The sequence below is a fragment of the Oryctolagus cuniculus genome, chromosome 13 (genome assembly GCF_964237555.1).
Source record: "Oryctolagus cuniculus chromosome 13, mOryCun1.1, whole genome shotgun sequence".
NCBI lineage: Eukaryota > Metazoa > Chordata > Mammalia > Lagomorpha > Leporidae > Oryctolagus > Oryctolagus cuniculus.
Genome location: NC_091444.1, coordinates 100,947,333 through 101,090,110, shown reverse-complemented (window position 1 = coordinate 101,090,110; position 142,778 = coordinate 100,947,333). Strand labels below are relative to the sequence as shown.

Below are 142,778 nucleotides of genomic sequence, written 5' to 3'. Positions count from 1 at the left end.
CAGCATCGAATATGGGTGCCGGTTCAAGTCCCAGCTGTTTCACTTCTTTTTTTTTTTTTTTTTTTTTTGACAGGCAGAGTGGACAGTGAGAGAGAGAGAGACAGAGAGAAAGGTCTTCCTTTTGCCATTGGTTCACCCTCCAATGGCCGCCGTGGCCAACGCACTGCGGATGGCGCACCACGCTGATCCGAAGGCAGGAGTCAAATGCTTATCCTGGTCTCCCAGGGGGTGCAGGGCCCAAGCACTTGGGCCATCCTCCACTGCACTCCCGGGTCACTGCAGAGAGCTGGCCTGGAAGAGGGGCAACCGGGACAGAATCCGGCGCCCTGACCGGTACTAGAACCTGGTGTGCTGGCGCCGCAAGGCAGAGGATTAGCCTGTTGAGCCGTAGCGCCGGCCTGTTTCACTTCTGAACCAGCTTCCTGCTAATGTGCCTGGGAAAAGCAGTGGAGGATGGCCCAATACTTGAGTCCCTGCACCCACATGGGAGACCTGGATGAAGCTCCTGGCTCCTGGTTGCAGCCATCTGGGGAGTAAACCAGTGGATGGAAGACCTCTCTCTCTCTCTCTGTAACTCCATCTTTCAAATAAATAAATAAATTTTTTAAAGTTTATTATTTATTTTATTTATTTGCATGACCATGAGAGAGAGAGAGAGAGAGAGATTTTCCATCTGTAGCTCACTCCCAAAATGCCTGCAGCAGCCAGGATTGAACCAGCCGAAGCCGATCCCAGAATTCAATGTGGATCTCTCACGAGGGCGACAGGGACCCATGTACTTGAGCGATCACTGCTACCTCCTCCTCCTTCCTGCTGCACAAGAGCGGGAAGCTGAGCTGGGAGTCAAACCTGTGGGCTGCACACATTTCAAACAGCATCCTCACCGGGGGCCAAACGCCCTCCCGACCTGGCACCCCCCTCTGCAGTGCAAGCTTCCGGCTTCAAGTCGTGCCATCACCTTCAGTGTGCGATAAACGCCTTCCGGAATAAAGAAACCAGTTTCATGAGCTTTACCCACATTTCCGGGCTAGCGGGCCTTCGACACTGTTAGTCCTTCCTAGCAAAGCCACATGGAAGTCCTGCTTGGAGCTGGGAAGCAGAGAGAACTTGATTTGGATCTTGTCCTCAGCTGCTTCATCGGGACCACGTCGGGGGTTTAACGCGATCGAGTAAATGAAGCGCTGAGTACATACTTACAGACTCGATAAATACGCACATTGCAACAGTTGTCACCGCTTAGAATCCAGAGTCCCCCTTGAACACAGGATGGATTTTGTTTGTTGAACTGATGGATTGATTTTGCTTTTTGAAAAAACAGAAAGCAAAGGAAGCCCACGGAAACTACATAAGGTCTCGTTGAACAAAGCCTCGCATCGTCACAGCTGGGTTGCGTGCTTCTTGCAAGGACGTGGGTTAATCCCAGCAGCCCTGCTAACAGATTTCCAGAGTTCAAATGACACTGGCCTCCGTGGGGCCCCGGCGTCGGCCCGAGCTTTTTCTGGGGTGTTGTCTGCTGGCTCTGAGCCAAAGGCACCACTGGATAGTAGTTGGGAAAAAGTCAGCTTGAATCTCTTCGAAGCAACCACTACTAAGAAACCACACTGCCAAACTGGGCAGGGGTGGGGAGAGTGGACGGACTCTGTCCATTCTGTCCGTCGAGTTTTGGCCTGTGCACACAGGGGGCTGGTGTCCTGATCGGGGGTGTCTTCAAGCCCCCCTCCCAGGATGCACCTCAGTAGGACGCTGGAGCTGGGGCTCAGACCGGGCACTGTGGTCTGGGGCACGGAGATCTTTGTTGGCACCCTAACTCTTGCTAAAATGCCAGCCACCCTTCTCACTTCTGAGTCTCACTTCTGATACTTCCAAAACCCCAGGGAGGCCCAGGGCGCTAACCACCCACCCTCCTGGATTCGGCCGGAAGAACACACCCATGAGTGGACCAGAAGAGGGTCCCCCGAGAAACGCGTTCTGTCTTGAGTATGCAAAGTGACATCAAGACATTTGTGGAAGAGGAAATTAAAAGTTGCGTTTATTTTGCTGCTAAAAACCTTTGGAATTCAGGCATAGTTTTTGTCTCTCACTGTTTTAACCAAAAACAAAACAAAACAAAACAAAAAAAACAAACAAAACAACAACAACGAACCCATAAACAGAAAAAATCCTTGCATACCTTGTTTGGAGAATTTTAATGATTTTCATTTATCATTGCAAAACCAGGGACAATTTTATAACTTTTTTGTACATAGCTGTTGTGTATAATCTATCTTTAAGTAGAGGTAAATTACTCTTCAAAAATGAATTCTAGATAGTTTTCCCTTCAAGTCAAACATCTTGTTGTTTAAATAAACTTTTGTTTAAAAATAAAATAAATAATAAGTAAATAGATCATTAAAGAGAAACCTCTCTACAACCCCTAGATTATAAAACTACTCTGCCAAGCATTCCTCCAAGTTGATATTGTTTTATTATTTTTAAAGATTTATTTTATTTATTTGAAAGACAAAGTTACAGAGAGAGGTAGAGACAGAAAGAGAGGTCTTCCATCCTCTGGTTCACTCCTCAGATGGCCGCAACGGCCTGAGCTGCACCGATCCAAAGCCAGGAGCCAGGAGCTTCTTCCGGGTCTCCCACATGGGTACAGGGGCCCAAGGACTTGGGCCTTCTTCTGCTGCTTTCCCAGGCCACAATAGAGAGCTGGATGGGAAGTGGAGCAGCCAGGACTCGAACCGGCATCCACAGTGAGAGCCGACCGAGTGGAGAAAGGGGTACTTTCACAGAACCGGTATTTTCCGCATTCCATCTCCCTTTGCTGTCCATCAAAACACAGCATTGGCCATGTAGTTAAAAAAAAAGGAGAGAGAGAAAGAAAAGGTAAACTGCACGACGCTTGCGCGCCTACACCGGTTACTTTACGTGCAGTAAGGGAGGGGAAGGGGAGATCGAGGCACAGAGGAAGCTGCGCTGCCATAGTCAGGGTGTGGTGGAGGCAGCTGCAGTTTCCTAGCTGCTCCAAGGACGGAGCTCTGGAGTAAAGCAGCGGGTCCCATTTCAGCAGACCCCGCCTGCCTGCTGCTGGGACCCAGACACCCCACCCTGGTGTGTCGGATTCACTGCTGGCTGCCCGGCCGATCGGAATCGGATCTGCCTTCACAGACACGCCCTGTGGTCCACAATCGGCTTTGAGTGGTGTGGCCTCTTAACCTGCGGCACAAAACCCTCCTGCCCACACCTGCAAATTAACGTGATCCTTGTTCTCGGTCTTGACCCCTTCCTTGGGCTTTGTGTCCACTTAGCAAAAAAGGTACCAGGTCCGCACTGAGCAAGCACGCAGGCAACACCAGTGGGCGGCAGAAGAAACTACCTATTTATTTATTTGAAAGGCTTAGTTAGAGAGAGAAGGAGGGGGGAAAGAGAGAGAGGGCTTCCATCTGTTGGTTCACCCCCCAAATGGCCGCAATGACCAGAACGGGGCCAGGCCAAAGCCAGGAGCCAGGAACTCCAGCTGGGTCTCCCACATAGATGCAGAGGCCCAAACACTTGGGCCATCTTCAGTGCTCTCCCACGTGCATTAGCAGGGAGCTGGATCGGAAGTGGAGCAGCCGGAACTGGAACTGTAGCTCACATGGGATGCCAGCAGCCCCCAGGGTTCCTTTAAAGTAGAAAACTTGCGTTTAAAGAAACACACGTGTTTGACTCCATGAGAAGTGACATGGACACTTTGTATTATCATATTAAAGATGCTAGAAGCAGAGTCAAAAAATAAATTAGTAATGGTAAAAAATAAGATTTTACACAAGTGTGACAGATAAATGGTTGATAACCGAATAAGTAAACCAAACTAAAGAGACAAAAACATAATTCATTAAAAGCGTGCAATAAGGGGGCCAGCGCGCCTTCCAGGGAAGCTGTTCTGTTGTAAATGAACCTGGCAGTCAAGCAAGCACCCACCCCTCTGCCTCCCCCCCCCCCACCCCAGCTGAGCTGATCCTGAGCCTACCACGCAGGCACATGACTTAAAGGACCTGATGGCACTGTCCTGTTTATATCACCGGGCGGTGCAGAGCCCAGGGCATCCCATTCCTACTGGGCGTGGCCATTAGACGCAGGTGCCCATTTGTCTTATCGACGCCTCTGATGCACTTCCCGGCTCCCATCCAGCATGTGCGATTGTCATTGGGTGCACCTGATTTGACGGACAATCACGTGTCCTTGGGCGTGGGGGGCGTGTGCATACAAGCTTAGGAAGTGCCAATGACTCTGATTGAATTAGCCTCCAAGGCTGCGCTTGCTGGGCCATGGGGTTCTGCGGTTGCCTGCAGGTGAATCTGGGTCTAGCCGTTACCCCAGTGGAAAGATGAGATTCCAGAAACTGCATGAAGAAAGGTGAGGAAAAGAACTCTGCATGGATTTCAAAACTGTTTTGCACCAAGATAAACTTTAAAAAATTCTTTGTTCAATTTATTTAAAGGCAGAGAGAGAGAGAGAAATCTCGCATCCACTGGTTCACCCCCCCTGATGCATGCAAGAGTAGATGCTGGGCCAGGCCAAAGACAGGAGTCTGGAACTCCATCTGGGACTCCCTTGTCGGGGGCAGGGGCCCCAGTCCTGGAGCCACCACCTGCTGCCTTCCCAGGAGCATTAGAAGGAAGCTACCAGGACTCTAACCAGCATTCAAACACTATGCTGGCATCACAGGCAGTGGCTTAACACGCTGTGCCACAACAGCAGCCCCACTTATCTGGTTTTTTAAAAATTATTTATTTAATTTCTTTGAAAGGGAGAGAGAGAGAGAGAGAGAGAGAGAGATCTCCCATCTAATGGTTCACTCCCCAAATGCATGCAAGAGCAGAGGCTGGGCCAGGCCTCAATTTGAATCTCCCACATATGCAGCAGGGACCCACGTCCTTGAGCTGTTCACTCTCTGCCTTCCAGGGTGTGGCTGGACTCAGGAGCCGAGCGAGGGCTCAAATCCAGCCACTCCAGTATGGGCTGTGGGGATTGCAAACATCGTCTGAAGCGCTACACCAAAGGCCTGCCCCCTACATCTTGTCATTCCATTTCCTGCACACCTTCTGATTACCCGGGTACCAGCTCCCCACACCCAGGAAATACCCAGCTGCGTAGGTTGCTGGCGTGGAGCCCAAGGAATCCAGCCGCAGGCAGGCTCCGAGAAGCCTTTGCCCGAACCGCAGCTGCTGGGGGCTCGGCTTTGATGAGCTGTGTGGGGCAGGAACTTTGAACCGCAGCTGCTGGGGGCTCGGCTTTGATGAGCTATGTGGGGCCGGAACTTCGCAGCCCAGGAGGAGCCCAGCAAAACAGAAGCCTGAAATTCACAGGGTCCCTTAACAATTCTCTACCCTGGGCTGTTTGGATTCTCAGCTCCAGAGTTGGCCCTGCTGGGGAGAACGCAGGCACCACGTGTCAATGGCACCTGACCATTTCTGGCCAGGGATTGGAATTCTGGGATTGCAATAGGGGTTGGAATTCCAAGTGGATCTTGGAAAAATAAAATCATTTAGAAGACGTGTGCAAGGTCTGTTGGCTGAAATCATTGCCTCTTTTCATTTATCTTCGTAGACGTTTGCTTCCTGCCCAGGAACCAACTTGAATAACAAATCCAGGCCGGGCCCCTCCACACGTGGGTGGACTGGGCCTGCAGCTTGTCCTCTGGAGCGTCCAACTGGTCCAGGGAGAAATCCAGACTTGTGTGATGGATTTCTCTTGCTTCCCAGACAAGTGATGATTCATTGGGAAAATGTTCCCTGTGGTTTTTAAGAGTCATGGCGAGGCCCGGGCAGGCTGAAGAGGCCTTCTTAGTGGCAGACAATAAACTCTGTGGCTGGGAGAAGAACTTCGTCTTGAAATTGGAAACCTCACGCAGCCCTGGGGTTCAGCATTGCAAGGACCCTCAGCTCATTTCGCCCAATGAAAAACCTGGCTTACAAAGCATTCCGTCAGGCCGGCGCCGTGGCTCACTAGGCTAATCCTCCGCCTAGCGGCGCCGGCACACCGGGTTCTAGTCCCGGTTGGGGTGCTGAGTTCTAGTCCCGGTTGCCCCTCTTCCAGGCCAGCTCTCTGCTGTGGCCAGGGAGTGCAGTGGAGGATGGCCCAGGTGCTTGGGCCCTGCACCCCATGGGAGACCAGGAAAAGCACCTGGCTCCTGGCTCCTGCCATCGGATCAGTGCGGTGCACCAGCCGCGGCGGCCATTGGAGGGTGAACCAACGGCAAAGGAAGACCTTTCTCTCTGTCTCTCTCTCTCTCACTTTCCACTCTGCCTGTCAAAATAAATAAATAAATAAATAAAATAAAATAAAGCATTCCGTCAAGTCTGGACCCTTCAAAAAATGTGCCCTTTTTTCTGTTTCATAAAATGCTGGGAGTTTTTTTTTTTTTTTTTTTTTTTTTTTTGCCTACAGATTTATTTATTTATTTATTTAAAAGGCAGTGTTACAAAGAGAAAGGGAGAGACAGGGAGAGAAAGATTTTCCATCTACTGGTTCACTCCCCAAATGGCTGCAATGGCCAGAGCTGGTCCTGGCCAAAGCCAGGAGTTAGGAACAGTTCCCAGCTCTGCCACGCAGGTGCAGGCATCCCAGCTCTTGGGCCATCCTCTGCTGCTCTTCCAGGAGCAATAACAGGGAGCTGAATCAGAAGAGGAGCAGCCAGGACTTGAAATGGTGGCCATATGGGATGCTGGCATCGCAGGCAGTGGCTTTATCTGCTATCCCGGCCCCAAAACATTGTGTTTTTTACGGACAAATTTAGCCCTGGCATCAGATGTCTGTGCAGTGTTGGATGCACGTGCCAGAGAGGAGACAGAACACACAGAGTGTTTGAGCCAAACCCAAATCCCTGCCAGGGCTTGGGCAGGGACACTCTTAGTCCGCAGAGTGGGAGCAAAATCCCACAGCCCACTCCATCGCCCATCTGGGTGGCAGTGGGTCTTTCCTCTGTCTGATCCGGTATACCTAGCTACTTAAAGTTCAGGCGACCTGAGACTCTTGGGCATCTGCCTAATGTCGCTGTCTCTTTAACTACCAATTTGATACACCCACCTTCCCAGGATGCACCTCTTTTGGTTTTTCCTTTCTCTCTAGTTTATGGGCAGTTCTTTGGCTCACTCACGTCGGCTGTTTCTCAGCGTGGGGCAGCCCTTGCTTGCCCACGAATGTGTGTTTACTCCCCCACTGCCAAAGAAACTCTCTTCCTATTTGCACACAAAACCAGCATCCACTTGGTATTTCTATTGTGGCGGGAGGCAAGAACCTGGATTTAAAAAAAAAAAAACTGATCTATTCATTGCCTACATCATATCCATACCACGGGCAGGGTTCCCCTTCAAAGAGCCCACGAGGCTCTGTTCACCCCATGAGGCAAGACCAGGGTGCTGCGGCCCCAATGTAATACGCAAAAACTGAGGGAGGGCAGGTGCAGCCAGGAACACTCAGCCCTAGTCCAAGGCTTCACAGGTATCAAGACCTTTCTAGAAAGATCTAGAAAGAATCAACAGTTAGCTATCCTGGGGTAGGATGGAGGAGGTAGTGCCCCCTGCTCGAGCGCACACACGCACTGGGGAAGTTGAGTGCGGGGAGAAGGTCCAGCTTGCTTCCTGCAGACGTGCAGCCGTGAGGGTGGAATAATTCCAGGACCAGAGAGGGGCCAGTGCTTACTTTTAGGGGAGACAGGGTCAGAGTGGCCCGGGAGGTGTGAAACTCCACAAGAGAGTGATTTTAACGGTAGCATTTCCCCACGACTTCACAGCACCCGGAACACCCTAGCACCACGCGGAATTCTGTCAGGGTCAAAGCCAGGCTGCACCGCTGTTGCACGTCCGTCTGTCCCCAGCGGGCTCCCAGCAGAGGCATCTGGAAACCAAGCCTTGCTGGAGCTGTCTGTTTCCGGAGCACAGCGCTCTGTGCATTTCGCTTCATTTTCTTCTCTTCTCCTTCTCCCTCGTAGCCATGTGGGCCAACCGCCACAACTCCCTGCGTGCGCCGAGCAGATGCTGAGCACAGAGGGCCTGGCTGCCGGCCCAGCTGGTGTAGACACAACACGAGAACGCCACCGCCACGAACCTACAAACGGCTCTAAAAAGCAAAGCCTACTGAAAACTTCCCACAATTACATAAATAAATAAAAACCAGAGGACGAGCATGCCAAGTGCTAGAAGACGAATCCCGGGTTCAAGTTTCCAGTTCCTGAAGTTTCAATGCGTCTGCGACGCAGGGATGGGGGTCTGTGGCACCTCAGCCTGTCGGTTAGCCATCTGGGTATCCACCGACCTGCATTCTAGATACCTAGGAGTAGATCAGAGTGGGCGCCAGAACAAACCCGTGTCCCGTGCCTGCTGTGGGCAACTCAAGTGCACCAACCCAGCAGTGGCGGTGCCTTGTTTGATGCAAGAATGGCCACTACCATAGGCCAGCAGGCAGCCCTGACCAACAGAGATGGGGATTTCTGGGGAGAGCCTCTCCTGATGTCTCCACTCTCCTTGGCTGGAAGCCCGGGAGGGAGATGTGGTGGCCCCAAATTCACAACCGGAGCCTTGTTTTTTGTTTTTTTTAAGCCTTGCCTTTTATCGACAGTGCAAGCCAGATGGGTAAAGAATCCAGCCCTCTTGTAATAGGACGCTCCACAGAGCTCAGTGTCACCAGCTTACCAAACAGGCTGCCCTGAGTCCCTTTCCAGTTTAGTTCTCATAGGATCAAGGGTTCCCTTGGTGTTTCTGAATGTGTCAGCCAAGCACTCACGGTGGGTATGTTATCTTCAGTAAGAACCTATTTGTTTTTTAAAGCCAGGAGCTTCTTCTGGGTCTCCCACGTGGGTGCAGGGGCCCAAGCACTTGGGCCATCTTCTACTGCTTTCCCAGGCCATCAGCAGAGAGCTGGATGGGAATGGGGCAGCTGGGACTAGAATCGGCCCCTGTATGGGATGCCACCGCCACAGGTGGAGGATTAACCTACTGTACCACAGCACCAGCCCCTCTATTTGGTTTTACACAAAGTTCAAAAAGTTCATGGAAAATGAAATGAAAAGATAAAGTTATTTCAGTGCAAACCATTGAAACCCACACGTAGCTTTTCCATGGGACACATTTTCCAGAAATTCTGTAAACATTTCATAAATATTCAGTGAGGCTGGATTAAGCAGAGCCCAGCTGATGTCTTCAACTTCACCCGCGACTGCCTGGATCCTAAAGCATAAAACTCCAACAGGGGAGGAAGGAAAGCTATTTGGTGCACTGGTTAAGACACCGAATCCCTGGTTCAACTTCCGGCTCTGAGAGAGAGAGAGAGAGAGAGAGAGAGAGAGAGAGATAGGGATAGAGAGAGAGAGAGAGAGATAGGGATAGAGAGAGATAGGGATAGGGAGAGAGAGAGATAGGGATAGAGAGATAGAGATAGCTAGAGAGAGAGAGAGAGAGATGGAGATAGAGATAGCAATGATAGAGAGATACAGATGGACATAGAGATGATGGAGGATAGAGAGGAAGAGAGAGGGGGAGGGGGGGACAAAACAGGTGGAAGGAAGGGAAGAAGGAAGGAGGGAAGAACAATCCAGGTCCACCCATTCTGGTCATTTGGTGCCATCTCGGGAGGCTTGGGCTGTGGCACTCTTCACTATAGGTCTGGTCTCCCTCATGCCTCTCCCCCAGGCCCGGATCTGCAACCTGGAGTGCCAAAGCCCGGCTCAGCAGCCTGCCTGTCAGCCCCAGCTCCTATCTCTTCAGCTCGCTGTGTTCTGCATCCATCCTCCAAGTTCATGTGTTGGGAGCTTCATCCTGAGAGCCACAGGATGGAGAGGCGGGACCGACGAGCAGTGCTTAGGTCACGGGAGCTGCAGTCGCAGGACAGAAATGCCATCGTAGCCACAGTGCGCTCGGCACTGCAGCTGTGGCGGCTGTGGGTTTGCTACACGAGTGAACACAGCCCCCTCTCGCTGTCTCACGCCTGCTTGCCAGGCTGCTTTCTGCGTGGGGTGATCCGGCCCGAACGCCCTAACCAGAAGCCTCTGCAGGTGTAGGAGACAAACTCTGCCTCTCCTCCCTTGTCCAGGCCCTGCTCTCCTCTCCTGGTGGGCTTCCTGCCTTCCGTCTCCCACAGCTGCTGGGGGGAGGCATAGGCATAGACTCTGGTGAGGCTGCCCCCTGCCTGCAGCCTGCTGTCCACTGCAGCTGAGACTAAGAGGAAAAGAGCCGGTATGAAGGTTTGAATCTGGACAGAGACCTGGGCGCGTTTGGTGTTCAAATTGGAGACTTCTACTTGGGATGCCCTGGGAGTTCTGGCACGATGCTGCAGAGCCCACAGTCGGGGCGTTGATTTCTCTTCTTCTTCCCCACAGCTCGGCCCCTTGTCCCACCTCGGTGCTGAGACCCTCCACCCCCACTGGTGGCCCCTGGGAGTCCCAGCAGCCTCAGGGAAGACGGGTGCTGCCGCCTCAGCAGCCTGTGCTGGGGACCCTGAGTCCTCCAGGGTGGCCAGGGCCAGGCAGGGCCAAAGCCAAAGCCAAAGTCAAGTCTCAGGGGACGACCTCTTGCTGTCCCCACAGCAGAAAAAGGAGCTTCGTCCCTGGCTCTGTTGCAAAGCGGTCGTCCAAGCAGCCTGTGTTGCTTGCCCGACACACTCCTCGCTCTTAGCCGCCGTCCGGCAGGAGGTGAGGCCAGGCCAAGGGAAGGGAGGTATCGCAGGGGTGGGAAGATCATCACAACAAGGAGCACACTTTGAGAGACCTGCACTGCGCGGGTGGCCTCGGCCCCCAGCTGGACGCAGCTGACAGCGAGGACGCACAGCTCTGTGAGGACAAGGGAGGGCACCGAGAGGAAGGGAAGGGGCGGTGTGTGGCAGTGCTAGACTCACGGAGGCGTCTACTGTGTGCAATGCCTTGACGAGGAAGATGGGAGGGAGCGAGACCCTCCCTGCCCGCCACGGCAGCACCGCCATACCCGAGAGGACGCGTTCCGGCTATGGGTGCAGTTGCTTGCACCTTGCATTATGAAGCACACGGTTTGGGGGCCAGCGCTGTGATGCAGTAGGTTAAGCGGCCACCTGTGACAGCCGGCAGCCCCCAGCAGGGGGATTACTGCCCTGATCTAAGGGGCCCTGGGGAGCTGCTTTGCCGGGCAGAGCCCCTGTGTGGGTTGGGCAGAGGCTCTCGCTGGAACCCAAGCACGCAGGCACCCCAGTCTCACACGTGCAGCCTCCAGGGGGTGTGGAGGGCGTGTCTGTGGGTGACACGCCACGCAGGCTATGGTGCTCGGATGTGGCAGCCCAGCTGCAGAGGGCAGATCACTGCGAGCGATAAACAAGCACCTGGCCATCCTTCCTTCCTTCCTCTCCCACACACCCAGCCCCCCTTGCCCCTCCTGGCACAGAGCTGCAAGCCCCCTCCCCCTCCTCATGCACGGCTTCTGTCATCCAGGAAGTTTCTCTCCTCTGACTTTAACCAGCAAAATGCGCAGTCAGCATTTCAGCGTTTTGGGTCCCGGTTTAGTTGTTTTCCTGGTGAAATGTACCCCTCGTCGGGGTGCTGGAAGGTTCCAGGTTGTGTCTGGTCTGACATACGTCAGAGGAGCCCAGACCAGCGGGGCACAGACTGCCTGGGAGTGGGCACAGGTCCTGGGCAGGTATCTTGGGATTGCGATTCCGGGTGTGGATTTAGTCGGATGCTTCCTTACGGGCGCTGGTTCAAGTCCCGGCAGCTCCACTTCCAATCCAGCTCTCTGCTATGGCCTGGGAAAGCAGTAGAAGATGGCACAAGTCCTTGGGCCCCTGCACCCAAGTGAGAGACCCGGAAGAAGCTCCTGGCTCCTGGCTTCGGATCGGCTCAGCTCTGACAGTTGCAGCCATTTGGGGAGTGAACCAGCGGATGGAAGACCTGTCTCTCTCTCTCTCTCTCTCTCTCTCTACCTCTCTGCCTCTCCTCTCTCTGTGTAACTCTGACTTTTGAATAAATAATTAAATCTTTTTTAAAAAAGATACAATAAAAAGTTCCTGGCAAATGCATCTTTTGGGAAAAGTAGGCATGGATTTCAAACACATTTGTTACTAAAATGGACATCTTCAACTTCCATTTTTCCGCTGACTTTTCAAGGTCTTCTGGTACCGTCCTCGCGTGTGGTGATTTACGAATCCATGATCATGAGCAGTATATATTTCTTCTCACTTTCCTCATTGTGCACTGGCCTTTGCTGGCCCTGAGAACAATCTGGTACATTTTATGGGCGGCGGTAAGCATTGCCATAAATTAGCCATGTTAAAAAGCGCCTTTCTCGAAAACATAATTACTTGTGTTTTGGCTCGTGGAGAGGATTCCCCCAGAGATTCCTCGTGTTGGAGGAAATGCAAATATTTTTATGAAAACAGCGCTCACTCCGTGCGGTGGTATCCAAGGGAGAGTACACGGAGTCCTTCTCCCAGGCGGCTGAGCCGAAAACCAAGACAAATATTTTGAACAATGCGGGTGACAGGAAGACGCCGGAAGCCTCCACTTCTTCAAACATCAGCGGGGTCCCCAGCGGGGGCCAGGGGTGGAAGACGGGGGGGGCGGGGATGAAAGATCAGAAACAGGCGGGAGGTTCTGCAGCTGTGATGTGGGGAAGAGTGGAGGGGGCAGAGATGAAAGCCACAGCCTCCACCCCTAGGCTTGGTGCCTGGGTCACTCCGGAGCTTGAAGGCCTGGGTCCCTGGAGGCTGGCAATTCAATGCTGGGGGAGGGGGGGCTGTTTTCACCAAATCCCAATCCCCTAGCCCCTGTGGTCCCAAGACCCAGGGTGGGTCAGGCGCTTCAGTTCCCAAGAACTCCCTCACTCCTGGTACCATCCTGCTTACTAATAATTTTTCAATATTATCAATTCTGTGGACTCTTAAGACGTACTCAGAGAAGAATTCTGAATACTGGCTCAAATAGACCAGACCACATGGTAAGATTTAAGGATTTTATTCAATAAGAGAAATGCACAGGCGAGTGAGGGCTTTATTTAGGGGAGAAAGAAAAGTCTAGAAGCTAAATTGGGTCCATATCAAGCAGAGAGCAGGAGCCACGGTGGAACAAGGAAGGCAGAGAGTGTGGTGGTGGCCAAAGGAGGGGCCATCGTGTTCCAGGCCTTTTATCTACTTCCAAAGGGGAGTGGTTATGTGGCCTGATTGGCAGGTGGGCGTACAGGTGGGATCAAATAGGGGCGTGGTGAGGGCTTGATCTTCCAGCTCACAAACCTAATCGATTTTATCCTATCTGCCTGCTTATATCAGCTCTCAAAAGGAGAAAGAAGTTTCAGACCCCAGATGTGGCCTCCTTGGGCCTGCAGTCTGCCTTGGATGGAGTAACAGTGACACCAGCCACCTCGGGCCCGTGTGCACCAGGCACAAGGCTACAAGGAACAGGAGCCATGTCATTATAGCCACTTACCTCTGGTCTCCTCCATGCCATAGGTGGAGATGCTGGGCTGTGGCACGGGCAAAAGATTTTCACCAAGGCAACAGCCATGGGCCATGGAGCTTGGATTCGAACTCCAGTCGCAGACCCATGGTTACGCTGCCCTGTGGGTATTTATAAAGATGTTGACCAGGAGTCTAAATGGCTTTTTTTTGGGGGGGGTGGGGGAGGTTAGGGGAGCAACATTGCTCTCTGGGATCCCAGGGTAGCAGGCAGACTTGGGACAGGAATGGAGAAGTAAGCTCTTCCCTGCCCCCAAGAGTCACTTGGGTGCCACTTGGGTGTCACACTCCTCTCCCTGCTGCCTGGGCACTGTCACCTTCTCCACACCTCTCTCGAGGCCCCAGTGACGCCCTCAGGGGTTCTGGGACACCCCCATCTCCCTGTGACTCCTGCCTGTCTGGGAGGCAGCCTGTAAGTCCTGGAGTGAGATGTCTAATGGCACTGGGCACAGCCACTGGGCGCAGGTAGGTAGCGTAGGATCTGCTGAGTCTGGAAGTCGCAAGAACCCGCCCCACGTGTAACAGGGTCCTCCTTCTTGCCATCACAGCGCCCCCTTCCCCAGGGTGCCTCTGGGTCATCATCCTGGAGTTTTGTGGAGGTACCCTAAAACTCCCAGGTGGCTTTATGCCCACAGCAGTGCCAGTCCCCTGGTGGGGCGCTCTCTCTCCCGCCAGAGATCACGACTGGAGGAGGTGAGGGGGTGTGCTTTTCCTTTCCCCTCCCCCGCCTCCTTTCTCTTTTGGGCCCACTGCCCACTCTCTGTGTGGGGAAACCCATGTTCATGTGCGTGTGTGTCTGTCTGTCTGTCTGCGTGTGCTTTCTCATCTTTCAAATAAGACTTTATCACTTTGTGCACTGACACATGCCTGTACTTAAAATGTTTCTCTAAGGTACAAGGCAAGAGTCTGGAATAAAGAATGTAATAAGCCACTCCCCCTTGGCACCTGGGTTAGTGCGCGTGCTCCTCAACCATCGGCAGCGCACCCACTCTGGAAGGCTGGGGGCTGGGGGCTGGGGGCAAGGCTCGAACAAGGCAAGTGTTGCTCATGAACTCAAAGAGTGATGGTGTGTGTGGGAGGTGAGCGTTAGACTCCCTTGAATTTATTTTATTTATTTGAAAGGCAGAGTGACAGAGAGAGAGAGAGAGAGAGAGAGAGAGAGAGAGAGAGAGATCTTCTATCCACTGGTTCATTACCCAAAAGGCCACAACAGCCGTGCCTGGGCCAGGGTCAGCCAGGAGCCTGGAATTCCATCCAGGTCTCCCACATGGGTAGCAGGGGACCATGTACTTGGGTCATTCTCTGCCGCCTGCCCAGGCACATTAGCAGGGAGCTGGATCAAAAGTGGAGCAAGGGGCCGGTGCTGTGGCTAAGCCTCCGCCTGCGGTGCCTGCATCCCATATGGTCACCGGTTCAAGTTCTGGCTGCTCTTCTTCTGATCCAGCTCTCTGCCGTGGCCTGGGAAAGCAGAAGATTATGGTCTAAGTTCTTGGGACCCTGCAACCATGTTGGAGACCCGGATGAAGCTCTTGGCTCCTGGTTTTGGCCTGGCCCAGCCCTGGCCTTTGGGGCCATCTAGGGAGTAAGCCAGTGGATGGACGATCTCTCTCTCTCTCTCTCTCTCTCTCTCTCTCATATTGACTTTCAAATAAATAAATAACTCTTTAACAAAACTTACTTTTTCTGTGTATAAAACAAGAATGGGAAGACTAACCTCCAAGAGCTTTTCATTCACCCAACAAATGTTGATTGAACACCTGCTAGGTGGCAGGAAGAAGCCAGAATCCCCTCCATGGGTTTCCAGAATGAGGGTGACCCTGAGAGGGGTCCAGCAGACCCAAAGCACCCCATAAATAAGTCTGAGCTGCATGGTTGACCAAGAGGCATCACCCCACCTGATCACCCCCTACAGCTCAAGGACCGTAAGGCGTATAGCCTGAAATTCGTACAAAACCACAGACCCAGTTAGCATGAGCACAGCCAGGCACCAGGCCCAAGCATAACATGTAGGTGGGCGCTAAAAAAAACTCCAACTTAGATGAATAATAATTTTTAAATATTTATTTATTTGAAAGGTGGAATGACAGAGAGAGAGAAGGAGAGAGACAGCCAGAGCCAGAGGCACACACAGTGAGATCTTGTATCTGCGGTTTGACTGCCCTACTGTCCACAGCAGCCCAACAGCCAGGTCTGGGTCGAGCCGAAGCCGGGAGTCAGGAGTTACATCTGGCCGCCTGTGTGGGTGGCAGGGGCCCAAGTACTTGGACCATCACCTGCTGCCTCCCAGGGGCAGTAGAGGGAGCTGGCACAGCATAGCCAACACTTGAAGTGGCATTCCGATCATGGGGTGCAGGGATCCCAGGAGCTGCTTTAATCCGTCGCACCACGCGCTTAGCCCCAAAATATGTATTTTAACTCAGCCTCAAAAGAACACGCAAGTACAAGCACACAGAACAGAAGGCCAGCGTCTTAAATTAAAGCGAACTCCGGCTGCGCAAGCTCAGCCCTGCACGTGGTATCTGCCCGGCCTCCCTCTGTGCCCCAGCACGGCTGCTGGCGTGGACTCCGCCTGCTGAGCGGACGGACGTCAGCTCAGTCCCTCTGCCCTCTGCAGACTCAGAAGGGGAGTTTGTGTTGTTCCTTAACACCCACCAGAACGGGAACGAGAGCCCTTCCGATTGTTGTTGGCGGCTGTTGTTGGCCGAGCCTAAGAAAAGGAAAACCAGCAGGCCCGGGCCTCCCAGGCAAAGCCGGACAGAGCCCGGCATGGGGGAAAGCAAGGGACCCTCTTCCTGCGGGCCTGGGGCCGTGGGGACTCTGTTCCCTCCACGGCACCCATGGCTCACACGTGCCAACCTGGTCATGACTCCTGTGGCTGGAACACGACCTCACACCCTTGTAGGAGTTAAAACAGTGGCAATTGTTTGTGTCACACTCAGGATATGGGTGTAAGTAGAAGATGGGCCAGATGAATGTGGGTGTGCACCAGTGTGTCTGGGTGTACCCTGTGTGTGTGTGTGCCTATGTGTCGGTGTGTGTCCAGGTGTATGGGTATTTCAGCATAACGTCATGTGCAGTCAGTGTGTGCATGTGCCAGGGTGTCTATGTGTGTTTTCAGTGTGTCTGTGTCTGGGTGCATCTATGTGTGTGTATGTCAATGTATGTGTGTTTCAGTGTGTTTTAGTGTGTCTGTGTGTGTCCATGGGTCACTGTGTGTCAGTGCATATCTATGCATCTGTGTGTGTCAGTGTGTCAGTGTGCCAGTGTTTCAATGTATATTTATGTGTTTGTATGTGTCAGTGTGTATGTGTTGGTGTGTGCATGTCTGCGTGTGCCAGTGTGTATGTGTTAGTGTGTCTATGTGTATCCACGTGTATGGATGTGTCAGTGTCTCTGTGTGTGTCAGTGAATGTATGTGTATGTGTTTGTATAAATATATAACATGTGTATATATATGATGTACATATGTGTATTATTTGTGTCTGAGTATATTTGTGTATATATATAAGGTGCCTGCATGTGTGTGTACATATATAATATACATAGTGTGTGTATATGTATATATAATGTGTGTGTCTGTGTGTGGATATATGTGTATGTATATATATGGTGTCTGTGTGTATGTATATACGTATAAATGGTGTGTTTATATGGTGTGAGTATGTATATATAATTGTGTGTATATATGTGTGTGTATACATATATATGGTGTATTTGAGTGTATATGGTGTCTGTGTGTGTATATGTATAATGTATGTCTATATATAAAATGTGTATATGTACATATAGTGTGTCAGTGTGTACATGTGTATATATGGTATATCAGTGTGTGAATATAATGTGTGTATATACATATAGCGTCAGTGTATATGTGTATATGGTGTGTCCATGTGTGTATATATAATGTGTGCATGTATACATAGTGTCAGTGTGTGTATGTGTATATATGGTGTCTCCGTGTGTGTACATATAATGTGTGCATGTATACATAGTGTCAGTGTGTGTATGTGTATATATGGTGTGTCTGTGTGTGTATATCTAATGTGTGCATGTACACGTAGTGTGTGTCAGTGTTTGCATGTGTATATATGGTGTGTCCGTGTGTGTATATATAATGTGTGCATGTACACGTAGTGTGTCTCAGTGTGTGTATGCGTATATATGGTGTGTCTGTGTGTGTATATATAATGTGTGCATGTACACGTAGTGTGTCTCAGTGTATATGTGTATGTACGGTGTGTCCGTGTGTGTATACATGTGTATACACGTGTGTGTGCACATGGCCACTCAGAGAGGCCTGGGCTGCAGGCCACTCCCAGCACAGTCACCGTGTGTGGTGGCCTCCACGTTGTTGGAGGACAGCCTGCCCTCTCGGCTCCGCCTTGGGCCCAGCCTGCAGCCCAAGTGGTTAGGAGGTGATCTGTGGCTGTCCCAGCATCTCGCTGTGGATTTCATTGTCAGGAGCAGAGCTGTGGGTTACAGGGCGGTGGGACGGGGGCAGGTTCAAGTTGAGCTGCAAGACAAGGTCTGGGGGCTGGGACATGCCCCCTCCCCACATCAGCTCCCCAGGAGTGAACCCAGGTGGAGTTCTTGGCCCTATCCTTGGGCCTGGCCCAGCTCCAGCTGTTGCAAGTTTTGGGGATGGAATGAGCAGATGGGAGATCTCTCTCTTTCTCTCTTTCTCTCACTCTCTGCCTCTGCCTCTCTCCCTCTATGTACTTACCTTTCAAATAACTAAGTATGCTAAAAAATTTTTATATTTGTTTGCTTATTTGAAAGGCAGAGTAAAGAGAGAGAGAGAGAGAGAGAGAGAGAGATCTTCCATCTGTGGATTCACCCCCAAATAGCAGCAACAACCAAGCTGGGTCAGGCTGAAGCCAGGAGCCTGGAACTTCATCCAGGTCTCCCCATGGGTGGCAGGGGCCCAAGGGCTTGAGCCATCATCTGCTGCTTTCCCAGGTGCATCAGCAGAGAGCTGGATTGGAAGCAGAGCAGCTGGGACTTGAACCAACCCTCATAAGGGATGCTGGTGTCTCAAGGAGTGGCTTAACCCACTGCACCACACCGCCAGCCCCAAGTTAAAGTTTTTTGGTTTTTTTGTTTGTTTGTTTGTTTGTTTGTTTGTTTTTTTGACAGGCAGAGTGGACAGTGAGAGAGAGAGAGAGAGAGAGAGAGAGAGAGACAGAGAGAAAGGTCTTCCTTTTTGCCGTTGGTTCACCCTCCAATGGCCACCGCGGCCAGCACACCACACTGATCCGAAGCCAGGAGCCAGGTGCTTCTCCTGGTCTCCCATGAGGGTGCAGGGCCCAAGCACTTGGGCCATCCTCCACTGCACTCCTGGGCCACAGCAGAGAGCTGGCCTGGAAGAGGGGCAACCGGGACAGAATCCGGCGCCCTGACCAGGACTAGAACCCGGTGTGCTGGCGCCGCAGGCGGAGGATTAGCCTATTGAGCCGCGGCACAGGCCCCAAGTTAAAGTTTTAAAAGGTGCCCTTGGAATCAGTCTTTTCACTGGGAACCATACCCGCCGTGTTAAGTCCTGTCTTTCTTATCAGTCGACAGTCACTGTTGCTTTCTGGGCTAGAAGCTTGGAGGGGAAGGAGCAGACAGGACCTGCACCTTCATGGGGTCTATGCAGCACCATGGGGCTGCAGGAACCCCACGGGGCTCTGACCAGTGCTCTGTGGATTCACTGAGAGGCCACCGTCAGGGCAGGAGCTTCCGCCGCCTCTCAAAGCAGCTGGCAGCCTGGGTGAAATGCAGAACCTCAGCAGGAGGTCGGGGTGCTAACGAGCCATGGGGCCCCCGTGGGTTCCTGGGACACCCTGAAATTTAGAACCACCATGTTGGACACACTTCTTTATCTCTTTGGTGCTATGGTTATCACTCCCCCAAAAATGGTAAAAAAAAAAAAAAAAATCAATCATCAATCACATCGCTCTCCACTCAGGTTAGGGGTAGGGATCCGGGGAGCCCCTCAAGGCACTGAGCCACTTCCAAGGGTGGGGCTCTGGCGTTGTCAGGGTGGTCACAACCTCATTCGATCACCACGGATCTCCGCCTCCGGGATTCTATGCCTTCCGCACCGGAAGTCTGGATTTGCTGAGCAGAGCCTCCCAGTCTGCCTCCCCACAGTCCTGTTCTCTGCCTCTCTGAGTTTGGCACCTGCAGGAATATCTCATAAGAGGAATGTGACAGCACATGTCCCCTGGTGACTGGCTCCTGCCACTCAAGGTGCACCTGTGCTGAGCACTTGCTACATTTCCCTTGCCTAGGGCTGGCACTGTGGCTCAGTGGGTAGAGCTGCTGCCTTCCATGCCAGCATCCCCTGTGGGTGCTGGTTCGAGTCCTGGCTGCTCCACTTCTGATCCAGCTCCCTGCTAATGCACCTGGGAAAAGCAGCAGAAGATGGACCAAGTGTTTAGGTCCCTGTAGCCACGTGGAAGACCCAGAAGAAGCTCCTGGCTCTGGCTTCAGATTAGCCCAGCTCAAGCCATTGCAGCCATTTAGGGAGTGAAGACCTCTCTCTCTCCCTCCCTCTCTCTCCCTCTCTCTCTCTCTCTCTCTCTCTCTCTGCCTCTGCCTCTCTGTAACTCTGCATTTCAAATAAATAAATATTTTTTTTAAAAAATTGATTTGTCTGTTTTGAAAGGCTAATGCCCACAACAACCAGGGCTGGGCCAAGCTGCTGCCAGGAGTCACCATGCAATCCGGGTCCCCCAAGTGGGTGGAGGGACCCAAGGATTTGAGTCATCACCACTGCCACCCAGGGTGCGCATTAGCAGGAAGCAGGAATTGAGAGTAGAGTCGAGACTCAGAAACGGGACATGGGGGCAGCACGCTGTGTCTTCACTGCCGTGCCAAGAGTTGGAGCTTTGTTCATCTAACATAAAAGAGAAGCGACAAAGAACCAAGGACTGACCCTCCATGGGCATTGGCTAGGATATCTGTGTCACTTGTAAGAAGTGAGCATCATTTTTTAGGGTTTTCATTTATTTATTTGAAAGGCAGAGTTATAAACACACACACACAGAGAGAGACAGAGACAGAGAGACAGAGACAGAGATTTCATCCCCTGGTTCACTCCCCAGTTGGCCTCAACAGCCAGGGCTGGGCCAGGCCAGAGCCAGGAGCTGCATCCGGGTCTCCCACATGGGTGCAGGGGCCCAAGCACTTGGGCCATCTTCTGCTGCTTTCCCAGGTGCATTAGCAGGGAGTTGAATCGGACGTGGAGCAGCCGGGACTTGAACCCGTGCTGACATGAGATGCTGGTGTCGCAGGCAGTGGCCTAACCCTCTGTACCACAGCAGCGGCGCCGGGGGCATGTTCCGGGTGGGTCTGTGAGGCTGACCTCCATGAAACCTCCCAGCTGCCCGGCTTCCTAGGACAGACATGTATCAGGTAAGAGCCTACGATCCTCTGGGATCCCAGGCTGCCCCCAGCCCCGGGGCCCCCTTGCACAGTGAATAGGATGCAGGTGTGGGGTTAGGCAGGGCCTGCTACTCAGCAGGCGGAGGAAGACAAGACAAGTTCAAGTGCACATGTGCGGAGGAAGCCAGCAGCTCCCTGTGGGGAGAGAGAGCACGCCCTGGCCAGGGCTGTGTTATAGACAGAGCTGTGTGCGAGGTGGGACAGTTCACAAATAAATACGAGCTGGGGAGGAAACAGCGAGCGAGGGCTGAACCTAACAGCAACATCGCGTTAGTGGCGCAGGGGAGCAGAGGTGCAGGGGAACCCTCTTCTGTGACTGATGGCATCCCCCAAAGAACACACCCTTTGTTTGGCTCTGTGCACCTACGTTCTGTTTTCTCAATAGATAACTGGGCAAATGCTTCCCTCTCTGGGGGTCTGATTCGGGGTGAACTCCTCTCGCAAAGCTGACTTCATCCACTGCACACATGAGGCCTGGGCCGCGTTCTTGCCAAAAGCACCTCACGGTCATGAGGAGTCATCCAGGAACTCTGATCTGGACTCTTCAAAGCAACGTCGAGTCGTGCCGTGTGTCGTCACAAGAGATGGAAATGAACTCTAAGGCATAGTGGGTTAAGCTGCCGCCTGCCATGCCAGCATCCCATATGGGCGCTGGTTCAAGTCTCGGCTTCTCCACTTCCGATTCATCTCTCTGCTGTGGCCTGGGAAAGCAGTAGAAGATGGCCCAAGTCCTTGGGCCCCTGCACCTGCGTGGGAGACTCAGAAGAGGCTCCTGGCTCCTGGCTGTGGATCGGTGCAGCTCCGGCTATTGCAGCCACCTGGGGAGTGAACCAGAGGATGGAGGACGCCCCCCCTTTCTCTCTCTCTCTCTCTGCCTCTCCTTCTCTCTCTGTGTAACTCTGACTTTCAAATAAATAAATAATTTTTTTTTTTTATTTTTTGACAGGCAGAGTGGACAGTGAGAGAGAGAGACAGAGAGAAAGGTCTTCCTTTGCCATTGGTTCACCCTCCAATGGCCGCCGCGGCCAGTGCGCTGCGGCCGGCGCACCGCGCTGATCCAATGGCAGGAGCCAGGAGCCAGGTGCTTCTCCTGGTCTCCCATGGGGTGCAGGGCCCAAGCACCTGGGCCATCCTCCACTGCACTCCCTGGCCACAGCAGAGAGCTGGCCTGGAAGAGGGGCAACCGGGACAGACTCCGGCGCCCCAACCGGGACTAGAACCCGGTGTGCCGGCGCCGCTAGGCGGAGGATTAGCCTAGTGAGCCGCGGCGCCGGCCAATAAATAAATCTTTTAAAAAATGTTCTGTGCCTTGAGACTATGTGCTGAACTGCTTTTAGACTAATAGAAGTCAAAGACAGAGTGTTATCTGATGTTGATTATTTTATATGCCAAAGAGGAGTGGGCATTTGGCATAATGGTTAATGAATGTCTTTTTTGAAGATTTATTTTAATTTATTTTGAAAGGCAGAGTGAGAGAGACAGAGAGAGAGAGAGAGAGAGAGATTTTCCATCTGCTGGTTCACTCCACAAATATCTACCAGAGCTGGGGCTGGGCCAGGCAGAAGCCTGGAGCCTGGAACTCCTTCCCACATGGGTGGCAGGGGCATGGGGACTTGGGCTGTCCTCTGCTGCTTTCCTGGGCACATCAGCAGGGAGCTGGATCAGAAGTGGAGCAGCTGGGACTTAAGCCAGTGTCCATATGGGATGCCGGTGTCTCGCATGGTAGCTTAACCCACTGTGCCACGATGCATAAGCAGTTAATTCACTGCTTGGACACCCTCATTCCGAATCAAAGTGCCCGGGTTCAAGTCCCACGGAGGCAGCAAGTGATGGTTCAAATAGTCAGGTTCCTGCCACTCATGTGGGAGACCTGGATGAAGTTTCTGGCTCCTGAATTTGGTCTGGCCCAGCCCTGGCTGTTGTGGACATTTGGGGAGTGGAGCAGCAAACGAGAGTGTCTTCTCTCTCTAACAAAATTCCGACACTGCGTGTCACAGACACAGCTTTTTCGTCTTTAATTTGGAGCAACCCATTGTCTGGATTCCTGTTGCGCTTTGTTTGTTTTGGATCTGTTGTTGCGATTGCTATTGTCATGTTTCTGTGTGTTGTCCTTAGAGGGACCAAAACATACCACCCCAAGATATCCCACTTTGGAATACTGGTCATTTTGAGCTGAAAGCAACTGAGACGCGGCAGGTGCAGGCGCCTCGCCTTCCCCTATCCCACTTAAAAATCAGGGCGTGGGTTTCCCATGAGAAGGAGCTGCCCTGTGCCTGGAAGAGGAGGAGGTCTTATCCCCAGAGATGAGGAGCTGAGGTTGACGCTGAGTCTCCCTAGGCATGCCCTCGCGAGCCGAGAGAGAGAGAGAGAGAGAGAGAGAGAGAGAGAGAAAGGCTAAATGTCAACAATTGGTTAAAAAATTTAAAAGTATACCTGCACTCATTATACAGCTCTTGCATTCCATTCTAAAGCTCTTTCCTTGTCGGCTGGATTGAAACTTTTCCAAATAAAAAGGTGGAGTGTAGAAACACTTTGCTAAAAGCTTTTGTAAAAAAATATTTTGACTGGGGCTGGCGCTGTGGCTCACTAGGTTAATCCTCTGCCTGCGGTGCTGGCATCCCATATGGGCGCTGAGTTCTAGTCCCGGTTGCCCCTCTTCCAGGCCAGCTCTCTGTTGTGGCCAGGGAGTGCAGTGGAGGATGGCCCAAGTGCTTGGGCCCTGCACCCACATGGGAGACCAGGAGAAGCACCTGGCTCTTGGCTTCAGATCAGCGCAGCACTGGCCGAAGCGGCCATTTTGGGGGTGAACCAACAGAAGGAAGACATTTCTCTCTGTCTCGCTCTCTCACGGTCTAACTCATCTGTCAAATAAATAAATAAATAAAATCTGATTGTATTTATTTGAAAGGCACAGTGACAGAGAGAGAGAGAGAGAGAGAGACACAGAGATGTCACATCCACTGGTTCACTCCCCAAATGCCTGCGACAGCTGGGGCCAGGCCAGGCTCCCTCCAGGTCTCCCATGTGGGTGGCAGAGACCCAAGAACTTGAGTGATCACCTGCTGCCTCTCTGGGTGTGCACGAACAAGGGTTTGGATTGGAAGTGGAGTTGAGACTCGAACCCAGGCCCTCCAATATGGGATACCAGTGAAACCACCATCCAAAGCAGTGGCTTACCTGCCATGCCATGGTGCCTGCTCCTTATTTCTAAGGTTGCCACCATGGCCAGATCCGGCCCATGTCTGTAGGACCCTAGGCAGTACCAAGCCCACGAAGAGGCAAGTGGCCCAGGGCAAGGACACTGACCACACGTGGTGAGCGCCTGGCCCTCAGTCCCCAGGAGGGGCGGGATCACAGGACTCTGGCTACCTGGACCTGGGCGTCAGCTGCCGATCCACTCTCCACAGCTGCCAAGAACTCATGAACTTGAGACAGAGATTTTCATACATGGTGCACTTCTAAGCTACTGAAGACTCAAGGCAGGCCAAGAAATTACTGCTTGCAATGGTTCTCATCTGCTATGAATAATGAGCTTTCTCTCTCTCTCTCTCTCTCTCTCAGTTTTATTTATTTATATATTTGAGAGGGAGAGAGGGAGAGAGGGAGAGAGGGAGAAAGGGAGCGCGCAAGCTTGCATCGACTGGTCCTGTATCTCTTTGAATGACTCATATCTTCTCTGATTCCAAATCAAATTCTTCGCTCTGCTCATTGCATTGGATTTATATTTCTCTCTGTCTCTCTGTTCCTCTGGGCAGGCTGTGAGCGACGAGTGTTTGGCCCATGGTAGGAAGTCATAGCTACTGGCTGAATGCATGAACACCATCCAGACCCAGGAAGCAGGAAGGCGGGGCTCAAGCCCTCACTCCCAAGGACAGCTCAGCTCTGACAACTGGAGCTTCAGCAAGAGGGGAGTGTCTTAGGGTTTGGCCTGAGTTAGACAGGAACACAGGCTGCTCTCAGCGGGAACCCTGGACGGCCAGGACCAGTGACGGCCAAAGCACAGATAATCCCGTTTCATCTTAACAGCGACTCTCCCAGCAGAATCTTTCTATGGAGCAGTGCCGCTCTGTAGAAATGTGATGCAACACACAATGCAAACCTCGTGCCTGCTCGAACATCCTCTAGCGTCTACATTTACAAAGGAAAGAGGGTGGACTTAATTCTAAGTACATTTTATTTGACCCCATATATGTCAATTGTTTTAGTCTGTGATCAATAGGAAGGTGATGGAGTAGGCGTTTGGCATGGCAGCTGCGTTGCAGGTGGGATTCCTGCATCCCGTGTCGCAGTGCCTGGATTCAAGGCCTGGCTCTGCTCCCAATTCCAGCTTCCTGTTCACGTGCACCCTGAGAGGCAGCAGGCGATGGCTCAAGTGGCTGGGCTCCTCCCGTGCATGTGGGAGACCTGGATGGCGCTCTGGGTTCCCGGCTTCAGCCCGGCTCTACCCTGGCTGTAGGGAGCCTTTGGGGAGTGAACCAGAGGATGGGAACATTTTTGTCTGTCTCTGACTTTCAAAAAAAATGAAAATAAATAAATTTTAAAAATTTATAAAGGGGCCAGTGCTGTGGTGTAGCAGGTAAAGCTGCCTCCTACAGTGCTGTCATCCCAGATGGGTGCCAGTTCTAGTCCCGGCTGCTCCTCTTCCAGCTCTCTACTATGGCCTGGGAAAGCAGTAGAAGATGGCCCAAGTCCTTGGGCCCCTGCATCCACATGGGAGACCTGGAAGAAGCTCCTGGCTCCTGGCTCCTGGCTCCTGGCTTCAGATTGGCTCAGCTCCAGCTGTTGTGGCCATCTTGGGAGTGAACCAGCAGATGGAAGATCTCTCTCTCTCTCTTTCTCTCTCTCTCTCTCTCTGTAACTCTGCCTTTCAAATAAATAAACAAATCTTTTTAAAAAAATCTATATAAACATCATAACTGAAACAACTTTACTTTTTTAACTAAATTTCTGAAATCCAGTGTTTATCTGTGTTCAGAGCATATCCCAGCTCCGACTGGCCACACAGCCAGCGTTCCAGGGCCCACACGTGGCTGGAGGTGACCGACCATTTTATACCAAGAAGCTTAGAGAGGAAACTCCTCCCACCATGACCAACCCCCGACTCTTGATTGGTCAGAAGAAAGTGAGCCAAAGTCAGATCCAGTCACGCACGCTGGAGTGGTCAGGAGTGGGTGTGACTACCTCCAGGTGAGACCACCTCTTGTGGACAGAATTCTGTGGGCATCAAACAACAAAACCCCTCCTTGAACAGAGATCAGAAACAGGAGCATGGGGTTCAAGCCTCAGGACCATTTCTTTAAAAAAAATTAATTATTTAAATTTATTTGAGAGAGACAGAGCGCCCAACTGCAGGTCTATGTCCCCCAATGGCCACAATGGCCAGAACTGGGCCAAAGCCAGGAGCTGGGAGATCCATCCAGGTCTCCCAGGTGGCCGGCAGGAGCCCATCTACTTGACCCATCACTGCTGCTTCCCAAGGTCTGCGGAGGACAGGAGGCTGGAATAGGAGGAGGAGGGAGGGAGAAGGAAGAGGAGGAGGGAGGGAGAAGGAAGAGGAGGAGGAAGAGGAGAGGAAGGAGGTGCATTGTGGGAAACCGTCACCTTTGGCGCGCTACAGAAATGCAAGTGCTGTGCACACACTGCACCGTCCGTATGCACACGTGCACACCACACGCAGTACACACCCATGCAGCACATACAACACACAGAACATGCGTATGCGCCACAAGTTCACACAACACACCCCTGCAACCTACACCACAGAGCGCCTGTACATGCAGTATAAGCTCACAAAACACACGCACGTCACCGTGCATGCAACGCAAACACAGAAAACAAGCATGCACACAACACACACAGGATACTCCCACACAACACGCACCCAACTCAGCTCCTGAGGACCCCCGTGGCGCAGTTCCAGGGAGGAACCAGCAGGGGGCAGCATTGCAAAGGCTTTGTAGGACCAAATGCGATCCATCAGAGGCAGCGAGCGAGGAGGACCACCTTCACAGCCTGCACCCAGATGTGCCAGGTGTGCCAGGTGCCTGCAGCAATGCGGGAAACAGAAATGGCCCTGACTTCATCCTTTTAGCACTCTCAAGGGGGCAGGGAGGGGACTTGATCTGGGGTCAACAGCTCTGAGGCTGGGCACAGGGCGGTTACTGCTGCCTGGGGTCCTGCTCGGCCCCTAACTGCGGTTGTGATGCCAGGCAAGCCTCCTGAGCTCTGCCAGTCTCCTGGAACAGGACATGTCCAGGAGGAATGCTGGCCACGCGTGGAACTGACGTGTCCAGTGGCGCCACCAGCAATGCAACGGGTGAAGTCAGCTTTGGTGAGAGATTTGACTTCACCCAATAATAGCTCTCTCTCCCTTCTCTGTTAGCCTGCCTTTCAAATAAAAATACAAATAAATATTTTAGATGGTATTTCTACATGTCTGTATAAAAACACCAAGCTACCTGGCATTCACCTTGTACTCGAACTCTTCAAAGCCAAGGTGCGCTTTGCCCCAGGCAGCCCACGTCACCATGGCTACACGGCAGGTGCACGGAGGGTGGTGGTCGCTCTGTGGGACAGCCCAGGACTGCAGCGCTGACACCCAGGCCCGATAGCCTATTGCAGTGGCCTGGGCAGCGATTTAAAAATGACCCATCCTGGAAGCAGAACAAATAAACAGACACAGTGGCCAGGCCCTATACTCGGGTCCTCCTCTGGCTGGGATGATCACTGAACGCCGGCCAGGGCCGTTCCTTTCCTGTTCCCAGCCTTATCTGCACCCTGTGCGGATCTAAAGTTAGGGTGCTTTTTTAAAAAAGACTTATTTATTATACGAAAGTCAGAATTCCAGACAGAGAGAGAGGGAGATATCTTCCATCTGTTGATTCACTCCCCAGATGGCCGCGACAGCAATAGCTGACCCAGGCTGAAGTCAGGAGACAGGAGCTTCATCCGCGGACCCCAGATGGGTGGCAGGGGCCCAGGCGCGTGGGCCATCCTCCGCTGCTTTTCCCAGGCCACGAGCAGGGAGCTGGATTGGAAGTGGAGCAGCCGGGACTCGAACCGGCGCCCATAGGAGATGGTGGTGGAGGCAGTGGCTTTACCCACTATGCCACAGCACCTGCCCCTGAAGTTGGGGTTTGCAGAGGCTCCTTCCATTAACAAGAACCCCAGAAACAGGGTAGGAGAGTAAGCAGGACTGTTGCTAATGCCTGCCCCATGTCCTCCGGCCCCAGCAGGTGCTAAGCCTGGGAAGAAGCCCTCCATGCCTGTCCTTTGTCCAGGTGGGAGTGGACTCTGGGCAGCTGCATGCCTTCACTCTGCAGGCGGCACACAGTGCTCAGCCTCCACGCCTCCCTCCTTCGGCCCTGGGTGGGATGAGCATGGGATAGGGACTCCCAAGGCTCCTTGCCTGCTGGCCTTTTGGGGATCGACAGGGAGAGGCAGGTGGACTGACAGCTTTTCCCAGGGGGCCTCTCCGCAGCCCCCGGGCACAGGTGCAGCTGCCGCTGACTTCGCTGAGAGAGGGAACCCCGCGGTACAGTGGGTCTCCATGCAGAAGGCTCATAGGGCAAAAATCGCACTGATGGCGCTTTTTCTCCGTGGGGAGCTGGAAATCCAACCAGCCCACAGAAGCGACCCCATCGGGGTGGGGAAAGCAAAGGAAATTGGAGAAGATCCTGACTCCCCTCATGTAGCACTTGGCTTCCAGACAGAAGAACCTCCCAGGTGGCCTGGGCTGTGGCCTCATCGGCAAATGGGAATAAAGATACCTGCCAGCCCCGTGCCCACCCCACACCCAGGGTTGTTATGGAAACCATAGCCATGACTGCCAAGGGCCCCAGCAGCGGGGATGGGGGGGTGGGGAGGTTGTCTTTGACTTTGCCCTGCTGGTCGGCCCAGAGTGAAGCTGGAACAGGGCTGAGCGTGGTAGGCAGTGGAAGGCAGACTCCTGCATGGCAGCCACGGTAGCCAGAGTCTTGGCGTCCGCGTGTTCGGATCCCTGGGCCCCATTTCCCACGGGGTGGGCTGAAAGGGGTCTTGGGTGAGACCTGCATGGGAGCAGGAAGCCTGGTAAGTCAGATGGGCACAAAGGCCAGAGACCTCCAGAGCACTGCTTCCCGCCCAAGAATACCCCTGCACCTGCCACAGCTGCTCGAATTCCAAGCAGCCGGACCACGGCTCGGTGCGCCTTGCCCCCGTGCTGGCTCTGTCCAGGGTCCCCAGGTGCTCTGCTGAGTGGCCAGGTCAAACCCTGAGTGGGCTCGGCTGCAGGCCCCGCCATGCCACTCCTGAGACGTCTCTGCGACCATCACCCAAGCCTGATCGTTGCCCAAGCCTGACTGTCCCCACCGCCATCTACCCCTGCTGACTCCCCGGACTGCAGCTAACAGTGATGGAGGCCAGATGAGGCGGCTGTGCCCTGGGCTGTCAGTCTCCTCCCTGCTCAGCTCCTACAGCGTAAGGGGGCTACGAGGGACCCCTGGGGCCCTGTGCACTGCCTCAGGGTGGGGTATGGGTTCTTGTGTGCCAGGAAGGCTGGAGTCAGGCTGATCTGAAGCCAGCAGCCAGGAGCTTCCTCCGGGTCTCCCATGTGGGTGCAGGGGCCCAAGTGCTTGGGCCATCTTCTACTGCTTTCCCAGGCCATAGCAAAGAGCTGGATCGGAAGTGGAGCAGCCAGGACTCCTACCACCGTCCATATGGGATGTCGGTGCCACAGGCAGAGGCTTAGCCCACTACACTACTGCCTCAGCCCCAGATGACCCATTCTATTGCCATCAGCCTTTGTAAGGACCCAAACTTAGGACAGATGATTGTAATTGAGATTTAAAAAGTCCCACCAAGGTTCACTTTATTTTTCTTCTTATTTTTCTTTATTTTTCTGCTTATGTATGTGGCATGGATTGGAACCAGAGATAACACGGCTGCAATAGAACTAGGGTGTGGATTCTTCTGAGACTACCAGGGCTTCGTCATAAACGCGGTCATTGAAAAATCCCCGTATAGGGGCAGGCATTTGGGGAAGTGGTTAAGATGCTCACAGCCCAGCCTGGAGAGCCTGGGTTCACATCCTGGCTCCATTCTGACTCCAGCTTCTTGCTAGTGCAGACCCTCGGAGGCAGCAGGTCAGAGTTCAAGTACCCAGGACCCTGTCACCCACATGGGAGACCTGGGTTGAGCTCCCAGCTCCCAGGGCAGTGTGGGTATTTGGGAGTCAGCCAGCAAATGGCAACTTTCTCCGTCTCTCTGATTCTTGAATAAATCAATGTTTAAAAAAACTCTCAGTATAGGGCCGGTGCCGCGGCTCACTAGGCTAATCCTCCGCCTAGCGGCGCCGGCACACCAGGTTCTAGTCCTGGTTGGGGCGCCGGATTCTGTCCCGGTTGCCCCTCTTCCAGGCCAGCTCTCTGCTGTGGCCAGGGAGTGCAGTGGAGGATGGCCCAAGTGCTTGGGCCCTGCACCCCATGGAAGACCAGGAGAAGCACCTGGCTCCTGGCTCCTGCCATCGGATCAGCGCGGTGCGCCGGCTACAGCGCGCCGGCCGCGTCGGCCATTGGAGGGTGAACCAACGGCAAAGGAAGACCTTTCTCTCTGTCTCTCTCTCTCACTGTCCACTCTGCCTGTCAAAAAAAAAAAAAAAAAAAAACCTCTCAGTATAAACTGCAGCAGCAGGGCTGGAGCTGTAGCACAGTGGGCTAAGCCTCCACCTATCGCCAGGGCAACCCACATGCGCACCAGTTTGAGTCCCGGCTGCTCCACTTCCGATCCAGCTCTCTGCATTGGCATGGAAAAGCAGTACAAGATGGGCCAAGTCCGTGGGCCCCTGAACCCATGTGGGAGACCCGGAAGAAGCTCCTGGCTCCTGGCTTCGGATCGGTGCAGCTCCGGCTGTTGCTGCCATCTGGGGAGTGAACCAGTGGATGGAAGACCTCTCTCTCTCTCTCTCTCTGTAACTCTGCTTCTCAAATAAATAAATACAGTCCTAAACACTGCAGCCCCAATTGGCATGACCTAAGAGCATTCTAAGACCACGCACGCAGGGCTTCTCAAAGGCAGAAACCATTCTTGCCACACCTTCCGTTTGCTCTGCCATCATTGAAAACAAAAGGGCAGATCCTAGGGCAGAACCCCAAGGCCAGCGAGGGGTACCCCCCAGGTCCCGTCGCGACAACACGCGGCGGACTAAGACGATGGCTGTTGGTGTTCTAGAGGGGACGCTTCCAGATCTGTTCCTGAATTTCACTGTGCTGTGCTGTTGGCTTCCTGCTTGGCCAAAAATAAAACAGGACGGCCCGGTGTGCTCCGTCTCTCCCTGTTGTCCAACGTGCTTTGTTCTTGCTTCAAAGTAAATATTTATGGACAATCCGAGACACCGGTACGTGCCGGGAACTTTGCCACGCCCTGAGGTCTCGCGAGAGAGGCACCACCCGAACACGGGTGACACTGCTGCCTGATGGGACGGTGACATTCAACCTCCTAAGCAGCCTCCATTGCAGTCCTTATGGTGCCACAAAGGGGAGGCCTGACCCACAGCCCCCTACCCACACCCAGCCAGGTCGGGGGAGTTGAGGATCCAGGCAAAACTGGCACAGGCAGGTGCTCCGGGTGACGGGGGCTGGGACAGGAGGTGGTGCAGCTCCGCCTGCTCTGTCGGGCCACTCTGAGTGCGCCAGGCTTCTGGAAGCTTCTGTGGAGCTGCTCACAGACAAGTGGCAAGCGCACTACTTGGAGCGAGGTTGCCCTGGTCCCCGCCCCCCGACGTACTAAGTCTGCCTCTTCCTCATTGAACACAATCCAAGGAAGTTGGATTCCCACCTGCATTGGGGCGGGGGGTGCACTCCAGGGGCCCCCATGGCTGGGGAGGGTCAGGAAGGAGCCCTTGGGCCACAGACGCCATGGTGTCATTCCACATGTCCCCAGAAGGGGGCCTCATGGGCAGGTGGGGCGGAGGTGTGTGTGTGAAGTGTGAGAAGGCAGATCAAGCAGAATCACTCTTGGATTCCATCAACTGTATGGACACATTTATTCTTCACACTTATAAAAACTTGCTATTTTTGATCTCTGAAATTGGGGTGCCCTTCTCGTCCAAGGCAAGCCATAACGTAAGCACCGGCGTGTTCTGTGAACGTGAAGCGCATGAAATCACAGTGTGTCTTCTGGAACGAGGGGAGCCGCCTTGCCGTTCCCCCTGCCGCCTCGCCCACTCCGCACGTGGAAGACCCCCGGAGGCAGGGCTACACGGCCCAGAATCTCTGCGGCGCTGATGACGCACCTGCATGAGCGCTGCACCTGCCGCGTCTCCGTGGCTCCCGCTTCCCCGCGAGCCGGACGACAGAACAAGAGCGACCCTGGGTGCAAGTTCTCCGCCAACAGAGATGCCTGGCCTCCAGGACTGAGCTCAGAACCCTCCCCCCGTGAGCGTGACCTGCTTGAAAGGAGCAAACAGGCCGAGGCGGCCGTGGGCAGCAGAGGCCTGTTCCTGTGCCCTCCTCACCAGGATTCCCAAGGCTGCAGGGCCCGCCTCGGGCTGGTCCTCCCAGCCTCCAGCGATAGGTTTCAGTCCCCGCTCTGCTGTTGCTGTGTGACACACATGAGAACGCAGCCTCTCTGACCACTGAGCCTCCCGTAACACAGCATGCATCGATGTCACTAATGCACAGAATCTACTCCCCGCCCCCGGCAGGAGCCACCCAACACCATTTGTGTCATTGCCGTCATCTCCTCCTCCCCAGGCTGAGCGCTCTTACAAAATACTCAGGACATTCTAGGCAGATGCATACTTGGGTTTATTTTTGACATAAGGCAACTCTGCTATGCTAACCTTGTGACCATCCCAGGGGGTTTAGGTGAGCTAAACACCCCCTAGTTACTGCAGCAGGGAGCCCGCGATGGGCAGAGGCCACCCGGAGAACAAACAGCAATGGAATTCTCTGGAACAAAGTCCCCTTAGGTTCGCAGGGGCCCTGAGGGCCGGTGCTCAGCTTTCCATGGACTTGGGTCCCCAAGACCCTGAGCAAAGAGGGGACCCACAGGGTTCCCAGACCACCTGGGGAAGGACTTGTGTGTGGGGTAGAAGCAGAAAGGCCAACTTTCTTTTGTTTCATTGGCCAGTGCGTTTGGAGTGGCTGAACGGGGAGACCAGCTGTCTGCACGTCGGCCCATGCCACTCCGAGCCCGCCAAGGGCTGGCTGCCAGGCTCAGAATCGCTCCAGCGCCCGCCCACTATTGTCAGGGTCTTGGCCGGCCTGTGGCCGTGGTGAGCAGGGGCGGGAGGGAAGGAGTAGCATGATAAGCTGTTGGAAGGGGGAAGTGGACCACCCCCGCGAAAGAAATGATGGCTGGACGCCCGCTCTGGCGACCACCCAGTTTTCAAACTGTCTTCTTTTTGAATTCTTCTGGCAGGGCCAAAGGCCCTATGGACTTCAGCGTTGCCAAAAAAAAAAAAAAAAAAAAAAAAAAAAAAAAAAAAGTTACATCATGTGAGACTTGGAAGAAATCAGCTGAAAGTTCACTCTCCTTCTCCACTCAGGGGAGCAGAGCATTCCAGAGTGTGTGGTCAAGGTCAAGGTCACGACCAGCTGACATCAGAGCCGGGTCCAGTTCTTTTCCAATTCCTAGACTGTTTCACGTTACAGCATTAATTGAGTGAGGTGACTTCTCTATCGGTTGTGATTTATTTCTTTTTTTGACAGGCAGAGTGGACAGTGAGAGAGAGACAGAGAGAAAGGTCTTCCTTTGCCGTTGGTTCACCCTCCAATGGCTGCCACGGCTGGCGCGCTGTGGCTGGCGCACTGCACTGATCTGATGCAGGAGCCAGGTGCTTCTCCTGGTCTCCCATGGGGTGCAGGGCCCAAGCACTTGGGCCATTCTCCACTGCACTCCCTGGCCACAGCAGAGAGCTGGCCTGGAAGAGGGGCAACTGGGACAGAATCCGGTGCCCCAACCAGGACTAGAACCCGGTGTGCCGGCGCCGCAAGGCAGAGGATTAGCCTAGTGAGCCGTGGCGCCGGCCTGTGATTTATTTCATTACTAAATTGAGAGGCGGAGAGGCACAGAGCGAGCTAGCTCCCATTTTTCCTGGTTCACTCCCTCCAAATGCCCACGATGGCTGGGGTTGCACTGAACGCAACCCAGATCTCCCATATGTGCGGCAGGGACCCAACTATCTGAGCCGTCACTGCTGCCTCCTAGGGTGTGCATCAGCAGGGAGCTGGGACCAGGAGCAGAGCTGGGTGTCTAACCCAGGTACCCTCGGTTGTACACGGATTCGCTCATCACCAGCTGGAGCCAGTCCTCACTGCAACGCCATTGTGATCTCATTCAGGCTAACAGCAAGCTGTTCATCTTGGGTGAGTCTGTGGAGCCCACACCGGAGCTGTAGCTCCCAGGAATCCAAGGCGCTGGGACTCCGTGGGCCCCTGTCCCTGCACTGCCCACACCAAACGGGCTTCCCCTACAGAACCGACTTGAAGCAACCACAGGGCAGCTCTCGCACCCCAGGTCAAAGGCAACCGGCACAGGTGTTCTCTTGCAAGATCTTTATATGGACACGAGTCAGGGAGCTCCCATCCCCGCCGTGCCGGTGTCTCGGCTGCCACCATATCCCCCTCCCGTGCCGCCCGGCCTGGGGCGACCACCACAGCTGTTCCTGGGACCCTCTCTCCCTGCATTCTGTACTCACGCACCGCCGAGGAGGAGCGCTGTGAGCATTTCTGGGGGTGGAGGAGTGGGGGTCCCAGGGTGTCAGGCAGTTTTCCACATCTCCTGCCTTTGACATGTGTCAGCTCAGCGTCCACGGCAGGCCTGAGTGGGGAGGCTCCACCTGTGAGTTTTGGAATCTGTAGGTTACTGCTTCCCGCCCTGGCTGGGAGTCTCTGCCACAGCTTCTCAACTTGAACTTGGACTGCGACAGTGGACGTCACAACCCTGGCTCAGCTGTGGGGCAGTCGTGGAGGGAGGTGGCTTAGCTGGAAGCACCCGCAGGGCCTGGCTTCCACATGGGAAAAGGCAACGTGTCCTCCTCTCCCCGTCTGGACCAACGGCTGTGCCACCTGGCCCTGCCCTTGGGTATACGTCCCCGGGGTCAGCTGTGTTAGTAAAACCCACCGTGACAGGTTCTCACGCAGCCTGGAACGTGCAGGGTGCTGGCCGCCTCCCCACACGGCTCAGGGACCTCACCCACGGCTTCACGAGGCAACGGATGGACCGCAGAGACTTTGAGAGGCCTCCACTTGAACACCCGGTCTTAGCCACTTCCCAAGCACGTGGGAAACTTCGCCAGTTTATCCTACCCACACCCCTGCAATGGGACCTCTCGCTGTGCACACAGGCTCCTAGGGGTCACCTGGAAAGGGTCTCTTAGATCCTTGCCTCCCACAAAGGTGCACAGAATCTGCAGCAGTAAGACAGCGCCCCAGGGAAGGCCTGCCAGGCACCCAGGGACAGCTGATCAGAAGGCGGGCAGAGATGTAGAGACACAGAATTCTGCCCGCCCTGGCCACGCTGCAGGAGACGCTGACCCGACAAATCACCATGCGTGATTCAACCATTCCTGGCAAACAGTAATGGGACTAAGCACGCAATGTGGCTGAACAGGCAGGCAGGGTGCTGCCTCCATCAGGGCCTCGTCATGCTGGGAGCCAGGCAGCCGCCGTGTCAGCAGGTGCACCGCCGGCTTCCCGACTCTGCCTCCCAGGATCTAAGCCAAGGTGCCCCCTGAGCAAGCCGGGCCACTGCCGTGCCCGGCGGGTGGGAGCCAGTCTCCCAGTCCCCAGAGATCCGAGTGGTGAGGCGCAACACGGCAATGGTCCCAGGGACCCACCCAGGGGCTGGCGGCAGCCTTACGGTGCCGTTTTCTGCCGTTTGCAGAGAGGGACAGAAGAGGACAACAGAAATCCGGGTATCGGAGTTTCCAACCATTCAGGAATGTTTCCAGGAAAAGCAGTGTCGCCAAATCACCACCACGCTTCCCTCCGTTTGCCAAGTTGGGACATGTAAATACATTTCAAATGCCAGTCCTCAGAGAACTTTTAGGTCAAATAATCAAAATTAGAATTTTTAATTTCATTGTGGTACGCTCCAAATGATTAAAACACCAACAGCAAGCATATGTATGTATGAGCAACGCAACGACAAATACAAAGTGAAAACTCTCCACGGAGCTGCGTGTCGGCGAGGAGCAGGAGTAAAACAGATGGCAGGAACTCCGAAACCTCTGGAAGACGACTTTCAGCCGCAGGCTCTCGTTAAACGGTTAAGAGTTGTCTGTTCCTGCTGCGATGATCTGCAGCCTGGAATCCAGGAAAACTGAAGTAAACGTGCACACGTTGGCAACTGCAGCTGAACTCAAAGCTCTCAGGAAGGTGTTAGACGGTAATTTAGAATAAAACAAGGCAGAGCCGCACAGCGTTCTGTTTGGAGAACATACGATTGATGCACACGGGGACGCTTCGCTTTCTCGAGGAAGAAGCAAAAATTTCATTCTTTTCATTGCAAGAAGCTGCTAGGTGGTGTCCACAGAACTGAAGAGGAAGTTAGAACAGAGTTCCCACACATGTACCCGGATGGATGCATGTATGCACACACACATACATCGCCCTGCACTTGTCTCATGGTGGCCATGGCAACTAGCGCTTCCTACAGCTTTCCCTAAGAGCCGAGTTCTGGGGACAGGTGACTGTGACAGGTTCCACTGCAGGAGAATCACGTGGCACAGGTCAGCACGGGCTCGGAGGCCCTGCAGGTCACTTGGGGGCCCAGGGACAGCCCACCCGGGGCTTCACATCCTAGGAAGCTGAAACACCCACAAATAGAGTGATTTCTCAAAACAAATTTAATAAAGAGAAGGGGAAAAGGGAGGGGAGGGAAGGAAGGAGAGAGAGACAGAGAGGAAGGCATACAGAATGTCTCCAAGCACTTCTTAAAGACGTGCACCTCGGACGGGGGCAGTCGAGATAACAATACGTCCTTCTGTAAAGGGGCAGTGTGGGGGTGGGGGGAGCACACTCAGGGCAGCAGGGACCCTCATGAGGACACCAGCCGGTCCACCCAGGGCCGTCATCAGGGCGACCTCCCAGCTGCATCTGTAAAACCGTTTCTGCGGAAAGTCTACTTCAACAACCCTGTGCTGTGTCCACCCTGACATTCCCTAAAACAAAAATAGAAACATCGGAGCGGCCAACGGGCCAGGGCCACGATGCTCTGGGGCAAAAGGGAGCTCTCTCCGGGCTCCTCTCACACGTAGGGATCCAGGCTCTTAAATAAAATAACGCCTCCTTAAAAACCTGCTGCCTGGCAAGTGTTTACATCATAGAAAAATAGCAAATTTTTTTTTTGTAAAAAGAAATATAGTTACTTTGTTAAAATGGTCTATTTTAAACCAGCGATTCTTTTTCATATAAAGAATTTCTAAAATATCCACACGGAAAATAAAAATAGATAGTAATACTGAGTGCAAAGCAGACAACGGCATGTTTTCACAGCCCGAGGATCCCATCGCCAGGGAAACATCACTCTCCGTCACCGCCCTGCCCCTGTTCTCAGAAGCGCTAAGCCCAGCTACTGCCAGCTGCAGAACGCCGAGCAGGAAACAGGTCACGCGCACACGCCGAGGCGCTGAGACATGGGTCTGGCCTGGCTGACGGACCACATGCCTCGGGCGGGCGGCGGGAGACCGGCGACGTCCACAGTCCTCTCCATTTCATTCACTGCACTTTCCAGGTCTTACTTTCCAGGAACACCAAGCTCGCGAGTGGCCTGGCCCAGCGCGTCTCAGGGACGCCCTTCTAAATGCAGGCTTTGGGTCGTCTTCATGCTATAAACGCAGGTGCTCTGTCTCCACAGGCAACTCCACATGGACGGCAAGGTCTGGTTCCGCTGGCAGTGGTGGGGGCAGCTCCGACGCGTGCGAGGTGGACTGGCCAACCCCATCAGAGAAGGGCAGGCTGGGGCGAAGCGGCCGTGGGCTCGCCAACGTGCCACCGCCATCACACCCTCTCCACCCGGCTGGGGTCATATGCCTCTGCAAAATAGGGGAGAGAGAGAGAGAGAGAGAGAGAGAAGAAATTAGTGGGACCATTGCCTGGCCTGGATTCTATATAACAGTTGCTAACCCAGCAAAATCCACAAGTGTGTTAACAGTTCATTTACAATCACATGACACGCGTGGTCAAACGTGAGTGGCTTAACGCTCACGGTGAATACCGACAGCTTTAACCACAGCATTTCTGCCGTCGGCCCTCCTGTGCCTGGCTGGTGCTACAGGGGACTTCTCTCCCCTTTCTGTAAATCCTCACTCTAAATGAAAGGTGGGTTGTCAGGTGTGCCTCTTTGTGACCAAACGCGGCCCCCCAGAGCCTGGGGATCCTGCCGCCCTGGCTGCTCTGCTGGCAGGGGGAGGCCTCCCGTCTCCAGCAGCCACCTGCACCTGTCACTGTCTCCCATGGCCTCCACAGGCAGGTGGCTGTGAGTCTGGCCAGCACCCTGGAGAATCCCAGGCTGTGGCCACACAGGACACCCTACAGAAGAGCGAGGGCCCCGAGCTGCCACTGGTGCAGCCACTGGGGCCGCCATGGCTGACAACCTCTGGGACACAGCTCACTGCTCAGAAGTTTCCCGATCTTTAAAGAGAAAATGTTTAGGTGGTCTGGAAGCTCTACAGCCATTACGGAAGACATTCTGGAAGTTCCTCAAAAACAGAGCTATCCTAGGATGCCAAACTGGTTATCTGGCCAAAGGAAATAAAATCACTCTCTGGAAAAGGGAGCTCACGTGCATGTCCACTGCAGCGTTTACTTGTGTTAGCCAAGAGTGGAAGCAACTTTGTGAAAGCAGCCTTTTAAGTGAAGGGAATCTTGCCACTTGTGCGATGAACTTGGAGGACGTGTGACAAACGAGAAAGAAGCCCGTTACAGACAGACAGGCTCGGCTGATTTCACTTAAAAGGGCCAGCGCTGTGGCGTAGTGGGCTAAGCCTCCGCCTGTGGCACCGGCATCCCACGTGGGCGCTGGTTTGTGTCCCGGCTGCTCCTCTTTTGATCTAGCTCTGCTATGGCCTGGGAAAGCAGTGGGAGACCCGGAAGAAGCTCCTGGCTCCTGGCTGTGGATCAGCTGCTTAGTGCCTCCATTAGCCTCGTGTGCCGACCCCTCCTGGGAGCATGCGTGTCTTCCTACAGTGAGCAGGAAGTCACCAAAGGGCCCGAATGTGCCAAAGGCACACTGCTGGCCAACAGGAGGCCTAGAAGAGGCTGAGCGTTGATCAACTGCAAAGAGACAGCACTTTGGGCAGCTCGCCTCAGTGCCCTCCAGGTGGTCTGTGAATCCCACAGCCCTGCGGCGGGAGGCAAGGACCTTGGACAGGGAGCTAGGGAGGCCGTCTGTGGGCCATTGGGCTGCTGCCTCAGCTCACTGCTGCTCCAGGGCAAATAAAAACGCAGCCTGAGCCACTGAACACTGTTTTCACACTTTCAAGTGACCGCGTGAAAACACACAAGAGTGGAGATGGGTGAAACCAATGGCAATGCTATCTCTTTACCAACTCTATCCAAAATATTACTGCTTCAGCACACAGGCGACACAGAAATCACCAAGCTACACCAGCCCCGTTTTAGTCCCAAGCCTTTGCAGTCCGGCTCCATGAGGGTGAGCTGCATCCAGCGGCGCATGTGACAGGGACACACAGCACAGGTGCAGGGCCAGGGTGCTTGCTACGGGCTACCTCTCAGCTGTCAGTGTTGCCGTGGCCTGCCGTGGAGCCGCGCTGTCGCCTGGCCTCCTGATGTCGTCACCTGGCTTCAGGAAGCCTGCCCAGGTCTCCCAGGCACGGTGCCTGCACCGGGCATCTCTCACTCCCATACACAGGGCCCGCAGCGGAAGGGGAGAGAGCCCGTGCTCACCCTTCAGAGCTGGGACCAGAGCCACCTCCACTCATTCTGAGAGACTGAAAATGACCACCGGGCAGATGTTGGCTGAAACGGCCACCCTTAGTGTACAATGAAGACCCTTCACCATACGACACGTACTACAGTGCCACAGAAGGTTCTAGAAGGGTGTGGGGTTAAGGAGGCACACGGTGTGACCACGTTTTACAGTGCCAGACAGGATCTGAACTCAGAAGCCAGGGAGTGGTGCAGGCGCCAGGGGCTCAGGGCGGGGTTAGAAATGACGAGGATTCTTGTGTTTACGTGAAAAGGAAAACACAGTGCAAGAGTTTACCGGAAACACGGCAACAAGGCTTTGCTCTTTTTATTATTATTATTATTATAAGATTTATTTGTTTAGGGCTGGCGCTGTGGCGCAGCAGGTTCAAGCCTCCGTCTGCAATGCCAGCATTCCAAATGGGTGCCAGCTGCTCCACTTCTGATCCGGCTCTCTGCTGTGGCCTGGAAAGCAGCAGAAGATGGCCCAAGTCCTTGGGCCCCTGCACCCACTTGAGAGATCTGGAAGAAGCTCCTGGCTCCTGGCTTCCGACTGGCTCAGATTTATTTGTTTATATGAAAGGCAGAATAACAGACAGGGATACAGATCGCTCATCTGCTGGTTTATTCCTCAAATAGCCACACAGCTGGGGCCGCACCAGGCTGAAGCCAGGAGCCAAGAGCTCCATCCAGGTCTCCCACACAGATGGTGGGAACCCAAGCACTTGGGCCATCATCTGCTGCTTCCCAGGTGCATTAGCAGGGAGCTGGATTAGAAGCTGAGCAGCAGGGATCTGAACCTGAACTCCAGTATTCGAGGCAGGCATTGTGAGCGGTGGCTTAAACTGCTACGCCACAATGCCAGCCCCCAAAGGTTCTGTTCTAACTTGTGGGGCAAGTGAACACATGAGGAGGCTTCACAAAGCTTTCGGGGTTGGGGTGGGCAGGTGTCTGGCCTAGCAGTTAAGACGCCACAGGTTAGGATGCCCGCGCCCCACATCGCCACAGTACTGGGTTCACGTCCCGGCTCCGGCTTGGGCTCCTGACCCCAGCTTCCTGCTAACGCAGATCCTGGCAGGCAGTGGCGGCAGCTGAGGTTGGTGGGTTCCTGCCACTGACGTGGGAGACCAGGGCTGGGATCCAGGAACTGCGGGCAGCTGGGGAGGGAACCAGAGAATGGAACATTCGCTCTCTTCCTCTCCCCTCCCCCCATAAATAAAAAGTAAAGATAAAAAAGCTCTTTTTTGGCCGGCGCCGTGGCTCACTAGGCTAATCCTCCGCCTAGCGGCGCCGGCACACCGGGTTCTAGTCCCGGTCGGGGCGCCGGATTCTGTCCCGGCTGCCCCTCTTCCAGGCCAGCCCTCTGCTGTGGCCAGGGAGTGCAGTGGAGGATGGCCCAGGTGCTTGGGCCCTGCACTCCATGGGAGACCAAGAAAAGCACCTGGCTCCTGGCTCCTGCCATCGGATCAGCGCGGTGCGCCGGCCGCAGCGCGCCGGCCGCGGCGGCCATTGGAGGGTGAACCAACGGCAAAGGAAGACCTTTCTCTCTGTCTCTCTCTCTCACTGTCCACTCTGCCTGTCAAAAAAAAAAAAAAAAAAGCTCTTTTTTGTTTTTGAGATAATATATTTTTAGTTTATATTACAGTCAAAAAGGCTCAAGGCTCCACTAAATAGAGCTCAACAAATAAAAAGTACGAAGACTTTGGTTCCGTGAGAATATGGACCAAGGCTAGAAACAATAATCGGATGAAGAGGTAGCCATGTCGCTCATCTACAGTTAACTTTAAAATCATCTCTAGAACTACAGTAGTCTATCATTTTCAACCGCTGGCTTGACAAAGATACACCACAACACTTGACAAAACTATGTTTACGGCAATAGTGATACACATAGGCATTTCTTTTTTTCTTTTTTTCTTTTTTTTTTTTTTTTTGAATTTTGTTCCTTTTAAAATTTTAGTTCTCACATATATGGGAGAACACGCAGTACCTGTCTTGCTGTGTCTGGTTTCTGTGTCTGGTTTATTTCACCCTACGTCCGCCCTGCGTCCACTTTGAATTATTCAGCTATAAAAATGAATGAAATTCTACCATTCGCCTGTGTGTACCAGTGTGGCTGCAGATCCAATTTGGTCAAACTTTGTTTCCCATCTTTGTCAAACCCACGGTTAAGAATGATATACTGCTACAGTTCTAACGAACTGGGATTATTTCAAAAAAAGAAATGAAAGGAAGGAAGGAAGGGAGCTAGGGAGAGGGAGAGAGAGAGGGAGAGAGAGAAAGGGAGGGAGAGAGGAAAGGAATATTTTATTCTTTTTTTAAAAGATTTATTTTATTTATTTGAAAGAGTTACAGAGAGAGGCAGATACAGAGAGAGAGGTCTTCCATCTGCTGGTTCACTACTCAGATGGCCACAATGGCTGGAGCTATGCCAATCCGAAGCCAGGAGCCAGGTACTTTTTCCAGGTCTCCCACGTGGGTGCAGGGGCCCAAGGACTTGGGCCATCCTCCACTGCCTTCCCAGGCCACAGCAGAGAGCTGGATCTGAAGAGGAGCAGCCAGGACTCGAACCGGTGCCCGTATGGGATGCCGGTGCTTTAGGCCAGGGCTTTAACCCATTGCACCACAGCACACGGCCCCAGGAATATTATATTCTTAGACTTGTATATGAACTACATTGAATCTGTTCTCTGTACTAATATCATATTAACATGAAAAAATATCAGAGGTTAAAAAATGAAAATTAAAAGGTTCATGGAAAATATGTATTAAGAAAAAAGATGCATGCATATACAATTTTGTATCGAAACAAACTTAACTCTTTTTTTTTTTTAAGATTTTATTTATTTACTTGAAAGAGTTACAGAGAGGCAGAGGCAGAGAGAGAGAGAGGTCTTCCATCCACTGGTTCATGCCCCAAATGGCCACAACAGCCAGAGCTGTGCTAATCTGAAGCCAGCAGCCGGGTACTTCTTCCAGGTCTCCCACATGGGTGCAGGGGCCCAAGGACTTGGGCCATCTTCCACTGCTTTCCCAGGCCATAGCAGAGAACTGGATCAAAAGTGGAGCAGCCAGGACTCAAACCAGCGCCCATATGGGATGCGGGCGCTGCAGGCAGCAGCCTTACCCCACTACGCCACAGCACTGGCCCCCAAACTTAACTCTTAAAGCCATTTCCCACAAACCTTCTGAAGTACGCTCCCAGGTCAACACAGTGATCGTGTGACCTCTATCTCTTCCAAAACAACCGGTGCTGCGTCCTGAGGCCCAGGGACCACTTCACGGAAAGCCCGTCACCTGCGCAGGTGCTGCTCTCCATGGCCTGAGTGAGCTAGAGGGAGCCCAGCCCCAGGGAGCTCTGCCTGCGGATGTTGGGCTATTTTATTGTGTGTTAACGGCTGTATCAGATAGAGAGCGGAAAAAAATAATTAAAATTTCTACTTGTAGGAATTATGGTAAGAGAGAGAGAGACAGCAAGTGCGCGAGCTCCCAGGGAAGGTGATCCTAGCGGCTGAAGCTAACATTTGTGTCATCTGGTTGTTTTCAGACACCTGCTGGAGCCAGTGCCGAATGGTCGGGCCAAAGCTGAGAAAGTAAGTTCGTGAACAGCACATGGTGCGTTACGTACAACACTCCCTGGAATACGTGTCCATGAACTGAGACACAGAAATGTTTACAAAGTCGTGTTTTTAATAACAAGATTTGTCTTACGTTGAAATCCTTACAATTCTCAGGAAGAAACGGGACTGGTAAACTCACCCTGGGGCAGGCACTGTGGCACAGTGGGTTAAGCCACCCCTTGGGCCGTCTACACCTGGATCGACAGAGTCTGGTTCAAGGCCCAGCTCCTCTGCTTTCCCTCTCACTTCCTGCTAACGCCCCCGGGAGGCAGCAGGTGATGGTTTAAGTGCTTGGGCCCCTGCCACCCACTTGGAAGATGAGGATGGAGTCCTGAGATCCTGCCTTGGGCCTGGTCCAGCCCGAGACGTTGCAAGCACTGGGGGAGTAAATGAGCAGATGGAAGACGGCTAGATTGCTCTGTCTCTCTGTCTCTGTCTCTCCCCTTCTCCCCTCGAGCCCCGCTCTCTCTCCCCATCTCACTTCCCCCACACCACCCCCATGCCACGCTGCTTTGCAATCAGATGAACAGAACTTGTTCTAAAAGCCCACACCAAGCTCTAACTTGTTTCGGGGTGATGCTGGAGAGGAATCCTGGCTCCTGGCTTCGGATCGGCACAGCTCCGGCCATTGTGCTCAGTTGGGGAGTGAACCAGTGGATGAAAACCCCTCTCTCTCTCTCTCTCTCACTCTCTGCCTCTCCTCTCTCTGTGAGACTCTGACTTTCAAATTAATAAATAAATCTTTAAAGAAAAAAAAAAGAAAAGATGAGCAAAATCAACATAGTAAAAGACTCTAACAAAAACAGATAAGAAAAGGGAGATGTCACCAGTGACACCACAGATATACAAAGGACTACTAGAGACTGCTGGGACAATTACATGTCAGTTAGCTGGACAGCCCGGAAGCCAGGGACGAACTCCTGGGTGTGCAACACCTACCGAGACTGAACTAGGAAGAAACAGCCTATCTGTACAGACGGATAACCATGAAAGCAACTGGATCAGAAATAAAGTCTCCCATCAGAGACAAGCCCAGGACCTGAGGGCTTCCATGTTGAATTCTATAAAACATTTAAAGGAGAACGAATACTAATTCTTTTCAAACTAGTCCAGAAAAAATAAAAAGAGAATATTTCTTTTTTTTTTTAAGATCTATTTATTTACTTGAAAGGTAGACTTAGAGAGAGAAGGAGAGACAGAGAACATTTCTTTTTTAAAAAAGATCTATTTATTTACTTGAAAGGCAGACTTAGAGAGAGAAGGAGAGACAGAGCGAGGTTTTCCATCTGCTGGTTCACTCCCCAGATGGCTGCAACAGCTGGGTCTGATCCAGGCTGAAGCCAGGAGCCAGGAGCTTCTTCTGGGTCTCTCCCATGGGTGCAGGGGCCCAGGGACTTGGGCCATCTTCTGCTACTTTCCCAGGTGCCAGTAGCAAGGAATTGCATAGAAAGTGGAGCAGCAGGGATTCAAACTGGCATCCATATGGGATGCCAGTATTGCAGGCTGCAGCTTAATCCACTGCGCCACAAAGCTGGCCCCCAAAGAGAACACTTCTAAGCTTGGAGTCGTCCTGATAACAAAACCAGGCTAGGACACAACCCCAGGAAAGAAAGCTACAGGCCAACATCCCTGATGAGCACTGGTCCAAAAATGCTCCGCACAATAGCAGCAAACCAAATTCAGTAGTATACAAAAAGATTGTTCACCACAGTCAAGGCAAGGATGGTTCAACACCCACAAACCCATAAATCAGATCCATCACATTCACAGCACAAAGCACAAAAACCATAGGATCATTTCAAAAGCTGCAGAAAGAGCACTTGACATAGTTCAACATCCTTTCACAGTAAAAATTCACTAAATACTGGGGCCAGCATTGTGCTGTGGCAGGTTAAGCTATTGCCTGTGACAATGGCATTCCACGTGGGCTCCGGGTCGAGTTCCAGCTGCTCCACTTCTGATCCAGCTCCCTGCTAGTGTGCCTGGGAAAGCAGAAGAGGGGCCAAGTCCCTGAGCTCCTGTACCAATGTGGGAGACCCAGAAAAATCCGTAGATGGAAGTGCACTCTCTCTCTCTCTCTCTCTCTCTCTCTCTCTCTGCACGTGTGTGTGTCTCCCTCTCTCTGTAACTCTGCCTTTCAAATAAATAAAAATAAATCTTAAAAAGAGAAAACGATGTTATCTACCATAGCTACAATTTAGAAATTAATTTAACCAAGGAGGTGAAAGATCTCTCCACTGAAAACTACAAAACTGACGCAAGAAACAGAAAATGGTACAAAGAAAAGAGAAGATCTCCCACGTTCTTTAATAGGAAAATAAATATTATTATGTCGATCTACCTAAAATAATGCACATATTCAATGTAATCACTATCAAAACAACGACATTGTTCAAGATAAGACAATCTGCAAACCTGTACAGAACCATAAAACAATGATGGATAGCCAAAGGTATCTTAAGAAAAAACAACAACAACAAAAAACAAAGCTGGAGGCCTCACGTACATAATTCTAAGCGATATTACAAAAATTATAGAAGTCAAACCCAGCACGGCATCTGCCTATAAGCAGACGCAAAGACCAGCACTCAGGACAGTCAACCCAGAAACAAACCCACACAGCTACAACCAACTGGTTTTCCACAAAGGCAGTAAGGGCACACAATGGCGGAAGAGTGGTCTTTGCAACAAACGGTGCTGAGAAAAATGCAAGTCCACCTCTCACTGGACCCACCTCTCACTGGACCCACAAATCAACCCAAAGCAGACCAGGGACTCCAACGGGAAACCCCAGGCTGTGGCACAACTAGGAGGAGACGGGGGGAAACCCCACAACACTGGTCTGGATGGCGAGTTTTTGACCACGACCTCAGAAGCACCAGGAAAATACAAACCAGCAACCCAATGCCTCTCGCTCCTGGGAGAATGCCGTTACCAAAACAGACGCAGCAGGGTACCAGTGCTGGCAGGACGCACAGGCAACTCTGCAGGCTGCTGGGGGGGGGGGGGGGGGGCGTGTCGGCTAACACAGCCGTCATGCAAAATGATACGGAGGTTCCTCGGACACGACCCAGCAAGCCCGCTGGTGGGTACACTGCATATCTGAAGGAGACGAGATCGCTCTGTTAAAGACACCGGCGCCGCCCTGTTCACGGCAGCGCTACCCACAACAGCCAGCACAGAGAAACCACCTAGGAGCACGGCGGTGCGCCCATACCGTGCAACTCCACTGGGCCTTCACGGAAGAACAAAGCCCTGGCATTCGCAACAGCCTGGGAGAAGCGGGAGGCCATCGTGCTAAGACAAACAACTCCAGCAAAGACAGACAAGCACCGCAAGGTCTCACTTATCCGGGGACCCTGACGCAGTGGACCGGAGGCAAGTGGAGCGGGATGGTGGTGAGCAGAGCGAGGCGGCCAGGGACCGCGGGTACTGGGGAGGTGCCAGCGCATGACAACGGGAGGCACAGGCCCAGAGGACCCACCGTACAGCACGACGGCTACAGTCAACGATGCGGGATGAGCGCAAAGCGGGGGTGCTCAGCACCCTGGTCACAAAGATCACCACGTGAGGTCACACGTTCCTTAAGCAACTAAACCCAGCCGTCCGGAGGGGCAGACACTTCCACCCATCATGCTGTGCGTGATAAATACAAACAATGGTGTCCGTCAATTCAGAGCAAATCCCCATTCAAAAAAAAAAAAAAAAAAAGGGCCATGTAATGCTTCCTCATTCTTGTCTTCCGCAAAGCCTCCACCGGTCAAACCAGAGGATCCACCAGGCCCCCGAGAGGTGTTCACTTCTCTCAGGTTCTGGCTAACACCCCACGAATCATACTGCATTTGTGGGCAAAACTTCAAAGTGCCTGAGTAGACTTTGAAAAAAAGAAAGTTCTGGATCTTTCTAGCTGAAACAATTGCTCTTTCCCATTTCCCTCTACCTCTGGAATCCTGGAATTGGAGAGAGGACAGAAGGGGCCGGGGTGTGAGGGGTGGGACCACCTGTTGAGCCGGCACAGGAAAATGGATGGGCCTGCCTTGAGAGGTGACGTCCTACCCATCTTCCTCTCTGGAGAGAGGTCTGGAATGAGTGATTTAAGGCTGTTCCTAGTCTACAGGTATTTACATTTATCTCAACTCTTCTCATCATTTCCAGGACACATAACTGATTCATTCCCAGTCTCTGAAGAGATGCCCCAAAGAAATGTCAAGAACTCTTGGGGGGCACAGGTACTGTGGTGTAGTGGGCTAAGCCTCCACCTGCAGTGCTGGCATCCCATCCAGGCACCGGTTTGAGTCCCAGCTGCTCCACTTCTGATCCAGCTCTCTGCTATGGCCTGGGAAACCCACGTGGGAGACCTGGAGGAAGCTGCTGGCTCCAGGCTTTGGATTGGGGCAGCTCTGGCTGTTGCGGTCATCTGGGGAGTGAACCAGCGGATGGAAGACCTCTCTCCCTGTCTCTCCCTCTCTGTCTGTAACTGTACCTCTGAAATAAATAAAATCTTAAAAAAAAAAAAAAAACAACCTCTTTGGACCTGTTCTGTTAGTGCTGGGATGGTGAAATGTCATTTGAGAAGAACCACTGGTAATCGATAGGAAACTGCCTGTGCTTTTACCCACCAGAGAGGGCTGCAGAAACCTACTAAAGTAGGACAAGGTAGGGGCTCAGAGGCCTGACGACGCCTGGCCTGAGGTTTAGTGACCGCAACTGAGGGTCCTGGGGTGGGCCTTTCGCACACTGGCTACGCCACCACTTGGGATCCCCGCATCCTGTATGGGAGCACCTGGGTCCAAGTCCCGGCTCCATTCCCAACTCCAGCTTCCTGCTGATGCCCGCCCCGGGAGGCAGCAGGAGACAGCTCAAGTGCTCGGCTCCCTGCTCCCTGTGGGGAGACCTGCCTGGAGTTCTGCACTCCTGGCTCCGGCCTGGCCCAGCCCCAGCACCCCCGCAGTTGCAGCCACTTGGGGAGTGAACTAGCGGACAGGATGACTCTGTCACTGTCCTTCAGTGACAATAAATATTTTTAAAGGCCAACTTTGGGGACCATAAGAAACAGGTTGGTGGGTCCCTCTGCTGGAACAAGGATTGTCCACTCCAGAACTCTCCGCAGGGCCCTTGAGTGGTGACGAGGGCTTAGGCGGGATGAGGGTCATTTCCCATGGAGCGAGCAAGCTCCCTGGAGAGCAGGCTGCCCTACAGCGACCCTGGCTCCTGCCCACACCGGCTCACACACACACTGCTCCTCTGCCCGAGCCAGCGTGGCCAGTGGCTTTCAGGCGATGCCACCTCCCAACCTTGACCTCCCCAGCCTGCAGGGCCGTGAGCCCAAACCAACCTCCTTTGTTCAGACGCTGCCCAGTCTCGGGCGTTCTGTTACACAACACAGAGCGGGCCGGGCAGGTGGAGGGTGGGTGGTCAGGGGCTGGGGTGCCGAGAACGTGAAAATCGATCTTTTTATCCACTGGACCTTTGCAAGTTTCGTAAAGGGTGTGGCAGTGAAAACAGAAAACAAGGAGGGAGGTGAGGAGTCCCAGGTGAGACCCAGCAGAGTGGGTCATCCATCAAATCCACCAGGTGTGGCCTGGATGCCTGCTGTGTAGACAGAGGACACCACATGCTGGGTGTGGTCCCCGGCAGGCCCAATCCAAGGTCCGAGCTGGAACACTTGGTGGGTATTAAGGGGCCCCAGCAGCTGTTCAGGAAGCTAATTGTATATAGCTCCTTACACAGCTGATGTCTATTAAGGGCACCATCATTTAAAGGATGCCACGAGACACTGAGTTCTAAGGAAGGCTCCTGGGTCATTCTTTGGCAATGGGGACTCTTCTGATGTAACTACTCCCTGGTCGCCTCTGGTCTTTCCTGAGACGCACGTCTTCCTTATCCACTGCCCTGGCACGCTCTGTGATCTGAGGATGCCAGGTAACTCCAGACACCTGCCCTCCGGCCTCGCTCCTCACCTGGGCACCAGGAGTCTTCACTGGCGATCCTGTCCCTCTGTGCGGCCGGATGCCCGAGGTCTTCCCAGGAGACGCCGCCCCTGGCCGGCGCTGACGACAGCCCCCTCGGGTGCGCGCGGTCCCCGCCGCGGGGAGACCCGCAGCCCGCGGGCTGCCCGGCTTCCTCGGCGGCGCGGTCGGCGCTCTGGAAGCTGAGGCAGCGCATCCGGGACACGGAGCTCACCTCCTTCATTCTCATCAGGCGGCCGGGGTCGGCCCTGCGCGGGGGCGCGGCCAACTTCTCCTGCAGGCTCTCGATCACCTTGGAAGGGCTCCTTAGCCTCTTCTCCGAGCCTGCCGCCCCCGGGGTCCGCTCTATGACGTGGAACAGCGTGGACCTGAAGGAGGGCGCCAGGCCCCCGGCCCTGCACTCAGAGGGCTTGGGCTCCAGGGCGTCGGGCTGAGGCTCAGGGCTGGGGACCTGGCCAGCGAGGACCCCGTCTGCAGCCGAGGGCTCGGGAGCCGGGGGGCCCCGCCGGGTCCCCTCCCGCTCCCCTACAAAGAGAGGGCTTTCCGTCCAGCCGCACTTCCTCCTGCCGTAGAAGGCGTCGGCAGTCGCCGTGGGGCCGTCTGAGGGCGCCGAGCTGGCCTGTGAGGCTTCCCGGGGCGGCTCAGGGCGCTGGCTCTGCCTGGTTCTGCTGCTATCCGGCAGGAGAGACTCCACAGCCACCTCGATGCCTAGGATCCTCGCAGCCCTGGCTTGCAGGGTCTCCCCGGGGGGGATTTCCGCAGCGCTGGAATCGCCCCAAGACCCGTCCGACCCTATGGGGTGCTGCTCTCGCAGCCCCACGCACCGCAGGTCTGGTGCCGAGAGGCCTCGGCTCCTGGCAGCCAGGGGCAGCGGGGCAGGGGTCTCCCCCGCCTCAGGAGGGGCCGCGCCGCTCACTCTCAGGGCGCTGGCATCACGCGTGGGCTCCCGCAGGCCAGCAGCGCAGGCCGGGGCGGCCGGCCATGCGTCACTGGCTCTCGAGGACTCCGCTCTTCTGGGAGGACTTGGGCTGTGCACCGGCTCCCTGGCGCTGCGCCCTTCCGCCTGGTCCCGCTTCTCCGTGATGGCGCCCCCATCGGCCGCCAGGAACACCGCCCCTCTGCCTTCTTCCGCCTGCGGAGGGCCCCGCGGGGACCGAGGGCAGGCTTGAGGGCAGGCTTGCGGCCAGCCGGGTGCCACCTGCTCGCTCCAGCCCCCAGATTGGCTCTTGGCTCCTCCCGACCTAAACTCGGGGTGCTGCGGCCCCCACGCCTTTGGCTGCCGCTCCTCTCTCTCCTCCCTGTGGCTTTCAGGGAAGCCCGGGTGCTTCTCCAGGCTGGGGTCGCCGTCCTCCCAGGGCCCCTGCCCCTCACTTCCCTCGCTGCCGCTGCCGCGGCGGCCATCGCTGTCGGGATGGCTTTCTTCCTCCTCCTGCAGTTCCTTGTTGAAACTTTCCAGCTGACTGATCAAGTCCCAGGGCCGGCGACTCACGGGCTTCAGGAGAAACTGACCGAAGGGCTGCTGACTGTTGCAGGAGCCCGCGGCTGTCTCCCCCTTCACCACCTCCGGCTGCGGCGCCCGGCTGTCCACGCTGGGGCCCGCCTTGGCGGCAGGTGCCCAAGTCGTGGAGGAGGAGGAGGAGGAGGCCCTGGAGAAGGCGCTGTTGCTGGCCGGGCTCAGGGGGGACGCCTGACCCTGGAGGTTCTGAGCGTGGTCCCTGGACGCACATGCCACCGTGTGTGTGCCAGGGTCGGACGCGGCGGGGTCTGCACGACGCGGAGTCGGCGCCACGTGCCCCGCGGCTCCCAGCTCGGTGGGCTGCTGCGAGCTTTTGGGTTCTTCGGGGAAACTGGTTTGTGTCTGTTGATCTCTGTACTGGTGGCCAGGCCACACGCCAGGGTACGTGAGCTCGGTGTGTCCGGTAAGATAAAGGAATCGGAGGTCATTCGCGTGCCTGTCCTTCTCGGGTTCTCCAGGCGCTTGTGTGCAGAGCGCAGGTCTCCCCACCAGGCTTCCCGTGAGAGCCTGCAGCTCCAGGTCTGTGCACGACGCGCTCAGGGGGCTCTTATCAGCCCCATTCACTTGACGGGCGCCCTGTTTTAAGTCATTGTTGTTCCTATCTGTATCTGGCAGCTGCGACTCTGATTTTACTGGGATGGAAACCAAGCAAAATATGGTCTCGTTCACTTTTTTCTTTGACCTTCTCTTGAGCTCAGGCCCAGTTTCAGACTTTTTGAGCTTGGCCTGAGTTTCGCAGAGGCTCTCACCGTGTGGGCTGGCACGGGACACCAGGCCCTCAGTGTGCCCATGCTCGCCGTCTCTCGCGATACGGTGGTCTGTTGGGTCAGGGGGGCCACCGTTGTCCCTGTTCCTGGGGAGCTGGCCCCACAGCCACTGGGGGCTCGGCTCAGCAAAGGCCAGGCCTCTGTCATCCCCACTCGGGGGGGTCGGGTTCCGTGGATTCCGCCCGGCGCCATCGAGTTGCGTGACGTTGCGGGCTGGCTCTGGGGGAGCAACAGGACCGAGGCCACAGGAGCTGCCCTCGGGTGTTGCGTCCTGGCGGTCACTGTGTGGCCAGGCCAGCTTGATGTGCCGTATCCTGGGGTCGTCGAAGGGAATGTATTGGACGCCAGCGGGACAGGGAGAGCACTGGCCCACACCATACTCATCCCCGCTCCCGGAAGATGGCAGCCGGGGCTTCTCCGTCAGGTGCGGCTGCTGGCCGTGGCCGCTGCTGGAAGGTGTAGGCGCCGCATCTTCCAGGTAGGGGTTCGGGATATGCTCGGGGGGTGACCTGTATGAGGGCGGGGGCACGTACACCGGTGGCTCCAAGCCGGGGTCGGACCCACAGAGCTCGTGCCTGGGCTCATTGGCCTTGCTCCAGCAGGAAACGTGCGGGGCCCCATGCTGGCTGGCCTGAGGGTCGCCGTGCCCGCCCCCACCTTGCTTGATGGGTCTCCCAAACTTGGGCCGGGGCAAGGGTGCCTTCTCGGGGTTCCTCTTGCAGTCCAAGCTCGGCGCGCAGTTGGGGTACGGCGGCATCTGGGGCACACCCGGCACGTGCCCATCGCTGAATGGGATGGGGACCTCCATGTACCTCAGGCTCTCGGGGGACAGAACTCTGGGCAGTGACCGGGACTTCCTCTTGCTTTGAGCAGTCCAGGCGGGCTCGGCCGGGCCGAGCGGGTACAGGTTGTGCGGCAGCCTCTGGCCACCGCCATCAGACATTTGCCTCCCCAGCTGCCTCGGCTGGCTCCAGCTCTCCAAGCTTCCGTCCGGCCACCGGCCAGGGCTCGTCCTCAGCTCTTCTTCCCACGCGGCCTTTCTCGTCACCTTCTCTGTCCTTCCACCGACTTCCCAGGGACCCTCTTGCATGGGGGCGGGCAGGCTGTGGGCCTGCGCCATGGCTCTGATGCCCAGCTCTTTCCGCTCTCTTGAGCCCAGCAAGCCGCTGCCCTCGGGCCCTCTCCTCCAGTGGCCTGGGTCGTCCCTCGGCGGGGGCTGAGCAGACCACACTAAGGCCGGGCGATTAGAAAACCTACAAGACAAAGAGACGCGGGTGTCACACGCGGAACCTATACGCACTTCTCTGCCCTGGCGCCTGGCACTCCAACCCGGACCGCGGTCAGGACCTCTGATGGATTGGTTCCTAGCAAAAGTTCTTGCTGACCGTCAAAAAGACAAACACCCACCACAGCTGGCTGGTGGGGACTCCATTTCTAACCCGCCCCCAGGCCACGCCTCTCTGCTGCTCCCAGGCCCTCGCTCTGCTGTGACCCTTAGAACCCAGGAGGCCTTTCAGAGTCCCCAGGACCTGGCATTGTCCCAGATGCACTGCACTGGAATCCTGGAAGCCGCACACCAGGCATCCGAGCTTGTCTGGGAGCCCCTGGGCATCTCCAGCGTGGGGCCGCTGATGGTGCAGTCCCCAGGGACTCGGGACATGACACTGCAGTCAGCCATGAGCCCTGTGAGATGGGCGTGGAGCTGGTTAATTCCTGCCGCCGGTGACACCCTGGGACGACGCACTGCACACGGGAAACAAGGCCTGCGTAAGTGCCACGGCGTGGCCACTGCGTGTAGTGCAGAGCACCTGGTGGCGCCACGAAGCAGCTCCTGCCGTATGCTTCCAATGGTTATCAGACAGTACATTTAATTTTCAAAAAGTCAAAACGTAACTGACGCTGGCGAGGATGTAGAGAAAAGGGAGCAGAAAACAGTATGGAGATTCCTCCGAAAACTAAAAATAGATCCAGGATATGACCCAGTTGTCCCGCTGCTGGGACTACATCCAAAGGAAATGCCGTCAGCGCACGGAAGAGACGCCTGCACTCCCCAGTTTACCGCAGCAGCGTTCACAACAGCCAAGACACGGAACCACCCTACACGTCTACCAACAGATGGCCACAGACGGCCACGGACACAATGGAATATTATTCAGCCATAAAAATGAATGAGATCCTAGCATTTGCAACAAAATGCATGGAACTAGAGATTATTATTATTATTATTGACAGGCAGAGTGGACAGTGAGAGAGAGAGACAGAGAGAAAGGTCTTCCTTTGCCATTGGTTCACCCTCCAATGGCTGCACGGCTTGCGTGCTGAGGCTGGCGCACCGTGCTGATCCGAAGGCAGGAGCCAGGTGCTTCTCCTGGTCTCCCATGGAGTGCAGGGCCCAAGCACTTGGGCCATTCTCCACTGCACCCTCCGGCCACAGCAGAGAGCTGGCCTGGAAGAGGGGCAACTGGGACAGAATCCGGCGCCCTGACCGGGACTAGAACCCGGTGTGCCGGCGCCACAAGGCGGAGGATTAGCCTAGTGAGCTGCGGCGCCAACCGAACTAGAGATTATTATACCAAGTGAAATAAGCCAGACACAGACAGCATATTTTTTCTTTCATATGTGGAATTTTTTTTTTTGACAGGCAGAGTGGACAGTGAGAGAGAGAGACAGAAAGGTCTTCCTTTGCCGTTGGTTCACTCTCCAATGGCCGCTGCGGCCAGCGCAACGCGCTGATCCGATGGCAGGAGCCAGGAGCCAGGTGCTTTTCCTGGTCTCCCATGTGGTGCAGGGCCCAAGCACTTGGGTCATCCTCCACTGCACTCCCGGGCCACAGCAGAGAGCTGGCCTGGAAGAGGGGCAACCGGGACAGAATCCGGCGCCCTGGCCAGGACTAGAACCTAGTGTGCCGGCGCCGCTAGGCAGAGGATTAGCCTAGTGAGCCGCGGCGCCGGCCCTCATAAGTGCAATTTTATACACACACACACATCAGGCTGTTATTTGGTATACAGCTTTTGTCTTCCTGAATTATACCCCTTACATAACTTCTTCCCTTATTTTATGATCATTGTCAGGAATCCTTCACTGAATGATATTAATATGTGTATCTATTTAAAAAAAAACAGTGTTTGTGTGTGTGTGTGTGTGTGTGCAATGTTTACTCATGAGGTAAAATATTAAACACTACGGCAAAATATTGAAAACTTACATCTCTGTGTGCTCACTGAACTCTTCCTTATACCTTTCTGTATTGCTGTAAAATGGCACGCAGTGCCAGCCGCCCCAGGCCTCTCCTGGGCAGTGACTGACAAGGTGTGTGTGAGTGCACGCCACGTCCGGTCCTCTCCCTGGCGACACAGTGCCCAGCACCCCACCGTGGCACGACACGCACTATGCACAAGCCCCAGCTCTCTCTGCATGGAAGTTCGGGGCCAGCAGGTGCAGCCGGGCCCAGGCGCCTGCATGTTTAACGCATGGTACGGGGGATTCTTATCCCTGGGCACTCGGGGCGACTAGGGCAGGGGCTGACTTTGAGGGCGAGGAGCAAGGGGCTGTGTTCGCGGGTGGGAAGGACCCCACGGGGCAGGAAAAGGTCGCAGCAAGTGCAGGCTGCTGTTCGCTGCCCAGGGAGCAGCGCAGCTTCCTTGTGAGCCCACAGCCCCACCGGCAGGTCTAAGGCGGCATCTCTCTGTAGGCTCCAGCACACGACGGGATGGGCAATCGGCCCCCCAGATACCCAGGACGCCTATGCAGGACTAGGACACGCCTCTCTGATGTCCTGACAGCCAGGGGCGCTCCCGGGACTCAATGCTGGGGCTGCTCCAACTCCCAAACCCCCGCTGGCTCTGCCAGTGATGGAAGCAGTACGCGTGCGCAGTTGAAAGTGAACCTGCGGCATCTAGTGTGTGTGTGCGAGGATGCGGGCTTCAGACCGTGCCACCAGGTGCCGTGTCTGGCATCAGGCGAGCACTTCCCGACACTGCCAGGACACACAGCAACAGCTGTCACTCACACACGGCAGGTACCGAGGACAAGCTCCAACCCCAGCCTTGTCTCCATGAACTCGGTTAAGCTCCAGCAGCGCCCCTCTAAGGTGGGAATGACCCATTGGACGGAGAGGGAGACTGGGACTCGGAGGCTGCTTGATCTGAACACTGACTGCGTACTTCAAGTGGTGTCATGCATTGTGTGACAAATGCCAACCGAACTCTCTCTCTCTCTCTGTCTCTCTCGCTCTCACCCTGCATTTTAAATAAATACAGAGTGTTTTATAAAAGCCCTTCTGGTTAGTCACTGTATTTCACTTCTCCCAGCAAAATGAAGAATTCCACAGGTGCTGGATTTTAATGGATGAACACCATTCTAGCACAGGCACGCGGCTGCTGGAGCCACTGTACCGACATGGGGTGTGTGGTGGAGCACTTGGAGGGACACCACTGTCCACAGACACTTCCTGCAGGCCCGGGTCATTTGCAGTCGGTCCTCGGAGCAAGAGGGAGTGGACTGTGGGGTGCACCATCCCAATCCGCAGTCTCCCTGGGGAGACTTGCCTGGCCTTCTCATTCCTGGTTACCTGTTTGTTTTTCCTTATCAGGGAGGTGGAAAGAACTCATTTTCATTTGCTGCTGTCATGAACCCACACTGTGTGGTTTCCGGTCCACTTTTCAGCCGGTGGTATGGCAGAGTGAGGGCTGGGGACAGGGAGCGGTGCCACAGCCACCAACGCTGTGCCACACAAGGGCATGGAGGGCGCTGGGCACCAGGTCTGTGCTGTGCGCTGGGCTCAAGGAGAACCACTCCCAACACCTGCCAGAGGGTCGCTGTTCTGCAGGAGCCCCTAAAAATCTGCATTTTATTATTATTACTTTTATGTATTTTAAATTGGTATTTATTTACTTGTGATACAAATAGACGGGGAGTGAGCCAGTGGATGGAAAATCTCTCTCTCTCTCTCTCTCTCTCTCTCTCTCTCTGAGTTTCAAATAAATAAATAAAACTTAACAACAACAAAGACAACGCACACCTTAGGAAGCTGACACATATCTGCTTCACCGTCACACTCCTCCTCCACGAGCTGCTGCCATCTGTGGCTCCTGCGGGCACTGCTGATACCGAGTAACACTGAGAGAAGCAGTCAGAGGTGACAGCTCCCGGCTCACCCAGAACTAAAGCCAAACCAGCAGCCCAAATGACAGTCCATGTTCCAGGGAGTCTTTGCCAGGACAACCCACTCCATTAAAAAAAAAAAAAAAAAAAAAGGAATTATTACACCAGATGCACAGATGTCAGCGTAAGGACACGGGAAGCACGAAGAAGCAAGGAAGTGGGACACCCCCACAAGGACACAATGGTCTCCAGAGACAGATCCCGACCTGCAGGAAATTTATAAAATGCCCCAAAAGGAATTTACGACAACAATCCTAAGGAAACGGGGTGGGATGCGAGAGAATACGAAGAACGGAGGAAAAGGACACAGGATATGAGCGAGAAATTCAATACAGAGACAGAAACCAGTAAAAAGAACCAAACAGAAATGTCGGAGCTGAAAACTACAATGGAATTAAAAGGATAAATAGGGGCCGGCGCTGTGGCACAGCGGGTTAACGCCCTGGCCTGAAGCACCGGCATCCCATATGGGTGCTGGTTCTAGTCCCGGCTGTTCCTCTTCCAGTCCAGCCCTCTGCTATGGCCTGGGAAAGCAGTAGAAGATGGCCCAAGTCCTTGACCCCTGCACCCGCATGGGGGACTCAGAAGAAGCTCCTGGCTCCTGGCTCCTGGCTTCGGATCAGCGCAGCTCCGGCCGTTGCGACCATCTGGGGAGTGAACCATCGGATGGAGGACTTCTCTCTCTCTCTGCCTCTCCTCTCTCTGTGTAACTCTGACTTTCAAATAGATAAATAAATCTTCGCCGTGGCTCAATAGGCTAATCCTCCGCCTTGCGGCGCCGGCACACCAGGTTCTAGTCCCGGTCGGGGCGCCGGATTCTGTCCCGGTTGCCCCTCTTCCAGGCCAGCTCTCTGCTGTGGCCCGGGAGTGCAGTGGAGGATGGCCCAAGTGCTTGGGCCCTGCACCCCATTGGAGACCAAGAGAAGCACCTGGCCTTTGGATCAATGCGGTGCGCCGGCTGCAGCGCGCTGGCCGCAGCAGCCATTGGAGGGTGAACCAATGGCAAAAGGAAGACCTTTCTGTCTCTCTCTCTCACTGTCCACTCTGCCTGTCAAAAAAAGAAAAGAAAAGAAAAGAAAAGGATAAGTAAAGCGTTAAAAGCAAAAAGAGACCAAGTGGAGGAAAGAATTTCTGAACTGGAAGACCAGACTTTTGAATTAACTCAGACAAAAATAAAGAGAAAGGAACTTGAAAGAATGAAGACAGCCTGTGTAACGTGTGGGAGAGCATTAAGTGAACAGATATTCACGCCACAGGGATATCTGAGGAGAAGAAGAGGAAAACGAGCATTGAGAATCTACTGAGTGAAATAGCAGCTGAAAACTTGCCATATCTTGAGAGAATTACGGATGTCAGATGGAGGAAGCTCGAAGGACCCCGACCAGACTCAACCAGAAAAGATCATCTCCAAAGCGTGTCACGAGTCAACCTGTCAGAAGCTGTGCTCTGGCACAGCGGGTTAACGCCCTGGCCTGAAGCACTGGCATCCCATATGGGCGCCGGTTCTAGTCCTGGCTGTTCCTTTTCCAATCCAGCTCTCTTCTGTGGCCTGGGAAAACAGTAGAAGATGGCCCAAGTGCTTGGGCCCTGCACCCACATGGGAGATCCGGAGGAAGCTCCTGGCTCCTGGCTTTGGATCGCACAGCTCTGGCCATTGCAGCCATTTGGGGAGTGAACCAGCAGATAGAAGACCTCTGTCTCTCTCTCTCTCTCTCTCTCTCTACCTCTCTCTGTAACTCTGTCTTTCAAATAAATAAAAATAAATCTTAAAAAAAATTAAGGACAAGAGAATCCTAAAGACAATAATAAAAAAAAGTCAAGTTACAAATGAAGGAAGACCAATCAGACTCACATCACAGGTAGACACACACAGACAGAAAGTGAAGGGCTGCAAAAAGCCACCCCGTGCAAACGGAAACAAAAACCAAGTAGGAGTAGCTATACTCACATCAGATGAAACAGACTTTAAATCAAAAACTAAAAAGAGACAAATATATATTGATAAAAAAATCAATTCAGCAAGAAGCTATAACAATCATAAACATTTATGTACACGCAACACAAAGCCACCCAGATATATGCAGCAAATGCTATTAGACCTAAAGGGACAGAGAGACCCTAGTACTATAATAGAGGGAGACTTCACCACCCCACTGTCATCAGTGGACAGCTCATGCAGATGCAAGTCAACCATGATACAGCAGAGTTGAGCCATACTATTGAGCCAACGGACCTGATAGACATTTACAGAATAGCTACGGAATACATCTCATCAGCAGGTGGAATGTTTTCTAGGATAGCCCCTATATCCGGCCACAGATCAAGTCTCAGGAAGTTTAAAATCATACAATGCACCTTCACAGGCCACAGAGGAGTAAAGCTGGAAGGAACAAGAAGAACAGAACATTTACAAACAGATGGAAATTAAACCACATGCAATGGATCGCGGAAGAAATGAAAAACTTTCTTGACCAAAGGAAAATGAAAACACAACATATCAAACCCTCTGGGATATAGCAATAGCAGTATTAAAAGAGACATTTACAGTGATAAGTGTTACATTAAAAAAAGATTTCAAGTAAGCAATCTAATCATGCATCTCAAGGACTCAGAAAAACTAGAACAAACCAAACAGCAAATTAACAGGAGGCAAGAAATAATAATCAAAAAGAAAATAAATAAATGAAATTGAAATAAAAAATACAAAAGATCAACAACATAAAAATCTAGTTTTTTTTAAAGAAGACAAGCGAAATAGACAAACCCTTAGCCAGATTCACAAAGAAGAGAAAAACCTCAAATACATAAAATAAGAGATGAAAAGGATACATTACATTGATATTGTAGAAATGTAAAGGATCTTAAGATAACTACTATGAACAGCTATATGTGAACGCATTAAAACTTCAAGCAGATAAATTCCTTGATACAAGCAATTAAATCATGGGGCTGCAGGAACTCTAAACAGACCCAAAACAAACAAGACTGAAGCATGATTACAGGTCTCCCATCAAAGAAATGTCCAGGACCTGACGGCTTCACTACTAAATTCTACAAAACATTTAAAGATGAACTAACTCCAGTACTTCCCAAATTATTTCAAAATATCGACAAAGATGGAACTCGGACACCTGAACCCAATGAAGACACAACACAGACAGAAAACGACAGACCTATCTCCTTAACCAACATACAGGCTACGATTCTCAACAAAAAAAAATATAAGCAAACTGGATCCAACTCTGCATCCCAAAGCTCACGCACCACAATCCAGAGAGATTTATCCCAGAGATGCAAGGGTGGGTCGACCCTGGAAAATCAATGAATGTCACAAATCACATCAGCAGGATGAAGGGCAGAAACCATGTGTCCATCTCCATGGGTATGGGGAAAGCATTTGATAAGACTGAACGCCCCTTCATGATAAAGGCCCTCCAGAAACCGTGTGTATCAGGAACATACCTCGGAGTTACAAAGGGTATATATGACAGACCAATAGCCAATATCAACTGAAGGGAGAAAAGCTGAACTCATTTCCTCTTAAATCTGGAACAGGACAAGGACGTCCACTTTCATCACGTTCATTCAATTTAGGATTGGAGGTATTACAAGAGCAATTAGGGAGGAGAGAGAAATAAAGAGTATCAAAATTGGGAAAGAGGAAACCAAATGATCCATGTTTGCAGATGATACGGTGTTGTACGTGGAAATCCCTAAACACTCCAACAAAAGCCATTAGAACTGATAAACCAACTCAGTAAAGTCACAGGTTACAAAATCAACGTTTAAAAACAGCAGCATTTTTATACACCAACAATAATACTGCTAAAAGAGAACACAGAAAAGAAATCCCATACACAATAGCTGTAATAAATATTTAGGAATAAACTTAACAAAGAAGTGAAAAATCTCTACAGTTAAAATTATAAACGTTGATGAACAAAATCATCCAGGACACAAAAAATGGGAAGATTTTCCTTGCTCGTGGATTGGAATAATTAATATCATTAAAATCTCTATACCACTTGAAGCAACCTATAGATTCAATGTAATCCCTATCACAATACCAATGACATTCTTTAAAGAATTAGAAAAAAGAAATCCCAAAATTCATATGGAGTCACAAAAGACCCAGAATTGCCAAAGCATTCCTGAGGGGAAAAAAGCCAAGCTGGAGGCATCACAATACCTAATTTCAAAGCTATGGTAATTAAAACAGCACGGTACTGGCATAAAAACCAGCACACAGAGATCCCAGAAATTAATTAATTAATTTGCATATGTGTGTGTGTGTATCTCTTACTGATTTTGACGAAGGTGCCAAGAACTTACATTGGAAAGGCAAAATAGGATATAAGAAGAATAAAATTAGATTCCTACTGCTCATTGATCCACAAAAATTATCAGAGACCTAAATGCAAGACCAGAGAACTATGAAACTGCCAGTACAGGGCAGAGAGGAAACACCAGTGTAGGTCACGACTTCTTGGGTAAGACTCCAAAAACACAGGCAACAGAGGCGGAACAGACAAGTGAGATTACATCAAGCTCAGAAGCTTCTGCCCGGCAAAAGAAACAACGGGGCGAGGAGGCGTCCGACAGAATGGGAGAAAGTTCCTGGACGCCACTTACCTGGCAAAGGAGCAGTAATCAGAATACACAGGCAACTCAAAAACCTCAGTATCGAAAAAACCATTGCAGTTAAGAAATGGGCCAGAGGCCTCATTAGCCGGTTCTCGAGAGAAGAAACAGAAGTGGCCAATAAACATGCGAAAAAAAAAAAGCTCAATATCACCGTTCATCAGGGACATGCACATCAAAATCACAACAGGCTATCACATCATCTCTGTCAGAATGGCTATTATAAAAAAAAAAAAAAACTAACAAATGCTGGTGAGGGTGTAGGGAAAGGGAAACTCTTATACACTGCTGGTGGGAATGCAAGTCAGCTCAGCCAGTATGGAAAACAGTACGGAGATTCTTTTACAAACTAGAAATAGACTTGCCGTATGATCCAGCAATCCCACTGTGGGCATATACCCAAAAGACATGAACACCCCCATGTGTACAGCAGCACTGTTCACAACAGTCAAAACACACAATCATTAAGGTGTCCATCATGAGATGAATGGATAGAGAAAACACGGTACACACACACACGCAGTGGAATACTATTCAGCTTTTAAAAACAATGCAATCCTGTCGTTTGCAACCACCTAGAACTTGCAGCAGACTCCGACTGCAGACAAAGTCCCATGGAGACTTGAGAACTGAGACGGACACATGGCAATCATCGGAGCCCCAAGTGCAGGGGAGGGAAAGCAAAGCCCAGGAGGGGCATGGCTGGTACCCTGCAAAGAAACCTCGTTTTCTCAGCCAATTTTCTGCTTTCCCAGCAAACCTGAGTCGTGCTCAGAGGGGTGGCTGAGATCCTAAGGTGAGACGTGTGCGTGCTATGCCAGGAGCATAACCAGATAGAAGGCGACATAAACAGGGCAAGCGTATCAGCAGAACGCGCTCCCCACACCCTGGATGCGCGCAGCTTTCTTCTGCGCCCAGGAATGCAATCTTGCGACCGTAACTGTGCCGAAGCTGCCACAGCAACGAACCCACCTGGCTAAGCGTCCCGGCCTGAACTTTCTCCCATTTGCACAATACACCATTTGGGGGATTACCTACTTTAAAAGGATGAGAGGATCTACAAAGAGTGTGTAGAAAATGCACATTGCAGAAAAAAAAAAAAAGTGCACAGATGTCAAAAAACCTCTTGCACCAAAATAAACTTCTCCTTTATTCTCATTTTCCACAAACTCTTGGAAATCCTCTCTCAGTCCTTAGAGCCTCTCCCAAAAGCTATAAAGCATTGATTCATTGCATGTCCCTTCTGCACTGAGGTGAGCCAGGCTCTGACAGGCCCAGGTGGCCCTGACGTGGTGAGCATTCTGGCCAGGTCCTACTCCAGGCAACGCAGCGAGTGTGGCTTTTCCACCGGCTCAGACACTCGACATCCACGGCCAGCTTCACAAGGCGTCACAGCCACAGCTTCTAATAGCTTTGACGAAATAAGATAAGATTTTTCTTAAAAAAAAAAAAACACCTAGAACTATGGTTGGAGTTATGGTGAAGCAGGTTAAGCCGCCACCTGCAGTGCTGGCATCCCATATGGGGCATTCAGGAGGGAGCAGGGACCCGGCAAAGAGAGGTGAGGCCAACAGCGCCACCGACAGGCAGTGTCTGGAAAGCACCTGATGCGTGAACCTGTGAGACACCGCCTGCGTGCAGGCACATCAGGGAGGCTACTTGCTGACCGACTGTCCGAGAGCTAATTGGGAGAAAACTTCAGACGATTCTCTACTGGGTCATGTGACTCATTTTCAGCCACAGCAGCAAACACTGCGCCCTTTTTCTGGAAAGTGAAAGCCTGCTGCTCCAAATGGCACTGCTGGAAGCGACCGCCGACAGCCGAGGCTCTGCGCTCGGGGGCGGGGAGGTGCCGGCGGCGGCCCGGCCTTGCTGCCATCTGGGCGCAGGCTGCTGCTGGGGCAGAGTCGGGGGAGGGGCAGTGCTTTCTGTTGTGGCTGAGGACGAGTCTGGGGCGTAACAGGAATTCCTCCTCATCTTTCTCCTAATTAGTACACTCAGTGAATGGGTGTGCTGACTTAGATGCGCTGGTTTTCAGCCGTGCACATTTGAGATTTATCTCCGGTGCCCAGGGGCCAGGAGATCCATGTGTGTGGCTTTGTTTTGTTTTGTTTTAATTTGAAAGGCAGAGTTACAAAGAAAGGGGGCAAGACACACAGAGAGAGATCTTTCATTTGCTGGTTCAGTCCCCAAATGGCCACAACAGCCAGGGCTGGGCCAGGCTGAAGCTGGGAGCCTGGAACTCTCCAACTGGGTCTCCCGCGTGGGTGCAGGGGCCCAAGCACTCGGTCCATCTTCCACTGATTTCCCAGACACATTGGCAGGGAGCTGGTTCAGAAGTGGAGCAGCCTGGACTCGAACCGGTGCTGTTATGGGATGCCTGTGTTGTAGGTAGTGGCTTAACCCACCTCACCACAATGCCAGCCCCTATGTGTGGTTTCCTCAGATTGAAAACTGAAGGAGGCATCTTGGCTGCCTGCAGGCTTGGGGGCCTCACGGGTATGAACATGGCCTCTGCACACGTGGGGAGTGGTGGGTGGGACTTCACTGTGGAGGCTGGGGTTGGGCGGAGTGCTTCCTGGTCCCACGTCTGCGGTGCAGCAGGTACAGCAGCTCTCGGCACCAGACTGTTCCTTCAAAGACAAGAATCGCAGAGGAAGGGCAGCAGGTGGGTCAGCTGTCCGTACCCTGAGGGACGAGCTGAGCACAGAGGCCATGGGGACCCCAGGAGGAGGCCTCTCTTGTAGTCAGGCCAAGGCACTCAGGCACTCTGCGGGGCTCCCACTCCCTGGCCCCAGTATACACTGTGCCCATGCCACAGGGTGGGCTCTGCCACCGAGCACCACAGAACATGTTTCTCCTGCTCTTACGGCTGGGAGGCTGCACACAGGGTTGGGCAAAGCGGGACATGTGCTGGGCACCTTAGTCCCCGCACCACACAGGCTCTGCACTCCAGAGCCCTGGGCCCCGTTCCACGTTCCACAAAGACAAGCTCAGGGAGGGGACAGGTCATTTTGGAAGCCAACCTGCCACACCTGCTCTCCTCAGAGGGCTGCCAGTGTGCTCCAAGCTGCCCTGTGTTCCCTTTGGGCTAGGACGTGAACAGACTTTGGGTTCCTCAAAGTCTAATGCAGATTGTGCCTGGCTGAGACCCAGCCCCAGCCCCAGAGCCCGGCTTAGGGACTGGAGCAGGGGTGAGGGCTTGCCTTTTACCTGCCTGCAAATCCGCAGCAGCTACGAAAGACAGGAAGACAGGTGCACCTTGCAGACCAGGGTCAAAGTCTCCACGGTGGACCTCTGTGGTGTGGCTGAAGACTCAGGGGGCTGAGCATGCATGCACGTAAGGGGACGTGAACCACAGAGGAAGGGCAGCAGGTGCAGGTGGAAGGAGCTGCTCATCAGCTTCTCGCCAGCGACCTGGTGTTCAGAAGAAAGAGCTTTGAGGCAGGAAACTACGGTGAGAAGACCATGTGTGCAGCCAGGCCTGGGCGTCTGGTGCAGGGCTGTGGCCCTGCCTGGGGCTACAGGTGGCACCTGGTGGCATCTGGTTTCCCCCACGCCACCAGGGAGCACACGAGCATCTGTTCGGGGCTCCGGAAGGAGGCTGCGGGTCTAGATGCCAACGCAGAGCTGCCCGGCTGCAGGCTCCCTGCTTTCTCCCCACCCCACACCTCGCCTGTACTGACGGCAGGAGTTTGTTGGGAGGGATCAAATGAGAGCATCACGCACAGCGCTTAGCACACTCTGTACACCAGCAGAGGGACCCCTGTGCTCACCAATCAGAACACTGGGGCGTGGCTAAGCCTTTACCTGCAGTGCCAGCATCCCACATGGGTGCTGGTTCAGGTCCCAGCTGCTCCACTTCTGAACCAGCCCTCTGCTATGGCCTGGGAAAAGCAGCGGAAGACGGCCCAAGTGCCTGGGCCCCTGCCACCTACTTCATCAGTGGGTGAAGTTCCTGGCTCCTGGCTTCTGCCTGGCCCAGCCCTGGCCACTGTGGCCATGCTGAGAAGTAAACTAGTGGATGGAAGCTCTCTCTCTCTAACTCTTTCAAATAAACCTTTATTACACACACACATACACACACACACACAGGGCTGGCACTGTGGCGTAGTGAGTAAAGCCACCTCTTGTGATGCTGTCATACCATATGGGCACTGGTTCAAGTCCTGGCTGCTTCACTTCTGATCCAGCTCTCGGCTGATGGCCTGGGAAAGCAGCAGAAGAGGACCCTAGTGCTTGGGCCCCTGCACCTACGTGGGAGACTTAGGCGAAGCTCCTGGCTCCTGGCTTCAGTCTGGCCCATCCCTGGCCATTGCAGCCATTCGGGGAGTGAACCAGCAGACAGAAGATCTCTCTGTCTCTCTCCCTCTGTCTTTCCCTTTCTCTCTCTCTCTCTCTCTCTTTTTTTTTTTTTTTTTTGACAGGCAGAGTGGACAGTGAGAGAGAGAGACAGAGAGAAAGGTCTTCCTTTGCCGTTGGTTCACCCTCCAATGGCCACTGCGGCCGGCGCACTGCGCTGATCCGATGGCAGGAGCCAGGTGCTTCTCCTGGTCTCCCATGGGGTGCAGGGCCCAAGCACTTGGGCCATCCTCCACTGCACTCCCTGGCCACAGCAGAGAGCTGGCCTGGAAGAGGGGCAACCGGGACAGAATCCGGCGCCCCGACCGGGACTAGAACCCGGTGTGCCGGTGCTGCAAGGCAGAGGATTAGCCTAGTGAGCCAAGGCGCCGGCCCTTTCCCTTTCTCTGTAACTCGTTCAAGTAAACAAAAATCTTTAAAAAAAATTTACACACCAACACACACACACACACACACACACGCCCCTTGTGGGTCCTTGCATCTCCCAGGCAAGCGTGCAGGCAGCACAAAGGGAAGAGAAGCGCTCTGTCTGCCTTTGATGGCTTCAGTTCTGTGCTGTCTTCTTCCAAGTCGTAACCAGCACACCTTCGTGACGCCAGGAACAGCCACGGCGGGCGCTGCCTGCCCTCACACGCGGCTGCGCAGGGGCAGCCGAGCCCAGAGCAGGAGCCCGCACCCCTTCCCCAGGACCGTGGGGAGAGAACCAGTAACCAGCTTTCCTCTTTGATAAGGAGGTACCGGATTTCTTGTTTTTTACCAAGGTATAAACTGGATGGCGCCACGCCCGTCTCACCTCCCCCTCGCACGCTTTCACGTGCCATTCACCCACTCACAGGCATCTAGGGACCGAATCCTGTGCCTCCCATCCACTGTCCAGAAGTGAGGCTGGGACGACTGGGCACCAAGGAAGGCAGACAGGGGCGCCAACAGCGGGAAGGGCTGGTGGACCCCCTCGGCCAGTCCCACCTGGCAGCACTCACACATTGGGGCGTGTGGCTGACACTCGGCAGCCCGACGGACAGACGGATTGGGAGCCCAGGCTGTCTGTCCTTTCAAAGAACACAGAGGGACCGGACCTGCGACCCACGCGTGTCACATGATCTACTCTCCCAAGGTCTCCTGCGCAGGGACCCCCCAGCTCTCTGTCTCAGTGACAATACGGCCTGGTGACGGCCCGGAGGCCCCGGGCTCGTGGCTGCTCTGGGAGTGGCTCCTGTCACCGCTCTTCCAAGGTCTCACGGTTAAGGACCCAGGCTGCTTCTTGGTGGGGGAAACGGACGTGGGTCCAGCAGTGTGGGGGCACGAGCCGAGGGCAGGCCAGGAAGGAAGAGTGAGGAAAGTGGGGGCGACAGGCGCTCGGGGTCCCCCGTGCGTGTCCGCCAGGGAGCACGCAGCTCTCACCCAGCACAGGCTACGAGTCGGCAGGGAGAAGACAGAACATGCGTGGATTGACAGCCACGAGAAGAGACACAAGTGGCCTCCGCTGTGGAACGGAGCACTCCCGATGCGCAGCAGCTGAGCAGGCCCTGCAAGGGCTGCTCTCTCCCAGAGCCGCAGCCTGGCGCGGGGTGATGTTTACCGAGACGGGGCCCCCGGGCCACCACATCAGAGGCCGGCGCAGACAGCCAGGTCTCTAATCAGCCCTGGCGGCCGCTGACGACAGCCCGTGATTACGAGCTGTTCTCATGGGGAGCTAACAAACACACTTCCCAGAGTTCCCGGGGCCGTGTGGGGCGCACAGACCCGGGCCAGGCTGAACCTTTTACAGCTTCCTGTGATTCTAAGGTTTCACAGGAAGCATGCCGAGGAAACCGGGGCTGCCCGATAAGGGGCTCTTGTATCGGCCACTGGGAACCGGGCACTACGCAGGTGGGGTTCCTCGTGGGTTAGGCAGCACACTGCACTACTCCCCAATCCTGGTGTGCCGAGTGCATGTGTGTGTGTGTGTGCACCTGTGTGCGTGTGTGTGCAGCTGCATGTGTGCATGAGTTCGAGTGCATGTGTGTGAGTGGGTGCCTAGTGTATGTGCAAGAGTGTGTGTGTGTGAATGTGTGCATGTGTGTGCATGCCAGAGTATATGTGTGTGCATGTGTGTATGCACGTGTGTGCATGTGTGTACTGGTGCGTGTACCTGTAGGTGGATGTTGCCACAGGTCTCTGGACAGCACGAGTGTAAAGCCAGCAGCTGGCCCCATCTCCACCTTCGTTTCCTGAGCCCAGCTGGGAGCGGCCAGCACGCCCCCAGGGCAGCCAAGTGCAGCCTTTCGGGATCCCTGATGGACGGCAGTCAAGAGAAGAGAACAGACCGACCTCAAAACCCAAACTGGGAGACACGGCAGGTGTCAGCGGCGGGCTCTGAGGGGAAGCGGCGGGCTCTGAGGGGAACCGTCAGGGCCTGAGGACAGAATAAAAGCCCGTGGGGGTTGGAGGCAAAGGATGCTGCACAGCACAGACGCACGTGCACCAGAGACGGAGGCGTCCCCAGCCCTGGCGTCGCACATCCAACGCGGCCCGTGGCCCCGCTTCATTTACGGGTGGTGCCAGAGCCTCTTCCACTCAGCTGTACTGCCAGGAGCCCCTTGCACGACCAGAGAGGCCTGGCTGCGGCCATGCCTGTCCCCTCCCCGCCCTTGCTCCCCACTTGTCCCCCCAGAGTCAGCAGGGAAAGGCGGCCGCCACCTCCACCGCCCCTGCCCGGCGGCCCCGGGCTCGGCCTCCCTCCCCTCTCCTCTGGGCACAGACACCACTGCCCTGGCATGCAAGTGCCAGGCTTCATCCGGCAATGCTTCTTCTCAGTGAGTGTTTCCTACCAAGCAGTGGTTACACAGACATTCGCCAAGGGAGAGCGTGTGCGCTATGGCGTCAGCTTGCAGGAAGCCAATGGTCCTGGGGACCACGTGTGCTGGGAGACCGTGCAGGAGAGACTCACTTCAAGGAGGGAACTCCAAGAGGCTGAGCTGTGGGAGGAGGGGCCCAGCAGGGTGGGTGGGGCAGGGGGAGCTCAGGGCACGGCGTCTGAAGCCGGAGCCCCCCAAGTCCTCTGGTTACAGGCACGGCTGCCGTCTGCCTCCATGGATCCTCACCTCAGCCACGGAAAGTGGCCCTGCACGAGCTGTCCATTATGGTCATGACAGCACTTTGTCCTCCTGTGGCTGCCGGGACAGCAGGGGACACTGTGTGTTCTGAGTGCTAGACACATTCGTGTGCGCGGAGGACAAGGAAGGGACAAGAGCCCAGTGTGGCCACTGGACGAGGAGTTTGCAGGGCTGAGTTCCTTGCTGGCCTCGCTGGGGGATCTGGCCAGGCGGGGCTTAGAGTCCTAGCCAGGCTCTTCCACTGCCACCAGGCCCGGCCCTAAGGAGCACCAACATTCTGTGGGCTCCATCCTCGGCGGCTCCAGGCAACCACGTGGCCGATGTGTAAAACACCCATCTCCATCCAGCTCCTGTAGCTTCCAAGCTGCTCTGACCTCCACCTCCCCCTGGGGAAGTCCAGTGGCCCTGGGCGCCAGGCCAGGGTGAGGACACTCCAGGGCAGTCCTCAACCTGCTGAGAGGAGCCCCCACCACTCTCCTCCATTTCCCTGAGGGCTCGCAGCCTTCCCGCCCAGGGACCAGCCCGGAAACAAACAGTCGCTGCGTGGGACAGGACAAAACAGGCGGCAACACACAGTGGCACACGTCGAGCCACGGAAGCTGGGCCCTGGCTGGCACCACGGATTCACACCTGCCACAGTATCACTGGTTTCTTTGTTTCTTTTTCTGTTAATTTTTTAAGCTGTTAAACTATGGGCACCTATCTACTTCCTCCCAAAGCACTTTTTTATTCTGATGAGGAAAGATGGTCCATCTCCACCTTTCTGTTTGCCATCTATTCCCAGGTCCCTGTAGGCTTCGAAAGAAAGAAAACATCTTCACTGTAAGCCAGGCAGGCCTGCAGTGGGGGTCCTGGGGCTGTGGACACCGGCCTGGGCCTCTGCAAACACAAACTCACGTTTACATCCTACCCTACCAGGCCACAGCATCCACCCACAAGCCACCAAGTAAACAAGGCAAAGTAAACACTGACTCCCAAGTTAATCAGCTGACCCCAGAAACAGGGAGAGGCAGCGGGTCAGGGAGAACCCTGTCATTGGTGCCGAACACCCCAGTGCCACACAAAGCCCCCACCCAAGCGCCTCAGCAGAGCTGGGCCAGCTGCTTGCAGCTCCGACTGCACCCACCTACCTACGGGCGGGAGGGCGATCCTTCCGGTACTCAGAAACCTGTGTGCTCATGGGAAGGGGCTGGAAGGTCCTGAGCAAGTGATGCCTGAGGTGGGGGCCACCCTGCCCCCAGAGGCTTTCAAAAGGGGATTCCACTGCCTGCCAACCTGGGACTCACGTCTGATTGGGCAACCTCGAGTTGGCAGGGGAACCCCCGCCTAACCCAGTGACACACGCGCTGGGGGGCCCGGCCCTGGTTAATTCTGTGACTCAGCGGCTGTCACAGTGTGGGAAGAGCAGACAGGAGCCATCACCGTGTATCACATAACCCTGCTGTGCCCACAACTGCAGCAAATGTGGAAGCAGACACAAAAGAAACGGGAGACAAGGTACAACTTCAGCACCTTGTCAGCCAAGTCAGAAGACACAGATAAACCAGGTCCAAAACAGAGATCGTCAGAAGGCGGGAGAACATCCCGCGAGCCTTTGTGAGGCGGTGATGAGGGTGGTCTCACCCCGCGGCCCCCTCCTCCACAGGCGCCCCCTCCAAAACCCACAGCAGGCAGAGGGAGTCTCCCACGTAACACGGCTGACAAGTGAGGGCAGCCTGAGACAGGCAAGACACAGCCATGAGCTCAGAAGGGCCCAGGACTGGGCGCGAGAACCTGCTCGTCCTACACTGGCAGTGAGAGGCTCATGCCTTCACTGCTGCCCACTAGCCCAGGCCCCACCACTCTCTCTACAAACTCCCTGCCCTCCCATTCTTGCTGGAAGCTGTCAAGCATCGCAGAAGCCCCTTTCTGGAGAAAGTAACTTCTAACCACAGGGGGCGGGCTCACCCCCATCCCACGGATTCCCTGTGGCCCGTCTGTCCCTCTCTCTCTCCTGCACCTGTCTCCTGTGGCCAACTCTGCTGGCGGCACACAGCTGCAGGCCACGCTGCCCTTGCTCGGAGCTCTTCTTCCCCAGTCTGCGCCAGGCCTGGGGACGGGGGACAGAGGCCTCCCAGGCTGCCCTCCCTCGGGGGCTCTGTGGAAAGCTCAGATCCCCTTTGCTGCACCAGCCCTGGCCCCTTTCTGAGCTGAAGGGAACAGCCACAGATGCAGGCATGTACAGACCCCACGGGGGAGGATGGGCGGGGTGGGACTGAAGCCAGGGCGTTGTGTGAATGAATGCACGAGAAGAAAGGTGCATTCTTCAGAGTCGGGAAACACAAGGGAAAATGAAGCCAAAAGCAGTTTATCTGGGTGCAAACATTTTGAAATCTACACACACACACACACACACACACACGGGCATCTTCAAAAAGTTCATGGAAAGTATTTATTATGAAAAAAATATGTGTGGGGATTTAAAATTTTTTGCACCAAAATTATCTTTAAAATGCATTTTTTCCCACTGGGCCTAGCACTGCAGCACGGCGTATTAAGCTGCCACTTGCAGTGCCGGCATCCCATATGGGAGCTGGTTCAAGTCCTGGCTGCTCCACTTCTGATCCAGCTCCCTGCTAAAGTGTCTGGAAAAGCAGCAAAAGATGGCCCAGGTGCAGAGGCCCCTGCCAACCACGTGGGAGACCTGGATGGAGTACCCAGGCTCCTGGCTCCCACATGGCCCAGCCCTGGCTCTCGCAGCCACTTGGGGAGTGAACCAGTGGCTGCAAGATCTCTCTCTCTCTCTCCCTCTCCCTCTCTAACTCTGCCTTTCAAATAAATAAATCTTTAAAAACAGATTCCGTTTTTCCGTGAACTTCTGGAAGTCCCCTCGTACTTCCAATCTGACATACACTCACGAGCAGGCTCAATGTGCAAGGACGTGTGTGCGCACGCGCGGCAGCGTCCACCCAGCTCTAAAATGGCCCTGTCCGAGGTGCTGGGAAGACCGCTCACTGCCAGCATCAGTGCAGCGCTTGGCACCGCGGGGGAGGAAGACCTGGGACGGCCACACCTGCGCCCGGTGCAGCAGGAAACAGTGCTCTTGTCCCTGCCTCTCCCTCTGCCTCCCCGCCCTCTCCAAAGCCAATGGGCAGCCCCCCAAGTGCACAGCCAAGGGCAGGCGCGGGCTCCAGCTTACCCGGCCTCAGCAGCACTGGGCGGCTCCCGGCGGCGTCTGTCGGGGTCATTCACGTGCCCTTTCCCAGGGGGCGTCTTCCTCCGCGCGGGCGCGGCGGGGCCATCCTCGCAGCCGTTCAGCAGGCCGTGGCCGGTCCTCGTCCTCGTCCTGGCCTGCGGGCGGCCCTCAGGGCTCTCCGGGCGCGGTGCTGGGAGCTCGCGGGAGGGCGCATACCCGTGAGATATCAGGAGATCTTCCACACTGTACATGGTGCCCCGGCTTCATCAACGCGCGGCCGCTGGGACCATCGTGGTGGGGGCAGCACCCATCACTGCGGGGACAAGAGAGAGCTCTGTCTGTGACCAGCTACCCTGCACAGGAGCCTGACGCCTCCCCATACTACGCCAGCCCAGCGGCCTGCGACCACTCCCTGCTGCCTTGGCGTGGGAGGGGTGGGTGCCGGCCCCGCCCTCCAGCAGCTCACCCTCCGATCACTGCCTCGGCTAGGGGGGCCTCCAGCGGCACTTAAGCGCCCGCAATGATCAACCCTGCCCGGCGCCCTCGGCCCCACTCATCTAAACACGGCAGACAGAGGAGTGGGGGCGAAGTAAACACAGACTTGGAAGCCGCAATTACTGCTCGGAGTTTCTAAAAAGGGCAACCAGCACCATCCAGCGTCCCCGCTCTCCCCTTCTCTCATCTTGCACAAGCACCTTGCACTCAGAGAGCCGGAGCCGCGTCTGCGATGGGCACCCAGCCCCGCCGGACCGCAGCAGAAGTATGGACCGCGGCGGTGACGAGGGGCAGGATACAGACCGCACCTGCACGGCAGCGAGCGAGCAAGCAAACCCCACACACACGCCCTGCACAGTCCCCAAGCTCCTTCCCACACGGAACGTTCCAGAATCCAACGCCTTCCCAACCAATCGTGGGCAAAATGTTCTGAGTCTGACAGCCCAGGATGCTGCTATGGTTGGGGCACCTGCACCCCAAACTCGGAGTTAGTCCCCAAATTCTTGGTCAATGGTGCTGAGAAGGGGGGACAATTAACTCCACCATGGCGCTTGCAGGCGGAGCCTTTGGGGTGTTCAGATTGGACTGGGTGGGTGGGGTGGGGCCCAGGACTGAAGTCTGACAGCTGTGTCAGGGATCACACATGTGGGTGCCCTGGCTCTTGCCATGCCACAGCCTGAGCCACTTGAGGATTCCACCAACAAGAATACCATACCAGAGGCCCCTCAAAGAGGCCTGTGACCCCCGCCCCCCAGAACTACCAGTCAAAATAAACTTCTAGCAGCCAGTGTTGTGGCGTACCAAGTAAAGCCACCACCTGCAGGCTTCACGGAGGGGCACCAGTTCAAGTCCCACCGCTCCGCTTCCGATCCAGCTCCCTGCTAACGTGCCTGGGAAAGCAGTGGAAGATGGCCCGAGTACTTGGGCCCCTGCCAGCCACGTGGGAGACCTAAATGGAGATCCTGGACCCTGGCCAAGGCCCTACCGTTGTGGCTATCTGGGGAGTGAACCAGGAGATGGAAGATCTCTCACTCTCGCTCTGTCGCTCCCTCTCAGTAACTCAGAAAAGTAAATAAATCCTTAGAAATGGAAAAGCTGCCTAATACAGCCGCCTGCACCTGAATCCCATCACGGTGGGCAGCAGCAACTTCCCCCTGAGGCGAGTGGGTCAGCAAAGAGCACCAAGGGACAGAAACCTGCACACCAACACAACAGGGGGGCTGCAGCCTCTCGCCTGAGCTTCCCTTGCTCGGCGGGGTATGGAAGACGTTTGGGTGAGGCGGATCTGCAGAGGCCGGCCCAGGAACACACCAGAGCCGGCCCCATTCCTCTGGTGGACGCCAGCAGAGGCCCAGTGGCCACGGCGAACAATGGCCAGGAAATGCCTGCTGCCCACGTCCAGGTGTGAGGAAGCTGCGTGTGCTTCCTGCCTGCACAGGGCCTGCCCCGGGCCCAGGCCGAGCTCCGCTGACCGCACACAGCTCTCCACACACCACCACGGCTCGCACCCAGGGGAGCCGGCCTGGCACAGCTACCCTGCGCCATCATGTGCCTCCCTCTGATGGACGGCTGGCAAGCTCTGCCAGTCCTGTCTAGTGGAGACGCGTCCTCAGCAAGGCCACCGTGCCCAATGCTCCGTGGCTGCTATGCCTCTGTCCCGCAGCTGTGTGACGTGGGTCATTCACACAGGCGGAAAAAGCAGGCCCAGCGAAGCAGGTGCATTGCACAAGTCCCTGGGGTAGGGACTACAGAGGAAAGGGACCCGACCAGGCACACAGGGCCACAGGGCTATGGAGGTGGGAGTGAGGGTGGGCTTCGTCCAGGGCTGTCTCCCCAGTATCAGGCACACAGTGTACCCCTGAGGAACCTGCTGAAAGACACACAAATGAAGAAGGGGGCTCGGGGCTAGGTTTTGAAGGAGTCCATTGGATAACCTGCATGGGGGATGGGGGGGGGCTCAGCATGTAACGACCTGTGGTACACTGATCCTGGGGCTAAGGGGCCCTGGAAGCCGGGATGACAGCCCCCAGACTCCCATGGCCGCTCGACACCAGGGTCAGAGTTCAGGCTCAGCAGGTTCTGTTGCCCTCTCTTCACATCAGGCTTTTCAACAGCGAGCGGACAGCATGGCACTGCACCTGGCCACCAGCACGCCGAGGGACTGGCCGGTGTCTACCCAGGGCTGGCTGTGGGGCCGCCCGCCTGCCACGGGGTGAAGAAATGGCCCTCGCAAGACCCGGGCGAGGGGCATCACCCCACGGGGACAAGGGTTTTGAGGCAGGTGGGCCCAGGGACTCTGTCTGCGAGGTAATGACCCCTGGCTGGCCAGCCCTCGCCAAGCCACAGGCATCATAAACGCCGCTACCTTACAGTCCCCAGGTCTGGGGTGTCTGGATGGTGGGAACCCCTACCTTGCTCTCATCTCTCAGGAGTTAGCAGCTTGTAGGGAACAGGGGTGCAGGGTGCATGGGCTTCAGCACTCGAGTCCTAGAGCCGTGCCTGGCAGTGAGGGGCAGGGGGCTCGACCCACAGCCCTGGTGCCGGACCCAAGTGCCCGTTCCTAGCCTCCATCCAATCCGCCTTCCCCATGGCAACTCAGAGCCCAACCTGAACCTCTCCCCTCATCCGATTCCTGAGCAGTCACATAGGCTGTGCCTGGACTGCCTTCTGCAGCATCCCCGTCACTAACATGTCCATCACAGCGGCCACCAGGAGGGACCTCAGCGGGGATGAGGGCACCCGGACGACCCCTGTAATGCTTCCTTCCAGTTCTGAGACGCGGGCACTGGGAGTCAGCAGCCCTTGACAGCACCACCCCTGCTGGGGACACAGGTTTGGCGTGTTGTCATCACTGCCATCATTGTAACAACGCCACTCACGACTGGGAAGGCACATGGACAGGTCAAGGAGCGCACGGATGGGTGTGAGCCTGTTGGCGCACACCCACAGCACCGGCCAGAGGAGGTGCCTCGGAACCCCAAAGCCGCGTCTGCTCACCTGACACGCAGCGAGCCCATTGCCGACAGCAGGGGGCAGGCAAGGCGGGCGCGGATGGCAAAGTGCGAGCCAGGCACCCAGCACCCAAGGGAGCACAGGCTGTGCACCCCACAGCTCAAAGCTGGGACGAGCAGGCATGATCAGCTGGCCCACGGGGTGTGTGGCCGTCCTTTGATGGGTCAGAGATGGGGCCAGCGGGCCTCCTTTGGGACAGCAAAGGTGGGCTCCAGTCTGTTGAGTCTACAGGCAGACTGGGTACTGGTTTCTTTGCTCAGGGCCTGTGAGCTCCTGCACAGCTCTCAGGACAGGGGCTGGCCATGAGATAAGGAAGAGATACGGATGCCGATGGAGTAAACACCAAAGGCACGAAGGGGAGCGAGCTGAGCCTCAATCCCCACAGCCTCCGCCTTGGACGGACACCCAGTCCCAGCCCTGACCCCGGGCGAGGCGTTACCCACACTGGGCCCGGCAATGCAGTGAGGTCGCCCCACCTCACTGGACAGCTGCAGAAGTGCACCTCATCACTGGAAGCCTTGGGCGGCAAGGGCTCCAGCCCGACTCTCATGGGAGACTGCATGGCCACTGTCCATTCTCACCAGGCAGGTTAGAACCGTCTGTGAGCCTTGTTGGGTCACTCGGCGCGTTACTCTCTACTGTAAGTCATAGCTTGTAGAATACATACCATGCTGGCTCCAAACCTTTCCATTTTTTAAAGGACTATTTTATTTATTTATTCTTTTTTTAAAAATTTATTTATTTATTTGAAAAGCAGAGTGACAGAGAGTACAAAGGAGAGACGAGAGAGAGACAGACAGACATCTTCTATCTGCTGGTTCACTCCACAAATGGCCATAACAGCTGAGGCAGGCCAGGCCAAAACTAGGAGCCAGGAGCTCCATCCGGGTCTCCCACGTGGTGGCAGGTGCCACCATCTTCCGCTGTATTAGAACAGTGGAAGTCTGATGCCGGCGCCGCGGCTCACTAGGCTAATCCTCCGCCTAGCGGCGCCGGCACACCAGGTTCTAGTCCCGGTTGGGGCGCCGGATTCTGTCCTGGTTGCCCCTCTTCCAGGCCAGCTCTCTGCTGTGGCCCGGGAGTGCAGTGGAGGATGGCCCAGGTGCTTGGGCCCTGCACCCCATGGGAGACCAGGAAAAGCACCTGGCTCCTGGCTCCTGCGGTGCGCCGGCCGCAGCGCGCTGGCCGCGGCAGCCATTGGAGGGTGAACCAACGGCAAAAAGGAAGACCTTTCTCTCTGTCTCTCTCTCTCACTGTCCACTCTGCCTGTCAAAAAAAAAAAAAAAAAAAAAAAAAAGAACAGTGGAAGTCTGAGCCAGTGCTACAACATGGGATACTGGAGACACACACAGCGCCACACTGCCAGCCCTGCACACCTTGTGTGTTTGTGTGTTGTGAGTGGGCACGCCATCCTCCATCCACGTCACTTGGAACAGAATGTGATACCTTACGGAGTCTGAAACATTTAAGCCCACTTCTTGGGTGCCCCAGTGTGCCAGGCACTGAAACCGCAACAGCCAACAAGAGCTGTTCTGTGTGCTGGAGGAGCCCCTGGGCTAGCGATGGGGACAGCTGGCACACGAGTGATTAGATCATGGCTGTGCACGATAGTGACAGAGCCTGTAGCCTCTCCCTGGTGCCCAAGACCATGGCGGGCATGAAGACAGGATCGCCCGGGGTCAGGAAGATGGCTGCTAAGCCGGACCAACCTTTAACCTCACGGCTGCACCACCAGCTCGCCCCGTGGCCAGGGTTTTCCTGCCTGCTCGCTCAAGACATTTCTCCCTTCACTACTTCTGTGTGTTGCCTGGAATCGGACGCTCACGGTGGGCATCTGGGACAGGGGCGTGGACCCTCAGGCTCAAGTGGGGAGAAGACATCTGGCACTGGGTGGGCCAAGGACACAAGGACGGACACAAACGCACCCACCTGGGAGATCCTTTTTGTTCCATGAATAGTTTTACAGAGCATGAATGTGAAATGTGACCCCCAGGACAAACATGCAGATAGAACCACCGGTCAAGGCAGGGCTACCCCTGGGAGGGGGGGTCTCCTAAGTGGACATGGAGGCAACTGATTTTTTTTTTTTTTTGACAGGTAGAGTTAGACAGTGAGAGAGAGATAGAGAGAAAGGTCTTCCTTCCATTGGTTCACCCCCAAAATGGCCGCTACGGCCAGTGCTGCGCCGATCCGAAGCCAGGAGCTGAGTGCTTCCTCCTGGTCTCCCATGGGGTGCAGGGCCCAAACACTTGGGCCATCCTCCACTGCCTTCCCAGGCCACAGCAGAGAGCTGGACTGGAAGAGGAGCAACCGGGACAGAATCCGGCGCCCCGACCGGGACTAGAACCTGGGGTGCAGGCACTGCAGGCGGAGAATTAGCCTAGTGAGCCGCGGCGCTAGCCCAGCAACTGATTTTATAAACAACTTTGTGTGCACAGGTCACGGCCAGCTGGGTCAGGGCCTTCAGCGGGAAAGGCACTGGAGGACACGCCATGCCTACACCGGGCAGGACCGCTGGGGCTTCCTCAGGTTCAAAGATCCCATCAACCCACGAGAACTCCCTCGGTCTCACAAGTTCATGGCTCTGTTCTCAACAGCACACACAGCCAGGGAACCCAGCAGCCAGACCGCTGCTGGGAGTTTACCCAAAGGAAGTGAAGTCAGCACACGAGTTGTGTGCACTCCCATGCTTACAGTCGCTCAACTCAACAGCGAAGATGCCCATCAGCCCAGATGTCCGTCAGCGGATGATAAAGAATTGTGGGCCGGCGCCGCGGCTCACTAGGCTAATCCTCCGCCTAGCGGCGCCGGCACACCGGGTTCTAGTCCTGGTTGGGGCGCCGGATTCTGTCCCGGTTGCCCCTCTTCCAGGCCAGCCCTCTGCTGTGGCCAGGGAGTGCAGTGGAGGATGGCACAGGTGGTTGGGCCCTGCACCGCATGGGAGACCAGGAAAAGCACCTGGCTCCTGGCTCCTGCCATCGGATCAGCGCGGTGCGCCGGCCGCAGCGTGCCGGCTGCGGCGGCCATTGGAGGGTGAACCAACGGCAAAAAGGAAGACCTTTCTCTCTGTCTCTCTCTCTCACTGTCCACTCTGCCTGTCAAAAAAAAAAAAAAAAAAAAAAAAAAAAAAAAAAAAGAATTGTGGTATCTAACCATGATGGAATGAAATCCTGTCTTCTACAGCAAAATGGATGCAACTGGAGACTGGTATGCTTAGTGAACTAAGACAGACACCAAAAAGACAAATATCACATATTTTCTCTGATTTGTGGTAGCTAATATACAGAGTACGAAAAATGTAATGTATATGAGTGAAATCTTGGGATCTGTCTGTATTCCCACTGGACAGTGGTCTTCCGGCTTTTTACTTGTTGAACCCTTTATTTAGTGCAGTATTAATCCTGTGACTATAAAGTAAATTAAAAATACATTATCACAAAAATAAAAAAGAAAGGAAAGGGGGAGGGGAGGGGAGGAGGGAGGTACCTCTATACCCTTAGAACTGTAGCTATGAGCAACATGAACTTTATATTAATTTTAAAAATTACTTTAAAAAAAAAAAAAGAAACACAGCTGGTTGTATGCCATCAGAAATCCACCTTCATGAAGCCAGAGCTACCGAGTGAGCTGCTTTCCAAGTGCTGAGATCATGACATGGGAAACAGAGACACGGCCTCCGGGGTGAGCCCTGCATCCGCTTCCTTCCCTGGTCCACCTGCGAGGGGCAGGACGCGGACCCCTGAGGCCTCCGAACACTCCGGGGTCATACACAGCCCCGCACTGCCAGAGCCAGGGGCCTCCGCGCCCAGGCCGCCACTTGCCCTCCGTCTCTGTCTCTGTCTCTGTCTCTCTCTCTCTCTGTCAATCTCTCTCTCTCTGGCTTCAACAAGCCCAGAGGCACCTGCTTGCTTCTCTGAGCCTCACTACCATTCTGTCTGGGTTTCCCTGACCCGTATACCCTAGGGTCAGTCCCCCACTCCCAAGAGCAAACGGATAAAGCCATTTAGAAACTCCACAGCCACGGCAAGAGCTGAGGGTCCTAAAGGAGAGGACACGGGCGCCAGGCGGCCCCTCGCCAGGGGCGCACATGCCATGCGGGGCTCAGATGCCCCCCTCCCGCGCGTGAGGCTGCACGCAGACGTCCCGCACAGGGCTTCCGTCCTGGCTGGGGGGCTTCATCAGGTACTCGACTCCCCAGCCTCCGCGTCCTCTGTAAAACGGACAGACCCGTGGCCTGTGCCACCCGGGGCCACGGGGACATCAGATGACCACTTCCGGGATCAGCTCAGCGCCTGTCACTGGGCTGCAGACACACGTCCCTCCCTACTCTGGTCAGGTACGGCTCGGGCTGAGTGAAACAAGCCCTGTGGTGCAAACAAACTAAGCCAGCGCACACAAAGGGAAACTGGGTTTGTAGGAATCCTCTTTGTGTAGGAGAAAGAACACAACATTCATGGCGGGGGAGGGGCGGGGGGAGACAATCCTTGGTGGAGGGGGAGTTCCTACTTTCTGTTATTAAAATGAAAAATAACCATAGTTCTTAAAAAAAAAAAAAAAAAAGCTTTATAGTGCTACTGCAATTGTGATGGAACCAAAACCCAGGCCATGCTGAGCCGGGTGGGACCACAGGGCTCAGTCCCCGGGATGGGACCCACTAGGAAACACTTAGTAGCCTGTAGTCTCTGGATGCCGGGGCTCAAAGGGGGTGACGTCGGGCAGTGACAGTGCTGCAAAGCCACGCGCCCCTGGGCTGGGCTTCCTGACGGGCTCGGGACCCCACGGGTTTGCCTCCCAAAGTCTTTGTCTCTCTCGAGGATGCTCGCGCCAGGCCGTACAGCGCTCAAAACACTCTCCAGCGCGTGCACCGACCCACAGGGAACGGCCTGAGATCCGGACTCCACTAACTTCCTCCCTCCCCACCCCAGCCGATGCTCTCTCTCCAGATCACAAGGAGCAGCCCCCAGGGTCAGCTCTGCGTGGCAGCCTGCTGGGAGCGCCCACCACGTGCTGGGGGTCGCGGGCACTGCCTGGCGCGCTTTGCTCCGCCCCACCCTCCCAGCAAACCTCCTGCCGTGGCTGTCTGCACCTCACAGGCAAGGACACCGTCTCCACCTCACGGGCAAGGACACCGTCTCCACCTCACGGGCAAGGACACCGTGGCAGACAGCCCTAGGTCATGCAGCTCTAGCGGCAGACCCCGGGGCTGTCCCCAGGTAGAGTCTGTCTGGCCTCCATGCCCAGGCTACTGCTCCAGGCTCATCCATCTGCATTTCCCTCCTTAACATCAGCACAAGTCTCCTGACTCCCCAGACAGTGCTCGGACATAAACGGCGTCGTGGCACAGAGATTAAAATTACATAAACATACATATAAAGATTTATTTCTTTATCTGGCCGGCGCTGTGGCTCACTAGGCTAATCCTCCTCCTTGCGGCGCCGGCACACCGGGTTCTAGTCTCAGTCAGGGTGCCGGATTCTGTCCCGGTTGCCCCTCTTCCAGGCCAGCTCTCTGCTATGGCCAGGGAGTGCAGTGGAGGATGGCCCAAGTGCTTGGGCCCTGCACCCCATGGGAGACCAGGAGAAGCACCTGGCTCCTGCCATCAGATCAGCGCAGTGCGCCGGCCGCAGCACGCCGGCCGCGGCGGCCATTGGAGGGTGAACCAACGGCAAAAAGGAAGACCTTTCTCTCTGTCTCTCTCTCACTGTCCACTCTGTCTGTCAAAAAAAAAAAAAAAAAAAAAAGATTTATTTATTTATCTGAAAGGCAGAGTTACAGATAGAGATAGAGAGACAGACGAGAGAGAGAAAGAGAGAGAGAGAGAGAGATCTTCCATTCATTGGTTCACTCCCCAAATGCCACAGTGACCAGGGCTTGGCCAGGCCAAAGCCAGGAAATTCATCCAGGCCTCCCAGGTTGGGTGGCAGGGGCCCAAACACTTGGGCCATTTTCGGCTGCTCTTCCCAGGCCATTAGCAGAGATAAAATTAGATATTTAAAACAAGGGTGGGGCCAGCACTATGGCATAGCAGGTAAAGCTACCGCCTTCAGTGCCAGCACTCCATATGGATACCAGTTTGAGTCTTGGCTGCTCCACTTCCGATCCGGCTCTCTGCTGTGGCTTGGGATAGCAGCAGAAGATGGGCCAAGTGCTTGGGCCCCTGCACCTGCATGAGAAACCTGGAGGAAGCTCCTGGCTTCTGGCTTCAGATCAGCTGAGCTCCAGCCATTGTGGCCATTTAACCAGAGGATGGAAGATGTCTTTCTTTCTGCCTCTGCCACTCTGTAACTCTGCCTTTCAAATAAATAGATAATTAAAAATAAAATTAAAATTAAAAGTTAAAAAAATAAAAGAAGGGGAAAATAAAAACCTCTGCCATTCTCTGGGATTCGGGGTGCCCACCTACACCTACATGAGTCCTCCCTCACACAGCCCCACGCACACGCATGCAGGCGCACACGCATGCACACGCCAGGCTGGTGCCTCACCGAGCTACAGTGCCTGGCAGCAACAGCAGTGCTATTTTTTTTCTGACAGGTAGAATTATAGACAGTGAGAAGGAGAGACAGAGAGAAAGGTCTTCCTTCCGTTGCTTCACTCCCCAAATGGCCACCACGGCCGGAGCTATGCTGATCCGAAGCCAGGAGCCAGGTGCTTTTTCCTGGTCTCCCATGCGGGTGCAGGGCCCAAGCACCTGGGCCATCCTCCACTGCACTCCCGGGCCACAGCAGAGAGCTGGAGGGGAAGAGAAGCAGCTGGGACTAGAACCTGGCACCCATATGGGATGCTGGCACTGCAGGCAGAGGATTAACCAAGTGAGCCATGGCGCCGGCCCCTAGCAGTGCTAATTTTTACACACCCAGCCACGTGACTCATTCACAAAGCGCAGTGACCTTCACACACCCCATCATTCCTTCTGTGTTCAGGCTCTTCACAAGTGACACGGAGCTCTCCTAAAACCCAGGGAGCAAAGCTGAGATGCAGAAGAGCCATTCTTGCAATAAGCAGACATGGGCTGGTGCTATGGGGCAGCAGGTTAAGCCTTCCCCTGCAGTGCCGCATCCCGTGTGGGCACCGGTTCAAGTCCCAGCTGCTCCACTTCCGACCCAGCTCCCTGCTAATGGCCTGGGAAAGCAGCAGAAGATGGCCCAAGTGCTTGGGCCCCTGCCACCCATGTGGGAGACCCAGGTGAAATTCCTGGATCCTGGCTTCAGTCTGGCCCAACCCTGGCCATTGCAGCCATTTGGGGAGTGAATCAGCAGATAGAAATAAATAAAATCTTGAAAAAAAAAAAACACCCATAAAAAGAAACGGGACCTGTAGCGATGGCTGCCATATGGGCACAGCTACAGCAGGTGGACTTCCTCTGCGGGGGCGCTGGTGACCACAGTCTGCGTGGAGAATCGGGGGGCTGCCGTCAGAGGGGTGCTCTAGTTTCTGGTTCCTCTGGCGCAGGAGAAGAGTACGGCTTGTGGTCGCAGAGCAGAAGGAAGCTAACTGGGGCGCGGGGAGACAGCACCTCTGACCTTGGCCTTATCAGCACCCATGCGGTGAACTTGAAACTAGTGAGGGACAAAATCTCAGTTAAAAATATGACACGAACGAGGGCCAGCGCTGTGACACAGCAGGTTAAGCCTCTGCCTGCAGCGCCGGCATCCCATACGGGTGCCTGTTCGTGTCCTGGCTGCTCCTCTTCCGATCCAGTTCTCTGCCATGGCCTGGGAAAGCAGTAGAAGATGGCCCAGGTCCTTGGGCCCCCGCACCTATGTTGGAGACCGGGAGGAAGCTCCTGGCTCTTGGCTTCGGATTGGCGTAGCTCCAGCCGTTGCGGCCATTTGGGGAGTGAACCATCGGATGGAAGACCTCTCTTTCTCTCTCTCTCTCTGACTCTACCTCTCAAGTAAGTAAATAAATCTTAAAAGGATTGAAGGAACTGTTCAGCCGCACTTGGAATCAGGAAAATTCAAATCAAACCAAGATGAGACTCAGGGGCCCGATTACTGAGGCTCCTGTGTGCTGGTGGTGAGGGTGCAGGGAGGACCCAGGGTGCTGGGATTTGTGGGTGCCCAGACGGAGGGCAGGGGGCGCTGTTGGGGAGGAAACGTGTCCTACGTGTCCTGGCTTAAGCCCGAGGAGGTGATAAGAGATTGAATCTTTCAGCACCTGAAACCCTGTGGACTTGTGAGGGTGCATTTTAATGAAATAATAGGATACATGTACATTTTTATGGAAGGCTATTTACCCAAGGTTTATTTGTGAGGATGAAAAAATTTAACTAAATGCCCATCTAAAGGATAACTAAATTAAACTAAAGGATAGTTTACAAAAAAGCTTCCAGTGCAGACTATACTATGCATGCACATGTACCTGATTGTGCTGTCGGTACACAGGCTCAGGGGAATGTGACACCATGTTAAAGACGGGGCCGGCGCTGTGGCGGAGCCGGTAAAGCCGCCGCCTGTGACACCAGCACCAGTTCAAGTCCTCGCTCCTCGCTTCCTGTCCAGCTCCCTGCTAATGGCCTGGGAAAGCAGCAGAGGATGGCCCAAGGGCTAGGGCCCCCGCACCCACGTGGAGACCCAGAGAAGCTCCTGGCTCGTGACTTTGGTCTGGCCCAGCCCTGGCCTTTGCAGCCATTTGGGGAGTGAACCAGCAGATGGAAGATCTCTCCGTCTTTCTATACCTCTTTCAAATAAATAAACAAATCTTTACAAAAATAAATAAATAAATAATAAAGACAGGACACAGAGCTGTCACTCAGTGTGATGCCAACTCCCCCCCCCAAATAAATAAATAAATAAATGTAAAAGTATTTATCAACAGTGGTACTGGACTGTAAATTTCTAAACAAATTTCCTTATTTACAATTTACTGTATTTTATGACTCTGTCATAAAACATATTAGGCCAAATCACATCAAGTTGGCATTTTGCAGGTCAAATTGGGCAAATATTGGCGACTTCGTGTACTTTATCCCAACTGCACTTCATCTACTGAATATGAAGCATATACAACTCAGAATTCCCTAATTTATCTATAATACTAGACACTTCAAAAAGTTCATGGAAATGTGTATTGTGAAGAAAACTATGCCTCTGTTTATTTCAAAAATTGTTCACATTGAAATCAGTATCTTTTAACTCCATTTTCCACAAATTCTTGGAAATATCCTCTTACGCCATATTTAATATTAACTTGGCTAAGTTATATTCTTTACTGAGTTATATTTCTTCCTTAGAAGAAATATATATTGCTTCCATAATGTATTATGAAGCTACTTTAACATAATATTTCATCATCAGTTAAAAAAAACTTTTAGAAACAGAGCCGATCAGGTAGGATTGGAAAAGGGCATCTCTGGAAAGACATTTCCTGTCTGGAAACCTCCTATGATGATGCAAGAAACACTGGAAATTGATCCGTGAACGGTGAGCTACAAGGTTCCAGTGTAGGGTGCACGGGTCTCACTGCCGCGGTGCGCCTGCGGCCACATGTTCTGCTGACGGCACGGAACGGCAGCCTGCAACACGCATCCTGAGGTCTCGATTACACAGGGCTCCTCCTAGAAACCCCACAAACTCCTCAGTTGTAATCACTGGCATTCCATACTTACGATGTAATTGGTCCCTCTGACTGCTGGCAGCTCGCTCAGCGTACATAGTTCTTGCGCTGACAACTTTTAGGGCTAATGTTACGATGCATATGTAACACCGTGCCGGCTTTGCACAAGAGGCGAACAGCTGAGACGCAGAACCAACCAGAAGGGAGACCAGGAGCGCCCTGTGCCCCTGTGCGCTCAGGATGCCTCCCTCAGCTTTTGTTTTCTTTAACCGGCAGGACGGTGAACAATGGGGTTGCCATTTCCCCTCCCGGGCCTGACTGTCACAGGCAGGACTCCACAGCTCTCTACTGAACTGTGGAGCTTCAGGTCCCGGCCCCCCCAGCAACTGACACGGAGCAGCACCCCGGATCTGCGAAGAAATCGCTTTACAGGAGCAGGACCCTCCCCGAGTTGGTTGGTCTAAGATGACCAACAAAAATGAGATGGAAAACTCTGGTCTGAGATCCAAAGGGTCACAGGATGTTAATCTCACTGGGCAGGGCCAGGGCACCACAGATTAACAGCCGGCACGAGAACTTACTCTCTCTTCTCTCTTTTTTTTTTCTGTCTTTCCCCCAACGACTCTTGGTAAGCCCTCTCTCCCTTTCACCCCAAATTCTGTGTCACCCAATTACTGCGCTGGCCACTTTACCCCATTTGTAAGGAGCTCCTAAGTACCTCATTAACGTCCTAAAAGATTAGGAGTCATTCAGAAAGGGTGGAAGTGGGTAAGATTATTTAAATCTTTTGGAATTTTTGGCTACTTGCAAAAATAGCCTTAAAAGTTACAACAGGCTGGAATTTTATTCCGTTGCTATCATACACACCAAGGTCCACGTGGAAAGATCCCTAAATATCCTATTAAATGTACATAATGTATGCTTCCGGGGGTCTGTAAATATCTCGGGAATAAAAGAGCCAAAACTTTACCAAAGTGTTGAAATTTAAATTATTCCACACTAGTTTTTACATTTTATCTATGTTCTAATCATGGAAGTCATTTAAAGCGATTTCTAAAAAAAAACACTGCAAAATTCAATGCTTAAGCAAAAAAATTCCCAGGCATCCCACTGTGCCAGGAGGTGACCAGGAGTGAGGAGCAGCCGCCCAGTGGCTTCTGTTTCTCCAAGCAGTCTTCCTGTACAGGCAGCGGCTGGCTTCCTTCCAGTCTGTCTCAAGTCCACCTCGCTGCCTGCTCCTAACAGGACCCAAGGAAGAACTCTTCCCACACAGAAGAAAGGACGCCTTGCAGGTGCGGAGCTGCCGCGGGCAGCAGAGGGCTCTGGGGCAGGTGAATGTCCCTGGGCATTCCTGAAGCCCAGCACAGCAGCAGGTCTTCCTGGGGGAAGCCAATCCCCCCCAACCCCTTTCCTTCCCCCAACAAGGTGCTCCAAGAGGCAGGGAGGGGCCCCGCTGGCCTGGGAGATCTCACAGATGGAGTCCTGCTTATCAGAAGCAAACCACAACAGGACAATTGTTTCCACCCAACTCCCTGCATTCTACACTCTCTCCAGATTAATTATCGTGGAGTCCCGCCAAGCTCATTAGGCGGGAAGGCTGTTTACGGCTCTTCCGAGCAGCGGCCTCGGGCAGCAAGCAAGGACCCAGAGAAGGTGGGCACCCACCTTCGCCACCCACCTTCCAGGGCTAGGGTCTAGGCTCTGCTGTGCGGCTGTATGCAGAAACAGCAGGATCCACGGGTATGCTCTTACTTGTCTTTTTTTTCCTAAACAGAACCGGGTCCTTATCTATTTCCCTGGCTAGCGCGGATCCCCAGGGGAGCACCACGCCAGGCAGTTCTGGAATCTGTGACCACTCAGAGCACGTGGACACTTTAAGTTTTGCCCAGAGGGCGTGGAAAGACCAACTTTTCCTTCTCCAAACCGGCTTCCTCCAGGCACCCAATCCCCCCCGAATCTGTGGGGCCTGACCTTCCCAAGCTGTGGGAGATCCCCCCCTCCTCCGCCCAGATCAACGCCTCTGTGGCTTGCTGGCCCACTGCTGGCGGGAGTGAGAACAGTTTGCTCCAGGCTGCCTGCCTAGTGTGGCCTCTAGGAGGCTGGGTCAGCTGGCGGCTGTGGCCAACAGCCCTGATGTCAAGGTAAGGGAGGGGCCAGCACGGTGGCATAGGGGTGAGCAGCTGCCTGCAGCCCCTGCTCCCCATAGGGACACCGGTTCAAGTCCGGGCTGCTCCAACTCCCATCCAACTCCCTACTAATGCGCCTGGGAAAGCAGCAGAAGATGGCCCAAATGCTCGGGCCCCTGCATCCATGTGGGAGACCCCGATGAAGCTCCCGGGTTGGGCCTGGCCCAGCCCTGGCCATTTTCGCCATTTGGGGATCGAGCTAAAAGATAAAAGATCTCTCTCTCTCTCTCTCTCTCTCTCTCTTTCTCTGTAACTCTGCCTTTCAAATAAATACAATAAATCATTTTTTTAAATTTTTTTGACAAGCAGAGTGGACACTGAAAGAGAGAGACAGAGAGAAAGGTCTTCCTTTGCCATTGGTTCACCCTCTATTGGCCGTCGCAGCCGATGCGCTGCAGCCAGCGCACCGCGCTGATCCGATGGCAGGAGCCAGGTACTTATACTGGTCTCCCATGGGATGCAGGGCCCAAGCACTTGGACCACCCTCCACTGCCTTCCCAGGCCGCAGCAGAGAGCTGGCCTGGAAGAGGGGCAACCGGGACAGAATCCGGTGCCCTGACCGGGACTAGAACCCGGTGTGCCGGCGCCGCTAGGAGGAGGATTAGACTAGTGAGCCACGGCGCAGGACGATACAATAAATCTTAAAAAAAAAAAAAAAAAAAGTAATTCCAATCCTACATTAGGGAAAAACCAAAGGAATTCACCCAACTCCCAACTGCACCTGAAAAGTAACCCAAGTCCCATGAAACAGATTCTGCACCCCACTGGCAGAAAACCCTTACACACCCTTGTCTCACTGCATGGTCTCAAAGGCAGGGCGATGCCGAAGCTACCTGACACCAGGTACCCGGCCCCTAAAGTTTCACCGGCACAGCGAGGGCCACTTTCGACTCCTGTCTGACTCCTGTCTGTCCGATCATCTCTGCTCACCCCCACCCCATCCTCCAACCCTCAGCCCAAACCCCCCGGGGGGATGTCCGCCCTCTCTGAACCCCAAAAGACAGGCCAGGGCGGGAGACAGGGAAACGCTGCGACTTGTGTGGTCCGCGCGGCCCACGCCACCGCCCAGGAGCCGAGGCGGGGCCGGGCGTGGGGTAGGGGCGCCCGAGGTACCCAGGAGGAGACCCCGCAAAGCCCCAGTGCCCCGGGAGAGCAGGGACCAGCCGGGCTGCGGCCGCGCCGACGTCGGGGGTCGCCCGATCGCCTGCCCGAGCCCCCCAGGATGCGCCGGGTGGGAGGCTCGCGTGTCGGGCGGGGGGCTCCCGGGGGTCCCCGCCCCCGCCCCCACGGGCCCCGGCGCCGGCGGCGGCCGCCGCGATTAGCGCCTAATCCCCGCTCCGAGCGCGGGCAGGTCCCGACCCCGCGGCTCCTGTCAGCGGCCGGGCGCCGGGCTCCGGGGCGCCGGGAGCCCCGCGGGCCAGCGACCCCCGCCCCCTAACCCCCGTGGGGCGACGCCGGCCGCTGGGGATCGCTCCCGGCCGCGGGGCTGAGGAGAAGGCTCGGACCCGACCGCGTCCCGGCTGGAGAAGTTGGGGCGCGCCCCCGGGCTGCGGGCGAGGCCCGCCGGGCGCCGAAGGTCGGGACCCCCCGGGCCGCGGAAGGCGGGCGCGCGACAGACGCGGGACTTACCGAGGGCTCCCTCACGCCGCCCTGCGCCGCCGCCGCCGCAGCCGCCACTCGGGCCGGCCGGGGACCAGCACTGCCCGCCCCGCCTGCAGCCGCGGAGGCCGAGCATGCCCGGAGCGCCGGCGCTCGCCCCGCCCACCGCCGGACGCCCCGCCCCGCGCCCGGCACCGCCCCGCCCCCGCCAGTGCCAGCACCGCCCGCGCCAGCACCGCCCCGCCCCGCGCCCGGCTCCACCCGCCCACCGCCGGGCCGCCCCGCCCCCGCCAGCGCCAGCCCCGCCCCGCGCCCGGCACCAACCCCGCCCCCGCCAGCGCCAGCCCCGCCCAGCGCACGGCTCCACCCCGCCCACCGCCGGGCCGCCCCGCCCACCGTCAGCCCCAGCGCCGACCCGCTCCCGGCACCGCCCCGCCCCCTCTGGGCTCAGGCCTCCGGCGTGGGAGGGCGGCGCCTGGCTGGAGCCGGCCGCTGGCCTGCAGGGACGCCCCAGGACGGGGGCGCGGGAGGCGCTGGTGGACTGGTGATGGTTCCCTGCCTTTCATGTGGCAAGGGTGTGGACTCCTCCGTCCATCCAGTGCTAATGTGTATGTACACACACACAGATACACTGAAACATGGAATGTTATATGCAAACACACAGACCCATACAGACACATTGACATGTGTTCCTACGCAGATAGACACACATAGATACACACATACTCAGATACACTGACACACCACATACACACATGCACGGATAGAAACAGACACACGTACAATCACACACAGGTACACACAACGACACCGACAGATACAGAGACATACACACATATGCAGATACAGTCACAGCCACACACCCAGATGCACACGTGCTATCACACCTGCACAGATATGCACAAAATACAAACATGCACGCTTCCACACAGTGACCTACACACACAGACGTACACACGCTTCCACACAGTGACATACACACAAACACACTGATGCACGCTTCCACACAGTGACCTACACACAAACACACTGACGCATGCACACTTCCACACAGTGACATACACACAAACACACTGACACATGCACACATCCATACAGTGACTTACACACAAACACACTGATGCACGCACGCTTCCACACAGTGACATACACACAAACACACTGACACATGCACACATCCATACAGTGACCTACACACAAACACTGATGCACGCACACTTCCACACAGTGACATACACACAAACACACTGACGCACGCACGCTTCCACACAGTGACATACACACGCTTCCACACAGTGACATACACACAAACACAGACGCACGCACGCTTCCACACAGTGACCTATACACAAGCACACTGACGCACACACGCTTCCACACAGTGACATACACACAGACACACTGACGCATGCGCACATCCATACAGTGACTTACACACAAACACACTGATGCATGCACGCTCCCACACAGTGACATACACACAAACACACTGATGCATGCACACTTCCACACAGTGACATACATATGCTTCCACACAGTGACATACACACGCTCCCACACAGTGACATACACACAAACACACTGATGCACGCACGCTTCCACACAGTGACATACACACAAGTACACTGACGTATGCATACATCCATACAGTGACCTACACACAAACACACTGACGCATGCACGCTCCCACACAGTGACCTACACACAAACACATTGATGCACGCACGCTTCCACACAGTGACATACACACAAACACACTGACACATGCACACATCCATACAGTGACCTACACACAAACACACTGACTCATGCGCACATCCATACAGTGACCTACACACAAACACACTGATGCGCGCCTTGAAGAGTGTCGTGGGCACACCTGAGTCTTTGGGATTCAATCTGAGAAGACCCAGGGTCTCCTCTGGGCTGGCAGGGGCTGGATCAGCTGCTCTTAGACCCAGGGTCTCATGTGGGCTGGCAGGGGCCAGATCAGCCGGTCTTAGACCCAGGGTCTTCTCTGGGCTGGCCGGATCAGCTGGTCTTAGACCCAGGGTCTCATGTGGGCTGGCAGGGGTGGGATCAGCTGGTCTTAGACCCAGGGTCTCATGTGGGCTGGCAGGGGCCGGATCAGCTGGTCTTAGACCCAGGGTCTCATGTGGGCTGGCAGGGGCCGGATCAGCTGGTCTTAGACCCAGGGTCTTCTCTGGGCTGGCAGGGGCTGGATCAGCTGCTCTTAGACCCAGGGTCTCATGTGGGCTGGCAGGGGCCAGATCAGCCGGTCTTAGACCCAGGGTCTTCTCTGGGCTGGCCGGATCAGCTGGTCTTAGACCCAGGGTCTCATGTGGGCTGGCAGGGGCCAGATCAGCTGGTCTTAGACCCAGGGTCTCATGTGGGCTGGCAGGGGCCGGATCAGCTGGTCTTAGACCCAGGGTCTCATGTGGGCTGGCAGGGGTGGGATCAGCTGGTCTTAGACCCAGGGTCTCATGTGGGCTGGCAGGGGCCGGATCAGCTGGTCTTTCCTTTCCTGGGGCTGGTGTTCCCCATGGGGAGAGAGCAAGAGGATCTGGGGGCGCTCTCTCCAGCACCACTGACCCCAGATCCCCTTTCCAGGCTTCTCAGCCCCTCCCAGGGCCCCAAACTCCCAAAGGTGGGGAGACGAAAGGAAAAGCAAGGCTGTGCTGGCGAGTGGGGAGGAGGCAGGGAGCACTGGGTCGAATCCACGGAGGCAGAAACCCAGCACACAGCGGGCTGGCGTTCCTGGCACAGGAGTCCTGGGAAAGCCATTGGGCCACACCGCGGTGTTGGGATGACACCGATGACAACTCGGGTTGCATGCACCCTCACCACGTCCGAGCCCTCACGCATTATCTCTCGCAATCCTCTCCACTGTCCAACGAAGCGGGCGGCACTTTACAGGTAGCGAAACTTGGGTTCGGGGAAGAGCCTGGAAAACAAGCTATGGCCTCTGGCCCGAGACCCTGAACCACAGAACAAGTTGGGTTGTTAAAGTTTTGCTTGGCTTTTGCTCCGTGATTTTGTATGTCCCTAGCAGCACTCAGTACAGATTGGTTCTGGCACAGTGAGAATGTAGACAATGTTAGTTAATCCTGGACTCCTAGGGCAGTGAGGGCTGGAGACCTCAAGGAAGGCTCCATGGGGGATACCTTGCAGAACAGAGGGGCCAGGACGAGGAAGAGACACAAAGGGGGATATAGGATAAGAAAATAAACATTAAAAAGCAGGTGCTGGCGTTGTGGCGAAGCAGGCTAATCTGCTGCTTCCGACGTAGGCATCCCACATCAGAGCGCAAGGTCAAGTTGCTGCACCTGCGCTTCCCATCCAGCTCCTTGCTGGTGCACCAGGGAGAGCAGCAGCAGGTGGCCCAAATGCCTGGGACCCTGCCACCCATGTCAGAAACCAGGATGGAGTTCCTGGCTCCTGTCTTCAGCCTGGCCCAGACCCAGCTGTGGCAGTGGTCATTTGGGGAGATGTGTGTGTGTGTGTGTGTGTGTGTGTGTGTGTGTGTGGTGGTGTTACCCTTTTGTCATAAAAGCACCTTTGATGGATGCATTGCCTCAATGACACATACAATTTCTTTCTCCTCAACAAACTCAGTGAGATAACTTGTTGTTGTTGAGCCGGAGTACCTGTGTGTGCCCAGGGCTGTGCAGGCTAAGGCCCAGCCAGATGTTCCCACGAGTCATTTATTAGCCACTGAATTGCAATTGGGATTTCTCTCCCACATAGAACAATATCATTTTGTTGGGTTTCTGGGTCAACTCCACATTAGTTTCCTAGTGTAGCTAAAACCATGGAGTTGCAGTAGGAAGCAACATTGTTGCAATGCTGGGACTGAGATCTACCAAACCACATAGAATTTAGGAAGAAATTGGGTTTTTAGCAGCCAGCTTGGCAAAGGCAGATTTAATTTAGGGGAAGGCAATGACATTGCAATCCTAGAGATTCTAAAGAAGGCAGCTACATGATGTCAAGGGTTTTTGTGGTTTCTGGCCCTTGGCTCTTAATCGTGACAACCTAATTTCAAAATGTGTCTTGCCTCCTGTCTTTCTCCAGACTGGTGTGTCCCAGCCCTGCCTTAATGCTCTGCAGGGACGTCCAAGGTCACTGCAAATAAATAAGTGGGAGGAAACCTGAGACAGGAGGACAGAGGATGGGGCTGAGGGCTGGGGGGCTGGGGGGAGGCAGGGAGAGGTGGAAGAATTTTCTGAAGATCTGGAAACAGAGTTAGGAAGAGGAAAGAGAGTGAGGTTAAAGAGAGGCATGACTGTGCGTGGGTGAGCCTTCGCATTACACATGTCAGAAGACACATGGAGATGGAAGGCTCCATACCGTGCACCAGGATCCTATAAAGGGTGCTGGACACATATGGGGCAATGCAGTGATACATAAATAAATATATGTATGAGTACCCGCATGTGGTCTATGCTTTTTACACACACACACACACACACACACACACCCCTATATATGCAGGGACTTGCAATTATATTTTTAGAAAAGCCTTTCTTTCCCCCCATAAATCAGGCCTTTGCAACTCAAAAAAACACCTGCATGCATTTTGTTTTGACCAGAAGAGGAATCACTTCCTTTCTCCTAACCTCCTAGCCCTCCAATCGTCACCCACTCCCACTTCCCAAAAACCTCCATCCCTCTCTGCCACTGACTTCGTTTGGAGAGACTTAAACACAAGCAGAAAAAAAAATACCTATCCTTGACAGGATGCAAAACGCCCACTAAAGGGAAACCAACCGCCAGCCCGACGCTATTGCAAGACCAGCGCAGCTCCAAGAGCTGTGTGCCGAGATCCAGCTCCAGAGGCCCCGCATGCCTGCCTGCCTAAGTCCTGCAACAGGGATTTCACAGGCCCAGAAGGAGCCTGGGTCACTGCGTTATCAGGGGCAGATGTGGTGACCAGAGAACGAACCTCTGATGGCCTGCTGGGGGAGAGGGACAGCACCGCTGTTTCTCTGACTCATCACCTTTGATCTCGGATGCCTCTCCTCCCTCCCTGCCTTAGAGCCCTCCTCTGATGACACTAAGGTTCCTTGGACTGATTGAGGCATCCTTTGATTTCTTTCTTGATCTGTCAAAACACCACCAGTTCTTGTTTTCTTTGAGGAAAAGAAAAAAGAAAAAGATTAGCAGTCCCTCTTGTTGGCTTGTTCTGGGAAGACAAATATCAATGATTATACCCAAGCTACGAAAGGGTTTATGTCCACAAGATCTGATTCAACTTGTTTTTAGGCATTGACATGCTTCATATTGATTCTGAAACTATGCTGCCTATTTTTATTTTACTTTTTTTTTTTGAGCATTTATTTGACAGACAAGGTGGTCCACAGTGGGGGAAAGTGAGTAACCAAAAGATTCCTGGGTCTTGTCGACCATGAACACAGAATGTGTAATTCCTAGGTTCAGATCCTGCAATCCGTACTTGAAATCAATGTCCAGTTGATTCGGGCACACAGTAAAGTTTAAGAGGCAGGGAGAGAGCAAAGAGAGAGCAAATGTGTATCCAAGGTAACAGAATGATTGGCAGACAGTGCACCCAGTGCACAAGGCTGTGTGAGGACACAGAGTGAAGCAGCAGCATCCTTCAAGTTCAAGTTCATCAGCCGTCTGCTAACTACCCACTTAGTTATGGCAAAACCAAAACAGAATCTACAGCCCCGGGGACTAAGAAAAAGATAACACACATTTTTCAATCCTATAGCTTCCATCCAAAGAGACAGAATCAGTGTGGTTATTGCATGAGAAAGAATAATTTTTAGTTTTGTGCCATCTTTGTGTCAGAGTTTTCCCACAAGGTTAATGGAAAACAGTCCCCGCCCTGCCCCGACTTCTCCTGGGCCCTGTCACCACTCACCACAGCACAGGGTTCTCTTCACTTGCACAGACAGAATGCTCCAAGGGTCTCCCCGTGTGTACTTCTCTGTTGAATTCATAAGGCCAAGCCTTGAGGGATGGTGCCCCCTGGAGAATGGCAGGGCTGGCCGGATCGCACTGGTACAGCAGATGTCAAGAAGAAAGAGATGTGGCTGGTATTGGAGAGGTCTGGACAGAGGCTGCTTCTGCCAGCATCACACACTGGCTAATCAGGCATCAGTCACTGGGGGATGCGCTGGGCACAGTGTTTAAGATACCACTTGAGACACACACATCCCATACCAGGGTGCCTGGGTTCCAGTCCCAGCTCTGCTTCCGACCCCAGCTGCCTGGAAGTACCTGGATGGATCAGGTGCTTTGGTCCATGTCACTCACGTGAGAGACCTAGATTGAGTTCTGGTCTCCCGGCTTCGGCTGGTCCAGCCCCAGTTTGTTATGGGCATCGGAGGAGTGAACCAGTGGTTGGTTGATGTCTGCCTCTTTCTCTCTGCCTTTCAAAGAAAATAGCCGTTTTAAAAAAAATCAATCAAAATTAACTCAAGAATGTTATAATCCTATGTGACCTTTTGTTGAAATGAGCAGCTGGGAACCAAGTTGGCTATCAACATTAATCATGAAAGGAATACTTTGATTTGAGGAGGGGAGGCTATATCGGATACTGATTGAGTAAGTGATGGCTGGTAACTCAATAATGACATCAGGGTAGGAGAGAGAGAGAGCATCACATTTGACTTCGAATGTCCCAAGCTCTGGGCTGGGCCTCAGCTTGTGTCCTTGCAGGCACATAAGGGTAGCATTTGTTAGCAAAGCTGGGTAACTCGGAAGTTGCTCCTATGGTCAAGTGTTGAAGACAATGTTATTACGGTTTGCATAATAGTTTGGGTGTCCTCCCAAAACCCATGTATTAGTGGTTTGATCTACAGGGTCTGAAATTAGTGGGTTAAGGCTGGAAATGAACCCAGCTGCAGTGTCTGAAGGTGGGGCCTGGAAAAGTGGTCCGATTGGGTTTGGTCCTTGGAGCAGAGTCCCTGCCATGCAATGGTGGCGGTTTGAAAAGGAGAGACACGGGGATGGGATGAGAGAACAGCTCCCCAGTGTCTGCTTCCTGGCTTACCATGCAACCCTTCCTCTGTATGCATTACGGCCCCCACTGCCCTCATCAGACGCAGCGTGGCTGCTCATTCTGGACTATGAACCTCCGAAATGCAAAACCCTGGCTTTTCTGCAGAAACCTTCGAAATGCAAAACCCAAGCTTTTCTGCAGAAACTTCAATCAATGCTGTGGCCCAGGGCTTCCTCTGGTGGCTTTCTGCCTGTCGACCAGCCGCCCTGGAGCTCCCTCCATAGCCCTGCACAGGGAAGGTCACGCCTCCGTTTCTAGGGGAGCTGCGGGTCACTTCAATGCTCCCCTTCAACGCTATATTTACCAGCACCTAAGTCCGCCCTTTGTGCAGCTGGGTGGAGCAACTATTTCAGAAATCAAAAAATGGTCACTTCAGCTCACACTGGGGCGACCTCAAGTTGTGACTCCTTGGCACTGGATTGGGGACCGAAGGGTTAGGTGAAGTCCCAGCATTTACCCGAGGGAAAGAGACCCCCTGGTCAGCACTTTCAGGAAAGGTGCAGGTTTTCTTAATGCATATCTGTGAATTTATGTTAAATCTGTTTAGAGAGGACTGCATTGTGGCATAGTGGGTTAAGCCTCCACCTGCGGCACCAACATCCCATATGGGTGCCTACTGCTGCCTACGGCTGCTGCACTTCCCATCCAGCTCCCTGCTAATGTCTTGGAAAATCAATGAAGAATGGTCCAAGCGCTTGGGCCCCTGCACCCACGTGGGAGACCCAAATGAAACTCCTGGCTCCTGGCTTTGATCTGGCCCAGCCCTTGCTGTTGCGACCATTTGTGAAGTGAACCAATGGACTGAAGAAATCTCTGTCTCTCTGTGCCTCTGCTTCTCCCTTTCTGTAACTCTGCCTTCTAAATAAATAAATCTTTTTAAAAAAATCTGTTTGGAATTTGACTTTTGCTTTTACCATGTTTTATCTTAAATCCAGCTTATGGTGCTCAAACTGGTCACCCCTTATACACACATACACACACACACACACACATCTAAGTTAGATTGCATGCTATTTGTATACTTTATTTAATGCAACAGAAACTACATTTTCAAAAGCAAATCACATCAAAACATACAAGCAAGAGAGGTCCAAGAGAATAATTACTGGTTTACAACTAAAAGACAGACAATATGAAGTCTGCAGAAGAGCAAAAAAAGATAATAAACCAAGTGAAAGCCTGTCTTTCATCAGCAATGGTTGAAAAATAACAGTGAAACCACACAGCCGGTGTTTTATCTGGCCGGGACAATTGGTCAGTGTCTCTGAGCTCCTGGGTAACCGCTGCAATGTTTCCTTTGGCACTCCCTCCCGCTCCCTCCCCTGATAATTTACTGCCTTTTCCCCAGTCAGCACTGATAAGGCCCGCAGGGTGCCCCAGCTCAGCACCCCCCATCGCTAGATCCTCTCTCCCTGTGTGGGTATCTGTAGCAACATCCTTGGAAAAGGATGGACTGAAAACAATGTCCAAGTGGGCCGGGAACTGCGTGAGCATCCTTAGTTTTCTCCAACTCGTGCATGCATCAGTTCTGTGTCTACAGATTCGGACAGCCTTCCCTACGGTTCTCGGTGCCTGGAATGTGTATTAGGACTTTTGCTGAAACCACGAGCTACCTGGAGGTTACCATAACTAACTAGTCCCAGATGTAGTATCAAATCCACTCCTATTTTTTCCCCTGTCCATGCAGCATAAACTAGTGCCATCACATCACATGTTCTTGGAACACATGCTCTTCATACACAGAATGAATCTCTTTTCCAGAGAACACCAGCTTCTTTTTGGGGTCAGTGGCCAGCTGTTCATTTTATCTGGGAACACCTGTATACGAGTGGGCATGTCTAAATACGGGGTTAGGATGGATGTTCTATATTGAAGGATGAACAAAGTTCAGGAATGGGTGATTGGCTTAGTGGTTAAACCACCAATTGGGATTTGGGGAGTGAACCAACAGGTGAAAGATGTGAACTAACTTTCTCTCTCTTTCTCTCTCTCTCTCTCTCATAAATGTACATAGAACTTTTTAAATGTAAAAAAGGTGTACAGAGGCCAGCACCACGGCTCATTGGGCTAATCCTCCACCTGCGGCGTGGGTACCCCAGATTCTAGTCCTGGTTGGGGCGCCAGATTCTGTCCCGGTTGCCCCTCTTCCAGTCCAGCTCTCTGCTGTGGCCCGGGAGTGCAGTGGAGGATGGCCCAGGTGCTTGGGCCCCGCACCCGCATGGGAGACCAGGGTGGGGCGCCTGGCTCCTGGCTTTGGATCAGCACAGTGCACCGTGGCAGCCATTTAGGGGGTGAACCAGCGGATGGAAGACCTTTCTCTCTGTCTCTCTTTCTCACTGTCTAACTCTGCCTGTCAAAAAAAAAAAAAAAAAAAAAGATGTACAGATTGACATCTTCCAGTGGCCAACTTTTGTTGCTACCTCGCAACAAATTGTCCTAATATTATTTTGGTGGTTTTTGCTTCCCTGCCTTCCCTAAGGAACTGCAACAGAAACAGGGCACTGGCCAGTTGGGGGAACCTCCACAGGGTGACAGACCAAAGGCCATGAGGACAAAACGCATAATGTTGAAGCCATCGCAGGTTGATAAATCTGACTCCCAGGCATTGGATGACGCACCATGTTAAGGCCTCAACAAATGTGTTTGAGGAAGTATAATTAACGGTTAAAAGAGAGGTAGACTTCTTACATGTAGGTTCGCAACATTTCCATAAAGGCAACAGAAGGGAGTCCCACAGGCATCAACACACCACTGTGACTGCACTGGGAAGTAGAATGTTCTCCTGTTCCTTGTAGGAGAGGCTGATGTTGTGAACACGTACTTGGCATTGGCGTTAAAGGCCACTGTCGCAGATTGAATATGACTTGGGTTTCCCAACACCCGTGCAGATATGTAAGTCTTAAATTCAGGGTCATGGGATTAAGGGTGGAGACTTGATCTGAATAAGGCGTTGGAGAGGTTGGGGCTGGTGGGAGGTCTTTGGGACGCTCCCGTGTGATTGGTTATTTTACTTTTGAGTTGGATGTAGCTTATCCCTCTCTCTGTTTCCTGGCTCCCTGTGGAGCCATATTCCTGCGCATCTGCACCTGCCATTGCCAGCCCTAACCAGATGCCACAGCAGCCCCCCCATACCACACACCCATCCTGAACCACGACCCCAAATATGTTAGCTTCTCCTTCCCAAGAGGCACCTCGCCCCTATTTTAGTTAAAGTCACAAAAGCTGACTAGTACAGCCATGAAACATTCACAGTCTGCAGCTAACTCCCACTGCTCCTCAGTAATGCATATTTATTTAACATTCCCAGTTTCCGGTTGCACAACTTATGTCAGGTTCCATGCTGTGGTTGCCATTTCTACTAACATCTCAGCATAAACACGTGCCTTCCTGCAGCCTATCTGGAGGTAGACCAATGACAGCCGCCATTCACAAAATAAACCATCAAGAGGAGAACCGTCATTGTCTGCATCTACCGAACTATGAATCAGGGGCCGGTACTATGGTGCCGTGGATCAAGCTGCCGTCTGCAGTGCCAGCATCCCATATGAGCGTTGGTTCCAGTCCCGGCTGCTTCACTTTCCATCCAGCTCTCTGCTATGGCCTGGGAAAGCAGCGAAAGATGGCCCAAGTGCTTGGGCCTCTGCACCCACATGGGAGACACAGAGGAAGCTCCTGGCTCCTGGCTTCAGCCTGGCCCAGCCCTGGCCATTGCAGCCATTGGGGAAATGAACCAATGGTTGGAAGGCATCCTCTCTCTCTCTCTCTCTCTCTCTCTCTCTCTCTCTCTCATTCTGTTTCAAATAAATGAATCAGTGAATGTATGGGTCATTTGGGAGAAAACATGGTGATGTTACCTGTCATTGGCTAGGATCTGAGGGGCGGGGCCCAGATGCTGCATTTATTTTTTAACAAAGTCCCAGAATCTAATGTGCACCAAAGTTTGAGAAACACAGTTTGTGACAGAGGCTGATATGAACTTGAACCTGACAGGTTCTCTGAGCAGTACCCGTTCACTCACTCTGTAGACCCCAGTCACTACAAAGTGTGCACTGTCCCACCTGGGAGCTTTCAGACCAAGTGCTTCCCGGGTTCCCGTCTTCACAGCGGGTAGCACGAGCTGGCGCCAGCCGCCTGAAAGCGACGGACAGACGTGGTCTGTGTTTCTGTGTTGCCCTTTACGGCGCGCCTGTGCGCCCAATCACCTCCCTGAGTCTCAGCGCCCCCAGCCTGGGGATGAGAACTCCCTGAGACCCCGCGCGAGGGCCTTCGGTTCACAGTCAGCCTTCCAGGCACACGCAGGTCCTGCGCGGCGCCCTCCGCGCGAGGAGAGATGCACAGCCCCGCACTGGGCAGACAGGGACCTGCGGCATCTGGGGACTAAGTGGCGCTTAGGAGCCTACGCCCCTAGTTTGCTGAGAAGCACGGGAGGGAACTATTTCCATCCTCATCGTGTGGGGGAAGATGTTACAGAACCAGCAGATGGTGAGCAAATTTTAGGAGAGACTGTTCACCTGGCTTCTCATTGGGAAGCGAGATTATAGCTTCCTCCCTCCCCCTCTCCCTTCCTTCCTCCCTCCCCTGCTTCCTGACCAGAGCACGTGTGTTTCCAGGTTGAAACAAAGCGCTGGGTTCCTTGGAGTTAGGACAATAGCCTCAAGTGGTGAGTCGAGAGGCTCGAAGGCAGGATATTTAGAGCTAACTTCATTCTGCCAGGCAGCCCGAGAGTGCGTCACTGCGGAGATTCTTATGTAATGTGAAATGCGTGTGCTCAGGGCTTAATCTGAGCACATGAGAGTGTGAGTGTGAGAGTGGATGTGTGTGTGCATGTGTGACTGTGTGTGTGCACACACATGCAGGTGCAGCACCCGAATGAGGGCCATCAGTGCCCACTTTGAGAGTTCAGCAGACTAGTTTGGGGCCAGTGATAAGAGGAGGAATGCATGCATTGGAAATCCTGACAGAAATGCCATTGACAGGGGCCAGCGCTGTGGCGTGGCAGGTAAAGCCACAGCCTGTGGTGCCAGCATCTCATGTGGGTGCCAATTCAAGTCCTGGCTGCTCCACTTCCGATCCAGCATCCTTGCTAATCCACCTGGGAAAGCAGCGGAAGATGGCCCAAGTGTTTAGGCCTGCGCTACCCAAGAAACTCCTGGCTCCTGGCTTTGGCCTTGCCCAGCCCCAGCCATTGCAGCCATCTGGAAAGTGAACCAGCAGGTGGAAGATTCTCTCTATCTCTCCCTCTCTCTCTCTCTCTCTCTGTGTGTGTAACTCTGACTTTCAAATAAGTAGATAAATCTCTAAGCTGTCTGACACTATACCCATAATATTCTCTGCAGCACCGGGGGCTACAGGAAGGTCCCCGGGCTTCCTCTGGGTAGGACGCCCACTGCACCTGTGGCTAGGATGCTCCATCTCAGCCTTCCTCCCTTTGCTTCCAAATGCAATGGACCAGCATCAAGCGCAGGTCTGCGTCCACCGTCACTGCCCCCCCCCAACAGAGGCAACAGCAGCAACCTCCAGGCAAAGCATCCGTGCCCTCCTCCAGCCGCCAGCGAGCCCCATGGGGGAGGAAAACACCCAGAAAGATACAGAAGGGATTATTACAGTCCTCAGTGGGGGCGGGAGAGAAGGTCACAGTGCGCGTGTTACCTACAGCAAACCTATCATCACCACTCCTTCAACCGTGACAGTCTCACTCCAAGCCCCTTCTCCAACTAGAAGCAAAAGATGGCCTCTCCGTTCTCCAAGTCGGACTATTTGCTAACAGGATTGTCTATTTCCTTTTCATTCTGATGGCATGACCTAGAAACCTAGACAGGCTCCTGGGACCTGTCGCCTTCTTGTCCCACAAGGAAATGGGCCTTGGAGTATAGAGGGGAATATCTTGGCATTTTCCTAATCTGTAGGAGTAAAACGTGCTTTTGGGCACTGTGGATGCAAGGCAAATGGGAGTGTCGCTCCAGCTCTGGGAAGAAGCTCCTGGTAGACCAGCCCCTAAGAGACCAGCTCACACATTGCTTCCCATATGTTTTTGCTGGTTTCTTTAGGACCAAAATGCTCTTAGCCATCCTGTAGATCTCGTGACATCTCGCACAGCGTCACCCCGACAAGGACTTGATTTGCTACTTGCCTCAATACCAATGATGCTGGATAACTGTTATTTGATGAGTGGGCCGAGGGTTGGCTAGGGAGGCGGCACGCACAAAGTTTGCTCTGTTACCTCTCGATCCAAAGCTGTACCCTTAACCCACCCTGGGATCTCACGTTGGTTCTGGACACAAATCCTCATCTAAAGAGCAGCTGATGTACCATCAGAAATGCCAAACACCAGCAGATGTCAATCTGTCAGAACGGAGCCATCAGATTACTGAGTCACACACTGGAAAACTCTGCAGTGCGTGGGAGGAGGAGGATGCTGGGGGAAGTGTTTTCCATTTTACTGATATCTGGGGAAAAAAGGGAAGTCCTTGGGAGAGAATGAAGGAAAAGCCAAGGAACCATCATGCTGTGTGCCCGCTCTGTGTCCCACACCTGCCACCCGCTACCTGCATTCTCTCACCACATTTATTTCCAAGCCTGTCGTTTGTTCTGAATCATCTAGACGGAGGTGACAACGCGAGTTAGCCTGCTGCTTCCTGGGGCATGCGTGTTTTCACTTCCAATTTATAAATATGGTTCAGCCAGAGCCTCTGAGCATTTGGAACCTACACAGAAATCTGATAGCTGTCTCTTTCCAGATTTAGAATGTCAGTGCCTTTATCAAAAGAACCACGCCACATAGGTGTTAATTGCAGCAACCATGGAAAAAGCTGAGGTTCAATGTCTCCGGTGCTCCTAGGCTGTGGATCGCACTGAGCTAGGTGAAAAGGAGAGCTCGGTGAAAGGGGACAGCCCAGGGCTGCTGGTGACGCCCTTTGCAATAATGCATTATGGCCGGGAAGGGCAGTCTGTGTGCAGCCAGGAGAGTGGAAGAACACATGTGTATGCCTGGGTGGCACAGGGCGGCCAGTGATTGCAGGAATGAAAGTCAGCACAGAGCAAAGCCATCGCACTCATCAAGAGTGGCAGGGAACAAAAGACACGGGGTGGGCAGGGGAGGCCCGTCTGGGCGGGCTGCTGCGTCGAAAGGCTATGTTTGATTCGCTGGAGGAGGGTTTTGCAGGGAGAGGAGAATGCAGATTCCCCAGGCCACGCCCTTGGGCAGATGATCACTGGAACTAGGATAAAGACACCAAAACGTGGAGTGGCAGAGTGTGTTAACACTGCTGCGGCCCCCTGAAACTCGCCTCCCAGCATTGGAGCCTGTGGTCTTCTATGCTACGAGGTACCGACACAGGTACTCCCCCTGGGCAGGGGCAGGCACTGGGCCCGGGGGCAAACTTGTTGATTAGGATAGCCACATCCGGTACCAGAATGCCTGGGTTCTCCTCCCAGCTCTGGCTACTGATTCCAGCTTCCTGCTGACATACTCCCTGGGAAGCAGCAAGAGATGGCTCATGTGGCCAGGTCCCTGCCATCCATGTGGGAGACCTGGATCGAGTTCCTGGCTCTTGGCTTTGGCCCTGACCTAGGTCTGGCCATTGTGGGTATTTGGGGAGTGAACAAGTAGATTGGAGTTCTGTGTCTATCTCTCTGCCTGCCAAGAGAAAAAAAAAAAAAAAGTAAGAAAGAAAACACACACACACACAGAGGGTGAAAGTTGATTGACAGATTTGCTTAAGACCTAAGCAAGGAATTAAGGAAAATTTACCTTTCCACACTTTTTAATATAGAGATTTATTTATTTCACTTGAAAGGCAGTTACAGAAAGAGAGAGAGATCTTCCATCTGCTGGTTCACTCCCAAGTTGGCCACAATGGCTGGGGCTGGGCTGGACCAAAACCAGGAGCAAGGAACTCCATCTGGGTCTCCCATGTGGGTGCAGGGGCCCAAGCACTAAGACCCTCTTCTGCTGCTCCCATAGGAGCATCTGCAGGGAGCTGGATTGGAAGAGGATCAGCCAGGACTTGAACAGGCACCCATGCCTAGGATGCCAACATCACAGCCAGTGGCTTAAACTAATCTGCTACAGCAAAACACCAGCTCCTCCATACTTCTTCCAAGTGCACATTCCAGGGCCATTAAGTACATTCACAGCGTTAAACAACCATCCTCATGATGTATTTCCAGAAATTTTCTGCATCCTGAACAGAAAATTCAATGTTCATTAAGCAATAACCCTATTGAGTCCCTGGTCAGCTCGCTTCTATTTCTTGTCTATGACTTGTCCTGTTCTGACTATCTCATAGCAGAAGACTCGGAAAATAGTTTTGAGAAACTGTCAGACCAGTTTCCAGAGCGGCGGTACGCTTTGTCATTCTCATCAGCCATGAACCAAAGTCCGGATTTCTCCAGATTCTTGCCAACACCTGTTAACCTTGTTTTGTCCCCCAGTGGGCATGAAGTGGAATATCATGGCAGTTCTGATTTGCCTTCTGTGCCCTTTTCCAATTTAGTCTCTAAGGCCACATAGGATTTATCCTCTGAAATTCCAGTAGCTTCCTCTGGTCAATCAACCAGATCAGCCCCGCTGGCCCATCTGCGAGTGAGAAGCCTGTTTCCTGACAAAGCCCAGAGCTGCTCGGCAGGAATTTCACCTTGTAACTGTTGCAACCCCACAGTCCAGGAAGGCGGGGAAGAGGAGAAAGAAACATTCTAATCTAGAAAGACACTTGGAGCCCACCATGGGGCAAGATGTAGAACCTGCCTTCCTCCTTCCCACCCCTGTTCTTTCTTTTTAAAATACAATGCCATGAGACTGCGGCCCTCCAGGGCAAGCCAGGCAATGCGCCCACCAAGCACGTGCAGATGGTTGATGTCGCATCTTCTTAAGGCTGAGTGGCTGGACAAAGGCAGCCATTGCTGAGACTGCTGCTTTTGAAGGCCCTGAGTTTCTCTCTAAGAGAGAAAAATCTAATACATCTACTTAGTCGCCACGATCTCAGGGTGGGACTTCCTTGCAAACGTCTACCTGGTTGCTGGCTCCGGATTGGCTGCTGTTGGGTGAGCTCATAAACCAGGGCCCAATCAGCTGTGGCTGGCGGCTGGGTCACGTAACACACAACATGGCTGCTTCAATGCAAATGAAGGGCCGAGGGTAAGAGAGGTTTTTGGCGTTGGGAGCTGGGAATCAGGCCTGCAATTGATGGTTCTCAGACTTCATACCTAACTGCACTTAGGAAAACCAGAGAGTTGGACTTCATGTTTATCTCCCCTTTCTGCAGATTATAAGACTTTGTGCAGATTATATGTTATATAAAAAGAATTTAGGCCAGGTCTTCTTCTCCTTGCACACGTATTCCTACTCGTTATTATTCATCATTTATTTAATTTTTCTAATAACCCTGCTCCCATAAAGAGCAAAGAACCAGAAAGAAAAATCTGTATAAATCTCTTGGCAGGAGAAAAAAAAAAAAACCTATAAAATGCTTCCCTTAATGAGCTAGCTCCGTTGTTGAGATGTTGCCTAGTGTTAAGCCCAGGTGGTCTAGCACTCCTTGGCAGGGGTCGGGGCCAGATCCATCCTTTTATGGAATTCTCGTCCTGGAAGAGCAACTGTGTTTCAAAGCACCACTGACATCTCTCTTAAGGATTCCCTGTGGGTTTCCCTCCTTCAAACAGCCGCGTAAGAGAAGTCTCCTCTGAGTTCCCGAGACTCGCATGGCTTTGCATCCAGCTAGGTCCCCTTCCCCAACAGTAAGTCACCCCCCAGCCCTGAGTTGGTGCCTTTCCGCCCCTCCCCCTCTTGCAGCGCATTCCCGTAATATCTCCTGTCTGGGGGCTCTGCCGCTGGCACCCACTGCCACCTGCTCAGATTTCCTGCGGAGCCTGGAGAGGAATCAGAGCTGAATCTCATGTTCACAAGCCCGTGATAAAGCCTCCAGCAAGGTCAAGCTCCTATTCCCATGCTTCCTACGTTCAAGTTCCTAACCACACGCGTCACAGATGATCAACCCACCCCCTCCCACCCCCCGCCAACTTGGCAGGACAGTCCCACCCCCCAGCACTCTGCAGCCCCTGGTGCCAGGCGCACTCCCTCACCAGGCTTTCTACAGGTCACTGCCTCAGCACCGCATTCCTGGGCTCATCAGTCCCATTCCAGCGGCAATGACCCAGCAGGAATCCACCAGCCTGCTGCCTGCATGCCATGCTTCAACCCGCACCCAGCATCCTCCGGTCCATGCTGCCTGCTGCCTGGCTGGCTCCCTAAGCTCCTTTCTCATGTGGCATCAGAACGCTCGCCAGACCTCCTTCTCAGTTTGGAGAAAGGAGAAAGCACATTCTCTCTCTCTCTTTCCATTGGAGAGCCCTAAGTTAGATTTGCTCCAGGTGCTCATATACCAAATGCCGTGGAAAACAACGGAACACACCCATACCCCAGGGCAAAATCTCTTCACTGCTGCTCATGATTGGTTCTGCAGATGGGCACAAATGCTTCCTGAGGTTAAGCTTACAAGAGTCTACGTTACCTGGGTGGGGCAAGACGTCATGACACCCACCCACTGAACTCATTCCAGGTTCCCTAGAAAATAAGGGGAAAGAGTATACAATGAAGAGTAGGTCTATTTTGATCTTTGCCATATCAGTCAGGAGCTTCTCTTGCTTACAAATGACAAAAACTCACTTGGAAGTATCTTGGTTGATGGATCCTGGGGGATTTAATTGGAACAGAGAATTGGAGAAAGAATTGAACAAACAAGTTGGGTAAATGAGGGCCTGAAGCTGAATCAGTGCTCAAGTTTCAAGTGGTACCCACACGCCCCTGGCCAGAAGAGACCAGTGTCTCTGAGACTTGCCCCCAAAGAGAACCCGCACACCCTGTGCAGCAGCTCCAGGCATTTGTAGATATTTGTTGGAAGCTGTAGCATTCTCACCTCCAGGGCTGCCTACAGTTCTGTTGCAGTAATGAGTTTCTGGGGCCGGTACTGTGGCAAAGCTGGTAAAGCCACCACCTGCAGTACCGGCATCCCATATGGGCGCTGGTTTGAGTCCTGGCTACTCCTCTTCCAGTCCAGCTCTCTGCCATGGCCTGGGGAAGCAGTGGAGGATGGCCCAAGTGCTTGGGCCCCTGCACCCATGTGGAAGACCCAGAGGAAACTCCTGGCTCCTAGCTTCGGATCAGCCCAGCTGCAGCCAGTGTAGTCATTTTGGGGAATGAACCAGTGGATGGACGATATCTCTTTCTCTCTCTCTGTCTCTGCCTCTGCCTCTCTGTAACTCTGCCTTTCAAATAAATAAATAAAAATCTAGCCGGCGCCGTGGCTCAATAGGCTAATCCTCCACCTTGCGGCGCCGGCACACCGGGTTCTAGTCCCGGTTGGGGCGCCGGATTCTGTCCCGGTTGCCCCTCTTCCAGGCCAGCTCTCTGCTATGGCCAGGGAGTGCAGTGGAGGATGGCCCAGGTGCTTGGGCCCTGCACCCCATGGGAGACCAGGAAAAGCACCTGGATCCTGGCTCCTGCCATCGGATCAGCGCGGTGCGCCGGCTGCAGCGGCGGCCATTGGAGGGTGATCCAACGGCAAAGGAAGACCTTTCTCTTTCTGTCTCTCTCTCTCACTGTCCACTCTGCCTGTCAAAAAAAAAAAATAAAATAAAAAAAAAATAAAAATCTTAAAAAGAAAAAAAAGAAATTTCTTTTACTGCTAGAGCTGTCGGTTTTGCACTTAGCTAGGTCAGTGGGTACATCGAATTTCTTAATTGGCTGAAACCTCACCCCATCTACATGTGCGTAAGTACTACATCTTTTGCGTAGAAGAGTAATTGTGCTTTTATCTTTCTTTCTTAGAAATGAGCAATTATGAACACATATTTACAGAGCTCACACATAATGGTGATGATAGAAACCTGAAAATGTGCCTTGGAACAGATGGTAGTTTTAGAACAAAACAGATCCATTAGCTGTCAAATCCAGCTTCCCGCAGGATGAAAAATAGAGTCAGTTAGTTCTCAGGTGGTGCTAAGAAAAGCTCTCACTCATTCTAATACCTTAGGGTATGGAGTCTTCTGTTAAAATTGGCCTGGGAAGATTATGACAATATGCGTAGTTAATAAACATTACAAATGGCAAAAACTAAACTAAAATTCATAGTCCTCTCCAGTCAAGTGGCAGGAAACTTAACTCAGACTGTATTTTAAAAGATAATGCTATTGATTTGGGACCAAATGGTTCAAATTTCCAGGGTTTTCCAGATATGCACAAATTTCCTGTCCCCATAGGTGGAAATCTCTCTCTCTCTCTCTCTCTCTCTCTCTCTCTCTCTCTCTGAGACAGCAGTCATGAAACAAACCCAAACAGTATACTGGATACTTGTAGAGATTTCTAGAATTGGAGGGATCCTTAGAAGTGATTATAGATAAAGCAAACGATTTGTCCAAGGTCAGACAATGGCTATGATCCACAGAAGGAAATGGAAGTCAGTTCTCCTCCCCCAAGGTCTTTTGTGTCACCTCCATCCGATTCCACACAGTCGTTTTCTAAACGAATGTTTCTCTCAACAGTCACCCAAGTCAGATTTTCTATATCTGTACACATGCATATGGACTTTCTAAAGAAAGGGTTTGATAGGCAGGTGTGAGTCAGAAACAGAAGACGTAGGAAAGAAAACACACAAAGGGGCAAAGCAAGTTTAAAGACTCTGAAAACTCCTCTTTTTCAAGGGGTGGGAGAAGTCGAGGAGTTTGAGTTCAGATAGAATAGAGGGTGTGATGAGTAATTTTGTGTGTCCACTTGGCTGGGTCTGGAGGTGCCCAGGTGTTCGACTCAATGCTCCATAGGCAGGTTTTTGCATGTGATTGACATTTATTGGTAGATGGAGAAAAAGCAGACTCTCTTCCCAGACGTAGAAGGGCCGAGGACAATCGGCCTGAATAGAACAAAATAGAACAGAAAGACTGAGTAGGAGAGAGCGCCTCCTGCCTGCTTGCCTTTGAAAGGGGACATGGCTTTTTCCTGCTCTTTCTTTCAAAGATTCTTTATTCAAGAAGCAGAGTCACAGACAGAGAAAGGGAGAGACAGAGAGAGAGAGGTCCTCCATCCTCTGGTTCACTCCCCAAGTGGCTGCAGTGGTTGGAGCCTGGCTGATCTGAAGCCAGGAACCAGGAGCTTCTTCTGGGTCTCCCATGCGGGTGGAAGGGCCCAAATACTCTGGCCATCATCCACTGCCTTCCTAGGCCATCAGCAGGGAGCTGGATCGGAAGAGGACTAGAACCCAGACTAGAACCGGGACTAGAACTGGCATCCATATGGGATGCCAGCGCTGCAGGCAGAGGATGAGCCTACTACTATGCCATAATGCCACCCCTTTCCTGCCTTTAAACTCAACTGAAACCTGTGCACATCTGGGTCCCCTGCCTGCAGGAAATCACTAGAACTGACCCCCTGAGCTCTGCTGGGGCTCCAGCTGCCTGCCCAACCTGCAGATTTAGGGAATTGTCAGCTCCATAATGGCGGAAGTCAATTCCCCATATTAAGTCATAGCTACCCGTCCACAGCCTATCAATCAGATGTTTCCCTAGAGAACCCTGGCAAACACGAGCAGAGGCCATTGGCACTCTGAAGGTGGTCACAGCCATCTAATCCATGTTCATTCTGCTTATACCGTCCCACAGGTTTCCAGTGGATTGGCCCTTAACAACAACAACAACAAAAGACAGGAATGGGTAGGTGTTTGGCCCAGTTTTATGACACCAGTTTTTGTTGTTGCTGTTGTTTTAAAGATTTATTTATTTACCTAAAAGAATAACAACAGAGACAGAGGGAGAGAGACAGAGACAGACAGGCAGACAGACAGACACACACACACACACAGATCTTCCATCAGCTGGTTTACTCCCCAAATGCCTGCAACAGCTTGAGCTGGTCCAAGTTGAAGCCAGGAACTCCATCTGGGTCTCCCACATGGGTTTCAGGAGTCCAAGCACTTGGGCCACCTTCCACTACCTTTCCAGGTGCATTAGGAGGAAGCTGGATAGGAAGCAGCGCTGCTGGGACTCCAACTGGCATTCTCATAGGGGATGCCGGCATTGCAAGCAACAGTGTAACCCATTGCTCCACAGTATTGGCTCAAAACACTGGGCCGCATCAGAATGCCTGGGCTCAAGTTATGGCTTCGGCTTGTAACACCAGCTTCCTGAATATGCAGACCCTGGAAGGCAGTGACGATGGCTCAAATAATTGAGCTCCTGACACTCCTGTGGATGACCTGGGTTGAGTTCCTTACCTAGTTTCAGACCTGGCCCCGACCTGGCTGTTGTGGACATTTGGGGAATGAACCAGTGGATAGAAGTGCTCTCCCCCTATCTTCTGCCTCTTAGGTGGATAATTTTTTAAAATATAACAATCCTGACACTAGAATGGCGGGTATCCTAATAGTCACTGGTTTTAGTTTCCCCTCCAGTTATATAACCTTCCCTCCCCCCCTTTAAGTTTCTTTATGAATCAAGTTCAGTTTCTATATTCGCTATTTCTTCAGAGTAATTTGATCTACATATTTGGTGTAAAGACAGAGCACCTCAAACTGTGACATCAGGGAAAAGGCAGAGCCTGTGTGTGCACATTAAACAAGGACATTCCAAGTTCCCAGTCTGCGTGCACCAGCTGCTTCATTTGCCTCTCTTTTGATGTGACCCTGGGGTTGGTCATTGCATTTCAAATTTCTTTGAAATTTCTTATGGTTACTCTCAACCATAAGATTCCTTCCAGTTCAAAAATTCTGTCACGAATAAAAGACGTGGTGGCGGCATTGTATACACTCGCCAAGTGTGTGTGGTTGTAGCCTGGAGGAGAGCTTTGCAGAAACTCCAAGTAATCAGAGGCCCAGGCACTACTTGAAGGGCAGGAGATGCCCTTACATAAAAGGACCATAAGTGGGATTCCTAGTGATGGACAAGTGAGCTACCAGCCAAAGAAATGAGAGCTAGTCCCCAGATGCGAGGCTGGATATTGGGAAGTGGGTATGGGGGTGAGCGGTGGAGCTGGGGAGTGATGGGTCAACCTCGCGAATGTCTGCCAATCATTTTCCAGCTGGACCCAGAGCTACAATGTCTGTTTAAGGTTGCCCATGGATTTAAGGAGGTATTGTGTAATCCAAGGGCTTCCAACTATGTGCCCTGCCCATCTGCATGGCAGGGATCCGTGGCATCACGGAGAGTTTTATTTTGCAGACTTATACTACTAATCTCGTCCTTTTCCTGGAATATCAAGGTGCTTACATGAAATCCCTTGACATGTTAAGCATTGAAATTACTCGGCAAATTGTTTGGGTTATCAAATTCTCATAACTCCATCAACTCCGTAGAAAATGGGAAATTTAGAATTGATTGTGGCATTCAACTGTCACCAAAAGAAAAAACACATCAACTTTAAAAAAAAATGGATTTTACTACAGGAAAATTGAACACATACAAAGCGCACTTGAAGATGCACTATGCAGAAAAACAGCTGGAAGTAAAGCTTACGTATCGTCTGCTCTTCTTGTGCATCGAGCTTTGCCCTTCCACAGCCCTGTGGGACAAATCAGTGCAAAGGGAGCACTGTGCTAACGGGGCAGGAAGCAGCCCCTTCTGTGAGCTGCAAGCGCACAGCATCAGACAGCGCTGTGGGGAGCGCACGTCTTCCGGTGTGCAGCCGTCCACAGGATGTCACTCCTCGGCTCAAGGCAGAAAATTCCGTCTATGTGTGGAAGAGGCTTTGGATTTTCTGCACGGAATTTTGCATGCTGGGAGTGCTGCCACTAATCCAGGTGGAGAACTATGGCCTAGCCTGGGCCCACTCTTGAAAAGGTTGCTCGTGCTGACAAAAGGGATCCCCACTGTCTTAGCCATGGTGGCTCCCACAGCTCATTAGCTGAGCACTCCCTCACTGGCTGGGGTTTTCAAGGCAGTAGATCTGAGCACTTCCCAACCTGGCACATGGGACTTGAAAATGCTTATGTCTTTCTTGTAAACAAAGAAATTGGATCATCCCAGAAGCCAACTAATTTTTAAGAGGTTTCCTGATATTTTCCTATTTTTTTTAAAGTCCAGAACAAATTTCTTAGGTTTGGTAGATTTTTATTTCTTGTTCATGACATTTTGCTGTTACCCATCACACGGGCAATGGAACAAATATGGAAGAATGAACCTCAGGATTTTCCCACTGGGGTAGAATGAGGTGGGCGAGATGTGTACTTCCTGTTGGTGATCCACAGCCTCTCCACTCCCAGTGGGGGCCGACTGCCAATACACCCAGCACCTCCCTTTGAGCTAATAGTCAGTAGACTTTTGGGAAGCTCTCGGAGGCAGTGGCCTGGGCTTGTATAGCAGGTGTCTGGGAAGCTTGATATAATTTAAGGGCATGATGTTAGCAAACCTGCTCGGTCATTAGGTTGAAGGAAGTGTTATGATCCAATATTGTTTTATCAGTAACATCACTGCCTAACTCAGCTGATCCTTTATGGCGGGAGGGAAAATGAGTTGTCATGTATTCATTCTTATTGAAAAAGAGCTATCATAGTACCCTGAACCTCATGGAATTCCAGTCAATATTTGCCTAAAATTAGTGAAAGTGAAGAGTGGATTTTGGGACAAAACAGCAAAGTAGGCTGATAGTGAAAATTATAAATTTATAAAATTATGGAAGAGTTATTATAAATTTATAAAATTAAAAATTCGAGGGTTGCTCCAGCCTCAACCTCCCGAAGAGACGAGGGTGCTTCAAAATGTTCATAGAAAAATGGAATGAAAAGATTGTTTGGGCGCTAAAGCATTACAGTCCATGCATGGGTTTTTTTTCATAATATATGCTTTCACACACTTTTTGAAGATTCCTCATATGCATGGATTGCAAATATTTTTGCACCAAGAGAAACTTTTCTTTGAACCCGATTTTTCCACAAGCTGAAGTACCCTCCCAGATCATTAGCATTAGTGTGGAAAACGGGAAACTCATTCATCCCACGGCAATTTCAGGATGAAACCGCCCCTCGGCCGAGTCAGCAAACATGGCTGCCCTCCAGGACTGCTGGTCTCAGCCAGAGCTGGAGGATTTCTTACTACAGGGCTTCCGCTGGTTGACCCAGAGCAAGGGGGGAGAGAGCAATCAGCCTGCCTCAAGTTCAAGTTTTAAATCAAATAGTTTGGGAGACAGCAAGATAAAGGCCCTGATGCAATTTCAGTTGATTCTCTTCTGTAAAAATAACTGGAGTCAGAAGTGTGATTGATCCAAAGGCAGGACCTGGTCGAAGTCCATTCAGGTTCCAGGCTACGGGAAGGCAAGAAGGCAGGAGCACAGAAAACAGGCCTTTATCCCAAGGAAGTGGTCAGCGTCCAAAAACAATGCCCATTAACCCAAATGAAATTCTACTTTCTCTCTGCAGGGCAAGTCGTAGGAAGCCATTGGTGACAGAAGGGCTGACAATCCCAACAGCGCTTTTAGATGCCATGGTGGGAATGACACATGGGGGTGATGGATGGAGCACTGGGCTGGAATTCCAGCCGGGTTCCCCTAAGACTCATTGCACGCCTTGATGAAGTCCTACTCCCTCTGTGAAATGAAGGGAGGCTGGGTCGCTTTCTGCACCGGGCTGGGGAGAAGGGGGTGGAGCCTGCTGGCTGCACCTGCTTCCCCCTGCTGGGTGGAACTGAACCGCGGTGGTGTCGGGGAGCGGGAGACAGCAGAGGCTCCCGGGAGAGGGTCTGTCTTCCAGCGCCTCTCCTATCCTGCCTTGGGCTGGCTGTCCCATTTGGCAGCTCCTTGCACAACAACTGCTGTGTTTCCATCTGTCAAATCTCCGTGGAACACCAGGGACCAAGGGCGTGAAAGGTGGATGATGTTTCCATATATATATATATATATATATATATATATATATATATATTAGTTGCTACTAATGGCTGTCCAGGACAGAAGTATTGGACGACCTTTGGGGAAGTTTCTTTGGAAGTACATAAAAATTTCGAGAGCACACTAACTGTTTCCTGGGCTGCAGGGGGGCGGCTGCCACCCCGCGCGCAGTGCCGAGGTTGCCTGACTTCACCCAAAGGGATAAGAAGTCACTGTGGATGAGTTAGTCACTTGGCACGGAGCATCCGACGCCAGATGTCTACCGAACAGCAACGCTTTCTGTATTTTGAGGTTTTTAAAGTGCACTCACTCACACACACACACACACTCAACTCTGCTATACAAAGGTTCTTCACAATGCATGAAAACACGATTGTTTCCAAATAGATTCAAAATGACTGGTTTGTTCCTTTCTCGGTTACGTTTATGAAAATGCGAGCACTTCGAAAAACTCATGGGAAGGCCGGCGCCGCGGCTCAATAGGCTAATCCTCCACCTAGCAGCGCCAGCACACCGGATTCTGTCCCGGTTGCCCCTATTCCAGGCCAGCTCTCTGCTGTGGCCTGGGAGTGCAGTGGAGAATGGCCCAAGTGCTTGGGCCCTGCACCCCATGGGAGACCAGGAGAAGCACCTGGCTCCTGCCTTCGGATCAACGCGATGCAATGGCCGCGGCAGCCACTGGAGGGTGAACCAACGGCAAAAGGAAGACCTTTCTCTCTGTCTCTCTCTCTCACTGTCCACTCTGCCTGTCAAAAAAAAAAAAAAAAAAAAAAAAAAAAAAAAAAAAAAACTCATGGGAAAATAATTAAAAGGTCAGCTTGTTGGAGTGCCCCAAATTTTTGAAATCAATGCCTACAAGGGGGTCTTCGAAAAATTCATGCAAAATACCTATTAGGGAAAAAATATGAACAGCTTTCAAGAAAGTTTTGTGCCGAAATAAACTTTTCATTCCAATTTTCCACAAACTTTGAAGAGCCCTTTGGGTGCTTAATTAAGCTTGATGAACAACCAGACAATGTGTTGATATTTTCATTTTCAACTTAATGGGGGTCTTTGTTTCTATTTAATTGTATTTGAAAATCAGAGATATAGATGGAGAGAGAGAGAGAGAGAGAGAGAGAGAGAGAGAGATACTCCAACTGCTGGCTCACTTCCCAAATGCCTAAAATAGCCAGGACTGGACCAGGCCAATGCCAGCAGCCAAGAACTCAATCCCAGCCTCCCACGTGGGTAGCAAAAACTCAACTGGAGCCATCACTTGCTGCCTCCAGGGTGCACAGCAGCAAGAAGTTGGGATTGGAAGTGGAGGTGGGACTCAAACCCAGGCACTCTGACATGGGAAGCAGACACCTACCCCTAACAGGTGCTTATTTAATAAAGGGCTATCATCTTTAGCTTAGGGGTTGTTACCAAGCAATCTGAGGAAGCCAGCAACATGGTAAATAATGGTGTTTTGTGCCTTCCTTTCTTTCCAGGGCTAATGATGCCCGAGATGCCCTAATGGCACACTGAGGTCCAAAGCTCACCCCAGACACAAGCGCTTACTCGCTGATTGCTTGATGACCATTGGTGAAGACAATATGTGCACAACAAATAGACAGCCAGTGGGAGGGAGCTGAGAGGGTTGCAGAGGTGGTTAGAAGAGACGCAAGCATTTCACCGCTAATTCCTGTCTCCTACATCCGTTTCCACGTTCAGTCAAATGTTGGATCATGGCAAGCAGAACCCTAGAAGCTGGAAATCAACTCGCTCTAAGGGATGCGGTGCCAGCAGACCTCAGGGACGAGGCTGTCCTTCCAAAGTGGAGGCAGGGGCCACGGTCAGCTTGTCCGGTCAGCTTCTGCTCCAATTCACGTGCTAGTGATCAATAAGGTTGGGGCCAACGGGTGGAACTGGAGCCAAACCCCACGGCTAGATCGGCAATGCCAGGCTGATGCAGGCACAGCCTTGGAAAACACAGAATGCCTGGCCCACAACGCTGGGCCAAGCTCATTCATCTCCTTCCAGGCTCAGAGACTTATTCAGACCACAGGTGCGTACGCCTGTCCTCATCCTCGTGGCTAAATAAAACCCAGAAACACGGGAGGAGGAACAATCTGGCGGCTTCAGGAGGACCGACTGGGACATTCGTGAGCAGCTTTGCAATGTAATTTCTGACGGTTGTTTGGCACAATTAAAAGATCACTGCACAGAGCTAAGAGAAAACGTTTCAAAAATAGATGCGATTCTGGATGAGATGCTAATAGCATGATGGGATTTCAGCTTAAATTTATCTCTGAGCGAAGCTCTTGTCAAAACCAGGGCTGAGGTGGCTGTTACAGCTGGGTGGGGCCAGCACCCGGGCCCTGACGTCAGGGCTCCTCAGAGCGGCGTGGGAGCTGAGAAGGTGGAGAGACGTGGAGAGATGACTTTGTCGACTACTTGCAGACAGCAATAGCTGTATTCAAAGCTCCAAGTTCTTGAAAGTCAATGTACCCACCTCTGTTTGAGTCACTTGGAGTTTGTCTCTCAGTGGCATGGTTGGTGCACCCAAGAGGTGAGAAGCAGACATAGGCCCGTAGCGGGTCCCACTTTGGGACTACAGAGCAAACAGCGGAAGAGGCAAGATGTCTTCCTGAACCCGGGATTGAGTGTGTGCTGAGCGGATTGCCCTGTGCTCTGGCCCCAAGCTCCCCACAAACACACCCTGAGCTCCAGTGTTTGACGCTGGTGGGCAGCACCAAAGCCAAAGGAACCTCTTAGAACATCAGCAAACACGTTCTGCTGTGGGAGTCTCCAAAGGAAACCCAGAACGCTGGAGCTGCATGGAACATGGGCTTATCTCCCTGGCTGGCAACCATCAGATCTTTGCCCTAGAGCCTGGACGCCTTGTTTGAAACAGAGTGAGGCCTCCACGGGATTCTACTTTAACTGCAGAACCCTTTGCCGGGCCCTCAGAGATGAAAGGAAAGGATGCCATCTTTCTTTGGGGGTTGGTACAGGAAATCATCAGGCCCTGGCGTCCTTGCTTTGTCGCTCCTCACCTTGAGGTCACCGGGACAGTCAGAGGACTACTGTGACATATGGGAGAGGCAGGGGACCCAGCCAGCCTGGGGGTGCCTAGGGGTTGCTGTCGCTGTGCGTGTGCATAATATGTCACTGCCTGCATTCTCCCGTCGGCAGTCCTGGGCTGGAGGGTGGGGGACGCAGATGGTGGCCTGATGGGTAGAAATCAGCTCCCTCCTGCTCTGCGCCAACGTCACAGCTCTTGCCTCTGCAGAGCCTACTCCTACCCTCTCTTCTTTCCCACGCAGCTCACAGATTTAGCCCAGCGGGCCTCCTGCACTCTCACTGCTCTGTTCTCACTCCCATTCTCTGGCCCAAATTTCTCCTTCTCTGATGGCTGAGGTCTGGAGTAGGCCCCCTCCCTTCCTCCTCCCACCCTCTCTCTAAAACCAGCAACACGTAGCCTCTCACGCAGGATGACAAGCTCACACCGGAAGTGAGTTCCCTTCAAATCCGTTTGCGTAGGTTGCCAGGCCTGGTGATTCAGATTCCAGTCCGAGCCGGCCTTGGGGTGGGGCACTGCGAGCTGTGACTCGACTCCAAGCCCTCTCTCCCCTCATCCTTTTCCCTGGCAATCCCTCTGGTCGTGGGACAACTCCATGTCCATACTCCAGGGACTCTGGGTCTTTTTCTGGACCACGCCCTCGTTTGTCTCTCCTGTACTGAACTTGCATTTCACAGTTTGGCCCCTGATGGCTCTATTTTCTGATCCCTGCCCTGTTTCTCTATTTGCAGCTAAGTTTTGTTGGTCGTTACGGGTGCAATGAAGAAAGCTGATTCCAACCCTGAGTGAATGAGTTTCGGCTTTTGAGCCTGGGCTTCTGAATTGATTCCTGGGGTCAGCTTTAGCAGTGGTCTCATGACCTTGACCCTGGAAGCTGGTGTCCCTGGTGCCTTGTCCATGTGGCCTCAGCTCTAACCAACAGCCCAAGAACCCACGTGCCGTCTCATTCATTCTTAAACGTGCATCCCCACCTGACCTGCCGTAGCTGTGAATCCGGGATGGCAAGAACGCACGGAGCTTCTACTCATTTGAACTTCACAGGTTCCCCAAATGGCAGCATTCATCTTGCTGTGTTGTTTGCCTAACTGTGAGTTTCCTAGCCCAGACTCCAAGTTCCTCGTAGGCAAGGACTGAGTCTCACCGTTGGTTAGTGAGTGCCTGGCTTCGGAGAGATGCTCAGAAAACAGCCATGAGCCTCTCCCGTTAGCAGCTGGCTGGAAACTTTGCAGCCACCTGTGCAAGCCCACCCTTGTCACAGACAGTCCTCTACACCCAGAGCGGCTGTGATGCAAGCAGCCAAGTTAGTCCTATTTGCGGGTTTTTGTTTCTCTCTCTTTGCTTGCTTGCTGTGTTTTGAGTCCAGTGGAACTTGTCTTTGAAGTTCATGTCGGGCTGTGTTAGTTGATCGCAAGTCAGAATAAAATATGTTGTGTCAAAATTTTTTTGTCCTTTTTTTTTCATTGTCAATGAAAGCCAAGGCTCAGTCCCCAAGAACCACCAGAGGAGGAAGCCATCAGCCTGGCCCATTAGGATTCAGCTCTCCCTGTCACTCTGTCTCTGTGTCCTCCCAAGCCACCTGCCCGTCTTCCCCACCCATCGCCACAGGTGCTGGGAAACAGGCGTGTGCATTAGAGAGCTGCCATGCAGTGGGCTGCTCTGTGGGGGACACACAGCCGAATCAGTCTCAAGCTGGACTCCTGCTGGGCCACTAGCCCCACCCCTTGCACTCCTGCTGGCCACTAGCCCCACCCCTTGCACGCCTGCTGGGCCACTAGCCCCACCCCCTTGTACTCCTGTTGTCCCCACCCCTTTGAGTCTCAGTTTCCCTATCTGTAACACATAGAAATGCTACACACCTTGCCGAGGGTCTAAGGGCAATGGCCCAATGCTATTAACCATTGTCACTATGGAATCCTCTAGACCGGCCACGCGGAATCTCTAGCCCACAGGCCCTGTAAGGCCTCCAGAACCACATGGCCTGGCCCTGCCAAGGCAACCACAGGCGGAACTCAAAATTCAATAACACCTCTGGCGGGCTCATTTTTAAGGTTGATCATTTTGCATGGCCCACGAATGATGTTATAAATATCCAACTTGCCCTTGGCAGTAAAAACGGGTTCTCCACCCCTGCTGTAGACCCAGATCACATCCTCGAGCTGGCTTATAATGAAAGCCGAGTAATCATGAACGCATTATGCATTCCACCTTGACACGACTTTTATATAACATTCAGCTGGAAGATCTTCCATCCGCTCCTTCATTTGCTATTCCAAGAGCAGAAGATAGGGTAACTAGCTCATTAATTCACTGAGCCAACTCTCCTTTTTCTAATGAACATCCGATTCCTGACTGTACCCGGTCTCCCAAGGTTGAAGGGTGAACGGTCGAAGGCTCGGTGGGGTCGTGAGATTTTTCTCAAGTTAGGTTAAGCTTGTGGGACATGGAGGGGGCTTGTGTCTATTTGTAGACACTGCGGGAAGGTGAATCCAGGAAGAAGTCAGATGTCCCAGTGAGCAGCTGCGGAATTTCAATTAGCTTGGAGTCCACTTCTCTGCTGCAACTGGCGGATCTCTGAGCATCTCCTTGATGCCGTGACGATGATTACAACAATTCTGCAAGGGCACGTTCACAGGACGTGTTTTTGTGAGCTCAGTGATAGGGCCACGTCCCTAGAGTGGCTGGCAGGCAGATGCTGAGTCACAGTATTAATGTGAATACTGTAGGTCGCTAGCTTCATGCCTCCGTGTTGTTCTAAGACAGCGCTATCTAATAGAAATGTTCCTATCTGTGTTGTCCAATATGTGGCCGCTGAGCCCTTGAGAGTGGCTAACACAAGGCCACCATGGTGGCACAGTAGGCTAAGCCACTGCCTGCAATGCTAGCATCCCGTATGGGTCCTGGTTTGAGTTCCAGCTGTTCCACTTCTCTCTCTCTCTCTCTTTTTTTTTTTTTAACAAGCAGATTTAGACAGTGAGACACAGAGAGAGAGACAGAGAGGAAGGTCTTCCTTCCATTGGTTCACCCCCTCAAATGGCCACTACGGCTGGCACACTGCACCAATCAGAAGCCAGGAACCAGGTGCTTCCTCTTGGTCTCCCATGCAGGTGCAGGGCGCAAGCGCTTGGGCCATCCTTCACTGCCTTCCCAGGCCACAGCAGAGAGCTGGACTGGAAGACAGAATCCGGGACAGAATCCGGCGCCCCAACCGGGACTAGAACCCGGGGTACAGGCGCTGCAGGCGGAGGATTAGCCTAGTGAGCCTTGGTTCCACTTCTTTTTTTTTTTTTTTTTTTTTTTTTTATTTTATTTTATTTTATTTTTTTTTTTTTTGACAGGCAGAGTGGACAGTGAGAGAGAGAGAGACAGAGAGAAAGGTCTTCCTTTGCCGTTGGTTCACCCTCCAATGGCCGCCGCGGCCAGCGCGATGCGGCCGGCGCACCGCGCTGATCCGATGGCAGGAGCCAGGAGCCAGGTGCTTTTCCTGGTCTCCCATGGGGTGCAGGGCCCAAGCACCTGGGCCATCCTCCACTGCACTCCCGGGCCACAGCAGAGGGCTGGCCTGGAAGAGGGGCAACCGGGACAGAATCCGGCGCCCCGACCGGGACTAGAACCCGGTGTGCCGGCGCCGCTAGGCGGAGGATTAGCCTAGTGAGCCGCGGCGCCGGCCTATTGGTTCCACTTCTGATCAGACTCCCTGCTCATGCACCTGGGAAAGCAGTGGAAGATGGCCAAGTGCTTGGGCCCCTGCAACCATGTGGGAGACCTGGGTGAAGCTCCTGGCTTAGCCCTGGCCATTGGGTCTCTTTAGAGAGTGAAACAGCACATAGAAACTGTGTCTCTCCATCTCTCTGTGTAACTCTGACTTGCAAATAAATCTTTAAAAGTAATAAATCTTTAAAAAAAGAAAGACAATAAAGTGGCTAGTACAACTAAGGACTACATTCTTGATTTGATCTTAATTAGTTGAAATTTTGATTGGAGCATATGGCTAGTGGCTGCCGTGTTAGACGCCATAGTGCTAAGGTAGCAGCAGGAGCTTACTCCCCCACCCTGCCCTCTGGAGCTCAGCGAGGTCTAAGAGAAAACCCAGTTGACATCCGCAAACCCATGCAGCAGCATTCAATGGAAGCCCCCTCATTGGGCTCTCTCGTTTTCCATTCCGGAGCAAGTTGGGAGTGTGGAGTTAGAGACAAGCATGATGGCAGCAAGCAGAAGTGGATTCCTCTGGAGACAGACCCCAGAACTCTCAAGGGAAACACAGTCAACAATTCCTGAGCCCGGACACCTCAGAGGCATAAGACTCCTCTGGGGTGCCTTGGATCATCAAGAAAATGCTAGGAGTTCAGGCGTGCAGGTCTCAGAGACAGAGAGAAGATGAGCAAGCCCAGAGCAGTCTTTGCCCACCAGAGGTGGTAAAAATAGGAACCATTTTGTGCACAAAGAGGTGAACAGTGGTGATGTGCAGAGTCCACGCCTGGTCACATCTCCTTGAAACCGCAGCCCCCCGTGAATTCTGTACCCCGGGGGGAAACCTCAGATGGCTACTGCAGCCCTCTAGTCCACACTGGTTCTGTCTTAGATTACATGACTTCTCTCTGTGTTCCCAGCCACCCTGGTCTTCCTTCTGTGTCCTGAACGGACCCTGCCTGTTTCTCCATATAGGACTTCCTTCTGGAAGATTCTCCCACCTAGACCCATCCCTCCACCCTAGCTGGGCACCCTCTGATCTGCAGTCAAACCCACTCCTGGGAAAGCATCCTGTCCCCCCACCGCATCTCGAGCCGGTTCCTTTGTTAGATTCTCTTCCTCCCCCTAAACCTGGACTCGGACCATCAGTGAGCTGGGCGGACTCACTCCCCTGTGTGCTCCAAGCAGGCAGGACACCTTGGTGTCCCCAGCGCCTGGATGTGGTCCCAGAGGTGCTCACTGAAGCTGGATGAAGGAATTCTATTTATTTCTAAGATTCTCAGTAGGACCCATGTCCTCCAATTCTTCCCAATTTCCCATCTTAAAAAAAAAGAGTGTTGCCAGCCGTGGTTCCATTAAATGCCATTCCAAAATTCTTAGCGTTCAATAACTGATCGTCATGAACCCTCCACCCTGACGGCTCGTCCTGTCTTTCCCGGGGTTGCCTACTCACCCCATCAGCCCCGGGGCTTCCTGTGAAAGCCGTTGGCACTCTTGCTGAATGGCGCCTGTGGCTCTCCCCTTGGCAACGCCGTGGTCCTCATCGCTTCTTCCCTCACTCTGCTTTTCCTGGGGGGCTCTCAGTCCCTTGCTGACTGATGTTTTCCCAGGCTGGCTGCCTTGTCTTCTGGGATATGTGGTTCCAGCTCCACCCAGGCTTTTTCTGTGATGACTTCCAAATTTTCCATCTTTCTATTTCTTATTCTTTTCTCCTTTTAAGGCAAATTATTTGAAAGTAGGGAAGCGAAACCTAAACGTCTCCCTTTACATCTGAAACACAAAACATCTTTATAGAAGATCTGAGTTCATCCTTCCCAAAGCCTTGGATTCATGCTGATCAGACTCATTCACTCCCAGCTTCCCACTGTCTGTCTCGTTCCATTGTTTGCTTGCTCGCCTGTTTGCTCTGTTTTCAAAGAAATCAGAGGTAAAAACTCCCATTGGTCCTACCTCCCTCGCCCAAATCCAACCAAGGTGTTATGCCTCAGGCTTCCTCTAAAGTTAATTTCCTCAGTGGTTAAATGATTTCTCCCTTCCAATAGGTCTTATTTAGTCCAAATTCTTGATATAAATTTAGAGTTCACTTTAGTGACTGATCATTGAACACCTTCCTGTGTGCCAGGCACTATGCAAGGGAAACAGCAATGAATGAGCCAAAAAAAAAAAAAAAAAAAAAAAAAGTCCTTGTGCACAGGAGATTGAATTTAATGGGAAGAGCAATTCTGACTATATATAATTTTAGGTGGTGATATGCTTTACAAATAACACTGTTTGACAAATGCTATATACTCATACAATGAAAAAAAGTCTAAATTCATTCCAACATAGAATAAGATTCATGATTTGGGTGGGATTTATGCTGTTGTTTTTTAAGCACAGAGTCCCATCATAAACATGTTAAAAATCTTATTTTGGGGGCCAATGCTGTGGTGCATCAGGTTAAGCTGCCACAGCTCGCACCCTACATGAGTGCTGGTTTGAGTTCTGGCCACCCCACTTCTGATCCAAGCTCACCCTTGATGCACGGGAAAGCAGCAGGTGATGGCTCAAATCCCTTGGTCCCTGCCACCCATATGGGAGACCTGGGTAGAATTCCCGGCTCCTGGCTTTGGCCTTGCCCAGCCCTGGGTGTTGTGTCCATTTGGGGAATGAGATAGTGGATGGAAGATCTCTCTGTCTTTAGCTGTCTCTCTCTCTCTCTGTGTCTGTAACTCTGCTTTTCAAATTAATAAATAAACTTTTAAAAAAGAAAAGGAAGGAAGGAAGGAAGGAAGGAAGGAAGGAAGGAAGGAAGGAAGGACACAGGCAGAGGAGCCAGTCAGGTTAAATGTCGCAGGTGCACATCTGGTGACAGCTACGCCTTTGTCATCTTGTCATCCTTTTCAATACCAGCTGTGAATACCAAAAACTTACTTCCACATCTTCCATGCACATCCCTCTCACAAATGTCATTGCCAGCCAGATTTAGCACACAAAGATCCACAGCACCTCCGTGAAGAAGGTGCATTTAGGAATACAGCTGACCCGGAAGGGGCTCCAGCCTGCCTCTTTGTAGCATACGACTTGACCTCTCAAAAATTCCATTTCCTGAGCTGTAAAAAAAAAAAACGAAGAAAGCTCCCAAGCCCCTGGGAGGGTTGTGACGATTAAGTGAACTAATGCATGCAAAGCTCTTAAAGAGCACACTCAACCAGTGCTCACTGTTATTATCACAGGTCACCCGGGAATAACAGAACTGAGCTGCCATCTTCCAGCCAATCGGAAACCTGTCTTTTCCCCCTCTCCGGTGAGTTTATCTGCAGGCGTGGCTCTACGGGATTTCAAAAGCCTGTGTTGGATCAAGTCTAAGCCCCTCAGCCTGGCAGGCCAAGCTGCTCTCTCTCTTCCCATGCACACCCTGGCCAGCCCCTGTGTGATGTACCTGCCGGGACCTTGGGAAGCATTTCCCAGATCATGAAACCAAGTCTCTAGGAATGAGCTTCTCAGTGCTTCTCAATGCCTGCTCTCTTTTATTTATTTTTTATTTATTTGAAAGGCAGAGTTACAGAGCAAGAGCGAGAGCGAGAAAGAGAGACTTCTATACACTGATCCACTCCACAGATAACAACTCCCAGGGCTGGGCCAAGCTGAAGCCAGGAGCCAGGAGCTTCATCCATATCTCCCAGGTGGATGCAGGGGCCGAAGCACCTGGGCCATCTTCTGTTGCTTTCCCAGGCACATCAGCAGGAAGCTGGATCAGAAGTGGAGCCGCTGAGAGTCAAACCAGGAGCTAACCTGCTCGCTACACCACAGCGCCAGCCCCCATGCCTGCCCTCTTTCTGATGGCCCTGTCCACTCTGTCTCTGCAGCCCCCTCACAGCCGAAACTGTTCAAATGAGAAAGGATTTGTCTTCGGTATCCCCCTAACACTGCCTGCCGTTGCCATAACACTTGTTCCTCTCACTCTGCGTTGCATCTCCCACGGCACACGCGGAACCCCTTGAAAACTGAAACCAGATCGAATCCACCGTTGGGTCTCTTATGGTACTTTGCAAGTTATCGTGCACATAACCAAACCAGCAGAAAAAGTTGCTTGAATTACACTGAAAAGTAGACTCGAGATGTTTATCGTCAGTGGGTTATCGCAGCAACAGTGGACATTTGGGATCAAAAGAACTCCAGAGAGACATACACAGACACATATTCCCTGGTCTATGAAATGGACACGCGCTATTGGAAGGCCTTCCCATGCTAGGAGTACGATTCTGAGTTACTGGGTTTTCATATCTCCTTACTACACGTCTTTAAGTGTTATAGCAAAAGAACAGCCAGGATCGCTGGGTCACACGGCAATCCTATTTTTGATATATTGGGGACAACACTCAGTTTTCCAGATCCACACTCCTAGGTGTGTATCTGGAAATATTGAAATCAGGGGCTCAAGGATACACAAGAGCCTGCATCCCTGTGTTCATCGCAGCACGGTACACGATGGCCAAGATCCAGAAACAACCTCAGTGTTCATCGGAAGATGAATGGACAGAGAAATGAGATACATACACACGTGGGATGGTCTTCAGCCCTTAGAAAGAAGGGACTTTGCGGCCGGCGTTGTGGCACAGTGGGTAAAGCTGTTGCCTGCGACACCGGCATCCCAGATGAGCACCAGTTCAAGTCCTGGCTACTCTGCTTCTGAACCAGCTCCCTGCTAATGCACCTGGAAAAGCAGCGGAAGATGGCCCGAGTACCTGAGTCATGATCATCCATGTGGAAGACCCAGATGGATCCCCAAGTTCTCAGCTTCAGCCTGACCCAGCCCTGGCCATTGCTGCCATTTAGAGGAGAGAACAAGCAGACGGAGACCTCTCTCCCTCTCTCCCTCTGCCTTTCAAATAAAGTATTTAAAATTTCAGAAAAAAAGAGAAAGAAATCCTGCCACATGAGTCCATTAGCCACATTAGGTCCATGGAGGACCTAATGCTAAGTGGAAGAAGCCAGGGATGGGAAGACAAAGAGGGTGCGTGATTCCTCTCACACGAGGCATCTAAAATAGTCAAACTCAGAGACACAGAGTAAAACGCTGGTTGTCAAGGGATACGAGGCAGTGGAGAAAACGGGGCAAGGTTCGTCAGGTCTAGAAGTCAGACACACAAAAGGAAGAGGCTGGGGAACGCAGCATCTGTAGTTACTGATCTCATGTCGCATCCTTAGGAGCCTGGATCTCAGGCTAAGCATTTTTAATACAATAAAAATCCCAGTAATAACCAGGGCTCTTCCATTTACAGCCATGGGAAACGGAGCAGGCAAGTGGGGGACTGCGAGCAGTGGTCACCAGGGTGATGGCTCGGCCGTCTCCTCTGGCCTCGCTTCGGCCACAGTGGAGCCTGCATGTTACTGAATCTTGTTTTCTGAAGTCGGGCTAACAGGTGTCCTGTGCTGTACTGTACCACATCGCACATATGTGAAGACCTTGCTCACGGTAGGCAACCCACAGCTCTCTCGTGAGTGAATGAGTGGATGATCTTCCCTTTCATTAAAATAAACAAAAATGAAATGCTTCAAAGTTTGTTTGGGAAGCAGAGTTAGAGAGAGAGAGAGCGAGAGAGAGAGAGAGAGATCTTCCATCCATCATTGGTTCATTCCTCCAAATGGCCACAACCACTGGTGCTGGGCCATGCTGAAGCCAGGAGCCTGGAACTCCAGCTGGGTCTCCATGGGTGGCAGGAACCCAAGCACTTGGGCCATCTTCTGCTGCTTTCCCAGGTCATTAGCAAGGAGCTGGATCAGAAGCAGAGCAGCCGGGACTCGAACCTGTGTCCATATGGGATGCCGGCCTCACGGGTGATGTCTTAACCTGCTACACCACAACGCCGGCCTCACCTCCACCTATTTTCTATTCTAAATCCTCACCTTCAGTTTGGGTGTGGAGAAACAGTTCGATGCAATTGAATATCAGTGTATGAAATTTAGGAATCAGAAAGGCTGTGATAAAATAACTCATCGCACTCTTCAAAGTCTAATCCCAACAGGATGGAAGTTTTATTTCTATCATCTGCTTGGTGAATTTGGCACTGATGGTACTGCTTTTGATAAGTGTCAAATAGCAGAAGCTGATTTTACAATTTAGGTGCAAAGTGTCAACATGATGATTTTATATCTTACATCCTCCCTAACTTCATTCAGACACAATATGTATCTTTTTTTGGTATTTATTTGAAAAGCAGAGCGATAGACAGGGGAAGAGGAGAGATTTCCCATCTGCTGGTTCACATTCCCCAGATGGCCACAGAGGCCAAGGCTGGGACAGGCTGAAGCCGGAAGTCAGGAGCTTCATCTGGGTCTCCCACACGGGCGCAGAGGCTCAAGCACTTGGGCCATCTTCTGCTGCTTTCCAAGGCCATTAACAAGGAACTGGATGGGAAGTGGAGCAGCCAGGACTCGAACCAGTGCTGCTGCGGGATGCTGGCGTCTCAGGCAGCGGCTTAATCTACTGAACCATGAGGCCTGTCTCCCAGAAACTGGATTAACCTAGCTGTGCTAGGGGGCAATGTCTAAGAACCAACCCAAGACCGTAGGACAAAAGTCCTCTGACACTAACGCCCCAGCCAGCATCTCTGTCCTGGCACAATTCCTGAACAACAGAACAGTTGCTCTAGGGGCTGCCTGAGACACCATCCACCACTGAGGGCCGCAGTACCCCAGGAAAGGCAACAACAGGTGGAGGCAAGTGCCCGCATGTCCGACTTTGTCCCCACGAAGCCTACAGTCGCACAAAGGTTAATGGGGATGGACACCATCTCTCTTGGAGCATCAGTGCCCTGCAAAGCATCCATTTCCTCATTTGCTTTCTCACTCCCTGCACTCCCAGCTGGGCATGCTAGGGAGGTGGCCACCAGCTCAGAGGTAGGGAGGCCAGAGCTGCGCACACAGAGCCCTCATACCATCTGTGTCTGTGCACGCTGTGTGACCACTCATGGCCCCACTGTAGTCCTAATGTGTTAGGAAGATCTGAGAACAGCAAAAGGGGCTTGTGCAGCCCTGACTATTGACAGGCTTCCGGGGGCTTGCAAATGTTTGTTAGAAGAATGTACTTGTAAGTATTAATTTACAAGCTAATTAGTAATTGGATGATGTCAGAGAACACACCGGGGCGGGCGTTTGGCCTAGTGGCTAAGCCCCCCGTTAGGATGCCTGCATTCTGCATTGCAAGGCTGGGTTCCAGTCTTCCTGCGGATGCAACCCCTGGGAGGCAGAGGCCGTGGCTGCAGTGGTTGGGTTCTGCCCTCCACGTGAGAGTCCTGGATTTGAGTTCTCCCCGAGGCCATGCAGGTACCTGTGGAGTGAACCAGCAAACGGGAGCTGGCATTTTCTCACTCTTCCTTTTTTTTTTTTGTTTAAGATTTATTTATTTATTTGAAAGGCAGAGTTACAGAGAAGCAGAGGTGGGGAGAGAGGCAGACAGAGAGAGAGGTCTTCTGTCTGCTGGTTCACTCCCCAAATGGTTGCAATGACCAGACCTGGGCCAATCTGAAGCCAGGAGCTTCTTCCGGGTCTCCGACATGGGTGCAGAGGCCCAAGGACTTGGGCCATCTTCTACTGCTTTCCCAGGCCATAGCAGAGAGCTGGATCAGAAGAGGAGCAGCCAGGACTTGAACTGGTGCCCATACGGGATGCTGGCACTGCAGGCGGTGGCTTCACCCACTACGCCACAGCGCTGGCCCCCTCGTTCTTTCTTTCTAACATAAATAACTTATTTAAAAAAGAAAGGAAACACACTGTACTAGGAAGTCAGTCTTGGAACTCCATCATTTCAGAGTGAAGATGCCAATTTTATTTGCTATTGGATTGCCTAAGGGACAGCTTCCTGAAAGCTTTGTATTAGCTGGGCCATTCCCATTTAATCACGTCAGCACCCCATCCTGGAACGCCCGCGTCTCCCCAGGACATCCTTAGTCAGTAGCTAATGTTGCAGAAACGTGTCAAGAGCCCTGTCTTGTGATAAGAATGACAGTGATGTGTACTTAGTGTCAGGCATCTTCTCCTTGTTTGAGTGCAGAACCGGAGGAGTCTGGGTACCCACAGAGCCCGCGGATTGGTAAACACTGCTTGTGGATGTTTGGCTCCTGAGACATTGGCATCTCATCATTAGGAGCCTGGGTTTGAGTCCCAGATTCGTTTCTGATTCCGTCTTCTTGCAAATGCACCCCCTGGGAGGCAGCAGGCGATGGCTCAGCGCTTGGGTCCCTGTTACCCATATGGGAGACCCAGATGGAGATCCAGGCTCCTGGCTTTGACCTGGCCCAGCCCTGGCTGTCACAGGCAACTGGTGAGCGAACCGGCAAAAGGGAGACAGTCTGTGTCTGTCTATGACTCTCTGACTTCCTCGGGTCACTCAGATTTCAGCCTACACTCGCACTTGTACGGCACAGAGAATTCCCAGCGAAGTTATCAAAGCAAAACCAGACCAAAACAACGCCCGCGTGCCTGTGCCAAGTTCCCACCACTGTGCCCCACGGGGATGTTTGGGGAGCAGATTTTTGTCGGTCCTGAGCCTCAGTGAAGCGGGGCTTGGGAAAGCCTGCGCCCAGCCTCCTCCACCAGGGGATGGTGTGAGCAGAGCCTCCCTCCCTCCTCGGGGGCGTCCTGCAGCTCCCCCGTGCTCAGTGACCTCGCTAGATGCTCACCTCCCGATCCCTGCGGGCGACCCTACCCTGATCACACACGGAACACATGGCGCTTGATGGCTCCCACGCTGCCCCTGTGCTCGGTGGGCTGCAGACACTGGCGGCATCAGTAGCGACACCGTAAACTACAGGAGGCGAGTCTCACTCACAGCCTCGAATTCAAGGAACCGGGGCTGCAGGGGCACGGGGAACAGAGGCAGAATGGAACTAGCAAGTCTCTCTCTCTCTCTGCATTTCAAATAAATAAACTTTTTTTTTTTTTGACAGACAGAGTTAGACAGTGAGAGAGAGATAGAGAGAAAGGTCTTCCTTGCGTTAGTTCACCCAAAATGGCCATTACGGCCGGTGCGCTGCGCTGATCCAAAGCCAGGAGCCAGGTGCTTCCTCCTGGTTTCCCATGCGGGTGCAGGGCCCAAGCACCTGGGCCATCCTCCACTGCACTCCCTGGCCACAGCAGAGAGCTGGACTGGAAGAGGGGCAACCGGGACAGAATCTGGCACCCCAACCGGGACTAGAACCCGGTGTGCCGGCGCCGCAAGGCGGAGGATTAGCCTAGTGAGCCATGGCACCGGCCCTAAATAAACTTTTTTTAAAAAGATATATTTTGTGCAAAGTTTTTAATGCAAACATGCATTTTTCATGAGCTTTTTGAAGACTCATATTTTGAGTCCCTGCAATGGTGAGCACTGTTCAAGGTTCTCAGGTGCAGCAAAGAACAGAGGAGAACTACACCATCCTAGGAGGAGAGAAATACAATTATTTTAAAGATTTATTTTATTTATTTGAAACTGAGAGTTACACAGAGAGAGGAGAGGCAGAGAGAGAGACAGAGAGAGAAAGAGAGAGGGAGGGAGAGAGAGAGAGAAGTCTTCCATCCACTGGTTCACTCCCCAAATGGCCACAACGGCTGGAGCTGCACCAATCTGAAGCCAGGAATCAGGAGCTACTTCCCGGTCTCCCACGTGGGTGCAGGGGCCCAAGGACTTGGGCCATCTTCTACTGCTTTCCCAGGCCATAGCAGAGAGCTGGATCAGAAGCAGAGTAGCCAGGACTAGAACCAGTACCCATATGGGATGCTGGCACCGCAGGTGGAGGATTAACCTACTATATACCACAGTGCTGGCCCCTGCTCTACCTCTGATCCAGCTGGAAGATGGCACAGGTGCTTGGGCCCCTGCCACCCATGTGGGAGCCCTGGATGAAGTTCCAGGCTCCTGGCTTCTGCCTGGCCCAGTTCCAGTTGTTACAGCCATTGAGGGAGTGAACCAGCAGATGGAAGATCTCTCCATGTGTAACTCTGTCTTTCAAATAAGTAAAATAAATCTTTAAAAACAAGATGCTCAGGGCCATAAGTCAACTCATCAGGAAAAAAATGCCATTGAAACTCGCTTGTGATGTCCCTTCACACCCACCAGGCTGGCCAGCACCAAAAAAACAAATACATCGATAAATACAAAGACAACAACCGGAAATAAGTGCCAGCAAAGACATAGAACCCTCCGGCACTGCTGCTGGGATGTCACTGGGCAGGTTTGCTCCACAACCAGCCATTCCACGCGTGGGCATACTGCCCCGAAGAATCGAATGCATGAGCTCAGGTGAAAGCTTAGGGGTGGGGGTGGGGGGACAGGCAATGTTCCTGGCAGTGCCGCTCACGGTAGTCACGAGGTGGGAGCAGCCCAAACGACCCTGGCTGATGTGTGGCCACACACAGGGGGCTGTGGGCACGAGCGTAGCGCCACTCAGCCTCAGCGCAGGAGGAGACATTGACACCTGCTTCCAAGGACAGGATCACTGACAGCCTTTCCCTAAGTGACATAAGCCAGGCACAAAGCATCACGTGGGCTACGGATTCTATTTATCTGAAGTGTCCAAAGTGGGGAAAAGATAACCAAAGAGAAATAAAGCAGATGAATCGTTTCTAGGAGACGTGGTGGGAGGCAAAGGGAGCAACTGCTTCACAGCTATGGGGTTTCCCTTTGGGGTGGCGAGAATGTTCCAGAACTGTAAGACGGTGATGGTTGCACAACCTTCTGAGGGTACACGTTAAAATGGTGAAAATGGCAAAGTGTGCATATTTTACCACAATTCTTAGGGAAAAGAAATGAAAGGTCCCAGGCTGCTCGTTGAGTGGGATACTCAAGGGAAGTCTCAGGTGAGGGGACACGGGGGTCTGGGGCTTGCAGTGGGCGAGGCAGACAGCAGGTGCACAGCCTCGGGTGGCTCTGGGTGGCCATCATCCACGTGGTCTTGCTCCACTGCCCCTACAAGGGCCCCCTCTTTGCCCAGATCCTCTCAATGCCTCTGCCTCGCTTCACCCAGAACTCGCCTTTCTGCCACCCATCAGGGCACGACCTCAGCCTACAGCACTGCTCTTCTTGGGTGTTTGGATGCCCGATGCCCCTGGGGGTCCCAGCCCAAGGACCAGTTCTCCTGGGTGCATTTTGTGATGCTGCCGGGGCACAAATGGCCTTAGAATAAGGGTTTGAGCATCGAGTCTTGTCACTCAGCCCCTCTGTACGCAGCTAGGATGGCACTTCAAAAAGGCCATGGAGAAAGGAACTAGCAGATCCAGTTAAGTTGATTCGGGGCGGGCAGGGGTTGTACGTAGTGCAGCAGGTTAAAGCACCACTTGGAACACCCACAGTCCACATCAGGGCACTTGGGTTTGAATCCCACCTGCCCTTCTAATCCAGCTTCCTGCTAATGTGCACCGGAGCAGGCAGTGGGAGATGGCTCAAGTGCCTGGGTCCCTGGCTTCCGCGTGGGTTACCCTGATGGAGTTCTGAGCTTCTGGTTTGGGCTGGCCCAACCCCTACTGTTGCAAGGCATCCAGGGAGTGAGCCAGAAAATGAGATGACTGCACGATGCTTGGCTTAGCACCTGTGGCACGGCGAGTCTCCCTAATGGCGGCCCTTCTACCATTCAACCTCACCTGCAAACTGAAGCTTGAAATGCAGCACTCATTCTGCCGCACTTGACAATGGTTGCAGGTTCAGGGTCAACAGAAAGCTGGAATAGCCATGCCCCCCCCAACCCCAGTGAGCATCCCAGGGCTCGGCTGACGTCATCAGAGAGGAGTTAGATGACTGACGTCATCGATAGGAGTGAGCTGTTCTTCAATGAGAGCAAGAGTACTGCAGAGGGGCAAACAAATATCAATCCATCAGCACAAATGTTGAACAAAAACAGCAACAAAAATTGTACAAAGGAAGACTGAGAGGAAGGTGGCAAGTTTTTCAGAAAATGGCTCATTGTGCCAACGAATTCTTATTTTGAGAGATGATAGTTATTGATATTCAGAGAAACTGTTAACACATTCCACAATGCATTTCGGCAGTTCTTTAGTGATATATCGCTGGAGAAAGGCAGGGGTTTAAAAATACAAAAATATAAGATAACAGAGCTGATTTCATAACCAATTAAAGTGGAATACAGGAGATGGTCCCATGGCATAGTAGGTTAATCCTCTGCCTGCGGCGTCAGCATCTCATATGGGCGCCGGTTTGAGTCCTGGCTACTCCTCTTCTGATCCAGCTCTCTGCTATGGCTTGGGAAAGCAGTGGAAGATGGCCCATGTGCTTGGGCCCCTGCACTTGCATGGGAGACCCAGAAGAAACTCCTGGCTCCTGGCTTCGGATCGGCAAAGTGTTGGCCATTGCAACCATCTGGGGAGTGAACCAGTGGAAGGAAGACCTCTCTCTCTGTCTCTCCCTCTCACTGTCTGTAACTCTACCTCTCAAATAAATAAAAATATTTAATACAGATAAATAGGCAGATAGATTATAGATATGTAGATAGACACATAGAAAGGCAAACAAGCAGACAGATAATGTATAGATAGATACATAACTACATACATAGATGGATGGACAGACAGATGCACTGATAGACTGGTTGATTCATAGATGCATAGGTAGATATATAAATAAATTATAGATAGATACATATATAGACAGATGGACAGACAGGCACATAGACATATGGATACATAGGTAGATGCATGAATAGATGATAGATTCAGATTCATACATAAATACATAGCACATGGATGAATGGATGGACATAGATATACAGGCAGACAGATATATGGGGGAGAGAGAGAGCCAATTACTTGAAGAGATGCAAGTCATTGGACCACCTGCCCAAGCCCAGCTCCGGGGTCAGGCAGGGCAGAGCAGCAGCCGGACAGCTGTCCCCTACCCTGCCCACCTGCCCACCATGGAGGCAGATCCAGTCCTCACAGCCTGACTGCTGCCTCGCACATGGAGCACAGACTGTGCAGGGTCCTTGCCACCAGAGTCTTTCCCCATCTTTCCCTCCCCCTTTCACACACACACACACACACACACACACACGGGCCCAGCCGCCAGGAAGGAGTTAGGAAGCAGCTGGCTTCTCCCAGCGCTGGCGAGCTTTCTTCGTCATCTTCCCAACCACACAGCCAAAGAGGGAAGGAGACGGTTACTTGAGAACTCTGTTTCTTCACGAGCCTAAACACTGCATTTTTTCAAAAGCAACCCGGACACGGAAAACCCCGAGTCTGCCTGGGAGAGCCGTGCCAGCCAGTGTGAGCTCCGGATGGAGGCTGCGTGTCACTTTTTAGCCCCATGCGTCCCCATGGGGCGAGAGGAGAGGCGGAAGCGAGGCTCCGCGGGCAGCAGGTGCACCCCGCGGCCCCCTGCCTCCTGCCTCGCTCCGCGTCCAAGGAATCCCGCACTTGGCAAAGACTCAGGCCGGCTCACACCAGCTTGTCCTGAACCAGTGGCATGATGATTGCGGAGAATTCCAAAGGCCTAGGGTAACACACCACCGACGGGCTTTTCTAGAAACAGGCGCCCCCTGCCCAGCGCTGACCGCAGAGAAGCAGCTGCACATGGCGAGGAGAGGCCTCTGGAGCCCCGGCTTTGGATGGGACAAAGTGACACCTGCTACTGGCTCAGCTCCCCAAGCAAAGCAGCCCTTCTGGAGATTAAAAATAAAAAATACCAATGGCCTGTTTGTCTGGAGAGTCGCGAGCATGGGCGAGTGTGCGTGGGTGTCCCCGCATCTGCCCCTCACCTCCCAGACCACTGATGCGGAGTCGCAAAGTCGTGGCCTTCGCGCGTGCGCGCGCAGAGGGAGTGGTTTGGGGGCCCTGATCGACCCCGCACGCCCTCGGCTTGGGGGAGTGGAACCGTTCAGGACGCCCAGAGTCGGCGCAAACACGCGGGGCTTAGCTCCACTTTTGGAAAAGCCCCGCAGTGCGGCTGGCGAGCAGGGCCATAACTCAGTTTTATACCAAGCCTTTCATCTCCCAGGCGCGCGGCGCTTTCGTACCGAACTATAAATCATCAAGTGTACGGTCCCCTCCGGGCGGAACGCGGGGCGCCCGCGAAGAACATTCCCTTCCCTGCATCCCCTGAGCCGTCCTCGCGGTGGCTTCCTGCCCCCGCGCCACCTCCACGTGCGCTCAGAGCAGAGCTGGCCCCGGAGGTCGTCCCCTCCTGGCCTGCACAAGCGGCCCAGCCACACCCAGCCCCCTGCGCGCGTGCCAGTAAGTCTCCTACTTTGCTTAGCCTTTATCAGGGGGAGACCCTGGTCCCTGCCTGGCCACACATCACAGCTCCTGGGTTCCAGTACAGCTCCAGCCCTGACTCCGGCTTCCTGCCAGTGCAGACCGTGGGCTGATGACTCAAGTCATCGGGTTCCTGCCCCGGATGCGGGAGGCTTGGACAGCTGCTGGCTTCCGGCTTCAGCCCCAGCCAGGCTCAGTTGCATTTGGGAGTGAATCAGTAGATGAGAACTCTTCTTGTCTGTCTGTCTGTCTGCTTGCCTGTCTGCGTCTTAAGTAAATATGTTTTCAGTTAAAAAATAAAAAGCAGTGTCCTCATTGGCCACAGATGCTGCATTTCCTTGCTCAGTTTCCATACGTTCTCCTGGGTCTCCCTGTGTGTGTCTGCTTCTCCCAGAAAAACATTGTCTCAGAAACGGGATTTCTTTCTCTGCCACTCCAGCAGCTTCCAGGGGTCGCTATGTGCTCCCCGAGTGGTTGCTGATGGGTTAAGCCACAGCTTGGGACTCCTGCATCCCATACAGGAGAGCCTGGTTCAAGTCCTGGCTGCTCCACTTCTGATCCAACTCCCTGCTAATGCACCTGGGAAGGCAGCAGGTGATGGCTCAAGTACTGGGGTCCCTCCCACCTATGTGGAAGACCCAGATGCAGTGCCTGGCTTTGGCCAGGTCCAGCCCTGGCTATTATGACATTTGAGGAGTGAATCAGCAGATGGAAAACCTCTCTCTCTCTCTCTTTCTCTCTGACTTTCAGATCAATGAACCTTGAAGAAAATAAAAGAGAAAAGAAATAGCCCATGCTAAAATTCCCTGCAAACATCATGACCACCAGATTTCTTTCTTCTCCCCAAACTATCTTTATTTCTTACTTTTCTGTACAATGTTTCTTTTAGCCAAGCTGCAAGAAACCTTGGGTTGTCTTTTCCCTGCTTGCTCCCTAGAAGGGCACTGGCAAGTTGTTTGACATCCAATCTGTTTGGGAAGGAAGCAAGGAAGAACTCAGTCGATTACAAAATAAATCACATTGTTGCTGCACACAGCTTGGCTGACTGGGAACTCGTCCTTATCTTGCTATTACAACGTGGGTCAGCGAGTGCGCACAGTGTGGCTCTAAGCTCTCTGCAGAATATAAACAGCATCTGCCCGGTGCTGTCTATTTAGCTACTGCTCAGTGAATGACCACTGCCGATAATATAGAAGATCGCCTTTCACAAGGGGATGTGTTTTTCTAAATTTCTGGTACAATAGGCTCACGGCTCCTGGGTGCAGCATCTCTGGGTGTGTTTCTTCTCTGAGCCTGCCATACCTACGCTTGAGGGCACGACTCACATCTGACAGTCATCCAGTCGTTTATTCATTTGGCTCCTACTGTATACCACACTCAGGGTCATAGTAGGTGCCCCAGGAAGTTTCTAAGCTCTCCACGGTCAAGCCTTCTGCCCATGTTCTTTGGAAGTTCATGGCTGGATCGTCTCCTTAGTACTGTGTATCTGCTCTCTGGCCTTGTAAATTGCTTTCCAGGGAATGGTTTGGCACATTGGGTTCTCTGCCAATGGTTTTATTGAAATTCACACCGCATCTCCACATCTCTCTGGCAATTGAAATGCACGCAACTGGATACTATACAGGAAGTGCGATTTGATGTCTTCAGATTCAGAGAAATTTATCGCTTGGACATCCTCAAGCACGACTGGTGGCTGATGGGACAGCCCAGGCCACAGGTCAGTGGCTGTCGGCACAGTCCACATGCAGATTAGTAAGGCTGAAGACAAATGTGGGAGCAGAGGGGGCTGCTGCAAAGAGCCCAAAGGCAGAGGCTGTGGCCAAGTTCAAGACTAAATCGAAGAGCAGTCGCCCAGTCCTACCCCACGCTTCTGAAGGTGCTGACTGGAGGCTGGCACTGCGGTGCAGTGGGTACAGCCACTGCCTGCGATGCTGCCATGCAATATCAGGGCCCTGGTTCAAGTCCAAGTCCCAGCTGCTCTGCTTCTGATCCAGCTCCCTGCTAATGAGCCTGAGAAATCAGCGGAAAATGGCTCAGGTGCTTGGGCCCCTGCCACCCACATGGGAGACCAGGGTGGGGTTCTGGGCTCCTAGATTCAGCCTGGCCCAGCCCTAGCTGCTGCAGCCATTTGGTGAGAGAGCCAGTGAATATGTCTCTCTCTCTCTTTCTGTCACTCTTGCAAATAAATAAAAATAAATATTTAAGAAAACAGACAGTGCCTAGGAAAGCGTGATGAATGTGTCATGAGGGCACTGGGGGTTGTACTTTCTGAGCACACACAAACATGGCATGCACAAAACTGAGCCCTAAGCTGGATAGGATTTGTCCCATATGTTGGCCAAGGAAGCGCCACTGTTCACCGTGGGAGGGCTGGAAAGTGAACGCTGCTGAGCAAAGCCCAGGTGAAATTGATTAACCCCGTATGATTAGTGGTGTTTAGTTTGGAGATAGATGAGATCGAACAGAGAAAAAGGAGGATCTGCGTAAATATCTTCAGCACGCAAAAAGCCAGCATTTCAAGGTCACGGCCACTGAATGTTCCCATGGCACCCAACGGCATGAACTTGCCGACTCCTCACGGAAAGACAGTCTTTTGGGATTCCTGGGGCCAGGCTCATCAGCAGCTCTCCCCTGAAAGTACCAAGAGCTGTCAGGCTGCTTTTGAACTTGATGTATCATGAGATTTACTTTCTGCAGCCTTTTTATTTTTAAAGTAAGATACTTGGGTTTCATCTCCAGGGATTTTTTTTAAGTTTTTTTTTATTTATTTGAAAGTCAGAGTTACACAGAGAGAACCGAGGCAGAGAGAGAGAGATTTTCCATCTGCTGGTTCACTCTCAATTGGTCGAAACGGCTGGAGCTGCACCGATCTGAAGCCAGGAGCTTCTTCTGGGTCTCCCACGTGGGTGCAGGGGCCCAGGGACCTGGTCCATCTTCCACTGCCTTCCCAGGCCATAGCAGAGCTGGATCGGAAGTGGAGCAGCCGGGACTTGAACCGGCGCCCATATAGAATGTAGGCACTGCAGGCTGGGGCTTTACCCGCTATGCCACAGCGCTGGCCCCATCTCCAGGGATTCTGACTCAGCAGCTCTCTCTCAAAAACTTCCCAGGTGATTCCCAGGTGGGATTTGGGGTTCACTGGTGTGGAATTCTTCCTTCTACACCACACAGCTGGGCTGGAAAGAGAGGGTGGGGTCTGATGCACCTGAAGAGGTGAGTGGTTGAGAAGACAAGACTTGACCATGGACAAGGAGGAGATGGTGCCGGTGAGCAGGGAGAGGACAGGGGGCTTCCAGGCTGCCCAGCACAGCCCCAGATGCAGGAGGATCAGAGTATCTCTGGCAATGCAAACAGCGTCAGCCAAGCCATGGAGGCGAGGCGAGGAGCAGGGAGGAGGGCAGCCGGTCGCGGTGGATGCATCTGGAAACAGATCTGACTTGCTGCTGTTTAACAAGCTGCTCTGTGCACCTCGCAGGCGGGGCCCGGTGGAAAGTGTGACTTGGATCCACAGCTCCCCACCACGTTGGAGTTACAGGACGCTGTCACTGCTGGTCTGATTTCACAACACTCTGAGTTTTTCTTTCCCTATCTCTCCAAAGAGCTCATCGGAAAGGCATCCAGGCCTGAACACAGCGGACTTTTTTTTTTTTTTTTTTTTTTTTTACCTTCTGGAGGCTTGACAGTGCTTCTGAGAGTTCCCAATGCCGAGAGAAAATAATGCTTGGGTTTAAGAGCTTGCAACCACATTTCCACGTGGGCACAGGCCACTGGAGAGAAGGCATAGCCAGACGCACGTCACAGCCATGCCCATCCGGGGACAGGGCAGAGAGGAAGGTCCCCCCCAAAGAAGGGTACCAGGAGGCCCACCCTGGTCCCAGCAACCCTCAACACCAACTATTGCCAGCGGCTGATGTAGGGCACGTGTCAGAGCCATATGTGTGGGGTCCGCTCTGAGCCAGGCGGCATGATGGGTGTTGGGATATAGGGCCCAGTGTCCCAATGCAGGAAGTTCAACTTCTCACCCGAGAGATTTAAGGGTGAGTCCAGGTTAAGACGCGGGCCCAGCGCCTTGGACAAGCCAAGAAGGTGGTTAGGTCTGGGGGTGGTGAGTGACAAGTGGGGGGAAGAGATGGGATGTGGAGGGAGACGCAGCCACCAGTGGAGGAGGCCCGGGTTGGTCTCTCGGATCTTGGCCGTGGACACAAGTGTGAAGCCGTGACGGAGCAGGAAGGGGGCGGGCCAGGCTGTGCCCTCATCTCTCCCTCCCCTGTGGCACCAGCGGAACTGTCACCATCTCTCCTTTGCAGCGGTGGCTTTGCTTTGCGACACAAGTGGATCGGGCAAAGGGCAACACCCATGCCGGTCAGGAACAGAAATGAGCCTGGGAGGGAAGCTGCATGATTCCAATTCAGTCCAGGAGAAGGGAAGCCAGGGAAGGGATTTAACAGCATTTAAATATAGGACAGTTATTTCAGGAGAAAGAAACACTTCTCTGTCTTAGCATGCCTTCGAGACGAGGAAGTGGCTTTAATTCACAGAAAAGAAGCTCATTTATTTATAAAGAAAGCTTTTGACTACGGACCAGATGAGGAACAGTGGGAGTCAGCAAAGGACCACCATGGCCAGGGCTGGGCCAGGCCCAAGCCAGGATCCTAGAACTCCATCTGGGTTCTCCCACATGGGTGCAGGGAGCCCAAGGACTTGAGGCGACACCTGCTGCTTTCCCAGGTGCATTAGCCAGGAGCTGAACACTTGTGCTCCCGGAGCTGACCCGGTCCCACTCTGCCTGCCACAGCTACCACAGGCCCTCCACCCCCAGGGTCATCTCACATCTCAGGAGCCAAGGAGATTCCAGGGCAAGACAGAGCTCTGAAGGTGGCCACACGGGCACAATGCCACATGCTCCATCTATAAAGACTTCCTGGACAGCAGCATGTATAAGAACAAGCCATGCATCTCTGATTCTGCTCCTCTCGAGATTCGGGGCTGGGGATAGGGACTTACACAACTGCAGCCTAGAACCAAGCTGATCTGTGTCACAGTGAGAACAAAGCCATTCCTCTCAGACCCTCGAAGTAGGGATGAGGCCACGCCCAGGAGGGATGAGGCCACACCCAAGAGGGATGAGGCCACACCCTGGAGGGGCAAAGCCACACCCACCCGTGGCAAGCTCCCCATCTCCGGCTGGTGGCTCTTGGAGGTTACCCGGAGGCAGTGGTGTTGGGTGAAGCAAGGCAACCATTCCTGAGAAACGCATTTAGTGCCGTGGTTAACTTGCTGGCGGGACGCCTGCATCCCATGTGAGAGGGCTGGGTTCAAGGGTCAGCTCTGCTCCCAATCCAGCTCCCTGCTAGTGCACACCCTGTGGGACAGTAGGTGATGGCTCCAGTGCTTGGACCCCTGCCAGCCACATGGGAGACCCGGAAGAAGTTCCCGGATCTTAGCTTTGATCTGGTGCAGCCCTGGCTGGTGCAGGTATTTGGGATGCAAGATCTCTCTGTCTCAGTCTCTCTGCCTTTCAAGCAAAATGTGATTGAATAAAGAAAGAAAAGCAATGTGCATTTGTTCTGGAGCCTTCCTTGTAAATAAATCTGCACTATGTGGTCCATTTTTCCCATGAATGGAAACCTACCCAGGCCAGGAGACAAGAGGCAGCTCACCGCTGAGGGGTCTCCTTGCCACCCTCCGTCTGGGCCAGTGCCCGGGCAGCACTGTCGTGAGAACTGCACTGAATGTTCTAGATGCAAGTTTGTGCATGGCCCATTACACTCTGTGGATGAACCAGTCACGGAGGGCTCTGCTGCCCCCACACAGACCTGGAGACCCCGTCGGGGGCTCAGCCCCTCTGCAGACCGGCTGATGCGAGAGAACCAGAGAGGCCCCAGCCCTGGATGCCCACATGAGGAGGCGCTCAGCCCGGGCCCTGGAGGCTGGAGACCAGGGAGTCAATGCACAGGCCAGGAAAGGGTGGGGCCTCGCCCCGGGCAGCTCAGGAAACGCTGCTTTGCTTTGAAGCCAGATGTACAGCTGGCCTCTTCCACCTCAGAGCCAAAGGCTGCTTTCTTCCCAGCGCCCAACCCAGGAGCCAAAGGCACAGGTGCCACGGGCTGGCACTCCTAGGCCAGGCGGGCGGAGTGGCTGCGTGCCCGGACTACAACGCCCGGGCCACGCTATACACTTGGGAGACACTGCTTCTGGGCACAGCCAGGGGCCATGCACACACACACCTGCACACGCACCTGGACATGCGCACATCACACACACACATTACACATGCACCCGGACATACATGCATTGTACACACATACATTACACACATACGCACCACACGACTGGCTCATGCACAGCGATGTCTGAGACACACACATGCACACACATGATACATACACTACACGTGTGCATGCCTCACACACTGATCTCTCTCACACACACATGCACACACATATGCATTATACACACACATTATACACACGCACATCATACTGTGTCCACAGCACATGGCCCAGTGAGCGGCCAGCAGTCTCCTCTGAGGGACCCCCGCCCCTATCAGCCACAGAGATGCACTGTGCCAAGCCCCTTCTGACAGCTGGGGTCACGCCAAGAGGCTGATGGGAAGAAGGGACAGCAGGGATGGAGGTTGGGCTCACAACTGCGACCTGGCCTCCCAGGGGGAAAGTGGAGGGGTGCCCTGGAGACCAGGAACAGGGAATGACACTGGGGTGGCTCAGAGCTATTTCCAAAGTAGTTCTTGGCATTTGTAGGATCCCCTCGTTAAGGGCCTGGCGCTTTCCAAGTGTGTGGCCTGGATGAGCACTGATCCTTATAGCTGCTTGAGGGAGTGGGAATTGCTGTGCCCATTTTGAAGATGTGGAAATAGAGGCAGGGTATGCATAGTAAGCAGTCTGTGGGATCCAGGACGCCCGTCCAGCCACAGAGCCACCTTCTCTCCCCCGGAACAGTCTGGCTATTGTGCCGAGAGGTTTGGGCTGTCCTTGAGGGAGGATATCTCTGACCGCATTGTGCCGATGGGAGGCTGGGACGTGAGAGCAGGCATAGATGAATGCAGTCGGAAATTTGTTTCTAATTAAATCTGACACGAAATTTTCAAATGTATTATTATACACAGAGTGGCAAAACAAAATATGTTTCTAAATGCCAGCCACAGCCACCAGTGTCTCGGAAGATGATAAAAATACAAGCAGCCCAGGGTAGATAGCTAAATGCAGAAACCCAGCCAAGGACTGGAATCAGTGCTGTAGCTCCCGCCACTGCTTGTCAGTCACAGGGTGGCAGGCAGGCAGGGCTTGCTCTCTGCTGCTGGACGCCTCTCCCCCGGCCACCGGCCGGTGCGGAAGGCAGCCTGGGGCGTGGTTTTGCACTTAATGGAGTCTGCGTGCCCTTTGCGTGCTCACCAGCCATGTAGACATCCATGGCCCACACCTGTGTGACCTGTTTCCAAAGGGGCTTGGGACCTGTCACTTGGGTAGCTCCTGCACCCCCGTCCTGAGGCTGATGATCAGAGGGCAGAGTAGGGCTGCAGTCAGACGGCAGAGGCAGAAGCAGGCACAGCTGGTAGACTCCGCCTCCCCGGGGCCTGCTGCCCGTGCTAAGCTGCACGAAGGAGCAGGGCCGAGTCGTTCCAGGCCAACGCAGCAAGGAGAAAGCTGGGCTGTTTCAACAGAATTGAGTCAATGAAGTACGCCCCGAGGATAGACAGCTGGGCCCTGATAATCCCGACACCTGCCTCCCTGAAAACCATATTTTCTGCAGGCTGTTTTAGGCCAGTCTGTAACAACTCACTCTTCCTTGGAGGTTCTGGCCCATCTGCACATGGAGGGGAGGGGGGGCGGTCCTCCATCTGCTGGTTCACTCCCCAAGTGGCCACAACGGCCAGAGCTGGGCCGATCCAAAGCCAGGAGCCAGGAGCTTCCTCTGGATCTCCCACACAGGTGCAGGGGCCCAAGGACTTGGGCCATCCTCTACTGTGTTCCCAGGCCA

At 53.2% G+C, this 142,778-nt stretch overlaps 1 protein-coding gene across 2 annotated transcripts; it reads right to left on the bottom strand.

The window, feature by feature from the left end:
- Positions 1–35,889: 35,889 nt before the first annotated feature.
- On the bottom strand, positions 35,890–122,163 carry JCAD (junctional cadherin 5 associated). 2 transcript variants are annotated; one of them, XM_051821597.2, is made up of 4 exons: positions 122,014–122,163; positions 72,088–72,397; positions 49,357–52,901; positions 35,890–37,882 (listed from the first exon to the last, which is right to left on the bottom strand). In XM_051821597.2, exons 2-4 carry the CDS (start codon positions 72,333–72,335, stop codon positions 37,848–37,850), a joined length of 3,828 nt encoding a protein of 1,275 aa, XP_051677557.2. In that variant the 5' UTR covers positions 72,336–72,397; positions 122,014–122,163; the 3' UTR covers positions 35,890–37,847. The 2 variants fall into 2 exon arrangements, with proteins under 2 accessions (XP_051677557.2, XP_051677559.2); XM_051821599.2 differs by lacking the exon at positions 122,014–122,163 and adding an exon at positions 88,965–89,105.
- Positions 122,164–142,778: the final 20,615 nt, after the last annotated feature.

Bases quoted from the DNA above. Each gene is read 5' to 3' on its own strand.
- JCAD (XM_051821597.2), bottom strand. From the start codon at position 72,335: ATGTACAGTGTGGAAGATCTCCTGATATCTCACGGGTATGCGCCCTCC. The intron at 52,902-72,087 runs GTAAGCTGGAGC...TTTGTCTTGTAG, and splicing joins CCCAGTGCTGCTGAGGCCGG to GTTTTCTAATCGCCCGGCCT. The intron at 37,883-49,356 runs GTGAGGAGCGAG...CCTATTTTGCAG, and splicing joins TGAAGACTCCTGGTGCCCAG to AGGCATATGACCCCAGCCGG.